A 144179-nucleotide genomic window follows, 5' to 3' on the forward strand; every position below is an offset into this window, starting at 1 on the left:
GTCTCAGTGTGTATTGTAATTGATGAGGCTGGTGTGGGGGTCCCTAGCGAGAGTCTGGTGGCGTATAAAAGCAGTTCGTTGACACAACAGCCACTTCTGTGCTCGGATGTACGGATCTATCCCTGTGGCCAGCAGTGAACTGAGAAGAAGAAGAAGAAGATTTTTGACTGCGATTTTATAGTTGTGGTCTCGATGCAATGATTGGTGTTTCTACTTGAAAAGTATAGACAAAGAGGCTACATTTATAAAATTTTCTATTTATAATAATTGTTTGTTATCTGGCTAAAAGCCTGTCAAAGTATGGATGGTAAGTGATTTGTTCAAAGCCCTGTGAGCTCTACAGAGCGATACATGTATTTCTGAGACGATGATGAGGCCAGTGTTTCTTTGACTCAAATGCCCTCTCTTCTCGTCTCCTTTCAGGTCCTCAGATGTCTCAGAGCTGCACACAACTATCTCTCCCCTGCTGTGTCAACGGGGGGTCACTGTTGAACCCCAAGACCCCACAAATAAGTGGGGTCAGAGTTCAGTTAGAGATGCATGCACTTTGGCAGCAGTTTGACCAGCTGTGCACAGAGATGATTGTTACCAAAGCTGGAAGGTAACAATTAAACATATTCATTTGTTGTACTCTGAACTACCTTATTTTGTTATTCTGATCTTTTTTTTCTTTGTGTTCATGTGCTGCAGAAGAATGTTTCCAACATTCCAAGTGAGAATCTCTGGGATGGATCCTACTGCTGAATATGTTTTACTCATGGACTTCATCCCCGCTGATGACAAAAGATACAGGTGAGTCACACTTAGTAGAGATTGTTCGTTGTTTTTTCCAGTTTATTACAGTCCTCTTACTACATAGACTGTGTGTGTGTGTGTGTGTGTGTGTGTGTGTGTGTGTGTGTGTGTGTGTGTGTGTGTGTGTGTGTGCGCGCGCGGCTGTGTCAGATATGCGTTCCACAGCTCGTCCTGGTTGGTGGCAGGGCGAGCAGATGTCGCTGCCCCAAGCAGGATGCACTTCCACCCTGACTCACCTGCCCGTGGATCTCAGTGGATGAAGCAGACCGTCTCCTTTGATACTTTAAAACTCACCAACAACTTGCTGGATGAAAATGGACATGTCAGTCAAGTGTTTAATTACCATTAAAATTATAATGGTCCCAAAAACTATATACTTACGATTAAAAGTTTGGGGTCACTTAGAAATGTCCTTATTTTTGAAGGAAAATTACTTTTTTTCAATGAATATAACATTAAATCAATCAGAAATACAGTCTATACATTGTTCATGTGGTAAACGACTATTCTAGCTGCAAACGTCTGGTTTTTAATATGTACATATGTGTATAGAGAACCCATTTCCAGCAATTATCTCTTCAGTGTTCTGATGGTACATTGTGTTTGCTAATTGCCTTAGAAGGCTATTGGATGATTAGAAAACCCTTGAAAACCCTTGTGCAATGATGTTAGCACAGCTGAAAACAGTTTTGCTGGTTCTTTGACAAAAGCAAAGTTTGAAGGGCAAAATTATTATTTGGAATAAAAATCGATATTCCTAATCTTGTCAATGTCTTGACTATATTTTCTATTCATTTTGCAACTAAATAAAATTGTGACTTTTAATGGAAAACACAAATAAATTGTATAGGTGACCACAAACTTTTGAACGATAATGCATTGTTTTACATGTCTTTCATCCTACTTCAATAATACAGCAATGTCCCTTTTTTTTTTTTTTTTTCACTTCTTTCTCTTACTTCCTCCTTCGCAGATGATATTAAATTCCATGCATCGGTACCAGCCACGCTTCCATGTGGTGTATGTGGACCCGGCACCTAACAGCCACTTAAATGCCTACAGAAACTTCGTCTCTTTCTCGTTTCCAGAGACGTGTTTCATGGCCGTCACCGCCTACCAGAACCACCGGGTAGGAAAACTCGGGTCCCAGGCCCATCAGCGTTTCAGATGTTTGTTTGACACAATCAAAGGGATTCTTTGTGCATTCCCTGATATAACAGACATATCATTTGACCTGAAGCAATATCAATGCTTTCTGAAATTGCTGACAGAAATACTACAGGTTACAGGTTGTCTGACTATCATTTGTGCTAAGTGTTTTTCTGTGTCCTTAACCAAATTCTGAGTGAAGCACGAACACTTCCACGAGTTGTCCTCAAAGAGAATAGAATAGGAGTTCACAACCTGGTCACAACAAAGGCCTTTCTGCATGGAGTTTGCATGTTCTCCCGGTGTGTGTGTGTGGGTTTTCTCCGGGTTCTCTGGTTTCCTCCCACAGTCCAAAAACATGCAACATTTATAACAGTTTAGCATTAGCAGAATATTAGAAAAAAATTGCTAAGTGCTGCAGCCTGTATACATATACAGTATAGATATAAAATAAGGTGCAAAATGGACGTTATACCTACTTGCGCCACTATCTCGATCCTGCACTTGGGTCCACTTTTACACCATGACACAATGGTTATGAAGGAAAGCAACATATTTACAGTCGTTGACAGGCAACAGAACTTTGCCGCATTTACGGTAAATCCGAACAAAGCCCTTTAAACACAGAAGTCACAAAATAAGACATTAAATAACTCAATACAACTTACTTATACAGAGAAAATTTCATTTAAAGAGAAATGGTTGTCTAATTGTCAGATACAGCGATAAGATATCGTAGGCTTCCGCAGGTGTCTTTTTTTTTTTTGGGTGAGGCCTTTGATTAATGGCTAAATGTGGAGGCAGACACTCGCTGAGAGTGAGCATTTGGTTAAGTCCACTTTCAGCTTATTTTTTAAGCGCGCATCACTCATGCCTGAGTTGTGATGTCGGACAAAAATAAAAACCCATAAGAAATACCATAGCTATCAGTAATAATTTTACAGTGGTTACTATTTTGCAATTTTTACTTAAGTCTTGATATCAGGGGTTTCGATGATCTGATTGATTGATTAATTAAATAAACAATATACATCTTAAAATGTAAGGATTGCAACAAATTCTGAAGACAGGAAGATGACAATGATGATGCTCATTGTAGCAACAACAGTTGTTAAACAGAAATGTTTTTTGTAAAACTTTCAAAGCATGTGTTACATCTTCAAATGTGTTGTATCCTCTTTCTCTCAGATTACCCAGCTAAAAATTGCCAACAACCCATTTGCTAAAGGCTTTCGCACTACAGACCCCAAGGACTGGTGAGTTTTATTCCTTCAAGCCTGGCGTTATGATTATATACAGTGTAAATGTCACTGTGTTGCTGGTGAATAACAACATATGCACGTTTTGTTTAGGGTGGGTATTTCCAGGCCCCTTGCAGGGGTGTGTCCACCAGAGGGCAGCACAGAGCCTCTGACCACCAAACACAGGGGCTGGGGTTCAAAGACTTCAACCAGTGAGTCATGAAGAGATAGAGATAATTTTGTTGTTTCAAATGTTTGTTTTTATTATTTAGAGGCATAAATATTTACAATAGTGCAGAGGAGATACTCCAGAGGAGGAGTGTCACCGAACCTTTGTTTTGATTTATCCGGACTTAATTTGGACTTTAAGTTTCCTGATTTGGTGCTTAGTAACTAAAGTTGGGTTTTTGTCCTTGTTGGATTTTGTGGATTACCTTTTTTATTTTAAAATATTTAACCAATTAATTACCTATAAATTACCTTATTGTCTCTCCCTTCCTAGTGTATACATTTAGTTGTTTGGTTCATGTCTTAGACAATAGTCAGAAGATACCTGCCAAAAATTCTTAACAAAGTCAAGGAAAACTTACTATTGTCTAAAAAAAAAAAAAAAAAAAAATTAAGTTCAATCAGAAGACATAATGAACTTTCACATTATGCGTATAAATTAGTTTTTTTCTTTTTGTTTTTGCCTTTGTCTTCAACATTTTCAACTTTGTTTTCCCGCACTCACCCCTGAGTTGTTCTGCATATATCACAAACCGTAACAAAAATAAAGCCAACTTTAATGTAAAAATGATCTCGTGATCATCATCGAGAGTCATATTGGATATTTTTTCTCGCCTTTGGTCGTTTTATGCATCCGTGTAAATCCAAATCAAACAAGTTGACAACTTCTGGTTCTTGTGTTTCGTTTGTGTTTGTGTTTCCTTTTTTTTGCTACATTACATAATAATAGTCAAATCAATAATTTCCCTCCATACCTTTGAAGTTAATCAGTTTTCTTGTGCATCTTCAGTGCAGGAGGAAACAGCAACATTTTCATTGGAACAGTTTGAACAATTCCACTAACTTAAAGACTTTGGAACAGACCCTGGAGAGGAGTGATGGGAACAGTTCTTCCTTCGTCACTCTTCATTCCACATGTACAAGAGCTGAATAAAACAAGAAGCTGACTAACCTTTGATCTCAGTTTGACTTATGCTGCTTATGTACTTTGTGATATTCCCACTAGAATTAATTTATAAGATCTGTGTAAATCATCAAGACCATGATGATGTCCCTGACAATAACATATGATATTTACTGATGTGACAACACAACAATAGCAACATGTGCTTAATATTTGTTCCCTAAAATAAAAATTTTTGAAATGTTGAGTGGTTGTATGAATTACTGACGTGAAAGATGACCTGGTATTAACATATGTCCTCAGTTATCTGATCACTGCCAGATTGTGCAAAGTACAGGTCCGACTGCAGTCCAATATAGCAACATATAAAAGTGTTTTAAAAGTTGTTTATATAGATTAAATATGAATTATGTTTTTTTTGTTTTTTTTTGCATTTTTAACACTTTGAAGGCTAGTATGTCTACACAAGCTTGGCGTAGTGGTTAGCAATCTTGCTTTTGCAGCCTTTCTGCATGGAGTTGCTGTGGCGCTGTCCAGTGCTGAAGGCATTGAGTCTCAGGTTGAATATGCTGGTGTGGCTGCTGTCTCAACTATGCATGACAAGGGTATCTCTCTTTATTTTTACTGCAATTGTTCAGGGGCAACTACAACAAAACAAAAAGCCACAATAATTTTAATAAAATACATTTCGAGGAAAATTTGGACCCAGCCTGTGAGTAGTTGGCATGGATTGGCAGATACATTGATTTGATGGATTGTTATTGTTTCTGTCTGGCAGATCAAATTGATCATCTTAGCCTATCATGATATATGATGGTTATACTAAAAGTAAAATGTTTTTTCCTACTAAATGTTAATTACCCCGTTGTGTTCTAAGATAAATAAAAAAATAGCTTGAACCAGAAAAACATTTATTTTGCAAATGAACGTTGAAACATGGGGCAATTACGAACTGTTCTAACAGTTAGAATTAGTCAAGGCTGGGCTTTTTGATGAGCAGCTGAACGAATGCGTGTTTAAGGCATGGGTGGATTAAGGGACCCAGGCACCACACTTCAGGAGACGTAACACAGGGCTTTATAGTGGCATAAATATAGACAAAGTCGCCGTGTTTCCAAAAGTGAAGTTGTATTTAATGCAGAAGTTCATACATAAATTACTCTCACTACCCATTAAATGAGCCACAAACCATAAATTCCTCTCGAGTGAGGTGAAATGTGTAGGAAAGTGGAGTTTACGAGGAGACGTAAACGCCTCACGCATCTTACCCAATCAGAGATGCGCTCTCATCGTCAACAGGAAGCGGAGGAAGCGTCCTTGGATATGTTTCGCGTCTTCCTTTCGTCTGTGTGCATGTTGTAAATAGCAACACACGCGGATTTGTGAGATAAAATTAAAGAGTTTCCAAAATAAACCAGTGATGTCAAAGACGGGCTTCTCCATCTACTTAGTTTTTTGAGCCAAATGGTAAGTAACCTGGTGCTAACTTTGAAGTTAGCTGACATGCTAGCCTTAGTAGCTTATTTCAGTCGGTCTTGTCTCACGCGTTAATGCTCCTAAAACCATCTAATGTTGATAGTTTTGTTGTTTGTCGATATGGAATGAGGCTTTACTGTCGCACAATTTCGGACTAGAATGTTCTTAATTGCAAGCCCTAGCTTTTTGCCCAGCCACACGTCAAGTTCTAAATATGCTCTCCTTTGACCGATCTTTCTGTTCTCCTGTGTCTCTACAGCAACCATGAGTGCAGCAGCTCTTATAGGAGACCAGCTGATCCTTGAAGAGGACTATGATGAGAATTATGCACCCTCTGAACAAGGTAGAAAGTTCTTGGGTAAATCGTTGTTCTGACAGGAGCAAAATTCACTCATATCTGATTTCTTTTATAGTGGTAATTTTATTCTTTAGTGGAACACAAAGGAACTAAATGTCAGGGTCACAGCGGCTACTCTCAGTAGCATTGATTGTTCATCCAGTGGGTGTTTATTATTATTATTTAATATAACATGTAACATACATGCTATATGACATCCACCTGAGCTGAATTTATAGATCATTACAACAATCTATAAATTTGTGTCGCACGTCTTGATTCAGTTCCACACAGAATAAGCAGACAGAGCTAACTGACTTACTGCATGCAACCATTCATTACTGTCACTGATTGTGTTGTGGAAACTGGGGAGGGAGGAAGAGGGAGGCGTTGATGAAGACGTCAGTGTGCTGGTGTCTCTGGTGTGCCGGTGTCTCTGGTGTGCCGGTGTCTCCAACAGCTGACGTAAGCACACCTGCATCATCTGTCGCTTCTGATGAGGTTATTTTATTATCGTATGGATTACAATTGGATAAATACAAATTATCTACTCAATGTTCAAATCTCATTTGGGTTCGGGTTAACAAATCATTCTATAACTTCATTTTTGAGTGTTTACGTTACATTACATGTGATTTAGCTGCTTAGATGCTTTCATCCAATGCGACAATGAGTGCATTGCAACATTTGTGTACAAACAAGAGCTAGAAGTAAGTGCTTCAAATATGCCAAACTATAAAGTGCTACTCATTAGTGCAACGAACAAGTAAGTGCAGTGTTTTTTTTGTTTGTTTGAGGCAGCAGTGATTTTGCCAAGGAGCAGGAGAGCGAGCAGTTTACAGAGAAACACTCTAAATACTGTATACTGTGTGTGTGTATATATATATATATATATATATATATATAAATAAACAATTGTTAGCTGCAGCTCTAATATATATATGTATATATATATATTAGAGCTGCAGCTAACAATTATTTTGATAATTGATTAATGAAGTAATCGTTTGGTCCATAAATTAATCAGAAAACATTAAAAAAACTTTGTTCTGTGTTTGTCAAACCTGGAACTGATGATGCTCTCAAATGTCTTGTTTTGTCCACAAACCAAAGTGATTCACTTTTAATGATTTTATGGAGCAAATACATTAAGACAATATTAATATTTAAGAAGTTAAAACAATCAGAAATCTTGTTTTAGTAATGAAAGTAGTAATTTTTAACCTTTTCCTCTATTTATCACTAGAAATCCAAGAGTATGCTAGAGAGATTGGCATCGATCCTGACTGTGAACTGGAGCTCCTGTGGCTGGCCAGGGAGGGCATTGTTGCCCCTTTGCCTTCTGAATGGAAGCCTTGGTAAGGAAGGGCCGACAGGCTGCATGCTTAGTGCCACCTAGTTAAAAAACCTGAACAACCTACATAGTGTTTTGAAGGTGTTACTATGAACACTCATTTGTAATCCTTGGTGGCGTAACAAATGTTGGAGCTACAGTGTTAGGAGATCTTCACAACCTTCTGTGACATTTCTCCATTCACTTGGCCATCCTGTCAGCCTTCATTTTCCTGTTTTTTTTTTGCTTGAGATGCTTAAGTGACCACTTCCCCCTTTCCCCCCCACAGCCAGGATGTGACAGGCGAAATCTATTATTTTAATTTCTCCACGGGCCAGTCCACTTGGGATCACCCCTGTGATGAGCACTACCGCCGCTTGGTTGTCCAGGAGCGGGAGCACGTCCAGCTTGCAGCCACTGCCGGAGGTGCATGGGCGAAGAAGGACAAGAAAAAGAAGAAGAAGGAAAAGAAGGAGAATAAAGAGAAAAAGAGGAAACCGTCTGTCAATACCCCTGGAGTGAGTAGTTGCTTTGTTTGACTTATGATGGTATTTAGCAAATTGTTATGTTACTGCTAAGAGCAGAAGAAGCTGCGTGAGATGAAAACCTGTGCAGCATCAAAATACAGAAACTTATACTGACTGTTATGGAAAGATAATATAATGTAATTTTACCTCGTGGAAATTTGTCATAACCTCCTTTAGGGACTGACTTCAGTCTTTCCGTCCCCACTGGTTGGCCTGGCTCCTCTGCAAAGCCTGGATTTCTCCTGCCCTGGCCCACTCTCTGGAAATGCCCCTGCTCTCCGTGGGTCCCTCAGCAGCTCTGGAGGACTAGAGCCCCTCAAATCAACATTAGGGGTAAGAGCCTACTGCTATATGAAGGGCCATTTGATGTACATCAAATGAATGATGTGTTTATTTTTTTCAGGATTTCAGAAGGAGTGGTGCATCTAGTATTTTAGGCAGCAGGCAGAAGTTGGGGTCCCTTACTCTGCCAGGTTTTGATGATGATGACATAACCTCAGAAAAGGAGGTAGAGTGCAGCCCCAAGACAAAGCAAATAACTGGTTAGACTTGCCTCCATTTTTTCAACTCCTATCGTCTTTACTTTTTCTGTCATGTCCTCAGGATCCTGATAGGCTATTGAAGAACCTGCACCTGGACCAGAATGCCCTTGGAGGAGGCCTTCAGTATGAGGTAGAAACACTTGGTCAATACCGATCCTTTGCCACATTATTTTAAAATAAACTTATAAAGACAAACAGTTGCTATGTGCAAAATAACATTTGAATATAAAAGTTATTTGTGTTTGTGTGTACGTGCACTTGTTTGTACACCATAGGACAGTGAAGCCAGTGGCAAAGCTCCACAGGAGGAAAGGACAGAGCCAGAGCTGCAGGACTTGGCTCTGTCTGGAGACCACAGCCCTGAACCACTGTCCCAACAGGTAAAGACACAATGATAACTTACTCACACTGGTTTATATATTAACATTCAGAAGATCTACGTTCCATTTCTGTCTTAGATAGCTGCAAAATAAGTTGTCTTAAATCATTGCTTTGCCTTCTCAAATTGAAGTTGTCATCTCCACAAACTCAATGATTTCTTTATATTTCTCTCTGCTTTGTATATTAGTGTCCTATTGATTTAGCAAAACTAGTGTTTAAATTAAAAGATTAAAAGTTTCCTTTATCTTGTGTTTTTTTTTTTTGAGGGTAAACAATTTAACAAGGAAAGTACTTTCAAAACCAATGTTTCTGTGTTTGGATGACATCAAAAATAATATTTGTATTTAGAAGTTTTTCTGCCTTTATTTCCTTTTTTGTCGTTGTTGAATATTTCTTATTCCAAAATTAGTGTGTTGTAAGGTTTGTATGCGATTTCGGATCATAATGCCCAAATATCGCCTCTCTCTATTTATTGTGGTAACAAAATGTCTGTCTCCTTTCCTCACCTGTCCACCTCCATCATCTGTCCCTTGTGTCTCTGCATGCATCCCTTTGCTTCTCCTATTTTCCTCCAACAAGGATTCTTTGAGGGGCCATCACGTTCATCTGTCCCCACTTCTCTTCAGACCATACCCAGAACACTCTGCTGAACATTCAAATCAAGATGTAGCAGAGGACTTCAGTGAAGTGGAGGATAGGGAGGAGTTTGAAGAAGGCGATGTTAAAGGAGAAAATGGCAATTTTAAAGGAGAAGGGGAAGTAGAGGAGGGAGTTACGAGTGAGAATGGAGAGGGAGGAAACAGGAGAGACAGAAATGAGGTAGATGAGCCACAAGAGCAAGAAAAGAGTAAAGCAATTATTGAGAGGAAGAATGAGAAGGGGGAATGGATCAAAAAGGTAGAGAAAGAATGCTGTGAAGTTGAGAACGAAGAGAAAGATGAATGGGATAATAGAGTGGTAGAAAACAAACACAGTGAGAAGCAGGAAAAGGATAAACATGAGGAGGATGAAAAGGTAGAAAGGTGCTTTGAAAGCTACCACGATGAGTCCAAACGCAAGAGTGTCAAGGTTGCGGAAAGTGTGAAGGAGGAGAATGAGGGAACGCAAGGAAGGGTGCAATATGTAGAAAATGAGGAAGATGGTAATACAGACCTGGAAAACGGCTCTAAAAGTGATAAAGATGAAGGTAGTGATGAGAAGGGCACATATAATGAAGACATGGATGAATTCAGTGGAAGTATGCATGATGAAGACAGAAAGAATGACAATAACAAAGAAACGGTAGAGGTGAGTTGCATAGGAGAGCAAGAGAAGGAAATGGAGTTTGAGGATGGTGAGAGTGAGGAAGCGTTGGAGAGATGTTCTTTGAGCCAGAGGAATCTGACAGAGAGTGAAAAAGATGTTTCAGAGAGATATGTGCTGAGTGAAGGAGGTGAAGCCGAGGGGGAAGGGTTGGACACTCCAGCAGCATTGGAGAGGGAGAAGGAAGTCAACCAGGTTTTTAAGATGGAAGCAGCTCAAGACCGACAAGCAAAGCCGGGCCAGAAGATAATGTTGAGTGACCTCAAAAGAGTTGCTGACAAAAAGAGGAAGAATATGACAGAAAAATGCCAACCTGAAGAGGTAGGATTTGGTGTTGCCTTGTGTGCTGACCCATTCCAGGCTCTACACAATCCCACTCTGGTTCTGCTTTGACTTCTGTGAGCAAACATTGGCATATGATCCAACTCCACTGCCTTAGGGGCTTTGTTATCCTCAGTGATTCCCTGCCTAAACGTCCTCACTCTCACATATAAATTGGTCAAAGTGCAATTGATTTAAGCTCCTCAGGACTGGATTGGACAGCTATGATCATGTACACAAGTCTGCTTTTTAAATTTTAAATCTGCTTTTGCCTACCTGCTCACCAACCTTGCTTTTTTTGTGCTTTGGAAATATCTATATTTATATTGCTTTGCGTGTGTTCATTTAGAGTTGTTATCTTGTTATCATCTCTTATTCATCTCTTTCGTCTTGGTTACCGCAGGAGTCTGAGACCAGTAAAAACATGGAGACTTCAGCCTCCTTTGACATTAAGGTATGTATATATATATATATATATATCATACCATATGCATTGGGACAGTCAATGATTGAGTAAATGATTAATTTATTAATACTTCATTCTGCTGGTATTGTAATTCCTCTGGTTTTGTTGAAGATGTCAGAACATTTTCTGGATATCAACAACCTGTCTGCTGCTGACCCACTGCACAAAAATAGTGTGTCTGAGGAGGAGGCAAAGATAAAGACTGCCAACAGGTTTGTTGTTGTTTTTTTATTTTTTATTGACCTCTGCCAAGGAGGTATATGTTTTCGCCAGTTTGTTTATTTGTCATAACTGGAAAAGTAACGGAGTAAAAGGAGTGGATTTGGATGAAATTTTCAGGAAATGTCCGCAATGGGACCAGGAAAAGTGATTACATTTTGGGCGTGATCGATAGACGCTATGGCTGGTTACAACGCGTTGGCAGGGAGTATTTTGTAGGCACTGAGCTGCCTTGGCGGAGGTCTGCGTTCTCCGAGTGCTTTTCTAGTTATACTTGTGTCTCTTGTGTTTAACACTAGGAAGTAGAAGTCTCCCAAATGAATAATTTGGTTTATTCTCCATCTGCAATGATCCTATCTGTGGATAGTGCTTGTACTGAGCACTAAGTTGAATTTTGAGGAAGTTTTGCTCCAAATGAGGATGGAAAAGTTGCCTACGCTAACAGAGTTGAGAGATGTACTTTGCTTTGCTACACGCACAATGTTTCCCTTTTATTTGATCTATCTTTAATCTCTTCCTTTTCCCCCTTTTCAGGCGTGTGCTTGCTGAAGAAAAGGGTAACCTCCCCAGAGTTGACAGGCACCAGCCCAGCCCTCCACCCTCCTCTTTCCCCTCTTACTCGGAGCAAAGTGTCGAGCTCCAACCCAAAATCTCTCACGAGTCCCAGAGGCCTAAAACTGGCAGAGGGCGACGGGTCGGTACTGCAGTCCCTGAACCTGAAGCTGCTGAATTCCCCTCACAAAACCAAGACAAGTCATTTGATGAAAAGCCTACTTGGAGAATCCCAAAAGAAAAGGACAGTGTGAAAAAGGATGCGAGGAAGAAGACGGAGAGAGAGGAGAGAAGTCTCAGAGGAAAAAAGGAAGAGAAGGAAAAGAGGGAGGCTGATCAGGAGTTAATGAGAGAGAAGGAGATGACAATGCATCGCCTCGAGGAGAAGCGGAAGAGAGCAGAGGAGGAGGTGGAGGAGAGGAAACTGAAAGAAGAAAATGAAAAAATACTGAGGTAGGCATGGGGCGTATATAAGTATATCAGGGTTTACTGTTTTACACCTGCCACAGGTGTGCAATTTCATAAAACATGTACATCAAACCTAATATTGTAATAACGTTTCAATAATGTACCCATGATATTATAGATATTGCAATAGTGGATGATTTTTAGAGCTTCCACTAGTTTTAATACGCCATAATACTACAGGATTGTATGTGTCGGACAATTTGTTTTAACTTATGTAGTTCCTTCACTTTGGTTTCTTCTCAGTACACCTTCATTTTATTAATGTGTGTGTACATGATGTGTCCTCAAGGGCTCTGCGGGACCGTCTCCTCTCTAAGAGGAGAGAGGAGGAGGCTCGTGTCACTGAAGAGTCCGAGAGGACACTGGAAAAGCTCAGAGAGTCTGTCCAGGAGGAGACGGAGAAGCAGAAGCACAAGCTCAGGTCAGAATACAGTCATTCAGTTTTTTCTGAAGCATGAGCAGCACTGACTACACCAGCATCAACAATCAGCCTCATATATGGTTGCTGTTAATCCCTTCTGTATAATGCCCAGAATATCATTATATTATTGTGTTTTTATGTGTGTCCTGTGCTTAGGGTGGACAGCGTAGCCATGCTGAAAGAATTCCGTATCACTCTAGAGGAAGAACGATCAGCAGAACGTGACAGACTGATTGTACAGAAGAAACAGGACATTGAACGTCTGAGGGCAGAGTTGGAAGAGGAACTGCAAGGAGAGAGGAGGAGACTGCTCGAAGAACAAGAAGAGAAAGTGAACTCTCTCAAACAGGAGGTTCATTCAGAATTTAAATTTTGCATGTCTGCATGACTCGTTAGGGATCATTCCAACCATCCTAAACCCTAAAGCTAAAGAGAATATGTTCTTTAAAACATGAGAAATGAACGAGGAAAAAAACCTGACAAGTTTAAATAAATTGAAGTAATGGCACTTCCTGGTTAGACTACCTCGATCAGGAGTCTCCGACCTTTTTTCTTGATCTTTTTTTAACATTATTCTCTCAACCCAAACAAACTGAATGAGCGTGAAGCAGGGATTGGATAAAAATGTAAGCAGGTTTATGTTCCTTTATTGAAACCTTTGGCAAGCGACTTGTAAAGGGACTGGGAGCTACTTGTTGTAGGCCCCTGACCTAGATGATCGTAAGGTGGTGTATTTTGGATGAAATGTCAGATGCCAGTTCTAAATGGCATTATTAAACTCGCAGTTCAACCTGGAGCAATATATATTTTATTATTCTTTCCTATGTTATTCTCTCAGTAAGAGAATAGTATGTGCCGTTTACCTTTATACAGTTTTGCTCATTAGCTTTTCCATCACATGTGTAAATGGGCTCCATTATATTAATTGTTATAACATTTAGATTGTGTTAAGGTACCTGAAGCATTGTCATTTTATGGGATAGGCCTGGAACTGCCTGGAAGGTGAAGGTACAGTCACAGTGGGTTTGAGCTCTTGGTCCAATGTCTTTACTGCAGCTAATCTCAGAGAGTGACCAACGCTTGATTGTACAACTCCAATGACGATAACAATCTGTTTCTGGGGTTGTCTTCAAAGGTCAAAAGCAGTGAAAGGAAGAGGGTGTCGATGGTGAGTCCACGACCTGAACAGCACCTGGCAGACTACCATCGAGACGTGAGAGAACGCACACACATTTGAATGATTCTGTCTGAACCATCAGTGTTGTAAGCTGAGCCATCTCTGTTCATGTAGCTGGCTGATTTGCTCCAGGAAGTGCGGGAGGAGGTGCAGCATGACCACGAGAGGAAGTTAGAGGAGCTGAGGAAAGACCATCTGAGAGAGATAAACAACATCAGAGAGACTTACCTGAATAAGGTCAGAAGAGAGAGCTTTACCATCTTACATGGACAAACCCCTCTATCTATCTTGTACAACCTTCAATAACAGAAAAGATGCAGTTGACTGATCTATTCTCTAATTTATTTGCTCATGTCATGATTATGTTAACTTGATTGATTGATTTATTCGCTAATGTGATTGTTTTATGACATACTTTGAGGAAATAGGGTTAGGGTTAGTTCATGCTTCATTTAACTTATCTGCCATACACATATCAGAGATAGATGTTGTATATGATATTAAATTACCATTTAACACAGATTGTAAAAGTCAGACTTTTGTTCCTTTTCTAAAATAAACCAAAACGATCTCAGTTAAAGGTGCATTATGTGATAAATCTAAAGCAACTGGCCATAAAATCCTCCTAATATGTCACCGAGACTCATAATATTCATATAACAAACTGAACTCACCAACAACAACAGTACAGCCAAAATATTTTCAAAAAAAATGTTTTGAAATCATGTTTTGGCATGTGGCGCCACCTACCGCCGTCTACCAATCATTGCACTCAGTAGAGTCTCAGCTGCCAAGACCACGGGTGGCCAGTTATGTCAGAAAACAAAAACAAAAAGACCTCTGTATTTTGAATTTGAATGTAGTAATCGTTTTTGGCCACATTCTTACATATAGCACCTTTAATTACCTGTCCAAAATCTTGAGCATCTGGCTGTGGAAATAGAACAGTAGGAGACAATACATTTTGTGAATTGGGAGATAAAGTTGCCTGTTGTAATTTAGATAGCGTTTGAGCTGTTTGAGCTGCAGTGCCAATAGTGTCACAAAGGAAGCCTAGAAAATATACACTCAAACTTCAGTACTTCTCCTTTCCACCAGATTGTTGTCAATGTTTTCACAGACACAGGACCTAATATGTCCTGTTCTTCCCTGTAGGAGTCTGAACTGCAGGCTCTGGCAGATCAGTTGGAGCTGAGAGCTGACGAGCTGAAGAGCCTGGAGGCGATGCTGCAAACCAAGGTGAAAATCCAGTATATCACAGCTACTCTAACTTACAACATGTGGGCTAATTGTTTATGTCTCTCATCAGGTAGCGGATCTCAACAAAAGGAAGAAGATGTTTGGCGAGAAAGAGGAGGAGGTAGTAGACGAGCAGGACATACATTTTACTTAACCACCCCTCCATCTACAGTGTCAAACAATTCTTTATGTGTTTGTAGGCCTTACCTCGGCTGATCCAGGAGAGAGACCAGTTGAAAGAAGAGCTGGAGAGGATGAGAAAAGAGAAACACCAAGCACAAGAATTAGGTCAGAGAGCCAGGGAGGAGGCCGAAGAGGTGGAGGAACGACTGAGAGAGGAGAGAAACAAAGCTAGAGACGAGGGCAGGAGAGCCAAGGATGACAAGGAGAAACTAGAGGGCAAGGTTAACCTGCTGCAGGAGAAATATGACTCTCTCAGCTGCAGATTCAGGTATCTACAAATATCTACACATGAGACCAACAGTGATGCACCTGTGGTCAACAAGGATTGGAGGAAAATATGATACAGAGAAAAATAGAATTTCATCATTACATTAAAAACATTGGAATTAAGATACAATACAATCTATACATGTGTGATTATGAAATATGTAATCACACAAGGAAAGGTTTTGAATTCATATCACAAAAATGTATTGATTTATGAATTACCTCATTAATTAAAACAGCTTAGCGTGATGCTGACCAATAAAGTCCTACGAATAGACCTAGCCTATTGTAGCATTTTTATCAAAATAAATGAGACTTTGTCAAATACTGGGGTCTAATACAGTGTATGACGTGTCCTTCAGGTTACAGGACTGTCTAGATACAGCTGAGCTGTGTTAGTTGAACGACTTGAGATGGTGGCAGTTACAGTATGTTCCCTCAAGGCTTTCCATCTTTAAACGATTGATATTATGTCCATCCAATCAGCGACAATCCTTGTTGACCACAGGCACCTACCATTCTGTTTCAAGTTAATTTTGTTGTGTTTGTGGTGTCTGGTGTGGTTTGTGGTGATTTGCACTGCAGGGCCACTGAAAGCACCATTTCAGCAACTGATCACTAAGCCACTCTTCTTCAATTTGCAGTGCGGATGACCATTTTATATCCATCTTTGTTTTACTAATATGTGCTGGACCATCGTATAATTGCACTAATTACACAAATATTCAGGCAAAAGGAGATGCAACACAGAGGGGTAGGAAGAAGGGAGGGAGGGGGTGTAATCATGGACACATTACTGTCATGGAACAACATAATTCCCTCATTTGTATTATCTGCTGAGGTAGTTTCTTCTCTCCAATCAGTTGATTAAAAGATAGAACATACATCATCCATGTCATAGTCATCTTTAGGAGTCAGCTACACTTGCTTGCGAGTAAAGCTGATGTTTCACCTCTCATCAAAGATATTTCTTAATTTCCGACTAACTGGTGAAAAAAATCCAGGTATTTAGCCTCTGTAGGTTTATCTGCTTGTCTGTGGATGAGCTGAATATTCTCAGGATTGTGGGTGGCTGATATTAGGCCCCATTTTTTCTTTAGGTTAATGTAGATGTCCTCTCCCATGGCCAAGTAAGACAGCAGGTTTGAGGTGGAGGTGTCGAGTCAGTAATGCTTCACACCAGTGTTCTCTGTCAGTTTAGTGGTTTTTAACTCTTTATTGCAGCAGGTTGTAGTGATACTAGTGACCTTAGTGGCCCATGCACAGCAGCCAAGCCCCGCCTTGCACTACCTAAGCTAGCTGGCAACACTGTGGGTTAGGTGACCTGTAGTGTTGCCTCTCAGATGGAGACCCACTGATCATCCTCACTGCAAAAATGAAGCAGACATGTAAAGGAGTACAAATAGTTCACCCACATTCTGTGCGGTGAACTCTAACGCTAACTTTATTAGCAAAGGTATATTGCAACAGGAAACATTGTTATTTCCTAAGAATAATACATATTTATTTATGGTTTGTACCATACAGTTTTTGACATTTGAAATTAATATAAGGAAGATAAATGCTACACTACAGAAGCGACCATTCTTGTAAGGCAACCTGAAAACAGATGTACTGTTTAGGTAGGCCTCTCATCCTCGTTGCTGCTCTTCTGCTTCTATGTCGTTCTTTTGTAAAACACTTAGATCACTATACTAAGCGTGTGAGCTGTGAATGGTAATTATTATTAGTGCAGTAATATTAATGATACTGTAACATTTTAGAAGCAACAATACATGAATATAGGCACTGATGCAACTGTCCTTGAGTTAGAGCTCAACTCTTAGTCAGAAACCTTTTATTTTATTAACATTTTTATTTTACTATCTGAACAAGAGGAGCAAACAAAATCATCGTATTTTGTGAAACACATGTGTACAGTCAGTAACTGAGAAAAGCTGGGCTTGTTTGCACTTTGTCTGTCCAGTGAGTTGGAACAAGAAGAAGGAAGTATCTCTCTCACACAAAAACCTAAGCTGGACAAAGTGAGAGGAGAGAAAACGGAGGCATCGGGGCCCTCCATTGACAAGAGACATGCATCACTGCATGTTGAAGGCTTGGGTGATTCATCTCTCCCCTCTGTACCTGACAGCATGGACGAGTAAGTCCATAATACAACATGTTCATCATGCTACACATTTAGTTGTGAGGCTGTAAACGGAGCCCACAGTAGATTTTCTTCCAGATCACTGAAAGAACATTATTCTAAAAGGTTATAGAATCTTTTATTGATGATAAATCCCTACTTTACATTAAACTGTACATTAATTTCAACTCTTCATCGCTGAGTTTTAGAGGGAAGATTTGAAAAAGGTTACAGAATACTGTACATATTGGGTCACTAAGAGTGTTTAAGTGAATAGTCACTTCTCTTTTAAACATATGCGTTGGTTTTGTGTTATACAGTACATACATATTCACATAATGTAATTCTGTAAAATGTTATATATGTGTCCATGTTCTGGCACTACAGCTCTTTGTCTGGAGCCTCCATCCAGAAAACCAGAAAAGTCTTCAAGGAGCGGGAGAGCAATCGGCTGATGGAGAAACAGACCAGCTCTTCTCAGGACCTCAACCATGAAGGCAGCATGACAGAGGAGATCATTCATTTCCTGCAGGTAGAAGGAGCATCAATCATGTTGTGCACTATGATAATTGGCTTGATGATCGTAAGATTGAGCCGAAATCTGAATCAAATTTAGAATAAGACATGGAATTAATGGCTTGTTGCTTTTCTCTTCATCTCTCAGGAAGCCAGAAATGTGGCAGAGCTGGAGCAGATTGTTCAGAAAGGGAACACGCTCCTGAGGAGGACAGAGAAGCAGCTTCAGCAGCTGGAGATCTCTATAGCTGAAGAGGTTAGGAGCTAGCAGCAGGCTGGTCCTGCAGTCTCATAGTAAACTGCATCAAGTGCTACTTTATTTTTTATCTATACTTAAAAACATATACAGACATGAGTTTCAGTCACAGGTTTTTTTCTTTCTTTTTCTTTTTTCTTCTGTCTTCAGCCTCTGTCTGAGGATCTGTCTCAACTGGCAGGAGAAAGGAGGGTGACCTTTGATGTTCTGGATTCAGACCTCAGCAGCACTGCAGACCCAGCCATCAAAACAAGTAAGACATACTCTCAACTCAACTCAACTCAACTTTATTTATAGAGCGCTTTAGGCAGCTAAAGCTGGTACAAAGTGCTTAACAGTACAATAAATAAAACATGGCACATAAAACATAGGAGACAAAATAAAAACAATAAAACTATAAAACAGTAACAATGTTTAAATAATAAAAAAACAATAAAACTATAAAACAATAAAAATGTTTAAACAATAAAACACTAAAACAAGAGCAGAGTCTCATGCTGAGTTGAACGCAGAAGAATAAAAATGTGTTTTAAGATGAGTTTTAAAAATACTGGTCACACAGAACATGGTACATTTCATTCAGATCATTGCATTTGTTTGATATTCACTACCCTTCACAAGTCTGCCAAACACTAAAATTTGACATGTGATCTCATCTTTTCCACTTTGCCCTGTCTTCAGAAGGTCATTCCGCAGTTCCAGCCAAAGTCCAGCAGTTGGCAGAGTCCCTACAGCAGATCTCAGGCCAACTCAACACTGTTCTGAGTGCACTGGGTTCAATAGCTCAGAGGCAACAAAGTGCCACACCTCGAGCAGCCTTTTCTCTACACCAATCTCAGCCTGAGTCCCCCTCCTCTTCTAAGCCAGTCATACCACAGATGCCCACCATGTGCCATCACTCCATATCCTCACCTCCCCACAGGATGCTCTCAGGGAAGTGGGTACCTCAGGAAAGTCTCTACAGCGCCACCATCAGCAATGAGCTGACAGTCTCCGAGGACCTCATGAACAGGCGATGGAGACAGATGTTTCCCGGTACACAAACATCCATTCTGCTCCTTCATTAATGAAGAACCAGTAACTGTTAAAGCAAGTTTTATCAGCTGCAGCGGGTTTTGGTCCTGCACCATTTGGTGGACCTCTGAGGTCAAGTGCCTACTTGTACTGGAAGTTTAACTTTAATAAGCTAGTGACTCTTTACCTAACGGTCTGTATAACTTATATAAAGCAGAACTATTTCATTTTCTCACATTTTAAACACTCTAAATAATTTAAACATTAGATGAGGTGATAAGGTGAGCACTTGTCTGCTATAATTACCATGTGTGTGAATCATGTGTCTGAGCTTGAGCTTTAGAATCACAAAAACACCTTTAGTGACACCTTGAGAACAGAGGTTACACAATGAAGCGTTCATTCATGGTGGTATTGTACCATTGTGTAGCCTGCGGTTCACCTACTTCAATAGAAGGAGACATATTATGCAAGATCAACCTTTTAATCATTTTAATACTTATATTTGGGACTCTGGAGTCCTTTCAGTCGGCAAAGTGTGAAAAAAAATTACTCAGTCGTGTTTGTGTGGTCCTCCTCGGTCTTAGTACAGGAGATAAAACACGCGATATTGACTTCCGCAGTCATTGTGACTTCACAATGACACATTCCTGGAGTTGTTGTCTCGCGGAGCTCCACAACGAAAGAGTGCAGGCGAGGGCAATAGCATCAGGAAGAGCGGAAGTCCACGAAGTGTGCTATTCTTGTCTCCATGTCTCCATAGTGCAGCACAGAGTTCTACACAAACTTCCAGCCTCAGAGGATTCATGTATCCAGTGGATACATTTTATATATGACGACAATGTGCCGGCTAGAGCCTGCAAATGATCACTTTTCCAAATGCTAACTGCTGTTAGCTGCCGGAGCCTCAGTGACGCTGACGTAGTTTCCTGTGTCTCTTTTGCATTTAAAGAGACAGGCACTCAAAACAGAGCGTTCTGAACAGGGCTGTTTTGGCAGAGTGATTGAACTGCTGTGGTGCTAAGCATGTTCATTAGGACACCAGGGAACTAGGTTAACTTGGAGAAATAGGGTATAATATGTCTACTTTTAAGCTATCTCAAGTAATGAAGTTTGACTTTTTAACAAAGGTTAACTGCTGCCATATTACCAGGTACTTTTTTAACTGTTACTCTACTCTCTAGGAGCAGCGATGAACCCAGTCAACTCCAGCACCACAACGTCCACCTCAGCCTATTCATCATACACTCCTTATAGGTAACCTGCCACACACATTTCATTATTAGTATACCCTTTACCTTGTGCTTACAGTTATCTAAACTTGTGTCTGTGTCCAAGTGAACACAGCCCAGGTCTGCATTTGATGTCACAGTCAGTGGAGGTGGATGGTGAGAGGCTGCAGAGGCAGATCGACAGCAAGAAGAGGTGGTTGGAGAAGCGCATGAAAGATACCAGCATGTATCCTTCTCATAATATGGGATTCAAACATGAACCGTGAGCGCCCCCTTGTGCCTACAACCTGGATGGTATAGGCAGGCACATGCTCACACACACATGCTGTATATATATGATATATATCAATTATTTTCCTTACCTTACCTAGTTGGTAAATATTTCTTATTTTGTGTTTGTATTTTTCTTTTGAATGAAGAAGCACAGTAACACACACACACAGCAGACCAGCAGCTTGTGTCCGCGTGAGCTAAATCCATGTTTGTGCTCTCAGTGAGATTATGAAAGTTTACTGTGCGCACATTTGAACACTTTCGGCCATACGGTCTATACATTTTACATGTTACTGTGATGTCCTCACCTGTGTCAGATTATATCTTAACTTGACTCTTCCAGACCTCTGTTAACTCGCTGTCATACTCCGTCCTCCAAGAGTGGCCTAGTCCAGCTGGGCCTGGATGATAATAATCAGATCAGAGTCTATCACTACTGAGGATATGACACACAGCTGTGACAATCACTGAGGACAGAGGTCAGCGCTGTGACATCTGCACGCAGGGCCTTATGTGACTGCATCTCGGAAAACATTTTGTGCAACTCCTTTTTCTGTTTCAGGAGGAAGATCTGTTCACAGAGGATAAATATGACCTATTTAGGAAATCACATGTTAGAGAGTGCTGAGGACTTTTATTCTCCAAAGTAGATATGGCATTGTGCAATCAAACACACTGATCGATTTATGCCACTAGTTTTATATTTCATCGTTTCAGAATTCCAGTGAAACCGATTGACTTTTATTTTACCTACTCTCCCACATGTCACAATGACATTATCTTTTAAATTAATTGCAATTAATAATGTTATGTTGTAAATAGCCTTGATTCATTCATTCAGTCATACTCATTCACATTCATTTTCTATGAAAATGAATATGCCGTGATGCCGGCACAGAGCTGTGGGTTTAAGTGTCTTTGTCCAAGGGCACGTTACGTTGGCATGTAGACTAACCGCACCGGGATTTTAATCCATAACCTTCCAGTTGAAAGACAACTTAATCCAAGGTACGATTGAGGAGGGTTCATTATGGTCTTTTAGATTTGTGGTACAGCCAGTTTTCTTGGTGTTGTTGGTCTTGTGATGTTTAACAGCCTGTAGATGTAAAGCTCCACTCATGTTCTATTAAACCATTGCAGGGGAGTAATTTTGCCATATAACCGTTACAAACAAATAAGAAATGTGGAAAATTAGGTTGTAATAAATGTTTTTATTTTCATTGCAATAAGATCAATAATAATGACAATGAATAATGTAATATTTTTGAGGTTCTTGTTTACCAGCAGAAAAAGTTGTACAAAATGTTCTTTGAGCTTATAAATAATGTGCATATGTTGTATTTTTGTATTACACATTTTATTAAATATTGTATACATTTTCATTGTTTCTAGTGCACTTTTGTGGTATTGGTGAGTTTGTGTGTTGTAAGCATGCAATGACACATCCAAACATATTCACTCTGCTCTCATGACTTTTCTCACACTACAGAGATTAACAAGAGCCAAAGGAAAGCAAAATATAAAGGAAAAAAGGAGACCTTGACCTCAGTAGTTGCAACATAGAGAACTTACATGATGAATACAAATATTCATGTTCTCATAGTTATGCACACAGAAAAGTCCACAGCATATGAACAGTCATTTCCACGGAAGAGGATGAGGGCCACACAGGAAATAAAAAAAAACTTCAGAATTCTTTATTCTCAGATTTTCAAAGTCGAAATTCTGATTTTAAAGTCAGAACTCAAATATGTTTTTCCTGTGTGGCACTAATCCTCTTCTGTACATTTCAAATAATGTAGACTGTGTAAAATAAGTCAAGTGACATGGAGCAACCAGGTACTGTCGTAACCAACTCACAACCATCCATCCATTATCTACCGCTTCATCCTCCACCAGAGGGTCACGGGGGGTGCTGTGCCTATCTCAGCAGACATTGGGCGATAGGCAGGGTACACCCTGGACAGTTCGCCAGTCCATCACAGGGCCACATATAGACAAACAACCATTCATTCACACACACCTACGGTCAATTTAGAATCACTTAATCCCCATATCGCATGTTTTTGGACTGTGGGAGGAAGCTGGAGAACCCGGAGAAAACCCACGCACACAAGGGGAGAACATGCAAACTCCTTGCAGAAAGGCCCTTGTTCCGAAGTTGTTCCAAACGGGGCTCGAACCCAGGAACCCGGGTCTTCTTGCTGCAAAGGCAAGAGTGCTAACCACTACACCAACCGTGGGCCCAACTCACTACCAGTTGTAGTCATAATGGTAAAGAAGTCCTGACCTCATTTATAAGAATCAGTGTAGAATCCTTCCTAAAACAGCGTACTCCCTAAACCCAGCAAGAAAATATTCAGATTTATAGAACTGTGCAGGGCATGGGTTTACATATCTTCTTGTGAATCTGCATTGAGTTCTCACACTACCCCATGTCGCAATCACCCATACAAGTCCTGTGATAAATAAACCATGAATATGTTGAATTAATCAGCATCTTCTGCACTGGCAAGTGCAGGCTTAACCCTCAGGTCCCTCCATGCTCCAACACAAAATCACAGTACTAGAGAAATTAGGTGTGTAACATTTGATTAAGAAAACACAATATTAGCAGACATTAAATATATAGTGGCATAAGTTTGTGCTGTGATATGAACTCGAATGTAAAGTATGTGCAGAAAAACAGTGACGAAATGACCCCAAACAGAAAGTGTTTAAAATGCAGAGCGTGTTGCACATGATGCACACAGTATAGTGTATAGTATAGTAGTTTTTTTCATTGCACAAATGATGTGCTGTGACAGGTGGCTTATAGGAAAAGTCCATACCAGTCTATTGGTTGGGGACATTTGGCACTGAGGGATGAATTCAACAGTCGTCAGGAAAGTGGTGGGATGAGTTCTTGCATCCTGACACTGTCTCCAGTCCATTTCCACTGCTACAACCCTTTGTAACATCATCTATTACCCAAGCAGGATAGCACTGGGCACTACATACTGTATATATATACTATATATATATTCACATATTTGCCTTACTGCTTGTTAAGCCATATGGAGGGCTTGAAGTCACATGTCTAAAGTCATATCCTTCTGCAAAACACTGGAATTCTTTACCGCTACAACTGTATGATGGTCCATTGTCAAAAAAAAAAGAAAAAAAAAAAAAAAAAAAAAAAAGTAATAAAATTGTATGGGTAATGGGGGCGGGACTAGATAAGCTTTGCTTCTCCCGCTGTCCCTTTCGGTCATGTGTATGAATATAAATGATGATGTATGCAGATGTTGATTACTTGTCATGCCCGAAATAAACGATTCATTCATTCATTCATTCATTCATTCATTCATTGTCACTGTAGACAATCTAGCGAATTCCATGTCTGGTAAAGATGTGCTTCATATGTTTAATTCCACAGGTTGAAGACATGTTGGAAAGTAGTGCTATCTCTGGGTAGTTTGACAGGTAATCAATCACCTGGGCCCGGTATTTCAAAAGTAACCCTCTCGGATTTCGTATAACGGATTGGATCAAATCTTGAAAATGGGTTTTTCAAAAGAAAAAAAGGATTACGTAATCGGATTAGATCACGGAATCCAATCTTGGTTTTGATAAGGATCAAACCTTTAGTTTGGGCTTTTCAGAACTTTGTAGTAGGATTTGGATCACTTTGATCCAAAAAATCTGGATTAAACTGACCCCATCAGAAGGGTGGATTCAGTGTGGATTTCAGGCTCAAAATGTAATAAAACTTTAAAATTGTATCAAATAATACTGTATTTGGATCATGCAGTATAGCCTACAATATATCCTATTTTATTCACACGGTTTTAATTTGATTTGGTCATCCATCAGGCTAAAGTGATTAGAGTTTGGCCTCATAAAATAATCCCCCAAACAGCTTTCAATATTGACCACACATAATATATTTAATTCTGTCACTAATTCATGTGTATTCATCACAATCAAAAACATTTTTGTGGAATATATTTTTTTAGTGATGCATGCAATGATAAAACAGAATAACAAAGCAATGGCAATGACATCACTGTTTTTTAAAATCCAAAACAAATCCAAATCAGAAATAGTGTCTAACGCGTCGCGCACGTCCTGTTTGCGCTTGGTAGCGATGTTGTTCAGGACAATACAGGCAAGGGTTATGTTGAATGCTTTCTGTGGTTCTGCTCTCAGGTAGCTAATGCATGCAAAACACCTCTTAAGAACTCCATTTAAACTCAATTGCATTGCTATTCTATATTCTACTTGTTGCTCTTTACATATCTATAGTTCTACATTGTTGATTTCCTATCCTATTTAAGCTTATCCAGATTCGGTGATCCTGAAAAGTTTCTATCCAGATCAGATTGATCCAATCCGATGTTGCTTTGAAAAACCCAGCTCAAAATTAAGATGGATTACGTGATCATGAATAGCAAAAGAAAAACATTACCAAATCCGGATCAATTTTATCCAGATTAAACCTTTTGAAAAACCTGGCCCTGAAGTTAATTATTCTTTCCATCTAAGTGAAGCAGGTCTGTCCCAAATGTTGCCATGGTTCATCACTATGGCAATTCTGTGATTGTCATAGGCTCTGTTGGCTGTTTCACTTGATGTTTAGACAGGTTTCTCAGCTCAAGGCCATCCTGTCTATGTCTGCGTTGATTTCTGGCCAGTAGATGACAGTGCAGGCTCTCCTCTTTGCATTTTTCCATACCAAGGTGCCTCTCGTGCAGTCTCTTCAGCATCTCTGGTCTCAGTGACTGAGAAGTTAATATCTGTTCTTCCTAAGAAGCAGCCCATTAACAAGAAAGAAGAAATAAAGAAAAAGCTCTGTCACTGCTTTAAAAAGAAATGCAGGCGCATGTGAAGGAGCCAACGTTTGGTGTGACATTTGGAACAGCCGTGGTGCTGTGACACATTTTAGCCTCTATTCACTTTGTTTTTAAAATGCAATCCTTCTTTCCGCCTTAACACAAGAACAACAACAGACAACATTCACAGGGTACATTTTATGAGAGAGACTGATTCATCAGGCTGTTTTAATTTTGACATGACAAAAAACTTTTGGCAGCTACAGAAATCATGTAAAATTAAAGCGATGGCTTCTTTTTAGGCTTCTGCTCATCTCAGTTTCATGCTCTGCAGTTGTTGAAAAACAGCTCTCCTACAGGTTGATCGGAAAACTGCTGCAGAAATTCTCCGAGCTCGTCCAGGGAGAGCTTCTCAACCCAGTTGTCGTCTGTGTTCTTTGCTGTAGCAGCGCCACTCTGAAGGGGTTGTTCATTGTTGTCGACACAGCAGTGGGCATTCCACAGGTAGTCCGGAATGTTGACACGCTTCACATTATTTTTGACGATCCAGTTGTTTGCAGAGGGAACAGCACCCACCAGCACATAGGCCTTCGAGCACTTGCTCCGGAAAAGGTCAGTGAGCTGAGACTCGTGGATCCTCCAGGCGTTCTGATTCATCTTGGGGTTCTGAGGGACCACATTAGTCAGGGTGAAAGTAGCGTTGCGGCTAGGAACTGTAAAAGAGACAGATGAAAGTTTTGGTTGATTATGTGTGTAGTTCAGTGGTGTAGTGTCTAATCATCGTTTTTGTTCATTATTTTGCCATCAGAAAGAAAGTGCCACTAATATATTATATATATCTTAGTATTACCAATTTGATGACAAATATGTTTAAATTTGCCATGATGTAAAACAATGTCTTTAATTAAATGCTAAAAATGGCTTTGTGAAAAATGGGCACATTTGAAGTTGGTGTAATACATTCTGAAGAATAAGGTACATGTTAAAGTTAATTGTGGAGTTCCACAGGGTTCAGTACTTGGGCCTATACTTTTTACATTATATATGCTTCCTTTAGGGAACATTATTTGAAAGCACAACATACACTTTCATTGTTATGCAGATGACACACAGCTATATTTATCAATGAGTATTATTAATATTATTATTATACCTTATATAATAATAACGGTCTGCATTTACAGTATATTGTGCTTTTCTTGTCTGCTTTACACTACAATGTTACATTCACAACATATTTTTATACTTCAAACCCATCCATACGCTGCTGGCAAAGCCATCATGAGCCGTTTGGGGTTAAGCGTAATGCCGAGGGACACATCACCATGTAGACTAATGGAGCCTGGGATCATAAACTCAACGAGACAACCCTGCTCTACCACTGATCCACAGCTGTGACAGAGTGACTGTGGCTCAGTGGTAGAGTGAGCTGTCTTTCAACATTGTAAGTCTACATGCTCACACTTAACCACACATTGCTCCTGACACAGTGTGTGAATGGGTATGAAAGATGTGTGATAGTTAATGTACTGCACATAGATGTAATAATCTGATCTGAATTCGTTCCCAAGCAAATCTTCTTTTTTCACATGGATGATAATCCATCCATCCATCCATCCATTTCCGTGGGGGTCGCGGGGCTACTGTGCCAATAGCAGCTGACATAGAGCGATAGGCAGGGTACACCCTGGACAGTATGTATAATAATATCTGGTAATTGTGCCAGAGCCATTGTAACTAAAAGAAAACATTGTTCCTACCTGCATGGTGTCCATTGGGGTTAAGGTGACCACGGTCAAATCCAGAGTATTTGTAGTCGTCATCCAGTGCCTGTCTTTCTCCAAGATAGACCCCAGGATGGTCCTTCCCCAGCCAGTAGCCATCCCTCATGCCAGGTTGCCAGTTTGAGTTGACCAACTGAACAAACATACTGATGGTGTCACTGGGCTTAATGTAAGCACAGTTCCCAATATTGTATCATATAGTAAAAGATAGATCTATTGAAACAACAAGGGCGGAATGAATACATTTGTTTCTTTATAATATGCATGATGCATACTGATGATGCTGGCACATAAAGTATAAACAGGCAGTACCAACCTGAGGTTCCACAAACCAACTCCTCTCCCTGCCACCCCCATTGCTGGGTTGAAAACGATATGCAGAGTAAACAGCAATACGATTGTTGGTGTCATAGAGTGTGGCAAAGTGGTATCTGATGGAAGTTAGACGAGAAAGTGTGATTTAGTGATCAGGAACATTGCTAGGGAAAATAACTGTTAAACATTTAAAGCTTAAGTCTGTCATTGTTTTTTTAAGCACTCAATTGAAAAAAAGGGGAAAAAAGAAACAAATTATATTATCTCTAGGAGCCTGGAACATGTTGCATTATCACAGCAACAAATACATCCCACCCTCAAAACACAAGAAAACACACGCAAGCTGTGTCTCAATAGTCCAGGCTGCATCCTCAGTGGTCTGGTCCATCACAACTCACCCATTCACCTTCTGTTTCTCATCATACATTCTGACAAGATGTAAACTAACAGGCGAAATGCACCACCATCAAGTCACCACCCAATGCATACTTGGTAAAATGGGCGGAGCAAGAACACTTTGAGATCTGTACTCACTGCTTGTGTACTTGTGAATCGGAACAGTCGTTGTACTGAGGCTGATGACGTTACACAAGTACAGGAGAACGCAAGGACAGAGAAGTATGCATATAGAGAAACGGCCATAGCTTTATGACTAAAGTGGATCAGAATCAGTGGAATCCCGGGGGACTTGAGTCAGACAGCGCATCTTATCTAAACTGCGTGATAAATCAATTTTTTATTGGATCAATTCAGTTTGTCTGAAAGCAACACAACACTGGTTAACTGCATGAAAATAAGAATTAGAATGACTATTTATAGTCTCTGTACATAACCATCCATACCCCTATGCCCATAATCCTGTGCAATATACACATACATCTTTTACGTGTAAATAATACTTGTCTAACCATACACTGTTGTACAAAATCTTACAACCTGCACTGTGGTATTTAGTGCTTCTCTTTGAACTAACGGTTAGATGTGAACTGCATTTCAGTTAAAGTATGTCGTCCAAAATTTTACCAAAAAGTCATAGTATAGTACGTCGATGAAAATTTTACCAAAAATTCATGTCGTCCAAAATTTGACAATAAAGTCATAGTATAGTATGTTGACCAAAATTTGACAAAAATGTCATACTATAGTATGTCATTCATGTCAACCAAAATTTGACTAAAAATTCATGTCGTCCTAAATTATATCCATAAAGTCATAGTATAGTTTGTCATCCAAAATTTGATAAAATAGTCATAGTATAAGACTAGTATAAGTAGGACTCATGTGTCCATGGGGACATCCCATGGCATGTTGCTGTGATGGATTTTGATGACAACCGGATGACAAATGCACACTTGGGAGGATGTAGCCTTGACTATTGAGACACAGACTGAAGCAGAGTGAGAGGAGAGAATGCTGAATGATGACTCCATCATCTCAATCACCTGAAAGAAAACAATAAAAAAAAAAAGATTAATTGCCACACTTTTTTCATTTTTTTTTTTTAAAGCAACTTTATTAATGTATTATTTCAGGCCTTCAGGAAATAGGTGTTTTAGATTTGAACGACACTGTAGTCAAAAAGATCAAAATTCCACTTTCATTATTATGCACCTGTTGACAAAACGTTGACAGAGACGGGCTGCACCAGGTGTAGAAGCTCCCCACTCTGGCACCTTCTGTTTATAGAAGAAGCTCATGCACTCTGGCTGATCCTGGACAAAACAAAATAAGTTCCCCTCCTGAGTGAGTTATGTGTGTGTTTTATGTCCCTTGTAGTCTTTAAATAAACTGAGGTTACAAACCTCAAAGCGTTCCACAACATCGGCATGGGCAGAAAAGAGGAACAGAAGAACAGCACTCAAAGTTACCAGTGTCGGCATTATGAGTAGAAGTTGTTGGATCAGCGATTCTTGACTGTCCATTTAAAAAAAGAAAAATGGAAAGAAACATTCAGCGTGTAGAAGCATGAAGAGGCATTAACCTGTTTGCACCGCACGCATGTGTGTGTGTGTATACTCACCTGCTGGTGCACCACTGAGCTCTGAGCAGAAACTGGCTTTTTATACACTTCTCCTCACCTTTCACCTTGTTTGTCTTCATTATCTTTATTACTGTTACCGTGTGAAATTTGAGTGGAGTGAACCTGGATTGGGTGTGTGCATGTGTGTATGAACAGGGATCAGTGTGATAAAAATGAGCCAGAGAAGGCTAAAATTAGCACTTCTAATGTGCCGACATAATGTTAACCTTATGACACAGTATATTATATAGGACATGTTTACATGTCACCACCACGTCATTGTTTCTACTACTTTATACTTCTTCTTTTAGGGGTTCATCTACCTTTTGTCCTCTTCTGTTCAGAGGTGCAGTTTATGAACAGGCAAGGCAGGCAACTGCTTGGGGCCCCGAGCTGATAGGGGGCCCCCCCGACACTCCGAGCCTGAGGGGTGTTTTTACTGAAACGTGCATGTGACCAGCCGCCTCCGAGTCCCCCTTACAAAACAATGGGCAATTTGCAATGACATCTCAGTAGGAAACCTACAGTAGGAAACCATGTTTTTTTCAGTTATTTACAGTATTTTATTGTTCTTTACATTTATACGTTCACATACCTTTTAATTACAAGGTTTTTCCATGTTATTTCATTCATTTTGAAAACAAAATTATTTTGAAGTCATACATTTTTTATTGGTGTCCGATTATTTTTAATATAATGTGATGAACACTGGTTGGAAGGGCCCCCTGGGAATTTTTGCCTAGGGCCCCTACAGGCTCTAGAATCGCCTCTGCTTCAGCTGTCCTCATGTCCTCCTTCACAACATCCAGTTTGCAAATTCAGATAATATCATCCGGAAATAATATTATGATATATCATTTTACAACTCTGTTACAAATGGAGTATTCATACATTCAGAACTGACCTGATCATCACACAACATGATACCACGCACATTTCAAAAGAGTAACAGTTCACACAGTTACACTAAGTCACACAGGGAGGAACAGCTTTGAGAAGATGAGTGACTTATTTGAATCTTAAACATGTTAAATATTTAGGCTGCATTTACAAGTGTGACCTTGTTTGCACCTTGTGACAGTTAACATTTGCCTTTGCCAAATTCACTCATAGCCAACAACTAGTCACATGACATTTATCTATTCATGTGCTGTTTTTCCCATGATCACAGCAGTTTGTACACTCTTAGAAATAAGGGTTCCAAAAGGGTTCTTCTACAAGGGCTGAGGTTCTACCTGGAACCATTTGCTTCTGAAAAACCCTTTCCCTGAAGAAAGGTTTTAAAAAGGGTTCTTGGTGGAACCCTCCAAAAGGGTTCCAGGTGGAGCCAAAAAGGGTTCTCCTATGAGGACAAGCTGAAGAACCTATGGTTCTACTTAGCACTTTTATGCCTAATAGTGTATGTAAACCTAAAATAAAATCCCATCCCGCTTTTCTGACACTCACATAAACCTCTATGTTGTTGTTAAGGACACATTAACAGACTTGAGACTTAGGACAGAATTACGGTTTGAGATTAAATTACAGTAAATTAAATTAACATTTGATCTGTCAATTGCACAGTGCCAATGGTTGGATTGTTTGGATATATAAACTGTTGTTAAAATTCAAACAACAATCCAACAGTTTACATTTGATTAGAAATAATTCTTAAAACATTTTTTTATCGTCACAAGACACATGTTATTGCACAGGTCTGCCTCTGGGGTGCAGTGTTGAACTATGATTTCTCTATCACCTTTGAAACCTGTATCTTCTTTTACAGTAATCACCACTGTAATGAAGATCCACCTGGAACATAGTCAATGATTATTAAACATGATTGGCTCTGCGATTAGCACACAAAAAACTATCTAAATCACAAGTACTTGTGTCACAATAGATGGCTTTAAAGTGCTGATTGTGGCAGGTATGGGCACTGAATTTCAGCGTCGTGATTCTCCTGATACATCTGCACAGATTAGATCAATCCTTGGTTTAAAATGATGCTCAGTCAATCAGTATCATTATTTTATCATATGATATGATATATTATCGTAGAGAAGCTTTGTTTTACTAATGTCATTCATTGTTTTTAATTTTAAAATGAATCTTATTTGCATGTTGCCCAAGTACAAGTGCAGTGGAATTGTTGTGTGGGTCTCACAGTCGAGAATCATGCCCATAAATATTTGATTACTGCTGCCCTCAAGTGTTCGTTGGTAGAAACATTCTACTACTCTAAAGTCTAACTCAAACTTTTTTTTTTTTTTTACTTCTGTGTCAATGCAATCGTTGTTGCTGTCTCAGCATTTTTTTTCAGGTACTGATCTTTCTTTGTTATGGGTCATGAAGAAGCTGGAGACCAGCATCTTGTACAAGCTTGTTAAAACCCTTATGTCTTGGTTCTGCTGAACTGGTGCAAACACCAGCCAGTTCACTCAGAGGACCAAGGAATGGGACCAGAGTCATTCATAGGATCCATGCCAGAACACTGTGAAAGTGTGTGAAAGTGAAATATTTGCTGTATTAAAAGTGAGTTGTCTCAATGCTGGAGCACCACTGCTGTCAGCAGCATCCGTGGCTACATTCAGATTACATGGCTGAAGTGACTCATTCGCTCAATAGCCGTGTCTTTGCAAAGCTTTATCAACAAGAGAACAGTGGAGATATAATCATCATTTAATTAGATATCATTTCAAAGTTTTTTTTATCCAAGTAATTTCAGCTGGTTCTTCATAGTATTATTATTTTATGGATTAAAGAGAAACTCATGAAGCTGAACCAGGTTTGTTTGACCTTTGACCTGGTCAAACCTCTGTTTGGTCATATATTTCATGTCCAAAATTAGAGTCCACTACATATTTTTGTATAATAAAATACAAAAAAATAAAAAATGTGTTATTGCTGAACAAACGTAATGTAATTCATTCACATTTAAGGACAATAGTTTGTCTTGTCCATGTTTGTCTCTCTGTATGACACACTCCGCATTTACTCACTAAATTCTACTACTATTAGTTCTACAACTGTGTAAATATATATTTTAAATATGTTTATTTTAAAATGTATTTTTTGTTTAATTAAATTTTTTGTTTTTGAGGCTGTGATTCAGGACTTTGAACTGTAGAGGGCAGCATTTAGCCTCTTGGTGTACATCCTGATGGATTTAAAAGGAGAAGAAGAAGGGAAACCCTTGCGGTCTGTGGGTTAGACCATTTCATTGAACACAGCACATGACTTCTGTCTCCTCCTGAGTGAACAGCCGACGGAGTCAGCTCCTTCCTCGGCTCTACACTTAACAGGATCCAGACCCTGGATTGAGACACAGCTCTTGTCTGCCACTTTAACCTCTTCATGAGGGCCTGAAACAATCTCCGCTGAGGGACTGGTTTGAGGCCTAGAGTGAAAGGTGAGTACACCCTGGACAGGTCAACAGTCAATTGCAGAGCCAGAGATGAACCATTCACTCTCACATTCTCACTTACAGTCAATTTAGAGTGTCCAATAAACCCCTGCATGTTTTAGGACTGTAGGAGGTGATGCGGGATGTGCCAACAGCTAATCCTATAAAGGATAAAAAAGTTTTCACTATAACTCAAGTGTACTCAACGTATTGACTTCACCTGGTACCAATTTTGGATGACATATTATACTACGAATTATTGGTAACATTTTGGAAAGTTTTATTTTACTTTTTTTTGTCAAATTTTGGACAAAGTTTTTTTTGTTTTACTTTTTTGCCCAATTTGGACATTTTATTTTAACTTTTTTTTAAATAAAATTTTGGACGAAATACTACCCTATGACCTTTTTGTCAAATTTTGGACAATTTTCTTTTGTCTTACTTTTTTGGACAAAACATTACCAATTTTGGACAAAACATTTTTTGACTTTTTTTTAATTTTGGACAACATTTTTTCTATCAAATGTTGGACGACATACTATAGAAAGACTGTTTTGTGAAATTTTGGACATTTTTTTTTTACTTTTTTTAAAATCAAATTTTAGACATACCTTTGACTTTTTTGTCAAATTTTGGACAACTTTTTTTTCCCGACTTTTTTGTCAAATTTTGGATAACATACTAAAGTAAGACTTTTTTGTCAAATTTTGGACGACATTATTGACTTCATCTAAGGTACTAGGTGAAGTCAATATGTTTTAATATTATCGTTTTAACAGTATCAGTTGTCTAAAAGCTTGACCCTGAGTCTGCTACTCTAGCAGTCCTCCCTAATACTGTGTACAGTATATCATTCATGTTGCTGTGGTGATGGCATGCCTAACTCAGGGGGCAGACCGGAAAAGGAAAAAAAACAAAACTCTTTTATGTACTTCCATCCATGGATAAATAGGTAATTTTCTTTTCTTCAGTGGTTAAATATATAAAGAAAAATTAACAAAATGAGAAAATATGTTTTCTTTAAAAAGGTTTTTTGATCGTTATTGACTTTCTTGCAAAAACAGGGGGAAAAATGTTTTCAAAAAAAAATAAATAAATAAAAGGAACTTTTCTCTTTTTTTAAAGAGTATAGTACAAAAACTTAAGTTAAATGAACCAAGGATGATGTTTCTTATCTATCCTTATCTAAAGGTCCCTCTGTGTAGGAGAGCAGAGGTCAGAGTGTCAAATATTCTCCATGCTTTTTTATCTACTCCTGTTTTTTCAGTTTTGCAGCCTTATTTATACACTAAATCTTTGTTACCTCCCACATCACCTTTTAAAACACGTGTGGAGAGGTCACACACACACAGGCAGAGCATGCAAACCCCACACAAAGGCCCTTGGTCAAACCTGGATTTGAACTGGTGACCATCTTGGTGGGAGGCAACAATTATAGCCACTTCCCCACCATGTTCTGATTTCCAATGCGTTTGTTTCTGAATTTAGTTTAGATACTGGTAAGTTAACAGGCACAATATACATTAATAAGCATTGCTGTAAATGCACCACAACTATTTTCCGTCTGTAGTCCCCGGGAGATGTATCTTGATTAGTCCCCAATGGGAGATCAATAAAGGTACAGACAATGATCTTTATTGCCTAGTTTGTGCTTTTCCTTCGTGTCTTCTCTGTCGTTGTCCTCATTCTGCAGATATCCATGACTCCTGGGCTGCAGGATTCTGCTGCAGTTGCAAAGCTCATGTGCTTATTATTATGCTATGATTGATATTTATCTAATTCTTTTTGCAAAAATGAATGCTAATGCTTGTGTAAATAACCTTATAATACTATGAAGATAGCACAACTGATTATAATTGAACTTAGTAATACAGATATACATATTTCTGCTCCTGGTCTCACTCTCTTCTGTCACTACCTCATCTCCCTCTCTCCTCCTGAGATGATTTGGTGTAGAAATTAGTTTGATTTGATTTAATCAGAACATATGCAGGTCTTGTCTTTTTTTACTGTTTATTTGACACAAAACACAAAAGAAAACACAACAGAGTCTAAAAACAACAACACAATTAAAACTCCCCATCCTATGTCTCCATACACAGTGACGAGGGCTGGATACAAGGTAGAAATTATGTTTACCGCAGTTCCGTCATTTAATTTTCCATTGACAGATCCATATTAATGTTATCAATGTTTGTACTAATCCATTGAATTTGTGTGATTGTGTGCAGAGGTTTCCAACCTAATGATAGCGCTATTTTTGTTCATTTTAATGAGGCGGAGGGTGGGTGGCACAGCATCGTACAGTTTTATCCCTGAACATCACACAGAATGACAAAGCTTTTTTTTTTTACATCCCCTACATATGTAATATATATACATGTAGGAACCCAGGGTGCATTTTAGAGATGATAGTATTTCTATTAGAGCTCTGTCTCGTGGAATATGCTGCTTTTCAAACCACCGTCTGTCTGTTTTTTCTTTCTTCTGGCAAAAGGGTACAGGATAGTAATAACTAAATAACATTACTTTAAAAACACAATTTTGACCTTCAAATAATGTCTTACAAGGTGAATGTCACTTCTGTCAAACCCTGAGCAGGTCCCATGATGACACAAAAAGGATTTAATTTACAGCAAGTTTCTGATATCTTGAAAAAATAAAACTCATCTCATCATATTTGTATAAAAGGATACAACAAATGTCTTCTGACAAGGAGCAGTGGACAATATATGACATATATTTTATATAATTCAGAGTATAAGAGTTGTAACACAATACTGTTTCCAAACTGTAGGGGGACCCGAGAGCAAATCCTACATTGTGTTGTTGGTAGGAATGTGTCCTATTCCCTGAGTCCAGACTTGTACTGCCACCTGATGGCAAAGTGGGATACTACAGAACCCTGACGCGTGAGTACACCAGGGTTCCACGCACATGCCGCACGTGCCACAGTGCACGTTGCATTACGCGGACCCTGGTACCCACGGGTTTCAGTCTGCCCCTGCTCAGCCGAGCAGTTTCTGTCTTGTGATTGGTCAGCTACAGAGTGTATTCACACTCTATTGTGATTGGCCAAAACCAGAGGCATGTAATAAATGGCCTAAACAAGTGTTTGTTATGAAACTTTAGGGCTTCATAAACGAGGTAATGACTCAGATACACACACAAAAGCTACCTTAATTGGAGTTCCCGTTCTACCCTGAAGTGTCTTAGACACATACATTAACACAGCAAATATGTTTACGATGCACTATATGTTTGTGTCCACATATATTGTAACTAGGTACACAATGCCCTATAATTAAGTTTACGGAAGCTGCAGGCTTTACCTCAAGCATTGCCTTCTCCATCTTCGGTTGACCATAGTGTATGCATCGGTTGTATAGGAGGAGGAGCCTTTAAGAAGTGCGGTCTTGCTCAGGGAGCTTCTCTGGAATTTGGCTGAAGCTCTCCCAAGCGAAAAACTGTTGCGCTTGGAATTGACACTTGGCTTGGAACAGAATAAAGATCTCTTTGTTTGGTGAAAAGTCTTGTGTCACAAAGTCTCATTCTGCATCTTCATCTCATCACCTGGCGTTCTGAGGAAAAAGGAAGCCTGACTAAACGACAACCCCCCCCTTAAGCAGCCATAAATGTTATTAAAAAGTTTTGATAAAAGGCTGTACTTTTTCATAAAATAATGACAGTGTATTGGTTTGACAAGCGAGCAATAGTACAATGCAATCGTGGACAACTGTGACATTCTACCACCAAAAAGCACTTGTCTTTGCCAATAAATAAAATGAAGAATGCCACCAGTACATCTCTGTTGATCAGAGGGTGTAAATAATCAGGCATCCACTGTTTATTTGAGGTATGATCAATGGACATGGATCAACAGGTCCCACTCTCCCTCCCTCTGTGAGCATAGAGCCACAGCACCCTCAGTATCACCACCACGGACTGTCCACATAAAAATCAGTCTACATTAATCTGTTTTTTAATTATTATTATTATTGTTCACATAGAAACATCATTTTGGGAGCCCTGAAATAAAAAAAAAAATGAAAATGCCACCCTTGCATTTTCACGATGTCATAATCCCACGTCTCGTGATTGCATTTGTTGTCGCTTAACTCCGTTGTTGTCATCTCCCTCTTCTTGAATTTGGATTTTGTTTGGTATTTTCTCTTTATGATAAATGTTATTTTCTTTGTGCAGACGTTTCCTCAAACACCGTGTTTACAGCTTTCCACAGCTTCACATTCTTATAGCAGGTAGTTCATTCTCCTCTGTCTGTTGAAAAATTTGTATGGATGGAAAATTTTGTACAACTGTAGTGTGTGTGTGTGTGTGTGTGTGTGTGTGTCACATTACAATACAGTTAGAGTAGAGGCAGTTTTTTATAGACTGGGTGGAAACGTTGATTGCTGTGCTGCTGAGGAAATGAAGAAGTGAGACTGCAACTTTCCAAACACTTACCTCTCCAACTTCTCAAAGGAGAGATGGCCAGACACACCATGTCAGCACAGACAGAAGGAGAGAGGAATTCAATCATGCACCACAGATGCCCCCTCCTCCACCTCCTCCACCTCCACCACCTCCACCACGCATTTACAATAACCCCCTCCACTCTTTCCCTAGTCCCCTTTATCATTTTCTCGCATTCTTTTTCATATTTTTAGGTCACCTCATTTAAGCTGCATTCATACATTTTCAATATCTTTATGTATGAATCTGTCTGCCTCCACACCAACCCCTGGTCGCACCCCATGCCCCTCCCCTACACTCCCCCTTTTGTTATTTCCCCCTTCTCTCTCCTTCCTTTCTTATCCTTTTCTCACATCTTCCTTCCTTCTTCCCTCTTTTTCTATCTCCATCCTTCCTTCCATCCCTTCCTCTCTCCAACCTATTACTGTAATCCATCACTCTTCCATCAGGCACCATGCAAACAGGCCTCTCGGTCTCCATAGCAACCGACTCTGCCCGGCAGTGCGCAGTCCCTCTCTGATTGGCTGGCAGGACCTAGGCAGTCTCACTCTATCTGGGAGATGTGGTAATTGGCTGGGAAGTCATACACACATGAACATATGCGCACACACACACACACGCAAAGGTTTGTGCAGCTATTCTTCTTAGGACACTGCATTGACTTAATTTCCTAACCCTAACCTTAATTTAACCACATTTCACATCTGAGGACTACTGTTCCTTGTTCCTTCCTTGTTCAATGTTTATCCCAAAAATACTTCTAATACAAAAATTCTACTGGGTTTTGAATGGAAAGCACACACTAACATGCACACGCACGCACGCACACACACACACACACACACACACTGTGGACTCTTGCGGATCTTTTTTGGCACACCAGGACCAAAACTTAGTGCTAATGAGGCACAGCTTAATTTCTGAAGAACTGGTTATTTCTGGTTATTAACTGGTAACATTTTGTATAGGCTGTGTCCTCATAGGTAAAGGATTCCATATGCATAGGCTAGCAGGGCTTGGAGATAGTGGGCAGGATTTTGGAAGGTTGGAGCTTTGCCAAAGGATGGATGGCGGTAGTGTTTTTTCAGAGCATATTGTTAAAAATACCTATGTTCCCCGAGGAGGTAAGTGAGTACCAGTTTTCAATTTCCTTGCGTCTGGAAGGAAGCAGGGAAGAGGAAGAAAAAAAAAAAAAACCTAGAATTGTTGATCAGCTTGACTTCACCCTGCTGCTGCTGTTCAGCCAGGTCTGGCCAACACAGCAGCTATGATGAATGTCTCATCTCTAGGAATATATCACAAATAACAAAACTCTACCTGCCCTGAATAGCAAAAGTCTTCTCTTCTGCAGTGTTGTACAGGATCAATTGGGATGTTTTGTCAAACATCCATACATTTTTCAGGCCAATTAAAGAAGTTAAACAATGCTTTCCCTAAATTGTATGTCTTTTTTTTTTTTTTTTTCAAAATGCTAGTGTATCTTTGGAGTGTGCAAACAAAAGGGCTTCAGTGAACCTTTACAGCTGCAAAAATGTGCCAAACTGTAAATGAAACTGACACTGAAAAAACGCTTGGAGAGATTTTTATCTGCACAGGGAAAAGAGGGGAAATGTTGGAGATGTTCATTTACAACACCTTCAGACCTGTGGGATAAAATGTTAAATTGACTGTAATTGCCCTAGGCAATGACTCAGACCAACAGACAGACAAACGGACACACTGAGGGACAGTGGAGATGCATACAAACAAACAAACAAACAAACACACATGCAATATACAACAGAGGCAGAGGTCATTTCTCAATCTGAACTTTTTAATGGAAAATGACTTGTGGGAAGAGAAACTGGGTAAATTGAGAAAGCTGGATGAATCCACAGAGAATGACTGACAGCAGAGATGGCAGCAATGTAGTCACAGTCCACATTTCATATCATCCAGGTACCAGTACCAGACAAAGAAAGAGAGAGAGAGAGAGAGAGAGAAGGAAGGGGGGTTAAAAATGTCCAAAAAAGATTTCATCTTCCTCTCATTAAGTAAAAAATACAAATTAAAAACTCATCTTTATCCAGTGTTATTTACAACATATAGTCTTGATCAAAAAAAACATGAATTTAAAAATAAATACACACATTCACCCATACATACTTACAGATCGTATCTTATTTTTGGGGAAGAAACAAAAGTGCAAGCAAGTTCACAGAACGGCAATTTACAAGAATGGTGACGTCTCAATCACCTGAATGAGCCTATAAAGAAATGGGACTCTGACATCGACTTAAAGGCCTGGAGGTTTCTGCTGTGGTAACACATTATTAAACACCCATCCCCTCCATTGTCTTGCCCACCTTGGTTGGAGCAAGCCCAGTGTTATCCCCACCCTAATCATAGAGTACAATCAGAGGAAGTGTGACTCCACCAGGTCTCTTCTACTTAGTGGCAGGAAGATTTCTATAGAAGCTTTTCAAGCACCGTTGACATCGTCCATTATTTAAATCTCATCACCAGCAGTTCATTTTTTGAACTATAGCTTTACCACCAATCTACATGTCACATCTGATTGACTAGTTGAAATAAACATTTCTGGTTCTGGTTCAAAACATTGATATTACACACTACGTACAGAGAATTCTTGATCCAAGTGGCTTGTGTGAAATGTGTGCACTTGCCCACATGCTTTTTTTTTTTTTTTTTACCTGAAACCAAACATTCATGCATCAGTGGAGGTACACTGAGGTGAGGGATCGCAAAGCATTAGCACCTAATGCCGTTCCATAGCTGCTGGTTCCATACATTCTCACAAGATATCCAGAACTTGTACTTAAATAAATGTGCCGCAGCATCAGATGTTTGTTGCTGTTTTCAACCTGTTCCACACTTTTGATATGTATAAAAAAATATGAAATACTGCATGAAATGCTAATTAGTTCCCCTTAATTAAGTCTCTTATTTACAGTTATTATCTCCAAGCTTAAATCACACATATCACTGAACAAGTATCTTCTGTAGACTCTGTGAACAATTGAGATGAAAATCATGAATCATGAAAACATCCTCTAAAATTAAAGACAACTAGAAGAAAAACCTGGCTGAAATCAATTCCTTTAAGACAAGCTCAGACTTAACATTTCAGCCAATTCTCTAAGAAATACAGTATCATCGTGTTTTGAATGTGAGAATCTTTTAAAAACAAAATTTGACTTGATACGGATTCTGCTTACTTCAGCACCAACACCAAGGGCCCAAATGCAGATTGAAAATGTTTCTGTGTGTTGCTCGAGCATACACACATAGGCACTTGTCCTAGTAGTGTATTTGGCCTTCTTCTGGTGATACTTTGGATTAGGTGGGTTTTTATTTTATCCTTTAAAAACAAATTAAGTATTAAGTTTTATACAAGATTAAAGCTACAGTAGGCAGGTTTTTTTTTTGGCTTTACTGATCAGTCGTTTTCAATAAACTTTCAGCGTAACATATAGTATACATATACATATATATAATATACATATAATATTGATTTAAGCATTCAAAAATATTGTTTTTTATTGTTTGAAAATACACTTGTACTTTGCACTCCCTCACTTGTTTTGTTTGGAGATTCTGACCAATGGCGGACCGTAGGAAGCTGCCTGCTGATTGGCTACTGAGGTTTGGAATTAGTCACAGACTTCGAGTTGCTGTCCGTCTGGAAATGACAATTGTATGTAACGTTTGTCAGATTATAAACGTTACGACACATTAAAATTATTTTGTCGGATGTCGACGGGGAATACTTGGGGAACGAGTTCCAGACGGACAGTTACTCAAAGCCACAGCGCAACAAGAAAACAAGAAAATACATTCTTTTTGAATGATTAAATCCATACGTTATTTGCTTCGTGAAAAGTGTTTTTTATTGACACAAGTCTAATTCCATATCTTTGGTCATCTGTCACAAATGAAAGTTAGTCTGTCTGTTGTCATCAAAATGAGAGGAGCTGACATCACAAAATGTTGGATTTGACTCCCTAATTAAATAATGTTCTGGTCATCCTGCCTGCTGCACCTTTAAATCTACTAGTCAAATCAAACATTGTTCGATCAGAAAATACTTATGTACTATTTGTATAACTGCTTTAATTCAAATGTTTAAAGGGTTGGTGAGGACATGACTTATGACAATATGACTCTAGAAGTAGAACAATTTGGAGAAAATAATTTGCTATATGAGAAGAATTGACCGTTAGCTTAGAAGGTAAACTGGAACTAAGGAGTAAACTGGAGGAGATTAAGGTTACAATGCCTGCTATCTTCTATCTGCACCACCTCTACAGCCCACACATTTTAAAACACACTCGTTTCATCTGTACAAACAGTAAAAGTAAGTCATGTCATTTCTTGGAGTCAATTCCGAGAAATACGGACACATTATCCACAACTTCTTCTTCATGAGTCTTTGGCTTGTGCAATGTGTCGGATGTCAGAATATTTCTTAAACAGGCGCTCATGTTGACTAAAGACAAATTCCCACTACACAACTGGGATCATACCCTGATCATCCAGTTGAATAACTGCTCTAGCACTGAGCCAAGGCCACCTATATCTGAATATTTTTCGGGCATGTTTAGCCTTTATTCGTCAGGAATGAGAAGCATGAACCCAAGACCCGAACTCAAGGTATCAGCAAAGGGCCTCAGCCAGCTCTGCCAAGTTAAGTCTTTTTAACTGATCTCGGCATTATTCGGCTTGATTCTTGTGTCAGACATTGCGCTCACGTCTCTTCCTGTGACGGCACTCTGACCAATCAGTGGCCAGCAGTCTGGCGACATCACACAGTATCGCCTCAGTTCGCTTCAAACCTCGCCAGAGCAGGTACTAAAAAAACAGAAACGCAAAATAACCGTGCCGTGGTGAGCCGAGTAGAGCTAGTGGAAACACGCCATTAGTGACTGTTGATCATGTGAAGGCTTTCAAAGGTCGTCGGCGAGCAGATTATTGGGCTGAAAGTTCTGCAGTGTGAACTCGACTTTTGAACGGAGAAGACTTGTGACTTGCAGAACAATGCCTTTGTACTTCTTGTGCCTTAAAAGAAGAATGCCAGATTTCATTCAATTGACTTTACTGTTGCTCAAAATCCTCCCACAGTTACTGTAGTGCTCATATAAACTTACCTAAACAGACACACAGAGGCACACAAAGAGTTCAAAACACACACAGTTTGGCTAAAATGGCTGTTATCACAAACACATTATTGCAAATTAAGTGTGCTTTTTTTCCCATTTCAAACAAAAGGGTTTTAAAAAACAACTGACAACATGCAAATGAAAAAAACAAATGGAATTATAAAAAAATGAGATTTCAGGCCTTGGCGTGGGCCAGACAGAGATCTGCACTGACCACACATCAATCCTACATTCTTAGCACGGTTAATACACACCAAGCACCAAGAGAGTTTCAGTCTTGCATTGGCTTCACAGTCAGTAATTTATGGGGTGGGGGTGGGGGGGGGGTGAATAGAGGTCATGTAAAAGGTTGTGAAGGATGCTAAATTGTCATTTTTTTAAATACATTGTTGGAGAAAAAATTCCATGTTTCCATTTATCTGAACATTTAAACCTCGGTCTCAATCTCAAAATGCATTGTTAATTTGTGGAAACCTCATGCAAAGAGAGAGGGTGGGGTGAGGTCAAAATGTGGTCTGAGCTCCTGACCAGTTGTCTTCAAATGAGGGGGAATCAGTCTTAATTCTGTACAATTCATTCCCCCTTTGACACTGCACTGGTCATTGAATGCTGCAGACAAATAACTGAGTCCAAATGTCCTGCTCCACCATACACCATGAAGGAAGAGGGAGAACATGATTCTGCTCCATGGTTGTCTTCTTCTTCCATGCTCTGTCCTCAGCATTTCACCTATTCATCTTATGAATACTCACTTATCAATACAAGAACAGTCTCTTAACTGACTTTCAGCTGAAGATCAGCAAGGGTCTTCCAAGGGCCTTTAAGAGGGTTCCTGTGGAGTTGCACGCCTCTGAAGTGCCCTTGGCAGACTGGAGTGTGTGTGTGTGTGTTTGTGTATGGTGTGTGTGTGTGTGTGTGTCTCGCTAGCAAACTTGCCAGTTAATGAATTCCTGTGTTAGGGGATCCAAGCACAACATGGAATTTATATGACAAAAAAAAAAGGACAGAGGTTTGGCCCATCACTGATCGTGTCAAAGGTTATGGGCACTGATTCCGGAGGAGGTGGCAATCAGAGGAGGAGGAGGGGAGTGGCTGAGGCACAGAGAGGACCGTGGAGGGAAGGTTTGGGAGAGGAGGAAGGAGAATGAGGCACTGCTTCGTGGATTAAGTGAGTGTGATGTAGGCTGAGGCCTTCTCCTTCAGTTGTCTCAGACAAAGATGACAGCTCCAGCTCCCTGTGCACGCACACACACACACACACACAGAGTCATGAATTCCTCATTTCAGACAGGTTCAAGTAAAAAGTGTAAATTAAAACCCCATGCTAAAACATCACATGTTGTGCTTGTACTGTAGCTTGTAGATGCTACTAGTTTGGTTTGAAATATTAATTAAACATCAACTTGAGACAGACGCGAGAATGTAACATATCCTTTATGTTTGAACAGTATTGTGCCTCTAATGTATTGTATTGTGATTTGCAATTAAATGTGACACTGTATTAAGAAATGTGAATTTTGATGTTTCTGAACGAGGACATGTTGGTGTAACAGAAAAGGACACAAGGGATAGTAGTGTAAGATAGAGGCAGATACACACAACTGATCCATTTTAAATCTATATATCAAAAGTGTTGCATACGTGGGAAGAGCATGACACTGTTGGTGAGAGTTGAACACAAGTGGCACTGCTGCTGGGTGTTCAGCCAAGTGACACTCTTGCCATGGAAACAGATTATCTTTTGGACTACTCATTTCCATGGCAACACCATCAAACATCCCGAGGCTGCCATTTTATGTATTATCTATATTATGCAAAAAAAGAATGAATGGTTTGACTGACTGATCATAGACACAGCACCATCAGCTTTGCAGACTCCACTTTAATCACAACAGAGATGATTAAAAGTAAACTAGTTTGACTGCATGACTGATTTGACCTGAGGTTTCACTCTCCTCTACTGACTGTGCTGACAGTTATGTTGTTTATTCTACTCAAAACAACATCTGCAGATGCAGGATTTAAACACTTGAGAGCCCCTACCGTGCAGGATTATTCAACTGTTTCTAACAGTTTGGTCATGAACCCAGGTCTCTTTGCTGTAAGGAAACTGTGTAACTACTCTACACATTATGTGATCCACATCTCTCCTAATTTGCTGAATTTGTTTCCATTGCACTTATTTGCATTCACTTTCTTTGGACACACCAACTTTCCACCTCCCTCCCTCCACGTACTATGATATTTCAAGACTTTTTTTTTTGAATTCTCTGTTTCCATTCAGTCAAAAATGTACGTACCCTCTGGTGGTTCAGACATGGGAGGACTCAGACAGTACATGTGGTAGCCTCTGTCACAATCATCACAAAACAGCAGCTGGTCCTGGAACAAAAGGGAATATTTAGATCAACAAAAAACAGCTTAGTGTGTCTACAACTGGAAGAAATGCATTTGTTGTAATATATAGGGGTGAGGACGTTATATATTGTATTTATTAGGTTATTTTTAAAGTCTTCAAACAGTTGTCCACTCAATCATTGAAAGGTCTTTTAAAGGTACAGTAGGCAGCATTTGCTGGCATTTTTGATCAATAATTTGGCAATAACCTTCCAGCATAATAATGTAAATAAAGCGACCTGAGAGAGAGACTGTGTTTACAGACTGGCAACTAAGTCTGGAGCGTCACAGGAACATTTGACCAGGACCAGGTCACTTCATCTGTCCTCAGGGATCCCATCATGTATGACTGTTCACACCTGACATCAAATGCATCTTCTGTGACCTCATATGACCTCAGCTTGAATAAAGAGGCAACCCCACCCTTTATCTGTTCAGACTAATTTCATTTATGTTTGCAAGAACAGAATCATTTATGTTTTTGATGATTATCCATGAGTGATAGAGAAAGAAAGAGAGACAAGCGAAGGTTAATAAGTTTTCTTCATGGTTTTTAAGCATCAGGGAAAAAAAAGACATTTCAATGGCAATCAGTGTTAACATTGTGGCAGTGGATAGAGGTCCTGAGGACTCACTGGGAACAATAAGATCTCAACTTAGCACGATCTGCGTGTGATTGGATCAAAGTTTTCTTTGAAGATAGAGATTTAGAGCTGTTTTATTCTAGTGTGACTAATTGTGCACCAGTATAACCCAAGTGAACAGACACCATCCTTCAGCCAGAGGGAGCCACTCTTGCATACTAGGGGTGTAAAGTAGCTCCTGAATCAGGGGGATTGCAGATTCTTATCAAAATGCTGCAAACACTATCAGCAAGACTGTTCAAAGAATTATACAGAAGTTTTGTTTCTTTAAAAAAAATATATCCTTGACTACGTGTGTAAGGTGTATTGTCTGTGTAGGTGTAGGTGTGTGTATGTGTGTGTGTATGTGTGTGTGTATGTGTGTGTGTATGTGTGTGCAGCCACATGTGTTAACATGTAGTATAAAGTAAGATCCTACATCGTTCTCAGACGTGCCACACAGGCTGCAGGACTTGCACTCGATGCACTGCCAGCGATAAGTCCTCACCGCAGCCGTCATGTTCACTGTGAACTGCAGACAGGATGGGTGGCCTGAGTGCACACACACACACACACACACACACACACACACACACACACACACACACACACACACACACACACACACACACACACACACACACACACACACAAGCATGTACACACGCACAATCACACACCCCCACAATGTTTTTTTCACTTTCTGTATTTTAAGGACAGTTCATTATCTGTCCATCACTTTGTTTTCTCTATATGTAACATTTATTCTTATTTATTCATTTTGTGTATGACAATATTACATAATACTTGAGGTCATTTATGGACCATATTGTTCTTTAATGTACATTAGTCATTAAAACTGTAGTGCGTAACATTCAACGTTTTCTTTCAGTTACTAACAAGCATTGATCAACACTGGAGCCACACCTGCAAACCTCTTCACACAGTCTGCATCTCAGATAAACTGAGCAACAAAACACATCATACGTGTCTCACAATAATCTCCTTTGGATGTACTAAATTATAATACTGTATATTGTAACAATGAATCAGAAATGCAGCAACTCAACTACATGTTTTCTATATATTTCCATAGTGATTTTAGTTGTTAAAACTCAAATGTATATATAACATAATTCACTCCCTCTCTGACCAAACACAGGTCACCAAACAAACGGCACTCAGCTGTGTTTGGAATTGTCATTTAATGTCTATATTTTGACATTCTTTTCTATGGATGTGCACATCATTGTGTTTTGAAGTGTGTTGTCATTTGAAAAATGTGTTGCTAAAGTATCATGTGTTGCAGGAGGTGAAACATTCATTCAATGTCTAACGCTTTATTTAGCGCGCCTACAGTCGAACTGGAGCGGTCGGTTTATTAAAGGAAAAGAGCAGCGCTACAAATAACGAGCGTACCTGTGTACTGCGTATGTGTGCCTCTGTTTTTGAAAGTTTAGCGTTACTTTAGAGCCTAGGTGTCAAACCCATTTTCACTGAGGGCCACATCAGCCTAATGGTTGCCCTCAAAGGGCCAGATGTAATTGTAAGACAGAATAAATGTAACTAAAATGTAAACGCACCCTCGGAAAAAGACGTTGAAGCACGGGTGATTTCTTCAGCCACAATAAAGCTAGCTTTCACAGCCGTTTTTGGTTATGGCTTTTGTGAACACATTCTGCTGCAATCGCAGTTTGCCTATTAATTCTTTGACAATTTGTTGTTTTTCTTGAAGGCTAACTTTGGCATAACTTTGGCACAAACATGTATTCGCCTTCCCATCTTTCTTGAAACTGCCCTCCATCTGCATCAATCTTTCTCTTCCTGGATATTTTGGGATCATTTGGGAATATTTCAATCTCAATTTCATTCGTCGCATGATGCATATACAATGATCCACTGCAAACTAGTGGCGGGATGCCGTCACTTCACGGGCAACACAATGGTCATGCATTGTGGGAAATGTATGGTCATTTATGGTCAACACACGCCTTAAAGCAGCATAGACCTTGAGGGCCACATAAAAGGATGTGGCGGGCCACATTTGGCCCCCAGGCCTTGAGTTTGACACGTGCTTTAGAGACAACAATCGGGAGTCACGTTAACATGACGACATGCGCATCTTTTTTCCGGTCAGTCGTCGTGGAAACGCGTTAACGCCGTGTTAGCGTGCCCAGCACTAGTGAAAAGTGATTCACAGTTTGCTCCACATGGTCTTCTTTGTGCTGCCTGTGTGAAGGCTTTTGATGATGTGATTTCTGTTTTAACCAATGCTTGCTTGCAGTTAAAAAACAACAACAAAAAAACAAACAATAACATCCATTAAATTCAAACCATTGTCAAATGAGTTCACACACAAAGCTGACAAAGTCTATCAGTCTCCACACCGCTCTGTTTTTTTCTCAGTAGTGTCTCCAGACTGATGGAGACAAAAGCAACACAGGCAGGTGAGATGAGTGAAAAACCCCTTTCTGCAGCATTTACACATTATATTGTTGTATCATTTCTGAAGACAGAACAAACGTTACGCACTGCAGCTTTAAGTGTCATGATATTTATTACACATGAATAAATATTATCATGTTAAAAATGTGGTGAGACTTTCATAATTACAGTACCACAGCAGGCCATTCAAAACATTATCAATTTATCCTCCTTTTATTTCAGTTTTTCCTGAAACTTTCTTTTTCATGACAATGGAAATGTTTGGTTGTTCCTCCTCCGCTCTTGACCTTCATCTTCATGAGAAGAGAACCACAGCGGTATTTGATCTGCATGCTTAAGCCCATTCACCACAGTGGTCACATACAGTTTTGGTTTCCCTTCTTTTCACGTGGGGGAAAAATGCAACATATGCAGTTCACAAACATTATACTGCAATCAGTGCATGCATTCATGTCTCCATAATAAAATAAGAATAACACAACCACATAAAAAAATGTTTGAACTCATGTCCAATAAAATGTATACATATAATATAATATAATGAAGGCTATCTTACACAGACAGTGATTTAAAATTTCATAAATGTAAACTGATCCAACAAGAAGTTTAACAATAGTGTGTTTCACCAGAAATGGTCACACTGAAATACCTTAATATTTAAATGTTAAATGTGAACATGAAATGTCATTCATGGCATTAAAAACAACCTTCATATGTAGATATAATGCTTATACTGGGAGCTGTGTGTCATTTATTCAACATCAATCATAACATTTCTGTTGAGTGCGAAGGAAACTGATCTTATTGTTTAAAATTTGAATTCCTGACATTTTACACCTGTCAATGAGCATCAGAGCTGTGTTTTCTAAAGTTGCAGTCGGGCTCGTGAAACAAAAACAAGCTCACAAAACATTATACCAAAAGGGTAATATATTTATATCAGCTGTACATGATTCAATGTAGATGGGCTGAAAAAAACACGACGACACTGGTATAACTTGCATGCAGAAAATACAAAATTGACACTCCACAAATTTAGTTTTTGAAACGTGTGAATCAACAGAGGACTGCCTTCCTCCTGCCAATCATCCCCTTCAGCCGTGCCCTACCTGAGCGTCCACAGTCTGCACAGGAGATGAGGTCCTCAGGACAGCCAGTCTTCTTTGAGCCTCCGAGGCAGAAGTCGCAGTAACCATTGGCGATCACTGAGCCGTCCGCTGCTTTCTTGGCTGTAAGAGGAAAAAAGAAAAGAACAGCAAGTGAGAAAAGTGGGGATTTTAGATTGATCTCTCGACAGCAAGAGAGCTTTGGAGAGGGAATTGTAACATAATCAACAAAGCAACGGCCACTGACGAGTGCTGAGAAAGAGAAGGCATCATGGATGTAGTACTGTACTGACAAAGATGTTAAGGCTTGAGATAAAAGACAACGATGAAAACACAACATCACCTTTGGCAGATTACACACCAATCCCAAATGGGCACAACAGTCTGTCTCTCTTTTTTTTTTCCACCTGTGAAGACAAGCACTGGTGCAGGTACAGTATATGCCTGAGCCTGCATGGGATTCTCCAAACCCCCACTCACCCAGGAGGTGAGAGGGGAGGAAGGAGGGACAGAGGGAGCCACCGGGAAGGAAGGAGAAGACAATAGAAATGTCTGTGTGTGTGTGTGTGTGTGTGTGTGTGTGTGTGTGTGTGTGTGTGTGTGTGTGTGAAGGGTGACAGAGCTGCTGCCATGCTGAGTACAGACACACCAGAACTCCATGTGAGGCAATTTCATGATTATAGCTAAAAAGTGAGAAATCCCCTTTGTCTGCTGTGGCATCTCTCTATCTGTGTGTGTGTGTGTGTGTGTGTGTGTGTGTGTGTGTGTGTGTGTGTGTGTGTGTGTGTGCGTGTGTTTCTCAGATGAAACGCACTGAACACACACGCACACACACAAGCATCATTCATCCTGCAGTCTCTGTGTGTGTGTGTTGACATGGGCAGCAGAGAGAGGTCATTAACCCATCCCTTAATGCTGGAGCATTATTTGACTGAAAATGGAGAGAGGAAGTGAGAGAGAGAGAGAGAAAGAGAGAGAGAGAGAGAGAGATCTGCATTTTCAAATGAGAGAGCATGTTTTTAGGGCTTGAAAACGCTGGTCATGTGTGGAGGCAGGTGCCTCTCGAGCAGACTTTGTTTTAAAGCTCAAACGGTTTCAGCCTGGGTCAACTCAGCCAGTGAATTGATTTCACTCTGCAGACACATCTGGCAAAGACGCTGTTTTGGCTAAATTCAGAATGACTTAAACAAAAAAAAAAAGGAAACCAATCACAAACCCCTGGCGTGGTTTACAACAGGTTTGTCTAGCAGCTTTTGAATACATCCAACATGGTGACCACAGAAGAGCAGCCTCTTTCAGTTTGTTGCTTCCATTTAGAGCGACTCGCTCCACGGAGCTCCCCCAGGCAAAAGGAGTTAGACGACATTATTAGATAGTCATCACTTCTAGAAAACTACAACAAGCAATTTAATTGCACACAGTATTGGTTGTATCCATGTCCCTTGGTCAAACCTCTTGGAAAATCCTACATCCATTCCAGACTCAAATGAGATTAGGAAGCAGTGTGGTGTTAGCCAGGCTAGTGTCGGGGTGTTGTTTATCACATTTAAAATGATCTTAAATCTTATCTCAGAATTTTCTAATTAGCACTCAACACAAACGTGAGTGTGAGGAGAATGTACTCAGGTATTACACCATAGTTTAAGGGTGGAACCAAGATTATAGCAGTTCTTTCAACATGGCAATACCAGACATCACTGAATCTGTGTAAACTGGGGAGATATGCTGTGTGTGTGTGTGTGTGTGTGTGTCTGTGTGTGTGTGTGTGTGTGGGGGGGGGGGGGGGGGGGGGGGGGGGGTGTGTGTGCGTGCACTGTGTGTGTGTGACATTCAGACCTGGAGTCAAAGCAAACTCCTTTTTTTTCTTCATTTACCGCTCAAATATATTGCTTCTATCTTCGCTGCTTTTATTTGGGCTCACTGCTGCTGATTGGTTCTCACAATCCCTGGTGGGATAAATTAGTCGAGCACACATGAGGAAACACCCCCCCAGCCCCCCCCCCCCCCCCAACACACACACACACACACACACACACACACACACACACACACACACACACACACACACACATAAAGCAGACATACACAGACAAAGATCACATGCTGCCTAAATGTGTGCCTGGACTGGAATAAGTTTAGCTATAACACTGTGTTTAGTCTGTGCAAATGAATGTAAGTCAATGCAGTGTCCTCAGAAGAATAGTTGCACATTCTGTGTGTGTGTGTGTGTGTGTGTGTGTGTGTGTGTGTGTGTGTGTGTGTGTGTGTGTGTGTGTGCGGCAGGCCCCAGAGAGTGAATCAGCAGGTCCTGATGCTGCCTGCTGACCTGTCTGTGTGGAGGAACCATCAGTGATTAAATGCCTGTGGCCATGTTTCAGAAGCCGCCAGCAACCACAGACAAACCATCAGAGGCTCAGGGAGGAATGAGGAGAGAGAAAGAGAAAATAAAACGGAGTGGGCTAATGAGCAAAAATAAAAGAGATACGTATATGCCAGGTTGGGGGGGGGGGGGTCCTGAAATATGGCGATTTCCTGCTTTCTCTTCTCCCCTAGCTCTCTCGTTACCTTTCCCGCTCCGTCTGCCCCTCCCTGTTCAGTCTTTACTTGCTTCAGCCACCCTCCTCCCCTCACCCTCATCTTCATTTTTTTGGCCCCATATCTCCCTCCTTTACCTGACCCTCCCCTCCTGTTCCACACCCCCTCCCTTCTCTGCTCTCCTCTTCCAATTACCAGGAGGAGTATGAGCAGAACCGCACACTTCACAGCTTTCAAGTGTTGGAGAGAGATCCTCCTGGGAATTATCCAGCAAGAGATGAATCCTGAAATGCTCCTCACCCCTCCTTCTTCCCCCAACACCTACCCTTCCTCATCTTTTCCTCTGCTCTGCTTTATCATTTTTTTTTCTCCCGTCTCATTTTCTCTCCTCTCCTCCTCCATGTTGCTCCATTGCCCTCCTCTTTATATTCTCAAATTTAAAGAAGTCCCTCCTCAATTATAATGAAATAATTGTGTATTCACACGTTTTATTTTATTTCTTTTATGCTAATATTGTTCTTGCTGTGTTCAGAAACAGTTGGTGTGGTTGAGCTGAATTCACAGTCTTAGAAATCTGATAATTCGCTGGGTTTGTTTTGACTTCACTAAATAGGAAAATATTCCTAACCCATAAAAGCATGTGATCGTTCAGTTTTGCCATAGAACATTGGGCATTCGTGGTTTTCAACACAAAGCTATAGAATTAGATTGTGTCAATTCTATCATATCATCAAACAACAAAAATAAAATGGGAAGTGAATCATTCAAAATGATTGTATTTTGGTTTTTTTTAGGGATGGGCTGATATGACACTCAGTATCAGTCGTGGTACAACACTGGTCAAAATCACTGGATCAGATATATGAGGATTAAAAAATGTAAAATCTGATACAATCCAAAAATCCAAAATTATAGTGTGCTTCGGTATTCACAGATATGCACTGTGTGCAAATCAGATTTGTTAAAAGTTGTTAAATGTCCACGCCTGTGCAGTCAGTACAATTTCCTGATTTTTTACGCAAATCTGATTCCAACAGCATTTTAGCTGAGTCATGCTGTGGGCTGATTATATCTTCTTTTGGCGAAATGATGTCTTTGAAATAGCTTGGAATGATGATCATAAAATGTGTTTGCAACAGCTATTGAAATGATGTCAGTATCAGTCGATACTCAAGTTTGTGACATCCATATTATATCACCCCTAACAAATAAGAACAAAACATGTCAAACATCCAAGTTAAAAAAAAAAAGAACACACTTGATTTTACTGGTAGAGGCAGTAATAGATCAACAACTTTGTGTGCTGTGATGTAACCATCTATCACCCATAGCAACATCAGGACATCCCAAAGCACCATAAACACACTGATGCAACACACCTGTGTATTTATCCTCCACATGAGGGTCAACTCCAGCTGACATAGGGCAAAAGGCCAGGTGAACCCTGAACAGGTCACCAGTCTCACAGGACCAACACACATGCAGAGAGGAACAACCATTCACTCTCATATTCACACTTTGCTGTAAGGAAACAGTATTATCTGCTATTCTGCTGTGTGGCTCCCAGTGTATTTACATAGTTAACATATTGTGCTTGAAATAATGCTTGTCTGATGTAGCTTTTACACAAAAAACTGTTTTTATGCAAGGAGCCAACATTGGAAGACAACAGTATCTGACGCATTTAAAAATACAAATCACATGTACTTTAACATTCCTGACTATTTCTACAGCCATTTCTTCAAGTTATAGAACTGTTACACACTGATGTTACATGTTTACAGATATTTGATTATTGGGTCGACCAAGGATGGAGTTTTCTGGAGTCAGAGATGAGTTAAGTTGAAAAGCTTTATTGGAAGCAGCTCAGATAACTGTTAACATAAAACTTTAAAGAAGGCAGAATAATATGTTTTTCTCTTACAAACTGATGTCACAGACCAATGTTACAGACAACTGTCACAGACTGATGCTACAGACAACTGTCACAGACTGATGCTACAAACAACTGTCACAGACTGATGTTACACACTGATGCTACAGACAACTGTCACAGACTGATGTTACACACTGATGCTACAGACAACTGTCACAGACTGATGTTACACACTGATGCTACAGACAACTGTTACAGACTGATGCTACAGACAACTGTCACAGAGTGATGCTACAGACAACTGTCACAGACTGATGCTACAGACAAGTGTCACAGACTGATGTTACACACTGATGCTACAGACAACTGTCACAGACTGATGTTACACACTGATGCTACAGACAACTGTTACAGACTGATGCTACAGACAACTGTTACAGACTGATGCTACAGACAACTGTCACAGACTGATGCTACAGACAAGTGTCACAGACTGATGTTACACACTGATGCTACAGACAACTGTCACAGACTGATGCTACAGACAAGTGTCACAGACTGATGTTACACACTGATGCTACAGACAACTGTTACAGACTGATGCTACAGACAACTGTTACAGACTGATGCTACAGACAACTGTTACACACTGATGCTACAGACAACTGTCACAGACTGATGCTACAGAAAACTGTTACAGACTGATGCTACAGACAACTGTTACTGACTGATGCTACAGACAACTGTCACAGACTGATGCTACAGACAAGTGTCACAGACTGATGTTACACACTGATGCTACAGACAACTGTCACAGACTGATGTTACACACTGATGCTACAGACAACTGTTACACACTGATGCTACAGACAACTGTTACAGACTGATGCTACAGACAACTGTTACAGACTGATGCTACAGACAACTGTTACACACTGATGCTACAGACAACTGTCACAGACTGATGTTACAGACTGATGCTACAGACAACTGTTACAGACTGATGCTACAGACAACTGTTACAGACTGATGCTACAGACAACTGTTACACACTGATGCTACAGACAACTGTCACAGACTGATGTTACACACTGATGCTACAGACAGCTGTTACAGCCTGATGCTACAGACAACTGTTACAGACTGATGCTACAGACAACTGTTACAGACTGATGCTACAGACAACTGTTACACACTGATGCTACAGACAACTGTCACAGACTGATGTTACAGACAACTGTCACAGACTGATGCTACAGGCAACTGTCACAGACTGATGCTACAGACAACTGTCACAGACTGATGCTACAGACAACTGTTACACACTGATGCTACAGACAACTGTCACAGACTGATGTTACAGACAACTGTCACAGACTGATGCTACAGGCAACTGTCACAGACTGATGCTACAGACAACTGTCACAGACTGATGCTACAGACAACTGTCACAGACTGATGCTACAGACAACTGTTACAGACTGATGCTACAGACTGATGTTAAAGAATACTGTTACAGACTGATGTTACACACTAGTGTTACAGACTGAGACAACTAACAGATAACTGTGACAGACTTATGCTACACACTAATGTTACAGACTGCTGTTACGGACTAACAGACAACTGTTACAGACTGTATAATTCACTTCATTAGGCAATCAAGATCTGGTGTCTCAGTCTTTGTCCACATAATCGTACATTTACTATTCGATACAACCATATAATGAATTATCATGGTATGGAGGCTGAATCTGTTTTGGTAGAAATGTTATCATAACACAGAAATGTGGTCAAAGGTCGTATCTATCAACCACCTGACACTGACACTCTTTATTTTAATGATTGAATACTTTAGAACACGGTTGTCAAACTCTATTACAGAGGGACGGTAATTAAAGCATATAGATTAAATAAAGAAACAAATCAGACCTCACATTTGAAATTAAAGATGTTAAAATATATTAGTGAAAGCAATTGCTACTTTTTTCATTAAAAAAAATTAATTGATTTACCCCTGGAATAGCCTCAGATGTATAAATATCATCATCAGAGTTATATGGACATCAGCTCTACTCATCAGCTGTAAATATTATGCGGTAAATCATTTATAAATTATCTATTGATTTGACAAGTTTTAAATAAGTTTGCACTCCCCTTTTTTTTTTAAAGCTTCCGTAGAGTGTCCCTACTGCACATATATGCGAGATATGGAGGTCTACTTACATACATTAATGTGCATGAAAATGTCATACATTCAAACCACTCAAAGTGATTTCACAGTAATATCTTTCGTTTGAGCTTGTACTAGTTTGTTTTAAAGTAAAACTTTAAAATCTGTGTCCAATTGCTTCTGTGTTTTTCAGCCGAGAGCTCCTGATTCTGAGGAGTCTGGGTCAGCAGCCTCTCATCTAGCAAAGCTTGTTTTCTGCTAAAGGACAGTAGGGGGAGTGGAGACAGCCCCCAATCTCTATAACCATAACAGAATCTGAAGCTGTTAAATTAGGGTAAAGATCCTGCTTGGTTCTACTTTAATCTATCTATCTGTTATTTGCATATCTCTCGAACCAATGGTTCCGATTAATTTCAAACTTGACAGGTGTCTTGCTATGGGCACAAGTAAGTGCCGAGCCAAATTAGACTTTTGGAAAAGGAATGAAAAGATATTGTTAAATATATCAATAAAAGAAACAATCTTGGTTATCACCGCTCTACTGTAGCCACTCCCCCTCTCACTCACCCAGCACTGTGGGCTACCTGAGAGGATAAGCGGGCCTTTTGGCAGAATTGAATCCATGGGTAAAAAGTTTAGCGGTCCTTGAATGCAGTGTGCCTGCATTAAAATGAGTCAGCAGATTTTGCTAAATGTGATTTGCTTGCAATACTATGAGTCAGCAGATTTTGCAACAACACGCCAACAAACACAGGTATGGAGTGGCTATTCAAACCTTGTAAAACATGATGTGCAATAAACTGACACTTCAAATAGCCCAGCCTACTTTGTACAGTCTTTAGACTTCGAATAAACAAACGGCAATTCCGACTGCAAGGGCCCAAATTTAAACGAGCAATAATAGTCCCGAATTTAAGGGCGTTTCAGAATCCCAAACATGCAGAGCACAGCCAGCTACGGACAACAAGTGGCAGACAGAATAGCATCTTGACATCGCATTAGCCTACAGACAAAAACTGCACTGCACTAGTAAAGGTACATTTGACCATTAACAATGAAAAGGGTTGTCCTGGTTACCATCACAGAAACACAAAACCGAGTTCATCAAGACCATGGCTCGATGGTGATTAGCAGAGAAACCTTGGAATGTGATTTTTTTTCCACCTTTAGTGTATATGTTTGTCACGATTACATATTTCAGCAAACACTAGTGAGGAGAGGAAAGAGTGAGGATGGGGAGGAGAAACACATGTGGAAGAAAAAGAGAAGGTAGAGGATTTCAAGAACATATTAGGCATGAGTGTGGAAGTGGGAGAGGGAGAAGAGGAGGAGGATGACGATGGGTAGGTGTAAAGGGGAAGGAGACAAAGCACAAAAAAAAAAAGTTGCTCCAGTTGAATCAGAGCAGCAGTGGGTGAAAACACACACTCTGCACTCCTGTCGACTCACTGCTTAATGAGGAGAGCTTCTCTGGAGCAGCACACACGCGCACGCGCACACACACACACGCACGCACACACACAAATACAATGACAGTACAAATTCACAATTCACTCACTCTCTCTCTCTCACTCATACACACACACACACACACACACCACAGAAACACATACAGATGAAATAAACATACCTATAGCCCCACTTATACTTAACCGCACGCACACACACACACACACACAGACACAGACACACTACGTTGGTCTACATAGAATTGAATTCCTTTGGATAGCCAAACTAAAGCCTTATCTCTACCGTTAACCATAACCAGATATTGCCTCACCCTAACTTCTAGGATTCTATGAGGACTACTGGTCCCGACGAGGTCCTTAAGAGCTGTACTGTATTTCTGTATAGACATAATCATGTATGACGATTTAGTTTAAAGTTTGAAACAAGAATGGCTTCTTAGTCTAGTGACATCTAGCGTCTTTTCAGAGGGATTTTAGTTACTTTTCATTGACAGTAGTTAAAGGTAAAGCTGTCAAACAATCTCCAAACACAAGATAATGAATGACTGCAGAGAGAGAGCTGGGAATGTGACGTCATTTGGGGGTTTTGAGATTTTCCCATTCTGGGAGATGTTTTCAAAAAATACAGTTTAAGGACGCAAAACACCGTCTCCTTGTGGACAGAACGCCTGTAAAGCTGTTTCCGGGTGGACCTGCCCTCAGAGAGGAAGCAGTCACATAGAAGCCTTCTTTCACATACGAAAAGTCACTGCCATCCTCCCCCACCTTCATCTCCTCACTCTTTCTCCCATACTCTTCCTCTCTCTTCCTCTTTGCACTTTCATGCATTCTCATTATTGCAGCTGCTCTCTCTGCCTCTGATTCAATCTATTCTCTGTGCTTCATTGTGCTCCATTTTTTCACTCCCCTTTCCTTATTTCCTCTCTCAACCTTTTTTTTTTTCCAATGTGGAAATTTGAGCTCTTTTCTGGAATCAATATGTTGTCACTCAGATGTCTGTATTGGTGCAGTGCTCAGTTTTTGTTGTTGTGTCCCCCCCCCCCCCCCCCGTGTGCTGCTATTCCATCCTTACACTCACCAAACCTACCCCAACCTTCATTAATATAAAATCACAAACACACAAGTTACCTATTACTTCTAGTCATGTTCAGTCAGCAGGTTGTCCCAGTGAACACATGCATTGTGAGTTTGTGTGCACAAACCACATTGCAAAGGAAGGACAGTGGCAGTTTTGGTGCATAATAAACCTTGATCTATTGTTGCTATGTAAATACACTGACTCACAGAAACACACACACACACACACACACACACACACAATCCATCAGGCTCTGCAGCCTGCAAATATCTGCAGATTTAGCCCAGAAGCGACATAGACACCCTACGCCTGGGCTCATGTCCCTGTCAATGAAGAGTTAAAATGCAAATTATTAATCCTATTTTGTTCCTGGGAGAGAACCATCTGGGAATGTAACTGTGAAATCCTGTTTGAATTTTGTCCAACTGCACATGGTCCACTATACTGTGTCAAAACCTGCACTGTCCTCTGGCAAATATCACATGATTGAGTTTCTTTAGGTCATGTTGCTTTCTTTGCTTCTGCATGTACTGCTCATGGACAATAATCGCCAGGTATAATTTTATACCACACAAAGCCAACCTGAAAAAGGCATAATTCATGTTCTATGTTCAATGTCTGCATTATGTCCAATGTCCATGACATTAATGTAACTGTTTCTCTGCTGATTCACCTTCCGTTGCCTGTGTTTTACATCGATATTTCAGTCACAGAACGAAAACAAAAAAAAAAAACTCCAGGAGACGGATAGAGGGTGAGATTTGAGGCTGGGGGAAAGTGGTGGGTGTTTCAGGTGGTGGAGGGGGGGGGGGGCTGTGGTGATGGTGCTGTGTATGTGTGTGTGTGTGTGTGTGTGTGTGTGTGTGTGGGCTTATCCAAACATGGCTGACACTACTGAGGAACAACAAAACAAGCAGCCAGCGAGCCACAGCACCACATCTCAACACAGAATACCAAATGAAGCAGACTCATCACCCTGCTTTCACCATTCCAACTGTCTGGGGGAATCTATATGATGAATCATGAAGAGATTTTTTTTTCTGTTTTTCCCCCCCTCAGTCTGTGCAACTCTCTGCCTTCTCGCTCTTTGTCTGTTTTTGTCTCTCTCCCATTCTTTATGTTATTTTTAATGAATTCCTCGGTGCACCCTCTGCTCCTTCAATACTTCAACTTCTTCTCTCTCTCTCTTCTCTCTCTCTCTCTCTCCCTCTACCCCCCCCCCCCCCTTTCAATGTACATAACAGTGTACTCTTCAGGAGGGAGCCCAGGCGGTATCTATGGCAACGGGATTGCTAGGCAACAGCCATTTCTCCCCTTCTTTCCTGTGCCATGTAGCAGTAGCAGCAGCTAGAGTCATCCAATAGGAGGAATGTTGATGTGCAAGAAAAGTTCAGAACACATCCAGAAAGCATGGAAAGCAACTGCATGGTCTTTGTTTCTACAGGTGCAGTCCTGGCATGGTGATCAATATGAATCTATCAGCCTTCTGTCTGCAGAACAAGAGGCTGTTTTGAGACACATGTAGGGTAAAACTCAGCAACCCTGTGTTCCTAATCACCAGTGTTGGTGGTTGTGTGTTTTTTCCCTCAATTACAGACAGACAAACAGACAGACAGATATCAGTCTCAACTCTGAAATAGCCCTTTAAAGTTGTGAGGACTGGCCAAAATGTCTTGCTTCCGATGGTTTATATGGTCTTTGGTCCTCACAATAATCTCTTAACCAACTTATTTTGAGTTTCGTTGTGCAATGTTTGGTACGGCGATGGCAGCTTGTGTGGTGTAAGCTTGTGCTGTGTGATCTCCACTTCTATTCTGTATTTGTCTACTTTTCTACGTCTGATGTAAATCAAGATCGACGTCCCTTCATGCCAAGTAGTCCTTGTACTGATTCGTATGGATGATAACTGATCCGTTCTGATACTACCTCAAAATGTGGATATCTCCTCCAGGCAAAATGCACTGATGCTACCCTTCCACTAGTCTCTGAGACTTCTTCTGGAACCTCTCCGGAAATATTCTGGGAGCCAGTCATGACGATTTGGCTGGATATGGGAAGCTGTTCACCTTGGTCAGCCCTTGCCGGTCACCTGCTCCGACGATTGCAGTGGTCGAGGGGGAATAGGAGACTGTCTGCCTGTGCAGGACTCACTTCCTGTGGCGGATCAGCTGGTCCAGTGAGGAGAAACTGGCTTTTCCTCTTTTTGCTCCTTTTATCAGGTAATATTCATCCAAAACCAGGCCGACAGCACTTGTCACATCCTCAGACTCCTGGTGAGTTTAAAACTAGCACTGGGTTTCGGCTTGTTCATCTTAATGTACATAGTCTGGTAAATATAATGGACTTACTTCATAATTGGGCTGATTCTGAACTGATTTTACTGGGAGACCTGAACTGGGACTGGTTATTGTCCTCTGCAGAATCTTTTAGGGACATCTGTGACTGACTTAATAAATTCACAGACCCAACTAAACCAAATGCAGCCATCCAAATCCACACTGCTTGACATTTTTAACTAATGCTCCCCATAGATTTTCTGCCATGGGAATCTCCTGTAACGATGTCAGTGACAAGCTGCAAAATGAAACCACAATTTATTTATATATTTTAAACATTTGAATGAACAGGTGTTTTTGCACGATGTCTTTAACAGCGACCTGGGTATTATCTCAAAAATGGTAATGTTAATCTTACCTGGAATTATTTTAAATCCACATTTCTGTCTATTTAACATGCACCTTTTAGGAGATTTAGGCTAAGCAACCCTTGGTTTACTGAAACTACTGCCGCAGCTAATAGGACGAGAGACGAAGCTTGGGCCAAAGAAAAAAAATAACCCCTCAGATTGGAAAATTCATGAAACATTAAGAAATAAATGTACAAAATGTGTTAAAAACAACAAATGTAATTATTACCTTTTCATGATAAATGAAAATCTACAAAACACCATCAAGTTTTGGAAGTTGATTAAAAGTGCATCAGGTTCAATTACCGGCAGTTTCACTAACAATGAGGCTCAGAGCTCCCCCTCCCACCACTGCGTGTATTACAAATCAAATTATGCGATCTCGAAAAAAAGATATAAAGGTGGATATTTGCCGGTGACGGTGTGAACTCTGAACCTAGCTGGTTCCTGCCTCCTCAGCACGAGCTGAACGATAAATCTAACACACCAAGGGAGGCGGGACTTAAAGCAGAACAGCCAATCATCAGACTCACTCTGGTTGGTATGGGCTGCATACTTCTCCACTTCTACACTCCGCATTATCATACTTCCTTTTAACTTTTCTATTCTGTTGTGAGTTTTATATCTGAAATTGTGTTGTCTGTCTCTCTCTCCAAACCTTAACTTTAAACCAACCACAATTCAAATCTTAAACCAGTTCCTCAGGGAACTTCCAGTGAAGCCATGCAAAGCATACTCAATTACACCACTTCAGTCAACATCTAAAAGAAGTTTCAAATTGAATATCCTCTACAGAAAAATTACTGATGAGGATAGCAGCTGCATGCTAGCTAGCAGTCAAGTTGGTGAATGTAGAGACAAGCTTCTTCAAGAAATGACGAGTATTTCTAACTTTAAGAAGGACATACAGTCAGCTATCTTCAACCTCAAGTGGATTTAAAGAAAGACTCCAAAGATGAATAAGCAAACGCTAAGGCATGAGCTAGACCAAAAGTTAACTCAAATCGCTCCAAGCTCATGGCCGGGCAATCACCGAGACGGAGGAGCATATTTCAGATATAGAAGCACACAGCAGTATCACCAAAGATGGTCTACTGAGTCTACTGAGTCTGCAAATAAAACAACAACACAGGCTGCAAGAGGAAGTCATGGATTTAGAAAGCCGGTCCAGAGCCTACGGGGGAATAAAGAAAGCTCTGGAAGAAAAAAGGCATTTGATTCCAAACCCCATTCATGAAGATCCGAATCCACTGGAGCACCAGTCCACGGACCTATGAGGACGTGCTGCTGTTACAGAGGTCCAAGGCTCCAACCCGGAGGAGTGCATATTAAAGGCGTTTCCATGGCAACAAGCAGCAAGTGTAGGGAAACAAATGGAGATGTGAGTAAAAGAAAAGCCCCAGGAGTTCAGGAGATCAACACAAAGTTAAGAGTCTGAAAACTGTACAGGACAAGTGATTGATATGGAAAACAAGAGAGGCAATCTGCTCGTTATCCCTCTCTCTCTTTTAAATTAAAATATTATATTATATTATTATTATGTTGAAACTACTACAATACAATCACTGAACGGAACAACAGTGTTGGACTTATTAGTGGTGACAGAGTGCGTCAGCAGGCTAATCTCTTCACCACAGTGGAGGGCCCCATCTGTTTGGGAGGGGTTTCTCCCTCCTCCCACCAACAGGGATCTGTTACAGGAAGTCTACAGCTTTACTACTTTTGTTAACTTTTTAACAAAAAAGTTTGTTGTTGTTTTATATGGTACTAAACATGGGTATGGACTCTTGCCGAGTGAATTCAGGTTAAACAAAAATTAAACCTGAATTGTATGAGTCCATAACTAACGTTTGTTTTGCAGGGACCACATGGTTGATGCCTTTTCTCCTTATAGTATTATTATTGCATTTTTGCAAGAACCTCACATGGCAGAAAGTGAATACGACAAACTAAAAAGACAAGGTTTTAAATCTGTATTTGTCTTGGCAATTAACTCGAAGCACATTAGAGGGGTAGCTATATTTATTCAGCCTGTAATAATTATATATAATAAACCATCAGCTAGATTTAAAATTAATAGGCAGCTCAGATCCACAATACAGGGCTGCCCCTATAGTACTCTTATTTTGATAGACTTTTATTCTCAATTATTATTGAACCATTGACGCAATGGATTAGACAAAACAGAGAGATAAACATGGCAGCAAAAAGGAAACAGGTGAACTAGTATTTAATAATCATGTATTTTACAATAACAGACATCTTGTATTCATTTGTGTGTGCGTGCGTGTGTGTGTGTGTGTAATATCAGTCAAACAGGTTGGTTGTTAATTTGTTTAAAAATATGTTTGTGAGTGCGAATAAAGTCTTGTTGTAAGCAGTAATAATCAAATGTATTGTCATTTTAAACAACTTCTGGTTATTCATCCTTCTGCCTTCAGAGTCGCAGTTTGTCCTCTGTGCCATAAATGTGCCTACACATGGTCATGGTCAGAGTTTCCGTAAAAGCCTGAACATTTCCCGTCAAGTTTGTTGTTTAGAAACCCTAAACTTTGCGTAGAAAGTAGCGTACGCAAGTTTTATAAATGAGGCCCCATGCAGGTTTGGGTCTCCATGGGGACTATAGGTCAGTGTGTATGCCAGAAAAGGTTCAAAAGGGGTTACAAACACACACACACTTACACACTCCCTGTGTCCCTGCTGCTCCAGACTGTGAACCGTCTGTCCCTCCAGAAAAAAATGGCCTCTGAAAGTGAGTTCTGATTTGAGAGTGGGATTTAATGACATCTGTGCTCCCCCTCCCTGTCTTTACACCCCCCACTACTTCCCTCCCCCCTCTGCGTTTCTTCTTTTCTCCTTCAGTCATTGTGTCTTTATTTCATTATACGATAACTGCTTTACTCTTTCTCATCTACTTCTTCTCTCACTCTCATGACACTGCATGGTCAAGCTCTAAAATAAACATCCCCTTATCCATCCTCTTCTTCATCTCCTTATTTTTCCAGTACCTTTTCCACCCTCACATCAAAGTCACAACCCCCACACCCCCACCTCCACCCTATTCACCCCCATTCCTTTCCACAGCCAAGCTCCTCTCCAAAAGAAGCAGTAAAGGTAAAAAAAATAGTATGTGGTGCAGTCATGTATTTTAATGGTGTAATAGTATACTCATACGCAGGGAGGTTTAATGGAGGTGGCTGATGTTGTCAGATGGAGGCACAGGATAACAAAATAAACTAAAACAAAAAAGAAAATACAAAGCTGGATGATTGGTAAAGAAAAGGGAGGACACAGGAGAGGAGAGGACGGTTCAGGTCAGGATACAAGAAAAAGAGCAGATGGGGAAGATGGACGAAGAGAAAGAGCAGGATGGAAAATCTCATCTCCTGGCGGAATAATCTACCATTTATCACAGTGATGAAAAAGTGGGGAGTGAGAATGGAGTTGGATGAGGTTCAGAAAAGACAGAGTTTTTAGTAAGACGGATAGTTTTTGTGCTGCGTTTCCCTCCATGCACACTATTGAGTCGAGACAGCTTCTAGAGCAAGAATATAGCATGAATTATGCATGCAGGGCTGCTCATTTGGGGGAGCCATATTAATAATATTACATATGTAGCAATATACAAAAGGGCGGAGGGTGTTGGAGACACTCAGCAGATTGGGGAAAGTTACAATGGTTCAAGCACGTATGCACACGTGCACGTATGCACACACACACACACACACACACACACACACACACACACACACACACACACACACACACACACACACACACACACACACACACACCATGGCAGCTAAGCTTCCTTTTTCATTTCACCAGAGAAGATTGCATTTTCTAAAGGAAGTGTGTGTGTGTGTGTATGTGTGTGTGTGTGTGTGTGTGTGTGTGTGTGTGTGTGTGTGTGTGTGTGTGTGTGTGTGTGTGTGTGTGTGTGTGTGTCTGTCTGTCTATATGTGTCTGTCTGTCTGTCTCTCTCTGTGTGTGTGTGTGTGTGTGTTATTACTGTTTGGGAGGGAGTGAAGGGGGATATTAAATGATTCAAATGCTCTCTCTCTCTCTCTCTCTCTCTCTCTCTCTCTCTCTCTCTCTCTCTCTCTCTCTCTCTCTCTCTCTCTCTCTCCTCAGACTGCAGCATGGCCACACGCACATGCACACACACATGCACACACACACACACCCCTGCAGAGCATGAACGTGTGTGTATGCAGACACATATATAAACACACACAGGTTTGCGAAGCTATCCTTTTAAGGACTCTTCATTGACTTGCATTCATTTGGACAGCAGACCAGGTCTGACCCTAACCTTCACCTACTCACAATTGAGTTTCTTAGTCCTATACTTAAAGAGATCCTCAGAAATGAGGCTCTGCCTCATTAAGACCAGATTCTGCACGAGGACTACTGGTCCTGACAAAGTCAGTGTTCATGCCAGAAAAGGTCCTTAAGAGGTAACAAATACAAGGACACGCACACACGCACGCACACACACACATGCATACACTGAGCCAGTCTGTTCTGTCACACAGGCCAATTTAAAAATCCACACTGCCAATTAAGAGAGAGGCAGTATAGTTCCAGTCTGGACACCAGTAATGTGGATATATGTGTGTGTGTGTTTTAGTTCATTTATCTGTTTTATTCAGAGCTAATTCATTGTTTTAAGACCTAGAGGAACAAAGAAATTGGATGAATAATTTCCAGTTTCCTACATCCACAGCCATTTTTTCCTGGTTTTATGTGTGAACAACTAAAACCATTTTACTCACATGGTTACTGACCAAACCCCAATCTCCCACAGGAAAACATGCAGACAGATGACACTGAACAAAACCCACATGTTGTTAGAAAACTGCTCCTCCAGACTGAAAAAGAACAAATGCTCAGTAATTGAGTTATTCTGGATGCTGCAGCCGACAAGAGCCCAGGTTTGAGGTTTGAAACATGACCTGTTCATAGAATCATAAATATTTACTGTTATTTATATGTGGTGGTACCAACGAGCAGCATGTGATGTGGAGGGCTGGGCAATAATATATATATATATATATATATATATATATAATATATATTACAGCCATATCATGACATGTGAGATATATAGTGATAAAGTATCTGTAATTACTTTTGTGGTTTAAAAGGCTGTTGCATTGATAATCATCATATTTCTTGTACTGAATACATGAAATGCACTTATTATATTGATTTAAAAATACATGGAAAATTGACAAAATTATACATATAAAAACCACTTAACACTTTAAGCCTAACTATTTGCATTATAGGAAAATTTGACCATATTTATAGGCAATTTCATTGTTTCCTTCCTTCAATATCCTTCATTAAACATTAAAAAGCCAAAGAAATAAAGCAGTTATTATATGCAATGAAAGCTAATAACTGTATTTTAAGAACATGTAATACAGATCATAAACATTTTATCTTAGTGTGTATTTACAGTTATTGTCACTGTCCTTTGAGAGAGATATACCGATATATTTCATATATCAGAATACTACATATAAGCCATATCACCCAGCCTTACCTGCCAAAAATGTATTATTTTTACACTGCACTTCATATTTGTATAGTCTTGTGCTTTAAAATCCTAAAATGTACCAGGTTTGGTCTCTTTACAGCTTCAGGGTATCTGCAAATATTCAAGTAACTCTTGTGTTAAATCTGTTGTGATTAAATACAAATCAGTCCAGTGAGTAATGAACTGGTATGGGGTCAAATCCAGACTGACATTCAGGAGCTCTCATTTATCAAGCTGTTGTAGAAACCAGTGCAGATCTGAGCACAGAAATTATCCCATCAATCAACAGCAATTGTTTTAAATATCATGCCGCTATATATTCACAGATCAGACGCCACAGCCCTGCAGTTTACGGGAGCAGAGGGAGTGCAAAGCCCGATTGATTTTAAAGGTAGGGTTGGAGATCCTGGAAAAACTGTTTACCAGGCTACATTTTAAATTCAGACTTCCCTCTGAAGCCACGCCTCCAGAGCACAGGAACATTCAGAGGGTTGGTTTCACACAGATTCACAAGCACTGCGCAGCATCGGAAACTTTTTTTGGATACTTGTTCAAATGTCGAAAAACAACAAATACTCTCAAAAGATACCAGACACAAAGTTAACCCACCAGTAGAAACTGATGGCAGTTTGATTGATGCACCATGAGCTGTTCGGTATGATGGGATGGTGTTTTTACAGATCTGTCCACTCCACAGCTGACTGACATTTTGACATTTTTCATTTTTGTGACAATGCATTCATGAATTGGTTACAATCGGGGAGTGAAGAGGATTTTAGGCATACAGTAAAAAATGCTCTCCCACCCTTCATTTAAGGGTGTTATAATTCATATGTAAAATATAAATTACTCAGCAATTAATTCATTTTGTGAGCACAACACCTATAGTGGTTCAGTGATAGAGTGAGTCGTCTTTCATTCATTTAAAAAATATATGTATAAAAAATATCAGTCCTTATCATTCATTGTTTACCACTTTATCCTCCCCATGGAGGTCACGTAGGGCGAAAGGCGGGGTCACACCGCGGACAGGTCCATCACAGGGTCAACACAAAATCAAAACAAAGGCGTTTCAGACAATTTGGCAGTACACCCAACTGGCCTCACAAGCACAGACCACGTGTAACCACACCAGCGTGTTCACCTCCAAGATCATCTGAGATCAGCCACCAGGACAGCTGCTGCAACAATCGGTTTGCAAAACCAAATAATTTCTGCACAAACTGTCAGAAACAGTTTGTCGTCGTAACCAACTTGAGTGGGCAAATGCTCACATTCGATGGCATCTGGCACATTGGAGAGGTGTTCTCTTCAAGGATCAATCCCGGTTTTCACTGTTCAGGGCAGATGGCAGACAGCGTGTGTGGGCTAGTGGTTTGGTGATGGTAAAATGTTGTAAAACGTTGTGGATCGAGTTGCAGTGGGGTTATGCTATGGGCAGGTGTGATGGCATTTTGAATGCACAGAGATACTCTGACTAGATCCTGAGGCCCATTGTGCCATTCATCCACGTGGATAATGCATGGCCCCATGTTGCAAGGATCTGTACAAAATTCCTGGAAGCTGAAAATCACTCAGTTCTTGCATGGCCAGCATACTCACCGGACATGTCACCCATTGAGCATGTTTGGGATGCTCGTGATCGGCGTATACAGCAGCGTGTACCAGTTCCCACAAAATCCAGCAACTTCACACAGCCATTGAAGAGGAGTGGACCAACATTCCACAGGCCACAATCAACAACCTGATCAAGTCTATGCCAAGGAGATGTGTCGCACTGCATGAGGCAAATGGTGGTCACCCCAGACACTGACTGGTTTTCTGACCCCCACAGACCCCCACCCCCATAAAGCAAAACTGCACACTTCAGAGTGGCCTTTTATTGTGGCCATCCTTAGGCGCTCCTGTGCAATATTCATGCTGTCTAATCAGCATCTTGATCTATGTCACACCTGTGTGGTGAGATAGATTATCACTGCTCACTAACACAGATTTAGACTGGTTTGTGAACAATATTTGAGAGAAATTGTGATTTTGTGTAAATGTTTTAGAGTTCAACTCATAAAAAATGGGAGGAAAACATTTTTTTTTCTATTTTTGTTGAGTGTATAATGACATGCAAGGCAACAATGCTAGTCACTTCACCACCATGTAGCCCTGTATATTATTATATTATATTATCAGATTAAAACATTAAAATTTCACTTTCCCTGTGTTATTCTCTTCAACGTATTTTTTTTTCAACAACATGCAATCCTACTATACATGAGACTCAGCTCTCTCCCCTCCATACAAAAAAGTGTCTTGTGTGTAACACGTTACAAAGTAACGTAACTGCTTTTCTTTTTCTGGAGTATAAAGTAGCGCAAACGTTTCCCAGTTTGTGCTTGTACTTGTGCTGTTTCTATCGCTTATCGTGAAAAATGTTAACTCACTACTGGTGTATGAACATAAGACACTCCTGCATCTCTGACAAAAAATCTGATGAGACAAATGAAATATGCCCCCTTCTCCTTTTGGGGGTTCCCACTGACCTACAGCAGACTGTAAGCTCGCCTGCCTGGAGGCAAACATGGTTAAGTTAAAAGCCTGACACGTTCTCTGGGGATTCCCCTCGCCGAACTGAGATCGAACCCATATTTTCTGGCCCTGGCACTCTCTGGACCCCATCGACTCCTGTCTGCTACCTGTGATGGGTATCACCCCAGCCCTGTTCCCCCATTAGAATGGCGCTAGTTAATTCTAGAACAAAAGTTTTATCCTGAACGATTTATGTCCCGTTGCTTGGATTTCCTCTCCGTAACTCAATCTTGGTTGACTGTTGGTGAGTCCAGCCCTTTCTCCAAACTTTTACCAAACAACTTATTTTAGTGCCCCGAGTATGTCAATGCCGGGGCAATGACGTCACTCGGACTGTCAGACGAGAGTGCAGGAGAGCAGAGCGCCATTTTAAGACTTGTCTAGTTTGGTCTAGGATCATTGGTTTTATGTCATGATAACTCGTTTCATTTTTTAATGTCAATAACTTGTTTGCAATGTACCACTAAGGCCTTATTGTCAAATTAATATAATTCATTTTCACCAACCCCCATCACCGAGCATCCAGGAATGCAGCTTGTAGAACTTAGACACCCAGGTTGCCAGAAGAGTTAGAAATTGTCCACATAGAAATCCTAGGTGACTGCGATAGTGTGAGTGACAAAATGCCAGCCTTGTGTTTTCATGTAGACATTCCATACAGTACTTTGGAAAAACAATGATGTCATAAACCCACCTCTCTCTTGTGCCACTACTCACGTTGTCAGTGGATACAATATAACACACATAATATTTGAACCCCGTTATTGTCTCCTCTCATCGTGCCATATGCTGCTTGGAGCAAAATCTCCATCTGTTGCTGATGTGAATATCAAGCAAATAGGTTTCTGTTATCTATTCAGTATGAGGTTTGTGCATGAACACAGTGTCACTCTCAGAGGTGCAGCTCCATGTTCCAATATTTTGAACTGGGATAGCAGGACCTGTTTTAAAGTCTATTGGTCACTGTTATATTTTACAATGGTCACTGTTATTTAAATATTCAGACTGTGCACTCACGTTTGTGGTTGTTCTTGCGCTGGAAGGGTAGTGTGTGTCGTTCTGAGTCTTCCTCCCCCTCCTCATCTGCCAGGTGGGTGTGAGTGTAATGGTAACTCAGTCCTGGGCGGTTCTTATAGCGCTTTCCACAGACTGCAACGCACAAACATGTACAGTGTGTTATACAGAACATGCTTTCTGCACATGTAAGTAATTAAAAATCAAGTAAAATATGAACACAGTGGTGACATTGCACTCACTGTCACAGACGTAAGGCTTGTCTCTGTCTTCAATGGCAGGCAACTCTTGTCTCTTCCTCATGCCCCCGACACCATAGGCCTGTAGTGTATACACACACACACACACACACACACACACACACACACACACACACACACACACACACACACACACGCACACACACACACATACACACACTTAACCTCACCACAATTCGAATTGTAGCTCACACCTAACCAGGACCTCTGAAATTAGGTTCTGCATGAGGTCTCCATGAGGACTATACTACTGGTCCTGAAAAAATGAGTATTTATGGCAGACAAGTTTGCAAAGCGTTAACAAATACAAGTATACACACACACGCACACACACACATTTGCATTCTAATCATCTGCTCTCAGTGTAAAATTGCACTTCCAGCAGGAGGGGGCTGATGACACCGAGCAGGGGAGCAACTGCTCCAATTAGCAAACCTGGTGTCTGATTGTGAGCATGTGTGTGTGTGTGTGATTCTTTTCAGAATACATTGTCACAGAAACAATTGATTATCCTCCAATAGGATGGAAGGAAAAAAAAACTGTCTGATTTCATAAAAGTTGCTTTTTAGCAAAGTCCCATTGTTAATAGAAAAACAAAGGTATTCTCAGCACGAACACAGTCTCGATTTCTGGATCACTTCTATGTCTTACCCGTGTTTTGGTGCGGTTCTTTCTCTTAGGAACATCTTCTTCCAGCTCATCCACCTCCAGCTCGTGAGGGAAATCCCCGACAAGCAACTTCTGTAGGTGAGGAAGTAGAGAGAGGTCGTCAGATAGATTCTCACTCTTTTTCATTTTCTTTTGCTTTTTTTCCATGAAACCATGAGTGGTCCTGACGTTACACATTGTCTTGCTGAGTTTGAGGGTGTTTGCTTAATTATAGTGTCGGAAACGACATAAAGAGAGGCACATGGAGGAAGTACTGAACTAATATTTTTAATTAACTGTTTCTAATGATTCAGTTACACAGAAAACAACTGCTCTACATGTCACTAGTCACTCGGTTGTGTGTGTCACGAATAAAACAATGTCATGACAGTTTCATGCAGCCGTGCTGTGATGACTCCGCCCACATTGAGGAGGAACTATATATTCATTCATTTTATTAGATTTGTCTTTATGACTGTCGAAAAAGTTCTAAAATCATATATTCTGTGAGCTCAATACTTTCCATATGGTTTTCCATAGTATTGAGACAATATGATACTCAGTATCGGTGCTGGTCAAAATCATGGGATTGGATATCGGACGGATCAAAATGTAAAATCCGATACAGTCCAACAATCCTAACTTTTGCTTTACAAGTAAAGCGTATAATTAATCATTAAACCATCATTAAACTCAGTATTTGTACCTGCAGCTTTTGTAACCATGTGACTTCACATCGTATACTCGTCCAAGTGCAGAAAAGAACAAAAAACTCCTTCCACCGGCTTCAGTCACTTTTAAGACACAGTCATTGGGTCACATATTTAAGTTTAGAAAAGTGTCAGTCTAGAGACAAAAATGTGGGACATCGTCTCAATATGAGGGACAAGGAATGCAAATTCATGGGACACCTGGTGACACTAGAGAGACAATAGCTCAATGTCATAATTTGATCCAAACTTTGATTTGATGACATTAATCAAGGGATGGGGTTGTTTTTGCTGAAATAGGTTTTAGTGGGAAATCAGTTGACCTTTGACCTTTCCCACACCTTCCCCTTCTGGTGTGATAGTATAAGGTCAGGGGGGAAAAAAACTATTTGTCACACACACACACACCCTCTTCTATGTTCATATGTATGTGTATCACATGCATGAGATTGAATCATGAGATTGAATTTTCTCCAACCTTCTCTCCCGACATGTCTGTTTATGTTAGAGTGAACATTGTGTTGGACATTTTGGAGGATACGGATTGCAAAGAATTTATCAAACTTAGGTTTTACCTGCGACAGCTGAGTCGACAAATGATGGCTTTTCCAAATGCTAACTGCTGTTAGCTGCCGGAGCCTCAGTGACGCTGACGTAGTTTCCTGTGTCTCATTTGCATTTAAAGAGACAGGCATTCAAAACCGACCGTTCCGGACAGGTCTGTTTTGGCAGGGTGATTGAACTGCTGTGGTGCTTCATCCTTATGGTATTTTGACCAAAGTATGTCACAGACATGTTCATTAGGACACCAGGGAACTAGTTCAATTTGGAGAAATAGGGTATAATAAGTCTCCTTTAAGAGTTTATGATGTTTTTCATGTATTATATATTAGGGATGTAACGATGCATCGTGACACGATGAAAAATCAGTACAAATGCGTGACGATTCGCACCAGTTGACAGAAAAAATGAATCGCGAATACCAGAGAAGTAGGATAAGTTCAATATCTCCTTCTTTTTTTTAGAAATAGGTTAAGTTATCTTTAAAAACTGTCACTGGTTGGTGACTTACGTCACTACAGACATCCAGGAAGACATGGCGACGGTGGATGCACCGAGTTGTTTAAAATCACCTGTGTGGCGGCATTTTGGATTCCCTATATACACAAATACAACCGGTGAGAAATGTACAGACAAAACCAAAACAGCATGTAAATATTGCAAGAGACTGCTTACTTACAGCGGCAACACGAGCAACATGCAGAAGCACACTTTTGCGCCACCGTGTGCATGCAGATTTCCACCCAAAGACGCTTGTCCAAACGCAAAATAAAAAGTGGGAACGCAACGCCACTTTTGAGGCCTATCGCCCTATGTCAGCTGAGATAGGTACAGCACCCCGTGACCCTCTGGTGGAGGATAAAGCGGTAGAAAATGAATGGCTGGATGAATAATCCCATTGATCAAAAAGTACAACGCCAGCGTCAGTGCCTCTTACAACAACGTCAGCAAATGCATCGATTTAGGCAATAAAGGCAATGCTCAGTTCAAAATGCAGGCTTTTTCTCCCCTGGCCTACATGCTGGGTTTGAAAGTGAACGAATGGTGGGCCCTCTCCAACCGTTGGACCCCGTACCCTTATGATCTCAAAACAGGCCTTTATATTCTGTTTGTTTACACAGACATCATTCAGTATCAATTCATCGGTGACAGCTGGGTACAATCAAAGTCACTGGGACTTTTGGGAATATGGTAAACATCAGACACCAAACACCAAACAATACATTGATCTGTCAAAAAATCAGATCAAAAGTATTCGCATCGAGATCAAAACCGATCACAACAGGTGTTCAGAGTTTATTTATAGCAAGAACATTGTGAAGCTTAACTTTAGACCAGCCTTACTGCAGCCCTCTTTGTGAGAAGTAAAACAGGATGACTCTCGCACGCTTCGCAGGCATCAGACCGGGTACACGTTGTTTTGTAAATTACTATGAAAGTCAGGTGGGGGTCGCTTAACCTGGTTTTTATGGGGGGCCCATCATGTACGGTCGAGGTATAGGATCTATATTCTCGAAACTGTTTTGTGTTTCCGATGCTGAAAAAAAAGGCTTTGCCATCACCAAATCTCACCTTAAAATAGCGGCTAGTAACATTGCCTCTGATATGATCAATTGCACTGCAGGGAGTCTGCTTAATAAGCAGCAACAACGGCAGGAGCAGAAACAAGAAGGAACTGGAGGCATTATGGTATTGTCACGCAGGTTGAGGAAGCAGCCGCCTGGGGAAGGTATTTCCACAAAAGACTGAGAGCGGAAAAGAGAAAATCAGTTTGCACATGTAAGTCTAGGGTGAGGATGTCTTCCCAAAGCAACGACATATTTTAACATTTTTAGAGAAAAAAAGGACGTTCGGGAATGGCTCTTTTACATCAGAAATCATCCGAGTTCACGCTTGCAGAACTGGATTTATTTTCAGCTCCCATGATGGAGCTGTCTATAAGTTTTGCCTCTGTCCACCATTACCGAGCGAGGTCTTTACCCAGGGAGATGGTGAGAAATACCTGGATCTCAATGACACCTTGCTACACCTCTGAGCGAAAATGACCAACTCCAATGGCTCAAACCTGGCTAACGACACTGCTGCGGGGTTCATTATTTATCCTCTAAACACCATCTTCAGTCGATGGGACATTATTCTGGGGATAATTTCATTTCCCAGTCTAGCTCCACACATCCCTACAGAGCCATGATCGAAACCCTGCTCAACTTTTTCTCAGACACAGTAAAAAGCCAATTCAGTGCCAGACTTTTTTTTTTTACAAAGACACGGCAGGAGCCAAAAAGTAAAATTTACCAGAGAGTGCACATATCAGGAGGTTAAAAATTATAATGACCTATGGTCCATGGTCAAAAAAAACTTTTTGTACACTGAAAAAACTGTTCAAGAAGTTCAACAGCTGGGTTAAAGCCTCACATCTGAAAAATATATAAAAAATGTGGATGGTAAAAAACACTAACACTACTGGAGATCAACTCTAAAAGACAGGTGCTGGTTGATTATTACTGAATCATAGTCATGAACGGTCATCAGCTAGAGAGTCGCCATCTCCCTTCGCTTGTTGGGAGATGGATTTTGTGGTGGTTGGGCCTGCGGCCAGCTACCTTGAAGTTTTTAACTTTATGAAAGAAAGTTCAAAAATATATTGCAGAGCTCAGAAATATAAAAATATATCTCACACGTATCCTGTACTTTACAAATGTTTAGAGATTAAACATATATATTATAAAGTCAATCAATTAGATGATTAAAAGCTGATCCAATGTGGGGGCAGGGTTATTTGTCTTCTTTGGGTCGTGATTTCAAATCTGACCTCAGATCTGATTTCGATCACCAGTCTTTTAGGGGTCCTTCCTCCTCCTTCTCCACCTCCCGTTCCTCTTGTCTCTCTCCCTCTGGTCCATCCATTTTAAGACGCTCATTTTGACTGCAGGCTTTAGGGTTACTTAACAGAAGATAAGGGAATGCTGAGTTCTGCCATAGTGCTGAGAAAACCCGTCCAGCCTTTGGGTGCGGCTGGGGAGAGGTTTTTAAATAAAACGATCGATATGCAAATGGTTCACAGTCATTCCCTTATAAACAAATTCACCCTTTGAATTCGAGCCTGACTCGCTCTGGGCCAATTTCTGCAGGACGTACTCTGTGTTTTTGCGATCGTGTGAGGGCTGTTTATTTAATACCTCATCCATCACCTCATCCATTGTCTCTTGTTGGTCGTTTGATGTCTCTGAGTCTGAGACAGTGCGAGCGTGGCAGAGTGGATCGCTCCTCCTGTCGACCTTGCTAGATCCGAGTCAGATGTTTTTGAGGTAAAACAGGAAAATAAAGCCTGTGAGAAGGATAGACCATGGCCCGATGAGACCCAAGTTTTTTTGTGGCTCCTCAAAGTCTCTATAAATGTGGGTGTCCCAGAGGGTATGGAAATCTATAATTGACGTATGGATACAAGGAAGTGAAATAATGTACTTTTTCAGTGGGGCAGCTGTGTATCTCAACCTGAACGCATTTGTCCCACCTCCAAAATTAGCGTGGTGGGGAGATATACTGTAGGTTTGTGAGCTTGAAAGCATTGTATCTTGCGTCCATTTCATCCAGTTTCTCCACTCCGGCGGCCAGTGGCACGGATACTAAAGTCCGAAATACCCCACAATCAGAATTAAAACAGTCCACCATAATGTCCATTGCACCTCCCTCTTTCTCTAGAGAAGTATGGACCCTGACACTTAGAAATCAATGACCACTTCATTTTCTGGGGGTCAGTGCGGCATCCAACTCAGTCTGGGGGGATTTCACCCGCTTAGCCTGGTTTCCTCAGATTTGTCGCCATACTTCCACTTACCCCCACTACATAGTGCATTAGCGTCTGTCTCAACACTGCGCCCAGTCATTGGAAGTCTGTCAGCATGATGTTGGGCCGCCCAGCATGTTTCATACGTGAAGCCAAAACCCCAGACTCTGGACCATCCAATGACTATTCCTCATGCAGCGATGCTGGCGGTGGCATCTGGACACGACACAGATACACTGTGTGTACCTTGGGGCCCCTGTTATCGCAGGGTGGCTCATGGTAGGTGATGACTCACTGGTTGCATCATGGTCCTTTTTTTCCAGTAAGTTGCTTTTGCTTCCTGAGCAGGTTTTTGAGCAGTTTTGTCAGACATGATGAGTCTTCCGGTTTTTTTTTCCGTGCGACGAATGATGGGTTAATTTTCCATCTTTCCTCTCCTATTACAGCTTTTCTATATACTTGTTACACACACTTCAAGGCTTCTGAAGCAAAAATCCAGAGCTTGATGGCTGCTCTTGCTCAGCTTCTCTAACAGCATCAGCTAGTTGCTCCAACAAATGTTGGTCGTCCATGTATTCCAAGACACGTCTTATAGTAATAGTTGTGTAATAGTTTTTTTTCCCCCTAACCTGAAACTATCACACTTGAAGAGGAGGCGTGGGAAAGGTCAAAAGTCAACTTTGATTTCACAGGAAAACATGTTTCAGCAAAAACAACCCCAACCCTTGGTTGATGTCATTAAGAAGTCTCAGTAGTAATTGGTATCTATCAATGTCATTAATATTAAGTGGACTATATTGTCTCTCTGACACTAATCTGAAGATATTTTCAGACATGAAATTAGCCTGGTTTGAGCATGCAGGAGACATGTCATTCACCCAGTCATTAACTGTAGATTAATGGAAATTCCTCCTGCTGTGTTCACACATGAGCTGTCTTTGACTCTGGAGCTGGCATTGTAACATACACCCCCCTTCAGAACCTCTGGAGACGTTAAATGGTAAGTTTCATTGGATGTGTGCGACTAAAGGAAAACATTACCAGAATTTCCCAAAGAGTCTTGGGAAAACGAAGTAGACAGGCTGACATCACTGAAGAAAGGATTAGAGATCAAAAATTAAAGAAGAAAAGAGTCTTACCTGACATTCGCTCATGGGCTCTTCTTCCTTGGTTTCTACCTTCTTGTCTAAGGTTTCCCCAGCAAGCAGTGACTCCAGCACGGGGCCATCAGGTATCCCACCCTCTTTCTTTAGAGAAGCCTCGTAGTCTGCGAGACAGTTTTAATATCAAAAAACACATTAATCGGAGCTGTCACAGTATCGAGGAAACATGAAGGTACAAGGACTTCTGCATAAATATCACATGACTAAGCCCTTGAAAAGATGTTATTTATATATTTAGGTTAATGCATAGATAGAAAAGGGTGTTCACTGGTGATAGTACCTGAGCTCTTAGGTTTTATAAGAACAAAATGTGCAGATGATCCAACAATTTTTTATTAATTAATTATACGTCAAGCTTCAAGTGTGTGATAATGGCATGGGGGTTAGGGTTTGACTCCAAAATCGAGTCCCTAAAAATAGGGCAGAATCTAATACTTGATATTGTGATCAGCATGTTACGCTACAAAGCAACACAAAACATGAATGGGAAATAGCGAAACAGCTGTTAAACAGGTGACTGCGACGGACATGGGAGGAAGTGAGGACAATCACGAAGAATAGCCCTCTGTAATTAACATCATGATAAGAGAAGACATCAGTGTAGTGACAGACAAACCACAACCAAACACTCATTAGGAGGATATGTGTGTGTGCAGTTACACAATGTAAAATCCAGAGGAAGCATTGTGTTGCAGGGACTGCCAGATTATCTGGAGCAAATGAACTACTCCACAAGAAAATGCTTGAAGTTTGAGTTGAGCTATCAGACCTTGATAAGGGAAATCCTACATGTTGTGGGCTGAAAAGTTCATACGCTGACCAAGATGCAATGATTAAATTTGACCAAATATGGTTTCAACCATATCAGCATACCATATATTTAAAGGCAGCACTGAAACACAACACAAACAACATGCAATCTACATTATATCAGGATCAAACCTGTGAAATCTGTGAAATCTTACATAGTATCTTGTGTCCTCCCTCTGGTTTAAAAAGATGCTTTCTAAATAAAATTGGATCGGATTTTTTGGGGATATACATATTTACAGGAATTTGAGATCTTGTGCACTCAGAAAGAAACTACTTTTACGAGCAGTTGCATGTAACTTCACACATATTTTCTCAAAGCTGACAAGAATATGTTGTAGGGATTACAGTTTACGATCAATGTCATGTTTACAAATGTTGCAATTAGTTGGCTTTAGTGACCATAATTTGATTGGAATTGCTAAGAAGACTAAAATAATATTAAAGAGGATGCTAAATAACATCATTGAGAATAATTATGACACTGATATACAAAATATTGACTGGACTTAAATCTCCTAAGAAGACTTAAGTCAAGTCCACTTTAGCTCCATGGCTTAATCAAGAACTTAATGAGTACTTTAAGAGACCTTTAATCAGGTACATTGTGGTAACAAGGGTCCGTTTTGGGCCCAAAACATTTTATTGTATATATTAATGAAATTTGTTAAGTTTGTGTAAAACTGCAGTTTTTATAATTTGCAGATAGTATTTTTGGTTCAGGGACTGATTTGAAAACCATTATCAAGACTGTGATGTACAAAATGGCTACTAAAAGTGAAAATTTAAATGTATTTTTTTTTGATTAGAATAGAACAACATGTATGGTTTATAGCAACAGAAAAGGAAAGAAAGAATGAAAACATTCAAATGTTATTAATAGAATTAATGTTGAAACAATACTTATATATGAATTAAAATTTTGGAAACCTAATACCAAACATGAACAAAAATGTTGCAGTAATGAGCAAACCAAAGTATTTTCTAGATTTTGATTCACTATGGATTCATTACTTTTCACTTATTTTTCCATGTTTGAGACAAAATACAAAGGTTATCTCTACTTCTGAAGAAATAATGACTGTTTATCAAATCTCTAGCTGAAATTCACAGATATAGTGGATTCACAAACACTATTGGTCATGTTTAAAACTAGAAATAATAATTACCACATGGTCTACAGATGTTGAGGTTTACAAAAATGCATATAGAAAAAAATAATGTATCCAGCATTTACTGGATAAACTTGGTTTTAGATTGAGTGCTGATTGTTGACATTGATGTGACATATTTAATTAATGGCCATTTACATTTATGTTACATTATTTTTAAGAAAGAGGCAGATACCTGCCTCATTGAGGCAATGTCAATGAATGTCAATTCTATATAAATAAAGTAAATAAATAAATAAATAAATAAATAATTATTATAAATGAAAAGCTTACGGTTCATGAAATCATACAATAAATATAAATATACATTAAAAAAGGAACTACGAAAAATGTGAAAATATAAATCAAACACCATTTTTGAAGAGAGTAAAATGAAAATTCTTACAAAAGCAAACCAAAACCAAGGGAATTATTGTTTTTAACCACGGGGTTGCTGGTTCAAATTCCAGGACAGGTCAAAGGCTTCAGTGGCCCTTAGTCCATGACCAGCATCCCAAGAATTTAACTTAACATTATGCAGCTCACAAACAGAAAAGCACAGCCAAAAACATAGAAAAGAAGAGAAAGTTTTAGGCTGTTTATGGTTCCTCAAATAGGCCATTCCATCTAACCCTCACCAATTTTGAACTCAATGGGTACGAGCCGTGGGTCCTCCAGGATGTTTAGCCGCCTCTTCTTGCGCCAGCAGCGAGCAGGGTATGTGTACAACTGCCCTGGTGCATGGCCTGAAACACAGAGATATACATACATAGATTATCAGAAAAAAAACAACAACATGTTTTAAGTCTGCCATGTGCATGTTTGCTGCTTATTTTGATATTTTCCATGAAGAAACCAGACTCAACGTCCAGCTGCACCTTAGCTGTGAGGGTGAACTCACTAATGCTTTGAACATCATGCTAACACATGTTAGCTTAGTGTATTAGCATGCTAATGGCAGTGTTGTAAAGTAACAAACAACAAATACTTTGTCCCTGGTCGGGGGGTGTGTATGGCAGGGAGACGCAGACCGTCACAACAACGGGGGTCTGCACTTAGGGTCACGAAGGGTTGGCACGGAGGATTCAGGCATCTCCAATTGATGGCAAATCGACAAGACAAGAGTCCCACTGCAAGGTGCGTTCTCCACTTCCCCCTAGTGTTTGCTCATTGTGTGAACTGTCAGGTTTCTCTGCTGTTAATGATGTTGTCTATGTACTATGCCTTGAGATAATGTATGCTATGATTTGGTGCTATACAAATACAATTGAATTGAATTGAATTGAAGTCAGAGAGTCAGAGACCTTTGGTGATGATGCATTTGCCTGCATTCAAGACCTGATTGGTTCTTATCTGCTTCAAATCAACTATCAACTCTTGGATCAACCAAGTGGTATTTCCACTCTAACAGTGACAACTATTGTCAAAACATACGGTTGTATGTGGTAATGCACAGGATTCCAGACAATAAAAGATGTATTTATTAATTAGAATAAGAAACTTTCATTCATAGTTCTTTCTAATGAATAGTCAAATTTTGTCCCAAGCAAATCAAGTTAAAAAAATCAATAAACATACATTTAACCATAACCAGTTAATGCTTAATCCTAACCTTAAACAAACTATGATTAAAATCGTATCCTTAAAGTAGACATATTATACCCTATTTCTCCAATTTAAACTAGTTCCCTGGTGTCCTAATGAACATGTCTGTGACATACTTTGGTCAAAATACCAAAAGGATGAAGCACCACAGCAGTTCAATCACCCTGTCAAAACAGCCCTGTTCAGAACATTCTGTTTAGAAGAATCTCTTTAGGTCCACCTTAAAAAAAAGTAAAACGAAACTTAAGGGACAGGAAATGACATCAGCCACAGAGGCTACTGGGAGCTAACAGCAGTTAGCATTTGGAAAAGTGATCATTTGCAGGCTCTAGCAGGCACATTGCCGTCATATATAACATGTATCCACTGGACAGATAAATCCTCTGAGGCTGGAAGTTTGTGTAGAACTCTGTGCTGCACTGCTGGAGACAAGAATAGAACTTTTCGCGGACTTCTGGTTTTCGAATACCGTTGCCTTCGCCAGCCCTGTTGTGTGTTTTACGGACAAAGCTCCACTTCCAGGATTTTAGCGCATTTGTAATGTTCCAATGAGCGCGTATGTCAACATTGTGTATTTTATCTCCTGTACTCATGCGGAAGACCACAAAAAACATGAGTGAGTCATCTTTTTTCCACACTTTGCCGACTGATAGGGCCTCCAGAGTCCCTAATATAATGATTTAAATGTTGGTTTTGCATAATATGTCCCCTTTAAACCACTTAACTTAAAAATTTGGCTCTACCTCATTAGGTCCAGGTTTTTCGTCTACATGAGGACTACTGGTCCTGACAAAGTCAATGTTTTTGCCAGAAAAACTAAACAGGTTACAAATACAAACACACACACACACACACACACACACACCCACAAACACACACACACACACACTGATGCCACAGACAGTGCATTCTCTCTGGAATAGTTGGTGCCAGCAATGCATCATTGCCCTACAGGAGTGTCTGATTCACTGCCAAACCACACTGACGTTACTGAGAAAAAGTGATGAGAAAACACTTGAACAAAAGAAGGCAGGAGATCTAAAGCACGAGCAGGAAACGATGGTGGTAGAAAAGAAACAAGCAGAGCAGAAGGAAGGAGGGAAGGAGGGAAGGAGGGAATGAAGGACTCATGAGAGGAGAGAACAATTTGTGTAGCACAACAGCTGGCAAACACAATACCAACACCAAGACAGACTTGTGCATTGGAGGATTACAACTGCTTTACCCACACACTTTCATGTGCCCAGGTATCACACACACACACACACACGCACACACACCTGGTCCACGGTGGTTCTTCTCCATCCAGATGTAACAATTGCTCTGGGCCACGCCAGTCTGGGAGTCCAGGAATGGAAGACGCATTGAGCGCTCGGCACACAAACGGGCATTGTAGCTGCGACAGTGTTCGATAGCCTCCTTGTAAAACTCCTCACCAAGACTGAGGGAGGAGAAAGAGGGGAGGATTAGGAGGGAGAGGGAGAGGAGAACGAGGGAGGGGAGGAAGCGAAGGGGTCAAAGGTGAAGGAGAAAGAGGGAATAAAGTGTCAGCAAGGAAGCAAAACTAATGTGTCTGAGTGTATTTGTCTGTTGTACTAATTAAGGATGGGACAATACCTTTGGATACCTTTTCAACTTTGTAGCTTTTAAAAACACACTTTCAAGCTACTCACAGATATAATTCTCCAACTGTGTAAGAAATAGTCTTCTCCCATAAAGAAGAAGAAATAAACAGCCCACAACATGACTCAGCTAAAATGATGTTGCTGATACGTCCACAGTCTGTGTGTAGTGAAGCACGCAATATGTAGGATTTTTGGATTTTATCGGATTTTACTTTTTCTATCTGTCCAGAACGATACAGACTATCATATCTGCTCATCCCTCGTCCTAATGAGGCAGAACCTAATTTCTGAGGCTGTGATTAAAGTTAGGATTAACCTGTGAACTATGGTTAGGTTAGGGTTATTGTAATATCAGTGAATATATTTAAGTTAAGGGATAAAGGGCTCAAATGAATAAATGTTAGTGCAGTGTCAGGAACAGCAATAGCTGTGCAAATATTAGAGCAAATGTGTGTGTGTTGTGTGTGTGTAGCAGAGCTGGTAAGTGTAGACTCTTAAAACACACACACACACACACTGTCTCACAGTACAGCAACACATCTCACAGTATATTGATAGTCTGTGCAATGTATTTTCTCACCTGTTCAAGTGTGAGTTTAATTAACATTCAGTGTAATATTCTTCTCTTTGTTCCTCCCTCCCTACTTTCACTCCCGTTCTCCCTCCCATCTCTCATCCTCCCTCTTACCTGTTCTTGATGACTGCACCTCCAGATTGCCTGTAGGGAGGAAAAGAAGGAGAATACAATCAAATAGTCGTGTGGTGAGTCACTCCTCCACCTCACCTATTGGTTTGTTTGGCTTCTCATTTCTTTTACATCTTTCCTTCGCTCTCCCGCACCTTCGGTTTTCTCCGAATACAATCCACTTCTTTTGTGGCATATTTAACTGCCACACCTTCAAAATTTGCATTGTTCTCCCCAATTCTGTCTATCTTTGTCTTTCTGTGGTGAATCACTCCAGTCTAGCTTCTTCCTGTGAGCAGACATCAAGGTCACTTTGCTATACACGACACACAAAACTGTAGCTAAGCATGCACACGGTTACAGAGCAGCACCGACTGCAACCTCAGAGAAAAAATGGTGCAAGTGCTGAAAACAACTTGTTGGATTTGTATCGAGCATCCTTGTAAAACATGTTACTGATTTGATGATGGAATTAACACCCTGAGTAGATGGACTTCATCAAAATTCAGTTGTAAGTGCACAGTGAAACAAGTGCTGCTGTTTAGCGCCAGGAGACATGTTCCCCTAGATACACAGGGTTTCTGTCCATGCTACCTCACATTGGCTCACCAGCACCATTGAACTCATCCGTGTTGATGCAATGAGGCAGAAAGACAAAGATTTAAATTCTTCACTATCTAAGACTTGAAACTTGAAAGTTAAGACTTTAGACTTGAAGGCTAAGACTTGAAGGTTAAGACTTTAAGTTTAAGACTTGAGACTTGAAGGTTAAGACTTGAGACTTGAAGGTTAAGACTTTAAGTTTAAGACTTGAGACTTGAAGGTAAAGACTTGAGACTTGAAGGTTAAGACTTGAGACTTGAAGGTTAAGACTTGAGACTTGCTTGTGACTTACTGCCATCTCTAATATCTAACAAGCAGTGATGGGAGTAACAACATTAGAAATAAACAAATAAATAACGGCGTTACTTTTTTCAGTAAGTAATCAAATGAATTACTGTTCCAATCATGATAATGCTGTTACCGTTACTGCGAAAAATGCAGCATGTTACTTTAATTATTATTAGCTAATTGAAGCTGTTTTCATGAAACAACTAGATCTCCAAACCCAGAGGCAAAGTTGTTTTTTTTTTTTACTGTTCTTCCTCATGAGGAAGTATAGCCATTGCTTTACCGTAAATTAAAGGACAATTTATACATTAAATGCACATTATGCGCTAGACAGAAGTGCTTCTCCAAGTCGGTGTCAAGCAATTCTGACTTAATGAAACATCTTTCAGCATCACATGCTTCCACGAAATGAGTGGTCATTAACACAGAAGGAGACAAAGACAATACCACACAATCAAAACAACTGAACCTTGATTTTTTTTGTCTCAGACCGAGCTTAACAAATTGGTAGCCAGGTTAGAATCACTTGGTCCCACAGCAACAACAGTTTAGATTTGTGCTCCCTGTTTCTGTTAGTAGTTTATTGTATTAAGTAACCATTTTATCCAGATTTATCCTAAATAATTGAACATGCACATGAATTTTAAGTTCTGTTAAAGACGGGGTGGAGGTGAGGTCCAAAATCTTTGTGCATTTAAAATGTACTTGAAAGTAGCGTAATAGTTATTTTCCCTAGAAACGAGTTACTTTTATCATTTGTAACTAAGTAACAAATTCAGTTACTTTTTTGGAGAAGTAACTGTAATTATTTACTTTTACTTTTTACTTTTTTTTTACAAGTGTAGTTGGTTGTGGTAGTGGTTGAGTGAATGGTAAATGGTCTGTTTTTATATGCCGTTTTTCTAACTTTGATGACCACTCAAAGCTGCTTTACACTACAGTTTTTCCATTCACCCATTCACACCCATTCACGCACATGTTCATACCCATTCACATGCTTCCAACACAGGTGTCAGGAGCAATGTGCAGCTGAAAGTCTTGCCCAAGGACACAGCGGCATGTAGAGTAGCAGAGCCAGGAGTAGAAGGGAAGAGGGCTCGCTCAACCACTGAGCCTCTGTCAACCCAAAACCCGACAAAAATTTGGTGTGTTACATTTGCTTATAACACTATAAAAATTAAAATAAGTTTAAGTAAACACAATTATTAGATTAGATTAAAAAAGATATGCTAACATAAAATATTAACATGAGCATACATGTGTGCATATTAAGAGATGTGATCTTTTTTTGATCAACTGAATAGAATGTATAATATTTATTATAATAATAATATAGTATATTGTTCCAAATATTTTGTTATTGCAAAAGTGATGTATAGTGACAGTTGGCTCAAAGATGTTGGTACAGTCAACAAATTATAATCTAATCTCTAAGAATTAGAATGAAAGTATATTTTTTGTCAGTTTGAAGTAGATAGGTATATGGGATAATTAAAATAATAAATTGTGGTTTTTTTTCACCCCTCCCCTGTTGAATGTGCACATGTGTGAGTGGCAGGTAAACCATGAGGGTGTGGCTGACACTGCTTCCACCCAGTGCCTCAGTTAACCTTAGTGCTATACTAGCTATGACATAACTTGTCCTTTTTGTTTTTCTTGTCTTCAGGGTTTTGAGTAGGCCTCTCCGTTGCCTGCATGCAGACCATTAACATGAAACGGCCGCCTGTACCACTCTGGACTTGAGCTCCAAGAAACATCCCAACCTCTATTTGTAAATGTTTTCATTTACAAATAGAGGTTGAAACATAAAATGCTGTCATTGTGTTCTAAAGATGATGGTCCTGAAAGTGAGAACAGAAGTTGGGAGAAAGGGATTTTAAATATGCCGCACCTTCAGCGTTGGATTAACTGACAGACTGATCTGAAATTGTCAAAAACTGATCTCTGTAGGGGAGTTTTCAAGTCAGTTTGAGGGAGGGAGAGGAAATCTCCCTTGGTGGATTGCTGTGCTGCGTATAAACAGACATATTATGTCTGTTTGTCTGTAATCTATGACCATGTTGTTGTGCTGTATTCTTGTCCAGGTCACTCTTGGACATTTATCTGGTAAAAATAAAGGATTACAAAAACAGACTTCACATGTTTGTGTTCTGCTCATGGGTCCTATTAAAAAAAATATGGCAAGTGGTCCACAAACCCCAACATATAATGTCTAAAATGTCATGTGTAACATGTTGGATAAAAGACTTTGACTTAAACTTGCCCCAAACTCAAATATTCCAGAGAGATTTAGAGTGGGAGAAAAACTGACTGGCCTTTTCAAACAGAGTTTGCATGCTCTCCACATGTATGTGAGGATAAAGTGGTAGAAAATGAGTGAGTGAGGAAAGCAGGTCACCTCTCCTTCAGCACCCATCTCACGTCAAACCCATCCATACCTCCATCACCACCACCTCTCTCCTGGTTATAGGCACTGGAATATGGAGTGGAATTCCCCCTTCAGTAATTGACAGCCGTAAAAAATTTAAATTAAATTCCAATCTCATTACAATGTGATACTAGAGCCGCCTGACTTTATCAGGAGAAAAACTAAACTCCATTTAAAGAAGAGGGTGAGCGGATAGAGAGTAGTCGGGAGAAGAAAACTGAGGAGGAAGGAAGGAAAATGAGGAGAGAAAATAAAAAAGACATCCTAAGAGGAACAGGTAATGAGGCAGGACAGGGAAGAACTGAGCTGTGCAGTAACAGAGTAGGATGCAGCTGAGGACTGCAGCTGCTACTGTACTATACTCACTCACTATCACCTCCACATATCTGGCACACAAAAATAATCACTGATGGAGTAACAACAGCAAAAAAGTGCTTGATCAGCAAACTGTCCCTGAGCTCACTGACAAGAATTGTGAGTTTAAAAACCCCAGAAAATAATCCATTCTTATTGAAATGGGGGACAAACTGTACCTTCCTCTCTCAGGACCTGCTCGTGGAACACGGACAATGCTTTAACAACCATTCAACAACAATAACAATACCAACTTCTGATAGTGAAGTTAAAGGTGGCAGTGAGCGCCTGTTAACTTCATCACAATCTAAATGTGAAAACTTGGTAAAGTGACCATATATGGTGTATTTTTGGACTGTGAGGAAACCTGAGAACCAGGAGAAAGCAGTGCACACACAACATACAAACAACATAAAGGGCAATCTTCTTGCTGTGAGGCAACACTGCTAGCCAAATGTTCCACTGCGTGGCCCAAGAGTGTTATTTAAAGCTTAACAAATCCCTCCTGTCAGCATGTGATTGGCAGTCTCTAGCTCCCCCAGCCAGTCAGAGACTGGATGATACAGTTTCGCTATCAATAACTATGATTAAAAAATATATAAATGTTGACATGTAAGCCATGTATTATATTATTGATGGTGTCAGCAGACATGCTCATTAGAGTGCCTGCTTAGCTATGTTTACTAGTCCTCCATTGGTTTGCATTGCAAACAGTTTTGAGAAAACCTGCACACTAGGGATGTGAATCTTTGGGTGACTCACGATTCGATTCGATTCCGATTCTTAGGGTCATGATTCGATTCAAAATCGATTCTCGATTCAACCAATTAGATTCATACGATTCTCGATTCGAACGACTCTCGATTCAAACGATTCTCGATTCAAAAATTGATACAATGCATAGTATGGCATAAAAACAATACAGTTTGTATAAGATAATGTGGTAATGTGATCACACAAAGGCTAACAAATGTTAACATTTAGTCATTCAAAACAAATAAAAACTTACTTACTAAAATAAAAGCTCAGGCTGGTTGCCTTTTTCTCCCAGAAGTTACAAAAATAACACAAACTGGTGTTTTGTGTGGCTTTTCAAAATAGAAACTTTTTATCACTTTTTGGAGTTTATGAATCGATTCAGAATCGTGGATGATTAGAGTCACGATTCCTTCAGCTTTAATTTGAGGGTATTTACATCCAAATCAGGTGAACAGTGTAGGAATTACACTCTATTACACTTTCTATATGTGATGCTCGGGGCAGACACACATTCACTTAATGTTAATCTCCTGTTGCTGACACACTAAAGTGAATAGAACTCAACAAAGGGTGGGACGGTAACATTTGTATATGTGTTTATATGAACATGAACACAGTGTATAAAAGCATCTCTAAATGTCCATGTTTCAGAAAATCTGGCACCCACACGCCAGCTTTAATTCATGAAATGACCAGGACGTGTCATCAGACATTAAGAGAATGTATTGAATTGAAATCCTGGCCTCACTGATAACAACGAGCAAAGCAAAAAAAATATTTTTTAGGTAAATCTGTAGGTTTTGGTCTGTTGCACCACCTATGGCCACCCACCCAGTAATCCAGCTTGTAGCACTGCAACTCCCAACTTGCCATAATAGTTATTGAAACACAGCAAATCGCAGCTATTTTTATTAGTCTGAAATGCCAAATGTTACAAAAACTAAAAAGCCTCACAACCCTCTCAAAAACATCTTGACCAGGCAAAGAAAATGAGGACCATGAGGGTGGTGGTATGAGATGAGATTAACAGACTGCTACCTCCTTGACTTGACTTGACTGTGTTTGTATCCTCTCCAACTATTATATGGTGCATAGTAGTAATATAATATAGTATCATATAGTATAGTAAGCAGAGAAGATGTTGACGGCAGACATTGTGTGGAGACCAGCAGCTCTCTCATACTTGTAGTTGGTGGATATTTCATTTCTATTTTTATGAAACATAAGTTTATAGAAATATTTTGCATATCGATGGTAAAGCATTCAAAGTGATTCCATGTGTTTTTTTTTTAGCCTTTTGTACCTGCACAGAAAAGGGGCATCTGACAAGCTGCCTCTGCACATCGATATTTACCAAACAGGAAGTCAATGAGAAAACATCTGCCAATACATATAGTGGTTACATTAAAATAGATACAGTGAACTGTAAATTGTAATTTATTTCCATATCAGAATCAGTTTTACTGGTTGTTATTATTATTATTATTATTATTATTATTATGACGCCAGTCCATCACAGGGACACAAATAACCATTCCACCATTCACTGTCACTCTCACGGTCAGTGTCCAATTTACCAAATCCCCATATTGCATTTATTTTTTTGGACTGTGGGAGGAAACCGGAGAAAACCCATGCACACACCTTTATTATTATGCTATCATTGATGTTGATATCAGTATGTTTTTTATTACCAGTCTCTGCAGCTGCTTATATAAACAGTACGACATTGTAGTTCTATAAACATGGCATCACTGACTCTAACTGTCCTGTATAAAGTTATAACTTGATACAATTGTTGTATATCTGCTCCTGGTCACTTTGTTCTGTCTTTCTGTCTCTACCTGACCTCCCTCATGTCCCCCATTTTTTCCTTCCCTTTCTGTCCCCCACCTCTCCTCTGTCCCCCATGTTTTCCTTTCAACCCAATCGGTCGAGGCAGATGCTGCACATCTTTGAGTCTGGTTGTGTGAAAGATTCCTTATTCTGTTTTTTCTCTCCACTGATGCTTAGTGTTGCTGTTAGTGTTGTGTAAACTGTTGGGTTTCTCTTCTCTCTATAATATTAAATTGAAATGCATTCATTTGAACAGCCTAAACAAAGCCTTATCTCTAACCTTTAACTATAACCAGTTAATTCATAACATCAACAAAACCGCAATTCAAACATTTGCCCTAAACTTAGGCCGTTCCTCTGACATGAGTTTTCAGCCTCATTAGGACCAGATTTTGGTCTACTGGTCCTGATAAGATCAATGTTACAGGCTAAGTGTGTGTGAAGAGCTGTGTGTGTGGTGTTGCGTCTGACGTCAGAGAAGGTGCGTAGTGAAGCAGGAAGTAATGTGTGTTTACGATTGGCGAGCCGCAGCCAATATCTGTCACCCTGCATGTGTTTAAGTTATTTTCCCTTTTGTGAGAGTCGCATAATAATAAGAGAGGCTCTGCATCACCATGCAGACCTGTAAATAAAAGTGCTGCTCTTCAACGCAGTAAATTTGTGGTTGCCGTACGAGCTAATGCACGCTAAAGGAGCTGACGGTCTTCAAAGGTCTGCCAGCTTGGCGTTGGTAACAAAAATAAGTCTATAGCCCTCATGACAACATTAGATGATGATGAGAATTCAATGAAAAACAACACTGAATACACGTGTTTACATCATTTTACATCCTGATATATAGAACCTCAGTTTAAAATATAGAACAGTACTGAACAATAGTTGTTTTATTTTGTTAAAATAAGCTCTGTAAGTATTTATATTGGGTTACTTATACATCCAGTCGTCCACAGTCCAGTCAGACTTTGTCTCTGATCTTATTAAAAATGACTGTATCATATATTTGTTTTACTTATCAAGTGTTTCATCTCTTCATAAGTTTCCATTATAAGCTGTTGCATGGATTAGTGAAACTGTGATCGATCTCATGGTCTAATTCAAAGAGACGTGAACACACACTTACCAGGATAAATTACACCTGGATTAACCAATCCACTTTTGTGCAAGGCACCAAGCAAAGATGAACTTAGTAGCAGAGGTTAATGCTTGCTTTCTCACATATCCCGGATATATTCATTCTACTCTCATGCAACAGGCCTTAGGTTTTTTTGTTGTTTGTTTCTGTTGTAGTGTTGTAAATTGTCCTATTTGTCTCTCTGTCATTTGTTTATTTTCTCCTTCTCTTTACCCAATCCTAACCCACATGTCCCGTCCAGTGTCTAGTCTATAATTCATTAGGGAAAAGTGATCTGCTTATGATGGGAAAGTACTGTATTTATTACAAACTTAATATGTGTATGTTTTGACAAACAACATCTTTTTCTGACCTTTATTTTTCTAATTATTTATTATTTATATACACAAACAATTGTAAATTTAGAACAGAAAAGAAATGCAAAAATTCATAAATTCATGCATGGTATATAGAAAATATATTATATATTACATTTCAAACACATAAGTAGATAAAGGATTTTCCCTGTGGAAAAGCACTGCTCTGTGGTCTGTGGTCCAACCAAACACACCACAGAGAGGCTGAGAGAAAACTAAGAACCAAAGCACCAGGGAAGGAAAGTCAAAACATGAGCCAGTGCCAAGATCATGAAAGCTCACTCACTCACTTGTCTTCTCCTGCTTTATAACCACTACATAAACCATGTGGCTGACATGAAAGCTGATTTTACAATTCCATAAAATGTAATTCGCTGTTTTCAACATGTATTTCTATTTCAGGTTTGCTGTGCTATAATTTACAAGAATGGAAGCAAACAGACTCAAAAGTGCAGAGAGAAATACTAATAATGAACTGGCGTCTATATACATACTGTATATATATATATATATGTGTGTGTGTGTGTCTCCAGCTCTCCAAAAAACTGGAGCTATCAGTCAGCTATCAAGTGTCCAGACTTGGCAGACATGATATATAGTATGATGATAATCACACAGACAGACCTGCACTGTGCAAGGGGCTCAGAAACATCACAAAGAACACCTGTGCACTTCTTGTACACTTCCTGTACACTTTCACAGAGATATATGCTAGAAGATAATAATATTCCAGGGACCACCTGATACATTTCCCCCATGAATAATTGATCAAATTGGTAAATTCAAAAATAAAGAACAATTTCAGATTACAATAATTGTTGAATCTGAAAACATTTTCCAGAGCCCTGGCAGTTTACCACTGACCACAGGAGTCCTCAGACCCAGAGGTTATCATCATTGTGCTAGGAAATAATATGGACATCAATACACTCACAGAGAGGACATATGCTCATATATACCAGTTCTATTCATACACACATGGTATGGACAATATTGAAATCATGATAACATGAGGAAATGGAATGAGGAGAGAAGCTTGTGTTTTACACACACCCACACACACACAGACACACACACACACACAAACACACAGCTCTCTTTTCATGCATTAAATTCTATTCATTTGGACAGCCTAACAAAAACCGTACCCCTAAAAACCAGTTATTCCCCAAACCTAACCTTAACCAAACCACAATTCACACACATGACACATGCCCTTCACCCCAGCAGGCCTCACAACAGCAGCAGCAGCAGCAGCAGCAGCAGCAGCAGCAGCAGCAGTCCACTTCAGCACACACTGAGCCACAGTCCAATGATGCTTCCACACTCTGCTTAAACACACATGCATACAATGCCAGCAGCAATTTATGGTTAACCTGCACTTAACCACATCAATTAGCAGCTTCTCCGCCTAATAGAAAAATGCAGGGCTCCCCCTAGAGGTGAAATCACATCATTGGAAAATCTGAAGAGAATGGGGAATCATTTTATTAAAAACATAAAATAAAATAAAAAATCATCAGTGCGAGTGAAGAATTTAAATAAATGACATAGGCCATGTGTAAATGGAGTCACGATGGGTGAGTGCACAGCGTATGTTGAAATGTTAAACACTTTAGATTTGTTAGCAAGAGACTATAGCTATAACGTTTGTGTGTGTGTGTGTGCGCTTTTAAGCCTGTACACACACACACACACACACACACACACACACACACACACACACACACACACACCTGCCTTCTCCACCATTGTCCATCTGTGCAGTTATTCTCTCTCTCATGCACACGCGCGCACACACACACACACACACACACACACACACACACACACACACACACACACACAGCTTTGTCTGAGAGTCCACAGTGGAGAACTAATATCAAGCGGCCTACTATTGTACTGTTCCTCCCCTCCCCCAGCCCAGCCCTACCATGGCTGAACTCAACATATTACACTATGCAATATCACCCTAACCAATTCAGCCTCCCTCTCCTCCTCCTCCCTCATCTCTCCCCCCATCCGATCTTCACCACCCTCAATTCAATTTCCTCTCCTCTCTCTCTCTCTCTCTCTCTCTCTCTCTCTCTCTCTCTCTCTCTCTCTCTGTGAAAATAATTTGTCTTTTTTCCTTTCACTAATCTGCGCATGTAGACAGCCACCCACATACAGTGCACATGTAATATATGTATAGAAAACGTATGTGTGTGTGTGTGTGTGTGTGTATGTGTGTGTGTGTGTGTGTGTGTGTGTGTGTGTGTGTGTGTGTGTGTGTGTGTGTGTGTGTGTGTGTGTGTGTGTGTGTGTGTGTGTGTGTGTGTGTGTGTGTGTGTGCGTCTGTAGTAGGCTGTGAGGACACATTTTGGATTCAAACCTATCTTTGTGCTGACATTTTGACCTTGTCGGGACATGAGGCCAGGCCTCACTACTTTAAAGGCTTTCGAGAGTCGTCTCTGTTTATGGGTGAGGATGGTTAGGGTACGGGCCTGTGTGTGTGTGTGTGTGGTGTGTATCTATTTGCTGATTCTCTATGACCTTTTCTGGCATAAACACTGGCCTTGTCAGGACCAGGACTAGTCCTCAAGGAAACTAAAACCTTTTCCTAATGAGGCAGACCCTCATTTCTTAGGAACTGGTCAAGTTTAAGGATAGTGATCGTGCTTTTTTAAGGCCCTCTCTCTCTCTCTCTGTGTGTGTGTCAGTCAGAAAGAGAAAGAGGCCTCACACTCCCTGTGACAGTGACAGACAGACAGAAGGACAGACAGGCCTGTGTGTGGCAGCAGACATCTGCCACACTACCAGCTGGGCAACGTCAGTTTCTTCAAACTGCTGTCACAGCACTGCATCTATGCATGTGTGTGTGTCTGTCTGCTGTAACAGAGAATGCAACAATGCTCTAAGTGTGATTTTAATGGAGTGGTGTGCACCTCTCCTGTTGTCCACTGGGTGCGGTTATGTTGGAGTCTGAATCATAGGCCTCTCTGTGCCTGTTTTTTGGTTCCTATGTGTTTTTGTCTACGGTCACAGACCTAATTACTCATGCATATGCACATAGCTATTTATGCATGCTGAGTATTGGTCTTTAGATGTGCATTCAATCCTGGTCTATATTTGTGGGTGTATATAGCCCATAGCTTGCTGCAGTGAGTACTGGGGGCACTCCATCAGGGTGAGGCAATCTGCCTCCAAACAGCTCCTTCAGGTGAGATTTATCACCACTGCACTTGGCCTCTTATTATGGCAATGGATTCCCTACCTCTGTATCTGGGTGTTCATGTGTGTGTGTGTGTGTGTGCGCGCGTGTGTGTGCGTGCATGTGTGTGTGCGTGTGTGTGTTTTCTTAGTTGCCCCTATCCCCCACCCCCACCACCCTGTCTGCATTCTTATTAAAGTGCTGCAGAGGGGACCAGCCATTGGTTTTTGTAGACTCCACCCTCCACAACTCCTGATACAGATCCACTGGACACGACACTGGGAATAATATAAATGGCTAGAGAGAGGAAATAATGCTGAGGAGAAGAGAGGGCAGGGGAGAATTCATTCTGTTTTCCCTCCCATGTTTTACACTTGGACCTACTAGTTTTCCTGGCTGGGAATCATGCAAGTTCCCAAAGCAGTTGAATTGACTATCAGTCAGTTAGGTAGTACTGGAGAAATAGGTCATAGAGCTAAAAATACTTATCTGTGTCTCTCTGTCTGTCTCGCTCAACAATGAGACAGTAAAACAGACAGAAAGTTTAAATAAGAGAACGATGAATGGAATAAATCGCAAAAAGTCCCTTAAAAACATCAGACCTCGGGCTTACTCCCACATATGAAGGCAGAAAAGGGATGAGAGAGTGTGTGTCTGTGTGTGTGTGTGTGTGTGTGTGTGTGTGTGTGTGTGTGTGTGTGTGTGTGTGTGTGTGTGTGTGTGTGTGTGTGTGTGTGTGTGTGTGTGTGTGTGTGTGTGTGTGTGTGTGCGTGTGCGTGTGCGTGTGCGAGTCCCTATTCTCCAGGGTGATACTACACAAATGCCGGATTGAGAGAATGAAAAGGAGAGATTAAAACGGAGGAAAGATCTAGAAGTGGATGCTCAGGGTGCAGTTTCAGCTTTCAGCCATGGTGCAGGGCTGTTTGCACACAGAGTCAGTTATTACACTGAACTCATTTAGCTTGGTTCAGTCATGCAACGCAGGAATAATATATAGGTCCTGCCACAACCACAGCACAGCACACCATTACCTACAACTTCCCCTCCAACCAGTACAAGGAAGTCTACTTAAACTTTTCATATTTATTTATTTTTCAATTTATTTCAAATATAGGAACAATCTGTTACTGAACTGACTGCACATTTGGAGGTAGCATTTTCTCTAACTACAATTAAACTTTGTTTTACCGTAATTTGTTATCTATATGCAGTAGATTGCAAACATATTGTGTTAGTAGATAATCTAAATTCAAATCAACAGTAAGTCCCTACAAAGCTAATGTTAGGAATAAGCTTCCCAATCGGATTTAAAGGGACACAGTGATCATTGTCCTGGACTAATTTAGCTAAATAAAGTGACAATCCTTCATTCAGAATGTAAATAAATGCGAGGTGGAGTTTAAGAAATCAGATTCAAATGGTTGAAAACCAAAAAGGGAAAAGGAGAGAGAATAACTGACAGGTAAAGAAATATACTAATGGGCAAGAGGTGGAAACATGGAAAATGGGCTGGCAGGGGTGATGGGAGGCAGAGGAAATAAGAGATGGTGAGAGGAACAGAGGAGAAGGCGAGATTAAAGGAGTCTTTAATCCAGCAGAGAGATAGAGAGACAGACTGAGAGCTGCGAGGAAAGGCCCAGTCGACTGAGTGTGAGCTGTTCACTCATCCACTGATATGCAGTTGTGCACAAATCAACCCTCCACTGCACAAACACACACACACACACACACACACACACACACACAGGCAACACATTTAAATACTTCCCAATGTGTAAGCCTCTAATAGCAAGTTTTTTTTGAGGACATGTTCATTACCACACTGCTTATTTAAAGGTCAATGGCAGTGTGGTAAAAACCATTCTGTGTCAGGTTGGCATCTACACAGAGATGTTGTCCATTTATGTGCATTTTTTGTTTGATGAATACATTTCTCCTTTGTCTCAGATTCCAATTGTGGCAAAATAGAGCAAGTGGAAAGGGAACTTGGCTCGTAAACAGAGGGAATCCTGACAGGTCAAGGGCTGAGCAAGGTACCCAATTCCCATTGTTCCTCATTCATTTGGTTAATTGGACGCTCTAAATTGTCCCCTGCCACAAGGGGCCCACAAACAGTGTCCTCCTGGTGTTGGTCCCAAGACTGGACAAATGGGAGGCTTGCATCAGGGAGAAAGGGCATAAATAAATCTCTGCCATATTAAATATGCGCATCACTGAAAATACAGGTGATCTGCGGTGGCGACCCCGAGAGAGGGAGAAGCTGAAAGAAACCACAATGGAGAACTAGTTGATATATTCATACAGTAGGCTCGTCCCCTCCTGGCACAATAACATCCTGCAAATAAAAAAATGTTCAAATGCAAATCAATCTATTTAACTGTGTAGCATGGCAGCACTGGGGGCCTCTGGCAACAGCCAGGCCACACTCTGGCTAGACTTCATTAAGCATCACATAGAGGAGAAGATGAAGAAGAAGAAGATATGCTTTAAAACCTGGACATCCAGCACTACAGCCTCTCCATCCTCTCCATCCCTCCTATTACACTGCCAATTATCACTCATTCATTACACCTAGGAATTGACAATCTTACTTAATAAAACAAACAAACAACCACTGTAATAGTAAATTCACTTCAGAGGAATATCATCACAGCCAATCAGATCAGCTCACAGTTGCCCAATGAGCAGCTATGATTGCAATACTCTGTGCTGTCAAGTGCACCTTTTAAATCGGGAAGAACAGAACAGTCGTTCATGGGTTTACACGAAATGTCGCCAGTGTCTGCATCTCAGACAGACAGACAGACAGACAGACATACAGACAAAGACAGACAGACAGACAGACAGGAGATGTCTATGCACAGCATCAAGATGTGCGCCCCTGCTCTGTGACTTTCTTTGTTTCAAACTGCATAAGATGAATGTGTGGTGTTCTCTGAAACTCTCTTTTATTATTATTTATTAATGGAATCTGCATGTGTTCAAACACCGGGAATCCCAGGCGGCGGAGGCAGGCGTCTGCATTCCGTTGAACTCAGTCTCGTAAACGCACAAAGGGGTCATCGCAGAAAAAAAAAAAAAAAAATCAACTTAACGGAGAAGCCTTCCGTTAATAATAAATCCTGCTATTATCCACGGAGAAAACTGCAGATATGAGATGTGAGGTAAAGCTGCAGCCTTGCAGACACACGGAGCGGATCTACCTGTTCCCTCTGTGTCCGTGCCCGCACACAGGTGCACACCTCCCGGCTGTGATGTTGGCAGGTTGCACCGGGTCAGCACCACGTCTACCTCCGACATTCCTGCATATCTCTGCACACACGCTGCTCTCGGCTCGGGGGGCTCGTGTGAATTAACACCGCAGTACACGATTACCCGCCCCTTGTCCAAGCACAACGGAGCACCATGCAGCCGCCACCTTCACATAGAACTTAAGTTTCGGGGCTGATTTTCATCCACTGACATTCTGTGTCTATGTGCTGCATGTGCAGATGTGGAGGTAACGATGCTGAGAATGCTATGGGATTGTCTCAGGCTCTGACTGCATGCACACCGACATCACTCAGCAAGGAAACGCGTTGTACTTACGTTTTGAGGGGGTTCTGCACCGCTGTGGCCATTTTGATACAGTGTGATAGAATGCAACACTGCAGAGCCCGGTATTGTACATGTAATGTAGCAGCTATTTCAATTTCATTCATTCTCTGGGGCTGCGGCTGGAGCCAACAGCCAATAGGAGGCGGCAGCGCTCCGTGACAGCTTTGGGGAAGTGTAGTTTTTTACGCATGTCAACATGAAACATGCCGAGGAGGTGAGCACTACAAGTACCGGCGGGGACAGCGCTCTCAGTGGACTACAGCCCCGCCTCGGAATGAAAAGGCAAATCCAAGCCCGAAAATCCGGATCCTAAGCAGATGTTCCACAGTTGTTCTGTCAGACTGTGGATCCGCCTCTGTCATGGACTAATGTCTGAATGTCTGGACACAAGGATGGGCGAGGTTATCCGAGGACTAATCATCATTGTTTGATACACTTTAGCTTATCTTAGTTTAGCTTACCTTATCTTAGGTTAGGTAAAGTTAGGTTTATTCTAGGATAGGTTTATTCTAGGTTAGGTATATTCCGGGTTAGATTAGGTTAAATTGGGTTTATTCTAGGATAGGTTTAGGTGTGGTTAGATATATTCAGGGTTAGATTAGGTTAAATTAGGTTTATTCTAGGATAGGTTTATTCTAGGTTAGGTTTAGGTGTGTGGTTAGGTATATTCAGGGTTAGATTAGGTTAAAATAGGTTTATTCTGGTTAGGTTAGGTATATTCAGGGTTAGATTAGGTTATTAATGGTTAGGTGAGGTTTACTTATGTAAATCTCACAATCAGACATAATGTGGGTCAAATGCACACTGCACGAATGTTAGAAAACTGTGTCATATTAAGTTGTGGGCAATTAAACATGTTAATGTTGTCTATTTTAGGGCAAATTAAGGGACAATGTGTCTATGTAACCATACATTAGAAGTGGTTAATGTTATATTATCTATGTCAGGGAGCCTTGCACTGAGCAGCTTTAATTATTCATTAATTATGGGCAATGGGCAGGAAGTAGACCTTACATTGATTCTTTCAGACAAATTGTCCCAGAGAAAGACTGTGACCCCATATATATGCACACACACACACACACACACACACACACACACACACACACACACACACACACACACACACACACACACACACACACACATATTTATAGTGTTGCACAGTATATTGTTTAAATTATTATACGTTTTTAAATTATTTAAATGGTGGTGGTCCGTGTAGTACTAAGAATTGAACTTAAGGAAGGAAGAAAGGCTGTAAAACTCAACCAAAGCAGTAATGAAGGAATCTCTTGTCTTGTGATAATTATAGATCAGTGCTGACAAATATTTAATTAACATTAGCAAGCAACTCCAATGAGCCTGAAGTGCCTCTGTCAGGTTTAGGGTTAGGGTTAAATAATACATATAATGAATACCACAGATTGTGTTGCTGCATTCAAATCTAAACACAAATGTTGATCTTTATTTGGTGGAACAGACTGTGTTTAGAATCAAGCTAAGCGTTCTAAAGCATAACCCATGTGTCATCTAATATGTGTCATTCCTCTTTATTTCATGATTTCTATAGTTAGAATAGAATAGAATAGAATAGAATAAAATAGAATAGAATAGAATAGAATAGATTAGAGTTAAGGCTTGTTCCTAATATTTACCACACGATGGTGCTCGTGCACTTGGGGCCTGTTGCGGTGCGTCTTACGTCACGTCCTTAGCTCCTCCCACAGCGTCGCTAACACACGCGCTGTTGTTGTTGTGGTTCGTGTTGGAGTCGTGTTAAACTTTTCGTCCGTCACCGTCACTAAGATGTGACCAGCTCAAAAATAATGTCCGAGATACTGATGAAGGAAATGGACAGTTTGTCGACCGAGTCAAAGAAGCCACAGGAGCTTCCAGAGGAGCTTCCAGGCGGCGCCCGGAGCTTCCTGCTGGTGGATGAACAAGAAAACCTACAGGTAAAGTTAGCTAACGTTAGCTGAGCTAAGGGTTGCTAAATGTTAGCATGCTAAAAACATGCTAATGGAGGCCAATGCCAACAATCTATTGTCACTACTACAATCAGGTACAGTGCCGATAAGTACCAATATAGTGTATTCAATACCAACATTGACGGGATTAGATCTTGTGTTTGCTAATCAACCGTGGTCATGGTAAACAAAGGTTATATAGCTCATAGCCATGTACAGAGACAGAACACGGAGTACAGTTGTGTCTCACTGGGAAGTTCCCTGGTGAGTCATGCAGGAAAGTGTTGTTGCTACTCCTGGGGTCTATAATTATTATTTCTATTCTCATACAAGTGGCCTAGCAAGTACGCAAGACACAACTGAACAATGCTAATATAGAGAGCCTGTATATTACAAAGTCCTGTAAAATTAGTATTGTAATCTGTAGGGAGAGTAAGGGACAGGTGGAAGAGAGCCTGGAGAGAAGAGACCTAGTGAATTAATATAATGAAGGTGTTGAGTTCAAATACCTGGGGTCAACCATCCAAAGCAATAGACAATGCACAAGAGAGGTGAAGAAGAGAGTGCAGAATGATGTTTGGCTTGAAGAGAGTGGTACAATCCAAAAGCAGGGTCCATACGAGTGCTTGATGTCTTTGAAAATGTGTTTTCAAGGTTTGAAAACACATTTTTCACTTTGCATTTCGCACAAAGTGTTTAAAATGCTTGAAATACTGACTGTACAGAGAAGGTTATGGCTGTTGTGAAGGTGGACACGAGGGACAGTTGCAGTATCAGAGGTGGACACAAGGGACAGGGCAAGATGGAGGTAGATGATCCGTGGTGGCGACCCTTAAAGAGAGAATCTGAAAGATGAAGAAGAAAATGATTTTATATAATCTCATGTACCAGCAGTAGGGATGAGCAGTATATTGATACTTTGTCTATGTCATGACATGAGACAAGATATCATCTTAGATTATGGATATCATCATGATAAGTTATCTGTTGTGATTTTTCTGTTGCACTGATCATCATATACAGTATGTAATGTATAAATTAGTAAAATACACTAATAACAATGTATTATAATATTAAAGAAAAATGGATGGAATTTATGAAATGATGTCAACCTATTTAATATTAAGTCTAATTGTTTGTTTTATAGTCGAATTCAACCATATGTATTGTCAATTTCATTGTTTCACCACACACTTAAATATCCTTCAATTAACATTAAAAAATGCAAATACAAGAACCTGGTATCCTCATATAGAGGATAAAGTGATAGAAGATGAATGAATGATCTGAAATGAAAGGTAATTACTTACATTTTAGTACAGTAATACAGTTCTTAAACTGTAGATATTTTATTGTATTGTGTGTATTGAGTGTATTTACAGTGTATTGTATTTGAGAAGCACACATATTTCACTTTTCATGAGCTCAGAGAAATAACCTGTGTGCAGTTTTATATCCCCATATACCTCATAACCTAAAATTATCCAGATATTATTTATAAACCAGAAATAATTATTTGATGTATTGTTATACATTATAGTGATATTGAATGATATAAAAGTTATGTTCTCATTTATTTTCAGCCAGTCAAAGTCTTGTCAACTCACTCACACAAATCCAATAATGCTTGTCTTTATTTCAGTGAAGTTAGCAGGATGTTATTTTATAGTCCATGCTTCATGTCCTCCTCCTCCTCCTCCTCCTCCCTCCAGGTCCGTGATGAGTCTGACTTTGTGGACAGACTCAAGTGTGGGGATGTTGCAGGTGTCAAAGTCATTTCCATCTTTGGTAACACAGGAGATGGTAAGTCCCACACCCTCAATCACATTCTGTTCGAGGGTGAGAGTGTGTTCTTCACCTCAAAGTCCCCCAGCTCATGTACAGTGGGAGTGTGGGCTGCGTATAACCCCACTCTCAGACTGGTCGCCCTCGACACTGAAGGTCTTTTGGGAGCTGCAGCGAATCAGAACCAGAGAATGCGCCTGCTGTTGAAGGTAATTTTGTGTTCACTTCTAAGTTCATATGAGTCAATGTGTTCTGAATGATTTGATCATTCACACAGCTAATAGATTTCCTTCAAAACTGATATCTTATGTCATGCTGCAGTTTCACAGTGAACTGAAAGTTCACCCATACAGTGATTTTATTTGTAGTCATTGCCACAATATTAACACTGATCCCCACATGATTTCCCTTTTCTAACAGTTAAAATCTTATTTCTTGTCACAGCTGCATCAGTAGTTCATTGATTCACTTAGCCCCTCTCAATCTTTGGCTCCTGCTCAGGGGAATAGAAGATACACTTGAAAGACTCAGAGAGGGGCCACACCTCTCAATGTGTGTCAGGGGGCCCAGCACTCAAGAACGCATTGTAAACAAATAATAATAATAATACCAATAGCCAATAATATAATAACAACTTTTGGTAATTACAAAAGTGGTCAAATCATAAGGTTATAAATTGGAGTGACAGGAAGTATCACAGTTGTCACCACCATCACCACCACCATACATTTACTACCATATATATTGTTATATAATAATAACAACAATAACATTAATATCAATTATACACTCAAACCGATTAATCCATTACTTTAATAATCAAAATGTCTTACATTTTCCTGTCTTTAAGGTATTAGCAGTGTCTGATATTGTCATCTATCGGACCAGAGCTGAGCGCCTCCACAACGACATGTTCCACTTCCTGAGTAGCGCCTCTGGGGCTTATCTGAAGCATTTCACCCCGGAGCTCAGGGCCCTCTCTAGTCGCTGTGGTCTGGATGTACCTCTCTCTTCTCTTGGGCCCGCTGTAATCATCTTCCAAGAGACAACACACACTCAGTTGCTGGGTCACGGTAGGGGAAATAAATCATCCAAATGCATAATGCTTCACAGAGTGAGTGATATTGCAGATGGGCCAGATCAAATTCTTCTATTTATCAAAGTCATGGAAATATAGATTGTTTTGATTTAATTTAAAAGTAAATTAAATATATATTTAAGAAAATGTCAGTTGTTCTTGAAATTTGAATGATATGGTTATTTGTAAACACTACATAACTTCACATTTGTTTTCAATATTGAGATTATGATTATTATGACATATGATTATATGTTTCTCTAGTCATATTTTAAAGTTCGCCGATGACTCAGTCATCCTGTCCCTGCTCAATAGTGATGACCCTGATCGTGGGTCAGTGGTCAGGGATTTCACCAACTGGTGTGAGTGCTCCTTAAAGATAAATGTTTCAAAGACAAAGGAGATGATTATTGATTTTAGAAAAGACAGTACAGTCACCTTACCTGTGATTATTTAAGGTGAACCAGAATAAATACCTGGGAACTGTGTTTGATGACAGGCTGACTTTTGAAGCCTATGTGGATTCACTTTGTAAGAAGGCTCATCAGCCATGATTAATTTGGTTTTGAATGGTTAATTTAATTAGTTAGTCCAATCTGGCCATCAGCCTCAATGATCACTATTGACCATTTTTTTACCCTTTTGAAAGATGCACTCGATTTAATATCTTGCTCTGTGATTTCTTGATTTTCCTTGCAGACTCCAAGGTGGCAGGCCATGCCGATACACTACTCAAGAAGCGTTTTCATGACCTGGGTTTAGGGATGGAGGCCTTCAGCTCAGTTCAGTACATAGGCACTCAGACCATCACACCGCCTACGAACTACAACACCCTGCTGGAGGCCGTTAGCCAACAAGTGAAAAACACTCACACACGCTCACCTCGACAGCCTGGGATAGTGTTTCAAGCACTGGAAGTAAGTAGTTGGTGGCACCTGTAGTTTTTAATGCACAAAAGTGAAGTTGGAGAGAAATTCACCAGAGAGATGAAAAAACCTTGGCTCGTTGTTTCCGCAGGCTCTGAGTGAGCGTTTCTGTGGGGAACTGTCTGACAGTGACATGACCCTGCACTCCTTCTTCCCTGATGAGTACTTCACCTGCTCTGCTCTCTGCCTCAGCTGCAAGTAAGGCCTGTTTCACACTAGATGCATGTGTAGTGAATGATTTGCTATTTTCCGAGCACTTCTGTTGTTTACACAGACTGAAAGTCTCAGTTGGTGCTGGAAGTTTTTACAGAAACATAAAAAAAATGAATCAGTCCAGAGTTAAATGATAAACAAAATAAAACTTGTCAACATCAGTTTTAGACCACACGGGCACCACATTCCTCTTCAAAATTCAACGAAAATAGTCTGAATTATAAGAACAATAATGATAATACTCACAAAAAGACAGAGGGGTAGTGCCAAGCTTTGTTATCACTTATTACAAATGTTGGGGATGACTGTGTCAACTTTTTGAGCTGCAAATGTCGGCATTGTACACCATTGGACCACTGCACCTGATGCCTCTTTTGGTATCGTCGAGTGAGGTGAGCAGCAATAAGCGGCTGTTTTGCAATGTCAGCAGTTTGGAAATACTTAAAGATAAGCGATGACAACAAAAGTAGAGTAGAGGAGGAAGAGAAACATAGCTCCTTCAACACTAAAGAACTAACACAAGTACTATTGATGTTGAACCAAAATGTTTCAAGTGTAAAAAAACTAAAATAAGAAAATGCATTTGGAGCAGCAGTAGTTTAAATATGCAGTCGTATCTAATGTTGTTTTTTGTTCACAGTCAAAATGAGGTCCATACATTTTTGCTGTAATGGTATTATTAAACTGTGTTTCCATTATATTAGCAGAGCCCCACCCCCCAACAGCACCTCTGCCCCCCTTGAAAGTCAAGTTAATTTTTGAATATTATATCTTTTATATAGCACCAGATCACAACAGAATCCCTATAGAACAGGTCTATACCTTGTCCTTTTATGAAACAAACTAAATACTTAGGTTATTTATCTCATTTACACAACAGCATATAATTTCCATATCTACATGGTTGCACATTTACAATTCTCCTCTGCACTCTTTATCGCACACAGTGGACTTCCACCCCGATGAGCACACACACAGACAGTGCACACACAGGTGAGCCAGCGGACAGAGAGCACATGAAAACCACCTGAAAAGCAGACAAAATTATCACAATGAAAGGTCCCAGATTGGTGAAGATGGAAACACTTCCTTTCTCAGGATTAGCAGCCCGAGTAGTTCTCCTGCTCTGGGTCCAAGTACAGAAAAGAGCCTTCTCTCTCGCATACACACATATACACACTCACTCAGATTCACCGATACCTCCATCTCTCTCGCTCTTGCTTTTCCAATATCCAGTTCCAACATAGCTCGACTCAACCACGGCGCGACTCGGCAAGAGAATCAAACAAACACTACCTAACTGTAGATCAGATAAAAAGACTTCAAAATCCTGTAGACATGTGTAGATCTCCATTAAATAGCAAAGAAATGTCTAAAATCTCGTGATTTAACAGAGGAGTCTGGTGTATCTGGACTCCGCGATGGCTGGCAGCGTTTTATTTCAGTTCAGTGACTGTCAGACGGAGTTGAGCCGAGGCGAGGCGTGCTGGAACTGGGTACTGGAAAAGCAGCAATATACAACAATTTAATTCAATTCATAAACCAAATCAAGACAAAATTCTAGTTCATATCAGAGGTATTTGGTTAAAAAATTTAAAAAGAGTTGAAGTGTCACAAACACGACCAAACGACAAAACAGGAGTTCACGGCCAACAAGGTTAAGTAAGCTGTGCACAGAAAGGTGAGCCTGCTGTCCAGGCTCCTTGTGCTCTCAGATGATGGTGCGGGCATTGAGGAGAACGAGTCACCGTTTTTGTGAATGGAATAGGTGAGGGCTAACTGTGGAGCTTCGGCCGCTGTCCGTGGTGCTCAAAGGCTGGTTTGCAGGATGAGTGTGTGGTCAGTCACCTGTAACGTTAGCCTACATGTGGACAACAGCTGTTCTTTCCAGTGGCTGTGCGTGTCCAAGCGTGCGTGCAGTGCGAACAAGCTTGCGCTAATGTTTAGGACGGTGGTGGGGGACACAACAATAAGCCGTCTACACGAATGAAGACGGCATCTCACCCAGTCAAGATCCTGCACTCTGGTGGACACAACAAGCGCACGTTCAAAAACCTGAGCCTTCTGGCGACACACCTGTGCCAGCGGAGAAAACTCTCCACTCTGCTTTTTTTTCTTTTTTCTTTTTTTGCCCCTCATTTTTATTATTGCTGCTTTGATGGTCAACATTGGACATTACAGCCATGTGTTTGAGCCTAAAACGAAGTAGTACACTGTAGAATAGTTTCCACCCCCGCATTGCAAAAAAATTTACACATGGACCTCGACTCTCAAAAATTTTGAGAGTCGATTGTCGAGGTCCATGTGTCAATGTTGTGAATTTCCCATCCCTGTCATCCACTGTCTCTCCTAGCTGTTGATGTGGGATTCTGTTCAGAACAATGAGCGAGTGACTTTAAGCAAGAGAGAGCAAATTATGTGATGCCTGGGACAGGCAAATTCCAAAATCTCTGGCTCATTAAAAAAAATTCCAAAGACTGACCTGCCAAGTACAATCACTTGTCCAGATGCAGAGCTACAATCCTGCCAGGGTGAAGCAGGTTTTACGAGTCGCCCTTCCATCTTAAGCTAACATTCTTGAATTTGAGGGAATTTGTCCTGGTCAACCAAGGTGCCTGACAATTCACTAAAATCTAAATGTATTAAAACACAATGCCATGGAAGACTTATATTTACAAACACTTGGGACCAAAATTAAGTAACTTCTCACTGTTTGTTTCTGCTAAGTTTATACCTAATATCTATTTAATAATATACATCAAAAACATGATATTCAGAAAAACAAAATGATTGGGTGAAGAGTGTGAGAAATTGCGACCCATTTCACGACAAAACCTGTCTCTGCCATGTGGGGTCATCAGGGTTTTCTCTCTCTCGCCTCCAGTGTTCGCTGTAAAAATGGAATGAACCATCTGAGGGACAGGGTCCCTCACATGGCAGATGGACTCTGCCAGTTTGCTCATCAGTACAACAACAAGGTCCTCATCTGTAAAGTAAGAGTGACTTCTGACACTAACACTTTTCACTGATATTGTTCTTATAAACCCATTCATTCATGCTCTCTGTTGTAGCGATGTTATGAAGGAGGCAGAGAGGTGATAGTTGTGCCCAAGACATCAGCTTCCAGTGACAACCCATGGTTTGGGCTGGCCAAATATGCTTGGTCAGGGTGAGTACACACACACACACACACACATTTATGAGGGCTGTAAAATGGAATTGATTTAGGGTGGGGTGGTGAGGTGAAATAGTGAGGTCTATATTGCATGAATTTTACTGCCATACAACACCTTGTGTATGCGTTGTATATGTAATTTTAATGAATTTGTAACAACTACTAAAAGACTGCTTTTGATTTATCGGAAGTGTTAATCCCTAATTTAACTTAAAAAGCCCGCTTTGCGACAACTGACAGAAAGTTAAGGAATTGGCTTATATTTTAGTGTAAGTTGTAAGGGACACTCCTGTATACTGTATATAGTACATTGCATCTCATCAACTGTCTGTTTCCTACCCACCCCCCCTCAGCTATGTGTTGGAGTGTGCAAGTTGTGGCGTCATCTACCGCAGCAGACAGTACTGGATGGGAAACCAGGACCCGGAGAGCAATGTGGTGCGATCTGAGGTCAAGCATGTCTGGGAGGGCGTAAGTATCTCCATTCACTTGCTTCATCATCATGTTGTGTCGACCCAGGTAGAATGGCTGATCGTGGCTGCTCGGGGAGAGCTTTGTTTTTTTCAATAGCGTCTGACATACAGACTATCTTTGCACTTTGGATGTCACCTGAGCAAACATCTATCAATTCACTTTTTTTTTTCAGTTAGGAGCATATCTTAATCTTTAATTATTGGACAGTATATTTGGATAAATGTCTATCATCTGTTTTGAAACTTAACTGTTGTGATAATATGGTAGAAAATATGGCTTTTTGATCTGTTAAACACGTGGAATCTTGATGACACTAATAGTTCTGTGACCGACTCGGGTAAGCTGTAGAAGATGATTGTATTGATGGACATCCATTAAAGATAATAGCCAGACTGTGCAAAGTCCGGGTGTATAATGAACGTGTCTGCAAACATTATATCAGTGACATGCAGAGAGACAGCATTTTATGTTATCATTATTATTTTTTATTATTTTTGCCTCAACTGCCCCCCCCTGACCACACATCCCTGTTCCCGGTCGCGGCACAGATTCATATTCTTTTGCTCTCACTGTTTGTTCTCACTTACTGGCTTTAAAAAACATGTATTTACCCTTTAACCCTCTGCACCATTTTTTTCATGCCCCTCTTTCTTCCAGTCGGACACGTTCCTGGCCAACCATCAGAATGCTGCTCAGAGGATCCTGGACGGGATGAACTACGTTATTCAGTCAGTGTCAGAGTACAGCACTGGCCCCACCAAAGCTGTCACCGCTTGGCTCACTGACCAGGTGGCACCTCCTTACTGGAGACCCAATGTAGAGATCACTGTGAGTTGGTAGAACTTAAAGGGACACTGTGTAGTATTTATGGGTTTATATAACCCAAAATCCACTTTTTTATACATATGATGTGCTCCTGCATTGTCTAGTCGCTGTATAATAGTTGTTGTTTCATTTTCGTAGTGTTTCAAAAAGACATGTAAAATAACATGGTCGCGGGCCGCGGTTGCATAGCCACTGTTAGCAGCGAGACGCCATGTTTCTACCGGAGCCTGTAAGGACAAACGCGAGAGAACAAAACAAGCGTCTCTTTACTTGTAGCGGAAGTCCCGCCTCCACTCTCTCCGCTTCGTCTGCTACGGCCGCGGTAGCTCGCCCTCTCCCTCGCCTCACGAACCTCATCTGCTGACACGGAGAAAGACAACGAGGACGACATTTGACCAGCTGCGGATACCGTAGCGCTCAGGGAAGGGAGGGGGTGAGCAGAGCAGCAGGTCTTCGTTGTAAATTTCAGCCTCTCCTCTAGATGGCACTATAAACTACTTATTTCCCCTTTAAGCTGAAACACACAGCACATAAAAATAAATTCAGCTGCTATTACTTACTTTATAATATTATTACTTACTGTTACCATATAGTTGGCATACAATTGTTTTCAATCACTTATTCCCTCAGCATCTGTGATACTGATCATGTCTATCCTCCTCCTCAGGCCTGTCATGGCTGTCAGAAGGTGTTTGAGGAGGGAGAGAGGAAACACCACTGTCGAGCCTGTGGAGAGGGTTTCTGCCATCCGTGCTCCAGCCACAGGATGCCGGTCCCAGAGCGGGGTTGGGGTAGTGGTCCTGTCAGGGTGTGCAAAGCCTGCTACCGCCAGGGAGGCCCAGCTGACAGTGGCAGTCAGAGTATGTTTAAACACAACAAATTATTCTTGGAAAAAAGGCAAAGTTATTAAAATGTATTTTTCTGATGTTCTGATATCTAGTGGGGACACAAGGGAAGAGATTTTAGCCACAAACAAAAAGGCTCATCTTAAAAATTCATGTCAGCTTTAGCTGATGAAACAAACAAATGCAAACCCTATTTTCTTATTACAGAAAAACTCGACAAATCCTCCATCCATCTGCGGAAATTTCAAGGTTTGGTAGATTACAATGCAGTGCAATACATGTACAAAGCAAAGTATGGAGATTTAGCGAGTTTCTAGAAGTCGAATGTAGACGTTATCTATTTGAAAAACCAAAGATGCATCCATTATCTACCGCTTTATCCTCCACCAGAGGACTTGGCACAGCATGCGGGGGGTGCAATCTCAGCTGACATTGGGCGATAGGGCGGGGTACACCCTGGACAGTTCACCAGTCCATCACAGGGCCAAATATAGAGACATTTTTTTGGACTGTGGGAGGAAGCTGGAGAAGCCGGAGAAAACCCACGCACAAACGGGGAGAACATGCAAACTCCTTGCAGAAAGGCTCTTGTTCCGAAGTTGTTCCAAACGGGGCTCGAACCCAGGAACCCGGGTCTTCTTCTTGCTGCAAAGGCAAGAGTGCTAACCACTACACCAACCGTGGGCCCACCAAAGATACAAACAAATGTAAAAAAAAACTTGTCTGTCGGTCAGAGAAAACTTCAGTACATTGAACAGGTTCAACAAACTTAATAGGAATATTTTAATATTGCAATATAGACTAGTTGAGTTAACAGATGTCTGTTATAACTATACTGCGTCTTTCTCTGTTTGATGTTGTTCAGTGTGTAAGGTGGAGCCTCGTGGTCTAATAGCTCGCCGGGTGACAGAGGTGGCTCAGACTACACTGGACTTAGTGACCACAGCTGCAGACTATCCTATCTGTGAGTGCAGCTCACACCCTATCTCTGTAGTTTCCCGATCTTTCTTTTCAATGATTTTATACAGCAAAATCCTATACTTCATAGGATTATCATATTAACGTCTGATTCACCAACTGAAACTATTATTATCATTATGTTAAAGTGACTGGGTAATATATGGATATTATCTATTTCGTGACATGAGACAAGATATGATCTTTTGGTATCATCATATTATGATCAGGTATCTGTGATGGCTATTCCTGGTTTGAAAGACTGTTGGATTGATAACACTGGGTTACAATTTTTTTTTAAGTTTTCTATGTCTTTTCAACTGAATTAGGACCATTTTGCACTGCTGACTCCAAAAATGACGTCCATTTTTCTCAATCAGTTCCGGGTTTTATGCTAATTTGACCGAATTGGTAAAATTTTTGTGACATGATCAGTTGATTTTCGTTAAATATTTCTCATCTAAAAAAGGTTTCAGGAGAAAAAATCGTTTTCTAACAGATTCCTGTTAGGAACAATGGTATATTCACTGCAGATGTAGCAGAATATTTCAGGCTTAGTTTTATTTAGCCTTATTAAGCTTATTTCGTCTTGTTCAAGCCATTTCTTTCATTTCTAATTAAAAAAAAAAAAACATAAGTTGGCACATGCAAAATCTTCAGAATGTGTTTATTGCGAGAAATATAAAATAATTTTGCATCATATGAAAATACCTGTATATGTAAACAAAAACATTAAAAACAAATATTTAGCTTTGTTCAGAAAGTTGACCTGATTGAGCAAAACTAATGTGATTTTTGGATTCAGCACATCAAAAGTATGCTAAATAAGCAAAAAAAAAAATTAATTCACTGGGAAACCGTGTTTTCTCAAACAGCAGAGCTAAAGGAGCTCAGTGGTTTCTCTCCATACAAGGCCTGTCTGTGCTCACGATAGATGTTAAAATCATGCTAACAGCTCGACAACAACATGTGAGACGTAGCTGATAGTTGTCAGGGTAATCGAGGATATGTGATTAAGTTCTGCTCTGCATTAGTGTGGGTTACCGTTGAGCATGTTTTGAAAATATCCACACTTGTACTGGAAATCCATTTGTTCCATGTGTGTATGCGTCATACCTAAACCATTATCCTTCATTTAACATTAAAAGCCAAATAAATAAAGCAGGTATTATCTTAAGTGAATTAGTTAAAGGTTGTAAATGTATTTTAAGATCATGTAATGCAAATCATAAACAGGAGAGATTTTATTTTCAATGTGGTTTTTATGAGTCCAGAGAAACAAACTTTAAATCCACATACATCTCTATTATAAAATATTAAGATATTATTTAGAAGCCATATTGCCCAAAGTATGGGTGATATGTTTCTCTTGTTATATATGACAGCTATGTTACAACAATTCCACTCTTTTGTTCTGACAACAGTAAATGCTTTTAGTATTCATAATAATACTAAGGCACAGGACCAATTTGATTGAACACCTTAAACTTTAATACCATAAATAAATATTTAATGGGATTTAATGCTGTCCATCATCTGAGCGTTAAGGGCTGCTGAGGAATTTGAGCCATATATGTTAATAAAGCTCAGGGTCCTCTATATAATTCCATAGGAACTGAAAACTGAATCATAAATGGATCATTTACCCTATACTGTGCACTCCCCTCAGGTTTCGTGAAAGAAGTGGCTCGACCAGACTACTGGGTGCCAGACTATGACATCACTCAGTGTCACCAGTGCTCCAAAACCTTCACACCAGTCATGTCCAAGCACCACTGCAGGGCATGTGGACAGGGTGTGTGCGGACCCTGCTCCACACACATCAGGCCTGTGCCTTCCCGAGGCTGGGACCATCCCGTCAGAGTGTGTGACAGCTGCCACGCCCGCACAGATGCTCTGTGATCATGACATCACAACCTATCAACAGTTGCAATAAGTCTTCCTATGATGAGAAACCAAAACTGTGAGTTCGGGCACTTGTGACTTCAGGATGGACTTAACGGTAATAGAGCTGAATGTAATCGAGTTACCAACATGTTTTCAAATGACAGGCACACTGCTTCCAATATAACTCAGAGCTATCGCAGTAATCGTTTTTCCTCTAAGCACACAAATATGCAAAAAACATTTCAATCACCTCCATGCAGATAATATAGACTCCTCTCAGTTTCACTAATGCACTGCTCCATGGACATGTGTGCTGTGAAAGGCTGTTAATACTTGGATATAAAATGAAAGTGTTCCAGAGCATGTTTGAATCACCCCCCCCCCCCCCCCCCACTGAAAACAGTGGATCATCACAGCCTCCATCTCATTGGCTTTTTCACAGCGGTGCAGCAGACTCCATGTTCTTAATCTGTACATTAAGTTACTTGTAAAGAATCACAACAGCTAAAAGAGATGCATTGACTTTAGAATGAAAGGAAACTTAAACGTTTAAATTTCCTATTGTGAAGCCACAACCGCAATTACATTCAACTCTCTTCAGTCTTCTAAGAGTTGAGGTTGCTCGGACTCCTCTCCTGAACCGTCCCATGTAATGTATGCATAGCTGAGCACAGAGCTGTATGGTAATGATGGAACCACAGTTTGTTTGTTTATTAAGATCCCCATTAGCTTCTGTCTTAGACAGTTGCTACTACAATTTCATAAGAATCGTACATTAGCTGGTTTACAAACATACCTAATATTTATATAGATTACAATAATACAACAAACCTGAAAACATTCATAGAACAAAAAAGCAAAACAAAAATACGTTGCACAACAGCCAACATAAACTCAAAACTTGTAATACATACGGTCGCTCTTAATTATTATCTACTGAATTTAAAAAAAAGGAAATTGGCTCAGTCACATTTTTAGGATCATTATGGCAGAAATGTTCTAAAACTTTTCTTATGTAAACAAGCGCAATCTTAACTTTTTTTTTTATCACTTTCAGAAATCAAAAATCCTGGTAGTGAATTCCATGCCACCATCGCTCGATAATGCACTGTCCTCTGTCTTAACCTAGTTCTACACGGAGACTGTCCAGAGTATTCATCTGTGTCAGAAAAAAAAGACTGATTACAATACAATATTTCAGAGACTTTGGTTCTAACCCTATTTCTAATAAAACTAAGTAAATAATAGTGTAACCTACTTTTCACACTTAACCAGGCCAAACTATTATTCATCAAACTTACTCTTGTCTAATACCTGTACTAATCTTTAATTAACCAACTTGGCAATAACTTCCTACAACTCTTTACAGCAGCCATACTTCTGCCCATTTTTACCAATATTTGGTCTATGTGTCTGTTCCAAGACATTTTATCATCAATTGTGAGTCCCATTAGCTTAACATCTATTACTTGTTCAACATCTTTACTTCCTATATTTAAGTTAAGCTTAGGTACATCATTTAACACATATTTTGTCTGTATTTATAACCATTTTATTAACCCTGAGCATTCCTCAATTAACTGTAATTCCTTATTCAAGATTTTACTTAGTTCTCCAGGATTTTGTGCAAACGCATATACTGTAGAATCATCTGCATATATCGCCATGGTGGCGTGCTTCAAAATCAACGGCAAATCATTCATAAATATTGAGAATAAGAGTGGATCTCAGAAAAAGTACCATTAAAATGTACAGTGTATTCCCTGTTCAAAACCATAGCAACTTAGTTTCTTTAATAATAACTTATGATCAAGAATATCAAAAGCTGCGCTCAAGTCCAACAATACTGTTCCAAGGTTGTCGACACCCAATGGTTTTTCATTACTTTTTTCTATTATCTTTCCTACTGTTCCTGCACTAACCTTTTCTAATTTAAATTTACATGATCTATCATTTGCATGTCTAACGTCCATACCATCTTGAAGTTTTTTAATTTTATTGCTAAAATACTCACTTAGATAATTAGCGACATCAATAGGTTTAGTAATAAAAATGCCATCCACTTCCAAAAAAGATGGAGTTTTCCTTCCCATTAAGTCATTAATTGTAGTCCATATTTTCCTGCTGTCTAATTTGGCGTCTTTAATCCAATTTTGATAATAGATCCTTTTTGACATTCTATTCAACTTTGTGACATAATTACTCAATTTACGATAGACATCCCACTGCATTGCATCACCAGATTTGGTTGCCTCTTCCTTGGCTTTGTTCCTTTGTATCATATATTTTCATATATCATAAGTTCTTGATCCAACCGTGGAGCAGTTACATTTCTCAGTTTGCCTTTTTACAGGAGCATGTTTATCAAAAATTGGTGTTATCAGGTTAGTAAATACTTCCAAGGCCTGATCTGGATCTTCCACCTATATCATCTTTGACCAATCTATATTCCTTACTTCATTACAATAATCCTCTTCATTAAAGTTTTTAAACCTTCTTTTATAAAAGGTTTTTTTGGTTTGGCTTTAGTCTTTCTTCCAATTTAGATTATCCTCGCTACCACTTGTGGTTCAGGCAAGATTTTCCCTTTAAACAACTCTTTCAACTGTGACGCCATGTAGCTATCTTCCAGCCGCTCTGCCTTTTCCGTCACCTCTTCCTTCTCCTTACGCAGCTGTTTGTTGTATTTGCTGTGTCCATTTCCGAAATCCGCGTTTCCATGTTGATGGATGTTTCCTCCATGTCTCCGATTTTCTGCTTGCACCCAGTCAAATCCTCCTTCAGAGCGTTTAACTGCGGCTGCAGTTGATCCAACACCACGCTTCACATTTCTTCTCTCGTTATCTATAAGCTTGTGTCTGTATCACTCAGGGCAGAAAAAAGAAAGAGCTACAGTAGTGTGTGCCTTCACAGGAGTCTTCATTCTTTACCCACTAAAGTTTGTTTTCAGGGGTTTCTATGTTATGTTGAAGGTGATTATTTGTGCCTAATTGCAGAGCTCTGTCTGTCAGAGTCAGTCTTTCAGAGTCTGTGGAAGTCAAAGATAGAAAGATAACAAGTCTGATGTGTGGTGTCACACTTATATGATCATCATTCCAACATATGAAACAAACGTGAAATTCTTTTGTAAGAAGTGGTCACTGTCATGAGCCAAATCTTTTACATCGTGTTTTTAAAGGCAGTTATATTATATCAAAATACAGGTGATTCAAATTCACTTTCTGTGTGTAACTCACTGGATATATTCAAGGGATAGTTGAGTTTTTTCAGCTGTGGTTTTAAGAAGCGCTGACACATACAGTCTGTGCTCACTCCACAGTGTTTGTAGGGCTGCGATGATTCATTGATTAGTACATTTATTGTTAAATATTTTAAAATTCCTTTTAGTTTTGACACTTTTTTCCAGATCATTCCGCTTCTTAAATGTGAATGTTTTCTGGTTTATTTGCTCCATATAACAAAAAAATGACGAATTTCAGAGCAAACGATTCATCAAACAAATTGAAGCGTGTATTATTTAAGGCACTTTACAAAGTAAGGTCAAGACCTTACAATTATTCTAGAGAGGAATGATTTCACATGTATAAGATAAATATGCAGTACTGCATCTTCTTCTACTATATAACACAAAATAAAATAAAATGTCGCCCCTTCACCACTGAAAGAACCATTGATCAAAAATAGTTGTGATAATCATTTTGTGTTTATACATTAGCACAACCTGTATAATAAAAATTTGAATAACAAAGTGAGTTGTGTTTTATTACACATCGTTTTAAGAGATAAGATTTTTGTTTCCTACAACACATTTTATCTTTATTCCAGTCACACACACACTAAACCTTTTTTCTCTTTTTTAAACTGTTATGTCAGTTTTGGATTTTACTACGTCTATGTAAGGAAAAGCAATTGTTAAAATACAAAGAAGTTGACATTTTAGAGGTAAATTCTGCTGCTCAAAAAACCCAGTCATTCAGCAGTTAAATGCTTCTTTATTTGCTTTATTTCGTCTGAGGACACAAGTGACAGAAGATACAGAGGACGCGTCACACCACACTTGGGCTGTTGGAACGAATTTCGGGAGTCAAATATAATTTGAATATTTAAAAAAATCAATGATAATTGAATGCTGTAATTACTATTCGAATGTATGTTATTTTTTAATCTATGTGTTAAAACATCATCATCGGAAGCCCAGCCCTCAATAAAGTTCTTTGAATCACAACAATCTCTCGTTCAACACCCACGGATATCAGTTTTTTAATTTTTATTAAAAATAATAAGGAATGGGATTATAGAGGAAACTTGACAGCTCTTCACCACACATACAAACAACATTATTCTCTCTTATCATCTTCTATTAGCTTAACTACTCGATAAACAGCACGGCAAAATCATTGGGAAGCAATTCAATATTTTCTCGACTGCTTAGGAGATGGAATAAAGATGGTCCACTCAGGTCTTTTTGGTTTTCTTCAAGGGTAGATTCCTCCATCGAAGCTTGAAGTCTGTCCATCCCAGGTTTGTCAGCCTTGTATGGATCTGAGGACAAATAAAGAAATGTGCATGCTTGTTGTCACTAGTGAAAAGTCTAATAAGAAACACATGAGCACCACTAGTGCTAGAAGTTGATGTAGAGAGGCTAGAGCAATATCAAATATATTTTAAACAAAGGGCAAGATTTCTTTGGAAGGAAATCCTGGTGCTGGTGATAGCTCATAATGTGTGTATCTGTGTGTGTTCATGGAGCTAGTAGATGCTTCCTCCTCATGGATGTATTCATTTGCGGTCATCATCAGCTCACTCTGACTGTGTCTGGCTGTGAGATCAAATACACAACACTAACGGGTTTGGGTCGAGTGAGGGCAATATTCTTCTGGGCATGTGCACATGTCATGAACACGGTAAACAACAAGCAGCTTTTGAATGGATACAACAATGGTGGCCATGAGATTGAGGTGTTAGGCTAGAAAACTATCTGGTACGTTACCTCCTGGAGAAACTGTTCAATAACAGCTGGATCTGTCATATCTGCATCTGTCATAATCTGCATCCCCACTGTGGTCTCCAATCTTGTTACTGAAAAGTACAAACAAACATGCACGTCACTCATGTACTGTAAAATGTAACTGAATCACAAATGATTTCTTATTTTTCTCATTGAACTTTCACCTTGATGACAAATGAAAGGCCACAACTGGGAACAAGTTCTGGCAAACCACTTATGATCAGCCCAACTTTCGGCCACACAGTGTCGGTTGAACCGGTAGTTTTGTTGAGTTTGTTGAGTTTGTTGAGTGTGATCCCAGTTCCTGAAGGTACTGTGAGACCTGTCAGACCATGTCCATGGCACTCGGTACAGACCGATCCAAGATGTCAGATTACCAGTTTTTGAAAAGACCAAAACGTTCTCATCAGCGTTCTCAATCATAGCAAGGTCTGCGTAGTTCTGTCTGCAGTATTCCCGAGCAGAATTCCATGATTTCACAGTTGGGATGAAATGGTAGACTTTGTCACTTTGGTTTATGACTGCAATGGACAGAAGTGAAGTCAGTGTCTTCATGTATTTGTTAGCTTTTCTGTGCAAAAAGGCAATTATTACAATTTATTAGACAAAAAAAAAATGTCTGCCTTACAGGAACTCATCTCATAAAGTTAAAGGGGTAGTTCAGTGTTTTTTAGTGTGCTTGTATGAAGCACTAACTGCACTGTGCATGACCCCCTGGTGCGAGGAACCAGCCTGAGACACGTGCACTTGCTTTCACTGAAATCATGGCTTCCAGGGAAGACGTACAGAAAAACAGATTATAATTACTTCATAAAAAGGCTGACATTATGTAATCCTTGACTGCTGATATCTTATGAATGTGTTTGTTGCTTTATCTCACCATTAGACTGACTTTTATTGATTGGAAACTGAATAACTAAGATCCATTTTTTTCCTTGTGTCCCCACTGGCAGCCAATGTTTTCACTGAGAGTGAGTGACCATTTATTTATACAAGCACTGCCTGTTTTCTTACCTGTGTAACAAACAAAAGTGTATCCATTGAAGCATGTCTTGTCTGCCCAAGTTCCATCAGGATTCATGACTACACAGGTTTCCCGTGGATCCTCAAAAGAAGGCTCTCCGCTAGCCCAAGCCTTAAAAGTAGTTTGGCCTGTGTCACCAGTCACTGACCATCTCCAGGAGTTGGACTCATTTCCAAGGTTTTCTTTCCAGGATTTGGGGTCATAAAACAGTCCGATCCATATTCGATTAGTGTGAAGGGTAGGTTCTAGCATGTTTATATCGTCGTAGCTGTCAAAGGTTGCCAGGTCTGTGTAATGCTCTCTGCAGTAGATCTGAGCCTGGAACCAGGTCATGGACTGGTTTATGTAGTAGTACGTACGTGGGGGAACATCAGAGCTGGAGCTGAGGCTCCATCCTGAGATTTGATGACAGAAGGTATCTTTAGTGTTTCATGATTTAATAGTCCCACAAATAACTGAGTTAAAACAGCAATTTTAATGGTCTGTAATGTCTGACATCTAATGGTAACACTGCCGAAATAACAAAACGGAGGCCTCCTCCCCTTGCCGCTCCCTTCCCCAAGTGCATCAGGCATCTACGGTGGCCTTTGCATACCAGAAAGGATGTTGACACTCTTTCACCACTCTCTCTACACAAACGCACACGGCTCAGAAAACTGCTCGTGAAAACCGACCAGTATCTGAAAAAATAACATGAAATGAATGCTGCTTGATTTGAAAATATTTCAAACGTGCAAATAATTTGCCTGAAAAAAAAGCGTCCGGTGTGCAAAAGCCTTATGGCTACATTTTTATTTTGAAGTCATTATACCGTTATACAAACATGTATAGTTTAGTATAGGGTAATATATTCAATAAAGTTCAGAGTTTCTAATCTCTTCCCTTAAGCCATTGAATATTTATACAAATACACATATCATTCATCATAATATCACCAATGAAATAAAATAATAATTGAATCTTTAATTCTTCTAATGTGAGACAGAAATAAAAATGTACTAGCTTCTTCATGTCACTATTTACATTAATTTTAAAAAAAACCTTCCACATATCTGTGTCCCCTGTACTTCTGCTTCTTTCATTATTTAAGACATTCTTTTAAACATTGTTTAACATTACAGCGCATGTAAACACCTGAACTCACCAAAATAGAGCAGAGTCAGCGTCACATGACAACCCATCTCTGATTTGACTGTAAACAAGAGGGAAAAAAGGTCAATAACGTGAGGATCATTATTCTAATATCCAGGCTCATCCGTGTAATAATAATCTGATTATATTATATTATACTAATACAGAAAATAAGCCTTTTCTTTACAACAAAGGAAATCTTACATTGTTTAATTCAATTAGTAGGAAAATAGGGTTTGTAATTATGTTACCAAAAGAAATTTGAAATAAATAAATAGTTAGCAATCAACGATGTTGTTTTAATACTGCAATACTCACAAGTTTGAAATCCAGCTGCTGAAGGATTTTAAAAAGTTGAAATGTGAACTCCAAAGGAGCTGGTTCTAAACGGGCTGTTATAAAGCCCTGGACAATTTAAATATGCAAAGCAACATGGAAAAAAAGAGACTCCCATTTTTAGACGCATATTATGTCTGATATATTATATCGGACAACGTATAATATGTCAGGCCACCGGTGTCTTCAATGGCTGTGTTCATAAAAGTTAAAGTTGATGAATATCTGTCAGGGACAAGCAAAGGGAGAGAACATTTCACCAGTTCACCCAAGATCCTGAGGGACAGCAGGGATGGATCGCTGTGATAAAACAAAGAAGACTAAGAAGAGTAATGGGAATCCACAGGAAACTGGTTCTGCTTGCCGAGTGATCACTTCATATCAGGGACAGACTCCAACGTTCACCATCTTTAATGTGTGGTTCACTTTGGATTGTTGTCTGTGACAGAAGCCTTAAAAGAAACCAGAAGTCCTCAGCACTCAGCTAAACCTCTCCAAAACTGAACTGCTGCTCTTCCCAGCCAAGCTAACGATACATCATAAGATCTGCATTAATATCCACACCATAATCTCTGGCTCCTTTCAAGATAGCAAGAAACTTGGGTGTCATGATTGATGAGCAGTTGACCTTTACAGATCATGTTGCCTCTGTCACCCGCTCATGTTGCTTTGCACAATTCAATATATTTAAAAAAAATCATCAAAAAAAAAGAAAGAAATTAAAGAAAAAAGTTTTTCGGTCAGATGTGTTTATATAGTTGGTCAACATTAAAATAAATAAAATTATCAGATTGCCTATAGGTTGTGATGAAAAAAAAAGGATACAAGTACAAGAGTTCTAAGGGTTTATATAAAATATGGATGAGTATTTGCACCTGCTAATAATGACTCTGTGGTTAACTGCTGCATGACAAAGCCTCTCAATGTGTCTGATATAGGTAAATGAGACATTTGAATTAAATTCAAATTCCTCCTTTGTGCAAAATTCTAGGGAACAAAAACACATAGATAATCTGCATGGCTGAAAACAACAAACAATAGACTGGTTTATTTACCAGTGTTAGCTGGTTCTCATGCCAATCTCAGTATTCTGTAACTCAATGCATACAGCTCTGTGTTCCCAATTTGACTCATGTCTCAGCCTTTGAGACTCAGTCCCAAACGGGATGTCAATAACCGAGCTCACCCTGTGGTTTGTATCCCTAAATGTTAACCAGTGTAATGGGTCACTTTTAAAAGACAACGCAATGGTGCTTTCCACTACACGGTTCCAACATGACTCGGCTCAGCACAGCTTGACTCTAAGGTTGTTTTTTCCCTTTTCCATCAGTGATAGTGGTACCTGATGCTTTTTTCAGTAAATGCTCTGGCGAGGTTCCAATAAAGCTTAGTTGACATTTATTTTTTTCTTTATTGACATGCATAGACTGACCTTTGAGAGACTTTGTGGAATAGCATGCCTTGACATGAAAATCCACCTGGAAATTTAAGTTATTATTATAAGTATTATTACTGATAGTGACAGTGACAGTGAGATAAATCAAAACATTCAATCGTATTTATAAATAAATAAAAAAAAGAGAGAAAAAAGTTTTTGCTCAGATGTGTTTATATACAGTAGTTGGTCAACATTAAAAAAAATAATCAGATTGCCTATAGGTTGTGCTGAAAAAAGGATATAAGGCACTCTATATTGCACATTATTAAAGCCTCTGTATATACGTTTTACAATAGGAATTGAAAAACGTATCCTAAATCCTCTGAGTTCTAAGGGTTAATATAAAATATGGATAAGTGCTAATAATGACTCTGTTGTTAACCGCTGCATGACAAAGCCTGCTCTGTCTGATATAGGTAAATGAGACATTTGAATTACATTCAAATTCCTCCTTTGTGCAAAATTCTAGGGAACAAAATGAATACACACGAATAACAGGTGAGATCAAACAGCAATATTATATTATTAATATTGGCGAGTGATAATTCCTCTGTTTTAGTACCTGCTCTGTCGAGGTTCCAAGTGAGCTGAGGCGATACTATGCGTGGCGTTTTCAGACCGGAAGAGCATGAGCTCGATGTCCACAACACAATAATCAAGATGAACAATGCCGAACTGTACATCAGTGAAAAATACTTAACAATCCTAAAAACGGGGGTGAATCTCCCACAATTACCAATGTCAAAAATCTCAATATTTAACAGAGGAGTCTGGTGTATTTAGCAACAGCACTGCTGATTGCGAGCGACATCACAAACCCTGCCGCTGTATTTTAGTCTGTGCATGGAGGAAGCACTGAACAAATACTTTTTTATTAACTGATTCTAAAGATTCAGTTACACTGAAAACAATAGCTTTACAAGTCACTACTGTTTGTGTGTTGGGTGTAAAACAAAGTCACGGCATGCAGCCATGCAGCGATGACTCCACAGTGGAAAGTGCTTTTAGAACTTTTAGAATTTGTAAGCAATTTATCATCCATCCATTATCTACCACTTTATCCTCCACTGGAGGGTCGCCATAGGGTGATAGGCGGGGTACACCCTGGACAGTTCACCAGTCCATCGCAGGGACACATGTAGAGACAAACAACCATTCACTCACACTCTCACACCTAAAGTCAATTTAGAGTGACCAATTTACCTAATTCCCAAATCTGCATGTTTTTGGACTGTGGGAGGAAGTCGGAGAACCCGGAGAAAACCCATGCACACACGGGGAGAACATGCAAACTCCTTGCAGAAAGGCCCTTGTTCCAACTGGAGCTCAAACCCAGGAACCTGGGTCTTCTTGCAGCAAAGGCGAGAGCGCTAACCACTACACCAACCGTGGGCGCAATTTATCATTAATGAAGAAAAAAGTTAGTGGCAGGTCGGCTACAAAATCAAAGAATCTGTGCTCTGAGTGATTTGGCAGGTGAGTTTTCCTCACACATTTGAGTCTGGTTCTGCCAGAGATTCCTTCTTGTTGACTAATGCTAATAAAGTGCTCATAAAGTGATTTGTTTTGAAAAGCTGTGTCTTCTGTTTTTAAACACAGACTAATTCAGTGTTTCACTGACTTAGCTGCAACCATGAATTTTGGATCTGAGAAGTTTGAAAAGTTTTGATCGTGACAGTCCTGATCGAATTTAAGCAGTGTGACACACAGCCAAAGATTCCTGGACTCCTCTGCAGCACACACTTTTTACTACCATATTCTTGATCTTGTATTTCTCTTTTCCTTTAGTCTGATGAACCGATGTTGCTTTCCAGTTCAGGTTTCAGCAGCTGTCACCAGTCTTGCTGGTCTCTCACTGATTCAGGTCTGATTTGCAACATACACAACTGAGCGGATTATTGGTCTGAAAACCGAGTGTGACTCAGGATTAACAAACCCCAGCTATTGTACAGTATTGTACTGATCTCATCCTGCTCTCAACAAAAAAGTGATCTAAAATGTCAAATGATTACTTTAAAGCTGCAATGCATACTGTTTGGTGACTGTTGTTGTTATTATTCTGCTTTTGTTGGCCGTTGTGAATAGAAACATCATTATTTTTATGTTTTGTATGATGCATCCTTCATCTGTCAAGTAATACTATCAGACCTGGCTGAGTTTGTTTGAGTGACAAACAAATGCTTCTTCTTCTCGTTTTTTTTTTTAGCATCAACTACTTAATTTCTGAAAGTTTGAAATGTTTTTTTTCCCATGTCTTGACATAAAATACTAGTACTTCCTGTGTGCAGCAAGGACATGTCGCCAGGTGACACAAGATCTAAACCGCTTTACTGAGAGACACGGAAGGAGACAGAGAGGGAGAGAGAGAGAGAGAGAGAGAGAGAGAGAGGGCACTTGAATTTATCCAGGTGCTTTTTGCGTTTTCATTTTACGAAAGACTGTTTTTGTTACTTAGTGTATTTTGCACTGTGTGTAGGCCGATCAACTGGATACAGGTGTGTTTCACCCAATAACAAATACAACTCCCAACAACAGAGTTTCTCAAGACAGACAGATGTGTGTACTTCAGTACCATGTGGCTTCAACTCAACGATCCACATACTGTAGTCAAAGTCACAAAACATGGGCAGGTGTAATATTATATTACTTTATTGATCTTTTGTACAGTGTAATTACAATACAAATATGTATGTTTAAATACAAAAATTCTGGAAATAAAGATTAAAAATAAACTGGTTCACTTTGTTACCATCACTTGGTTTTACAATCAAGTTTGCGAGGTCATTTAGTTTGCTTCAATGCAGAACATAAGTAACCTACGTTTATCATTTAGAGGGCGTGCAAAGAAGAGTCAAAGGCGAAAATATATTTATTTTCAGGGACATAAAAGCATTGATTTCACAAAGGAAACCATCATGTTCTATGGAAAGAGAGCACATTGGATTTATTTGAAAGGGAAGAAATTCAATTCAGAGACCTGAGATGGTATAAATTAGTGTGGTGGTAAAGAAAATATAGGTCCTCTCAGAGAGCACAATAACCGAGGGGATGTTACATACTCAGCAAGATGTCTAATCAGTGGTAATCCATATCCATAGCATTCAAATTTTCAAAAACCTAACAGGGTCTATGGCCAGATTATAGGTTATGTGTGTTATAATGAGCTGGACTGACACAGGAAGATTTGTTGTGTATAGAAAACTACATTATTTTTTAATTAAAATTAAAATTTGAGTTTGTTATGTTTGAATAGTTAAGGAACAATGATTCTGTCGGTGGACTTGCTTGGCCTTGAAGCAAAGGGCGATGTAAAGACGGCAGACAGAGCTCTGTTTGTGAGCTGCATGATGAATGCGTCTTTGTTCGGAATGTCTTTACATAACCGCCTCACTGTTTTTCACATATTATCTAATTTTCCCTCCTTCAGACTTCCTCTGTCTCGAAGATAAAGCTCTTTCTCCGTCTCTCACGGTCTCTTCCTTGGCTGTTTAATATTCTTTCGGTTTACCTCTCAATCAAATCTCATTTCGTCTTATCCCATATCCCATTATCCTGCGTCACATCCACTTCACACCTCTTTTTCTCTATTTGACGTTCACTTCTACAGCATCCTTTATGAGTGCAGTCGCATTGGAGCTCAATACACAATCATACTGTTTGTGATGACACTATACCCTGTGTTTCAACACAATAAATCATGTATGTTTGAATGTGGTGCCTGTTTTCCACTGAGTTGTTTAGGTTCCTTGGGTTTATCTAAAGAACCATTGTGCTGTGCTGTACTGTCCAGAGTGTTGGTTGTTGTTGCCTGAGTGCCCTTAAAGTAGGGCTTTAGCAAAAGAAAAGAGCTACAGAGATCAATGTGAAGCCAGACTGACTCAACTTGAGGAAGAAACATGCTGCTATACACACTTATGGTTTTCACATCATGTCTGTACTGTCAGTCTTGGCTATTTGGATCCAGTAAAGCCCGGGACACACCGCCTTGATGGTTAGCTCTCTGGAAGTCGGCGACCGTCCACAGCCCTCGTCGAGCCGGTGAGCATTGAGCATGTTAAAGTAACACAATGTAGGATTTGCTCTTGGGTGCCCCCCACGTTTCATAAATAATATTGCTTGTAAAGTCTCTTATTCCATCACCCTCCTTAACCCTCTTCGGTTTTTGCGTTGCTGCTGCCATGACATTCACTCAGTGAAAAGTCCCACCTGTGCAACAGCTGTGACCTAAAACCAGAAGTTCCATAATACTAATGCCTGCTCAGGCTTTGGCAGAAGTGACATTTAGTCCGTTGTAAGCTGATGTACCATCAAAATAACCTTAAAGCAGGGGTCTCAAACTCAAATGACCTGGGGGCCAATGCGCATCTATCTAGAGAACGAAAAGTGGGGAAAAAAACAACTGTTCACAATATTGCATCATGATATCACAAGTATACTTAATAATACTATTTATGATGCAAAATTAATGTATTAATGTCAAAAACAGACATTTATTTTAAATTACATTACATTACATTACCCCATGTAATCGATTGGGGGGCCGCATGTGGCCCCCGGGCCTCCAGTTTGAGACCCCTGCCTTAAAGACATTATTTGAAGGTTGAAATCCTACATTGTGTCACTTTAAATTGGCATGAGCACCTGTCAAATAAGAGAGATCACTGTGATTGAATGTTTGGCTCCAGCCAGTCAGGAGATGAGAAGAGACACGGACAAAACAAGCAAACAAACAACTCGCAGCAGTAGCATATGTGGGACGAGTGACATGATAAACAAACGGTGCAGTTCATATGCTTCCAAATAGATCCTCAGATTTCCCTTTGACAATAAAGAATACAAACTACTGCTACCTGTTGGCAAGACAGTCATTCTCTCTCATGCTAGCGCTTTAGGTATATGTATAATATGGTGTGTGTGAGTGCTACTTTTCCCTTTTTCCTGGCAGTCTGGAGCAGCAGGCAGCATCGCAGTCACTGTGTCCCTGGCTTTACATGACACAGAACAACAATACTTCCCATCACACCTGTTATCTGTCTGTCAACAGTAGTTTTCCCCTGTCTTTAAGAGTCAACAAAAATAAATATGGGGAATAAAAAAACAACATGCTCTTCAAAATAATTGTATATATTATTTATTGTATATATATATATATACACATACATATATATATATATATATATATAACTTGTTAAAATAAAATAAAACATAATTAATAAAATAATTTTGGCCATTAATCTCTACTATTGGTAAGTATGTCCTTTTTGGGTTAGTAGGGTCAGGTCAAAGGTCATCATTGGCTAGGACTTTCATATATTAAAACATCCACTGTGCTCGACTAAGACCAGCGGCAGTCTGATCCAACAAATTTGTTGTCTTCTCTTCATATCTTGTGGTTTAGCAGTGTTCAGTTACTCTCCACCAGAAACAAGACTGCCAAAAACATCCTATAAGATTGGAATGCATCTGAGTGGAGTCCCCTTTAAAAGAAAGAAAGAAAGAAAGTAGAGAACGTTGCCTCCTTCACCTCCAATGTTCACAAAGACAGTACATTCTGGGAGTGGAAGCCGAAAAAGTAAAGCGTGGTGCGGTGAAAGCAGCAGGTGGAGTCTATCGCGCCTAAAGAACCAGAGGTCTGATGCTCTGATGGCAGCCGAGCAACGTGCCAACTTTCTTCCTATCTCACAGAGTATAAAGAAAGCAATTAATATCATTACAGTACTCACTTCTATAGGAGATCTTATCAAGTTGCTGGACTGCCACATTTCAGATGCTAGGAAACAGAAGGGAAATGCATCCTTTTCTTAGCAGAGACCCTGGAATTACTGGATTTCTCAGGCTTTGAGCCCAGGTCTAGCGCTACAGCTTAGGGAGGCCAAGTCTGTCTTAAAGCTCAATCTCAAAAGTCTTTTGTAGATTGTTGGAAAATGGGTTGGCTCCTGCAGCCGGTCCTTTATTTCCTGGTTGCTGAGGCCCGGGTTTGGTCTCCAGTGCTGCCCACTTGGCCTCAAAGCGATCATCATCTTGAGAATCACTGGCCACTGGAGCTGCTAGCTGACTGCCCTCGGGCGGCCAGCTGCTGGTGCTGCCACCATTCCCGCCACAGCTGGGGGTTCCGTTCTGGGCGGTGCTGCTATGTAGAGGGAGGCCATTAATGGTTGTTAATGATGGTGGTGTGGAAGAGAATGGCGGTGTTGAAAAGCCTCCTGTGGACCCAACTGCAGCAGGTGCTCCTGTGTAAGAATGGTGCTGTTGGCCGACTATTCCGATTGCCCCGACTTTAGGTCCTCCTCCGGCTGAGCCTATGGCTCCACCTCCACCTGATGACCCTGTGGCAGTGCAGAAAACATTTGCCACCATTTGCGATGGTGTGATGCCCCCTACAGGCACACTGGCATTGGGGAAAGTCATACTGTTGGCCAAGCCTGGCATGTAGGTCTGCATGGATACAAATGCTGGCTGAACAGGCTGACTGGCAAACATTCCTAGAGAGGCTGGAGTAGCATCATAAGCCAAGGGGAAGGGCTGCATGCAGCTTGGAAGGGATCCCGGGGGCCCAGGAACTGAAGGCTGGATCATAGGGGCCCCAGTCATGATCGGCCCAGACATTGTGGGGATGGACATGGAAGGTAAAGACATAGGAGGCCCTGACACTGGAGGTCCTGGTATTAGAGGAACTGATAATAGTGGCATGGGTGGAAGAGGCAATGGGACCTGACTTGACATGGCAGAGGGGACTGAGATGAGAGGTTTGGACATGGAGACAGTTGACACTGGTGCCACTAATAAAGCTGCCTGAGTGGACATCTGATGAGTCGGAACTGTGGGTGGTCCAGGAATGGCCAGGATGGTAGGACCTGGTGGAGGGGTCTGTTGAGCCTTGACAGACTTGGAAACCTCCTCCAGCCATCTCTCTGCCTCAGACGGTGTGCGTTTGTGTCCACTCTGCATGTGCATTGCCACAGGAACTGCAGGAGGAGAGTGGAGCGGAGGCTCTGGTTGCACCCAAGAGGAAGTAGCTAGAGATTTAAAAAAAAAATAAAAAATAATAATTACACAGTGGAATAATTGCCAGACCTTCAAAAGCAGTTCAATATTAGAATTGAGTGGATTCTCACCTTGCATGGGTACAGGTGGTGGGGGCAGGATAGGGGGCACAGTGCAGATCGGAGGGCCATTTGTAGACAGAGATGGGTTGGAGAAGAGCTCGTCTGATGGTTTAGTGAAAGACATGTTAATCTGGCTGCACAGGGCATTAATACTGCCGTCTGCTTCTCCTGGCAATCCCATCTCCATCTCTGGAATTAGCAACAAAAAGATATACAGGGTGGATGAAGAGGTGGGGAAAGAGTAAAGGTACAATGAAGTCAAAGAAATGGTTAAATGAAGCAATGGCATGAGAGAGAAGGAGGGTTGAGTAGAAGAACAAACAAACAGAAAAATAAATGTTTTATTCATTTCTATACAGAGCCAGTTAACATCACATGTTTAGAAACCTCAGTTCAGAGCTCCTAGTCTGGTCAAGATGAGTTCAAAAAATAGTCCAAACAACTTTCAATAGAGTCAGTTAGTTAAAATCTGCATTTTCCTTAATTGTGTTTAAACAAAACAATACAATTACTGCTTTTTTATAAAGAGATGGCGAAAATATTTGTCTAATCTATCTGTTTCATGCTGTGTCATTTCTTGTTTTGTTTTTAATTTGAAACTAACATTATTCTTTATTATTGCAGATCACATTCTTCCATGTCCACCAGCTTGATTAGTTGTCCTGCCTTCAGTACTTTTTGACCTGTGTTCTATTTGTCACACCTGCAGTAATTCGTTTTCTCTCATCAGTTCATCTATTCATCGCCAGAAATTGATCCAGCATTCAGGCTTAAGCATCTTGCCCAGCAGCCAGAAATGAAACCCACATTTTAGCCTCCAGCTGTTTTGTGAGTTCCATGATAGTGTTTCCTCACTTGTTTTAATGCATAACACCAGCCATATGTTGATATGGTTGTTGGGCAGGGGGGTATTTTCCTTAATTAGTTTTTTATCCTGTGAAGCACTTTGAGGTGCATTGCCTTGTATGAAAAGTGCTATATAAATAAAGTTTGAATGAGTGATTTATATAGCATTTTTCTGATTTGATGACCACTCAAAGCAGTTTTTCCATTCAATGATTCATACCGTACATATTGAGTTCTATCACTTATCTATCATACACAGTCACCGGCAGGAGCAACTTCGGCTTCAGTGTCTTGCCCCAGGACACATCAGCATGTACAAGTGTTTACCCGTGGATCAAACCCATGGCCTTCCAGTTGAAAGACGACCCGCTCTGATGGAGCCTTCTGACCTCAGTAAACAGCAGATTAATAGAAATCCCAAGCAGAGCAGGAATTGCAAACTTACCAGGGCTTTCGGCCTGGAAGTCAGTCTTGCGTTGCAGGGTCGAAGGCAGGTCGTTGAGCCGGAGTGACAGTTGCCTCTTGAAAGGGGAATTCTTCTGGCTAAGTGCTGGGAATCCCCGGAATGAGCCCTGACGCACCAGCTGCTCAATAGGCGCGTGGCGGCGGGGGATGGCATGGCGTCCACCTGGTTCTGGGCGCTCCATGGGGGACGCCGCACCCTCTGGTGGGGAGGCAGTGCCAGGTGGGAGAGCTGGGATGCCAGAGATGGGCTGGTCTACAGGAGGACAAAGTGACAAAGGACCTTATTGAATATAATCCGTTATTTATTGATGTAGGTTATGTGTGCTCATATATACTGTACATGAATATTCTCCAACCTCTCTTCTTGTCCTGCAGTTTGTCATCCCGCTCACTGCTGCTGCCCTGCTGGCTGCAGGAGGAGTTTCCACGGAAGGAACCCTCACGAACAAATGAGGTGCGGCTGGCATCAAAGGATGCAGTCACACCACACTCCTTCTCCCTGCGCTGCTTCCTCTCTAGACAGGCGGCGAAGGCACAACCCACTGCATGGCTCAGTCTCTCCCCCTGTTGGAGTAAAAGTTTTTGTTAGTTGAGTAAAAGCAGAGATTTAATCATTTTCAAACCATCTGAAAACAGAATTGATATGGTATACTTGTTGCTTCAAGTCTACAGAGGTGTTTTCATGCAGTATGACTGCTGCTAACGACAAACTAAGGTATAGTTCAAGCTTTTTGATGTGCAATGGTACATTTTTTGCCATTCATTGATTCTTACCCATTCATACAGTGCATCTTTCTCTCGCACACATCTGTCATAAACATTAATATGCTTAATACCTCAAGAAATACTGCCACTGACACTTGGTCAGTATTGACTATGCTTAATAATACCATTAAGCAGCCTCAGACATGGAGGAGAAGACCTCTTAACATATGAAAATACTCACCACTGGCAGCCATGTTTTCACCATCAGCCATGTGACAAGTGGATATATACACACATATATATATATATGGTTGTTTGGATGATAAATTTCAGTTAAATATATTATATAGGAGTGATATTTGAGAAGTGAAATAAAGTTTATATGATTTATAGAAAGTGTGTATAGAAAGTGTGCAAGAATTATTTAAACACAATTAGGCATGTGCATAAATGTAGGCACCCTTGTCATTTTATTGATATCATGGTGCTTCTTTAGCACTATGAATAATAATAATAATAATAATAATAATAATAAAAATAATAATTATTGGAACTCAAAATTGCTTTGGTAACCTCAGTGACCCTTGTGGTGGCTCAATTTATGCACATGCCTAATTTTGTTTAAATAATTCTTGCAATGCTGCCCTCAACAGTCCTGAGTCACACTTCTTCCTGCCCGTCGAAGCTTGATCCCAAACTCATATGGAGATAATCTGGGTCACAAGAATTTGCAATAGGAAGAGGATGTCTGAAAACCATAAATATTAGGGGCTGGCAGGAGACTTCAAAAGCCTGGACATTTGTGTTCTCCCCAACAATCCATACAGACAATTTCAGGAAAAGATCTGTCTGAAAGCAGCTGAAGCTACTTCCTGTCCCTGCCCTGGATGTTTATAGACAACAGAGATTACTGGACAGAAATCTATGTCTGTCTCTGTTAAAAAAAGACCAAGACCAGACCAATATGCTGTATTATGTGTTTCTAGAGAGTGTTTACAGAGAATAATTTATCTTTCTCCCTCACACACAGACACACACACACACACAGACACACACACACACACAGACACACACACACACACACACACACACACACACACACACACACACACACACACACACACACACACACACACACACCGTGTCTTTGATAGCCATGAAACAGTGGCATATCCAGCGTCTGGTGGTCCCATCTCTGCAGATGTAGGAGAAGGCCTTGTCGTAGTTACGGTCAGGAGCACAGAATGAAACCTTCTCTATGGTCTGGTCCACTATGAGATCCTACGAGAAAGAGAATGAAAAGTAAAGAGGCCAAGATGTTAGAAAGAATCACATGGTTAAATGTATATAACTGTATATAACGGTTTAACTGTATATCACTGTTTAACTGTATATAACTGGTTAACTGTATATAACTGTTTAACTCTATATCACTGTTAAACTGCATATAAGGTCAAGTGTGCAGCTATTATCTTCTTCTTCTTCTCTTCTCCTCTCAGAGAAGGTCTCTCAGCTGCCAGACACTCTTCAAGTGCGTGTACGTGTTACGCTGGATCTTCCCTCCCCTGCTGAGCACCTTCACACGCTGAATCAAGTTGTTTGAAGAACAAAAAACTAGCTCCAACAGATACATCCCATCCCCTGCTCAAGTCAAAGCTCTGCCCCCAAAACAAATAAATGAGTGTTCTGTGTGGACGGTGTCTTTAAATAAATAAAATGTATTAATACTATTATTAGTTTTATAGACAGTGGCTGTTTAAATGTAATGAGCCAGGCAGGTCATTTCTGTTTATTGTTACTGTTGTTTTATTATTAAATGCATATTGCATGCATTTCTGTTGAATATTAAGTTGCGTAAGAGTATTTATTAAAATACAGTAGTTATTATACATTTTCATTACATACTCAGCCCCAAATATTGGATTGGAACCTACAGATGAGTCGTGGCACAAACACATTTCTGATTGCTTTTCACTTGAGATTTATATTTGCAGTACATCGCTGAGCCACACGAGGGAGCTTTTTAATCTATATCTACACATTACAATCCACAATTCAAGACACTTATGCCTGGCTCATTAAAAAAAAGACATCTCTCTGTAGTAAATTCTCTGTCCAACATAATATTAGGTAAATCATTTATTACAGAAGTGGCTTTAAAAATAGCTTGTCACATTTTCATATATTGTGAATTGTTTGGAAATGGTTTGTGATCAGTGAAAATGTGGGTCCCTAGGTAAAAGGTATAAGTTTATACAGTTTAAGATATACAGTATAACGTACATAATATAGTTTTGTCTAAGTATTAAATCAGTGAATACTGAAAGCATGTTTTCAAAACTGTCAACACAGTTAGAATATTGTACATAATTAATTCATCTTACCTATAAAACTCACTCATAATCATCACAACTCTTCATGCCACACTGAATATGAGATTATGAAAAAAATACAGGAAATAATCCAAGATCAACAGAGGCTCAATGAGGATTTATCAGATTCATAATCAGTTTAAAATGTACACAATACTAAGAATTTGTGATACATAATATAAAGAATCATGGGCCCACGGTTGGTGTAGTGGTTAGCACTCTTGCCTTTGCAGCAAGAAGACCCGGGTTCCTGGGTTCGAGCCCTGTTTGGAACAACTCCGGAACAAGGGTCTTTCTGCAAGCAGTTTGCATGTTCTCCCCGTGTGTGCGTGGGTTTTCTCCGGGTTCTCCGGCTTCCTCCCACAGTCCAAAAACATGCGATATGGGGATTAGGTGAATTGGTCACTCTAAATTGACCGTAGGTGTGAGTGAATGGTTGTTTGTCTCTATATGTGGCCCTGTGATGGACTGGCGAACTGTCCAGGGTGTACCCCGCCTATCGCCAAATATCTGCTGAGATAGGCACAGCACCCCCAGAAAAAAGCGGTAGATAATGGATGGATGGATGGAATATAAAGAATATAAAACAGACAATAGTTAGAGAAAGGCCAGCAGACTATTGGCTTCATTGCTAAAAGAGAAGAAGAATGAGGACAAAACAGAGGTGACAATCTTTTTACCTTAGTTTTGTCATCAACCACCCGGAGTCCATCAGCCGAAACCCACAAGACTGCCTTCACTGTCTTTTTCCCGCTCTGCAAAAGAGAAAGAGAATGCAATTCATTCACAACTTCAGAGAAAAACTACATCCTAAATCCACGTCATCTCACCAGGTGATCCTGAGTGAAGCGTGAAATGTATCTGTGGTCATGTAACGTGATCATGACAACATTATGAGCGCATGAGTTAGCGCTGGGTTATGAGCAGTGAGGCGGTCTGAGGTAGACACTGTGCCAGCTGGCTCTCAGAGGAGGACACCAGGCATAGCTAATAACACACTCAGCATGTGTCCTGCTAAAAATACATGGGCTGAAGGAAACAGCTCCCTGTGTGCGTACAAGCTTAGAGATAAGGCTTTGTTTTTCGGGCCATTGAATGGAAATGTGTTCCAGGTATTTCTCATGTTGTAGGGACTTAATTATGTTTACTAATCACATTATATGGGGACTAGTCTTGTTATGAGGGACCTACGGGTGCTAAGTGTGGTTATCCAGTTGCACTAAGGCTGAGCAGCAGGTAAAACAGTGGGTCCAGGACCAGCAGACTGGTTCACAGCCTCTGTCCTCAGGCAGATTTTTTGATATGATTTTTGTATTATGTCAGATTTAAATGTTTTATCTGTCTGATATTTCATCCAGTGACTGTGTGTGTGTGCGCGTGCATGCGTGCGTGTGTGTGTGAGAGAGTCTTACAAGAGACTTACAACTTTGAGCTTCTTCACTGCCTCCTCACAGACATGCATCCCTCTTGACTCCTCCACCTCCACCAACCCCAGGTACTGCAGAGAAAAACCAAAGCAAAGACATCTATGAACAAAACCAAATCATCAGACGGGTTTTTGGTTCACGGTTTTAATGTTTTAGAATCGCTACGTGCTAATAAAGCTGAACTGAAAACAAAAGTAAGAAGAGCACCAGCCGCGGCCTCGTTAGCTTCTGTGAGGATCTTTGACGACCTGGAAGGTCGAGCTGCTAATAAGCACCTCTCTGCTGGATTTACAGCCATATGTTGCTGCTAAGAACAAGGACAGGAGAGGAAGAAAAGAGGACTAGAGTCATTTATAGACCTCTCCAGTGTTCACCCTTTCCGTGTACAAATGCAGTGAGGAACAACCTGACGTTCTGCTGGAGTCAAGTTAGAGGGAAAATGAGGGAGTTTTAAAGTAAGAGATGAAACCAACTGAGTACAGACAACGTGTTCCTTATTTTGTTCAATATACAACAGTTTTAACAGATTTATTAATACATGAAACAACAAGGTCTGTTGGGTTTGGGAAGTCCATGACCTAGAGGGAAGGAATTGGGCTTGTAACCATAGGGTCAAGGCCTGGGCTGCCCCTGAGCAAGGCACCGCTGGGGTCAGTCATTTGTTACAGCAGCAGGTTCAGTGACAGCAACAAAAAAGTACAAAAACAGTATTATAAACAATGGAACAGGGATGAACAGGTAATATTATAATATCAAAAAGTACCGAGAGAAAAATATACGAAGAAATACAGTATCTGATGTAAGGCTGGGCAATATACACATAACATATATATGTGTGTATATATATATATATATATATATATATATTTGTGTTATAGCAGAATTTGACCTTAATTTAACACCTAAATGTCATTCATTTAACATCAAAATGTAATCCACTTTTTTAAAGGCAGATGAAAGACTTCTTCCACTGAAGTCCTCCCATCCACTGCAGTTTTACTGTATTTTCACACGTCACTCATACCAACAGTATTTACGCCGATTGTCAAGTGATTTCTTTTTTTGGAATGGTTAGAATTGTACTTCATGTTACAGCACTGCGAGCAGGGCTGTGATTTACACAGAGGCACACGCTGACGCACAAACATGTCTGTCATGTGTTTGGAAAGTGGTCACAGGAGACGCATCTAGGACGTCATTAAAAGGCTGTACGTCACTGTAGGAGGTCTGTCCACATGTGATCAGATCATTGAGGACAGGTCTGAATGTTTCAAATTTAAACTGAAGACTGGTTATGTACCCAACTATCCGTTTTTATTTCATGCATAATTATATACTGCACAATATAATGTTTTCGACATTGTTTTATATTATTTTATATGTATCTTTAATTATTTGATTTGAGCTTATTATTGCATATTTTTAATAAAACACTGTTATTGTGATTCCTGCCTAAGTCATGTATGTCCCGCCTAATAAAATTATCTTGGCTTAACTGGTAATATTTTTTTAAAGAAGATGCTGTGTAACGATAATGTTCAGAGGAAATTAACCCACTAATCAGGACACCTTTAAATTGATTTTATTCAGTTTATTCGTTCACTCACTATTCTAGACCATATCTGTAACTTTTCACCCAACTTACTGCTAAATTAAAAAATGGCTTTTATCTCAAAATTGCAGTTTTCTTTCTCTCGGACAGAGTTCAGTTTAGATAGTGTAAGTTCAAAGAGAAAAAGAGTAGACAAAAACAGCAAAGAGTGAGAAAGTTGGATGTAAAGATCTGCACTCTCATGTCACACCTCACAATGTGTCTGTCTCACGCGTATCATCCTCTCACAGTCATTTCCTGTGGTCTCTACCTTGTCATCATTCCCCCTCTCTGTCCTTCATCTCTTTCTGCCATCAACTCTCCAGGTCTAACAGAGACACAGGAGGCAGAGGAGAGCTGCTGTATCAGTAAAATTAATATTTACTGCATGAGCTGAAATATAAGTTTGATCTGAGCTCAAAGGCAAACATACCATGTAAGTTCTGAGGATCAAGTACTGACTGCTATCAAGACATTTTTGTTGTGTTGTGTTTTGATGTGTAAATCTTCAGTAATGCACACTGATTTAAGTGGACTGGGATTGTCCATGAACTTTTATCGCTTACATTTAAAGGGGAAATAAGTAGTTTATAGTGCCATCTAGAGGAGAGCTGAAATCTACAACAAAGACCTGCTGCTCTGCTCACCCCCTCCATTCCCTGAGCGCTACGGTATCCGCAGCCGGTCAAATGTCGACCTCGTCGTCTTTCTCCGTGTCAGCAGATGAGGTTCGTGAGGTGAGGGAGAGGGCGAGCTACCGCGGCCGTAGCAGACGAAGCGGAGAGAGAGGAGGCGGGACTTCCACTACAAGTAAAGAGACGCTTGATTTGTTCTCTCGCGTTTGTCCTTACAGGCTCCGGTAGAAACATGGCGTCTCGCTGCTAAAAGTGGCTATGCGACCGCAGCCCGCGACCATGTTATTTTAAATGACTTTTGGAAACACTACGAAAATGAAACAAAGAATATTATACAGCGACTAGACAATGCAGGAGCACATAATATGTATAAAAAAGTGGATTTTGGGTTATATAAACCCATAAATACTACATATTGTCCCTTTAAAGGAGACATATTATAGCCTATTTCTCCAAGTTAACCTAGTTCCCTGGTGTAATAATGAACATGCTTTGGTCAAAACTCAAAATACCATAAGAATGAAGCACCATAGCAGTTCATTCACCCTGCCAAAACAGCCCTGTTCAGAACGCTCTGTTTTGAGTGCCTGTCTCTTTAAATGCAAATGAAACAGGAAACTACGTCAGCGTCACTGAGGCTCCGGCAGCTAACAGCACTTAGCATTTGGAAAAGCCATCATTTGCGGACTCTAGCCGGCACATTGACGTCATATATAAAATGTATCCAATGGACACGTAAATCCTCTGAGGCTGGAAGTTTATGTAGAACTCTGTGCTGCACTGTGCAACCAAGAATAGAACACTTTGCGGACTTCCGGATATTATTGCCCTTATTGCGCGCTTTCATGTCAGTGTGTGCGAAATTTTGTGGTTTTTGCCAGGTAATTTTGGTGGAATCTCCCAAGGTTTTTCAAAATCCCGGTTAAATGAGAAAAGTTCCTGCAGTGGAAATGGGGCTACAGGGTGAAAGGCGGGGTACATCCTGGACAGGTGGCCAGTCCATCACAGGGCCAACATACAATGTAAAATCTCTGTAATAACTGAGAAACGGTAGATCCCTTTTGGGGGAAAGCGGGGGGACATAGGACGATGATCCCTGTGTGTCCATGACGACTGACCTGAAAAAGATGCGTGTGACGTCATGTTTTACGTGACTCCCGATTGTTAAAATGAGTCTCTAACTAAAGTAACGCTAAACTTTAAAAACAGAGGCACACATACGCAGTACACAGGTACTCTGGTTATTTGTAGCGTGGCTCTTGTTTAATAAACAGACCGCTCCAGTTTGACTGTCGGTGCGCTAATGGCACTAAAGGAGCTAAAGGAGCTAATGCAGCTAGCGGAGCTAACTGGTAAACGGTGCGTGGACTCCGCACGGTGCTTGGACTTGGATGCCGCAGCACGTAAATATGACATCAAGGGGGTCTTTTTCCAGTCACTTGTCATGGAAACGCGTCGTGCGTTAACGTGCATTAACGTTGATGCCCGTTGACGCCGTTAACATGCCCACCACACTGCAGGAGGATTGGACCTGGAGAAAACCCATGTGCACACAGGAAGAACATGCAAGCTCCACACAGAAAGTCGACCGGTGACCTTCTTGTTGTGACGCATCAATGCTAGCCACTTTCTCTGCCATGTGAGTCCCTATGAAAGACCAACAAATAGAAATACCACTAGACTACTATTAAAACACAACTCACCCGAACAGGAAAGTTACATTTGCCCTTGCGTACAGCCTCTTCATCAGAGTGCCACTGATGCGGTCTGCTGGCCTCTGGCACGTAGGTGGGCTTCTTCCTCCTTAGGCTCTGACGAAGCTTGTTCATCTCTGGGGACGCGTGCTCTCTGGTACTGCACACACACACACAAAGACACAGCTAATAAGAAACAAAACACTTAAATTGTTCTTTTTTTTGCTTAACAGTAAGGCTCAGAGAGAGCTAATTCAGTACAGCTGAGCTATTATTTAAAGAAATGCCAGGTAAGGGATTTGTGGTAGTCATTTCAGACATGACTACACATGAGTTGGGATCGATTTCATTGATCAGCTCAAGCTCATTATGTCGCCTTCCCACCTGGACACAAATCACACACCGGTGGAACACAGTGATGAACACAAAGCATGGAGCAGGTTTTAATCCGTGCTGTGCATTGAAACACAAACAAACACACACACACACACACCTCTCCCTGCAATCATCCCACGTGTCTGCTTTGAGATGCTAATTTCCAAGTAAAATGAAACATGCCACCATGAAAACATGAACAAGATAATTGCTGTTTTCATTTCTCCTGGAGTCTCTGCTAATCCAGACTGAGTTATCTGCCACTGCATCAGCTTCACAAATGTCAACTCGTTCTTTAAGGTCCCTCTTTGTCCCATTTTAGTCTCTGCTCCTCAATCTCTTTATCACTTTTAAATTAAAGACATTTAGTCATAAGAGAACTACTTCAAAGCTTTAACTCCTAAAGCCATAATATGGTAATATCAGATACTGAGCACAGCAAGAAACAGCAGTAAAAACTATAGGATTATTACTTTTCTTACCATGCAGTTTCCCCATGAGTTGGCATCCTGGTTATAACATGGTTTGAAATCAAAGTATAAATATTACACTGACAACATGTGATAATATCCATATGTAAATCTGTGTACTGTCTTTTGAAGAGATGAAATGTTCCCTCTGCTGCTCTACACGCACAGTCAGTGTGAATACACTGTATATATACTGTACATACTATATATATACACACAGACTCATCACTTCCCATAATCATTGCTGTTCCTGGTAACTGCTGCCAAAGGGTGGTGTGCTGGAAGCATGCGCACACACACACACACACAGACACACACACACACACAGACACACAGACACACACACACCAGGTGCCAGTCATGTGGCACTTTGCCCAGAAATTACTGACACAAGTCAGTGTGTACTATGTGTGCAGATGGTGTGTGTGCGTGGACATTTTGTCGAACAACTTTAAAGGGCTTTTATGGGGGGTTATTAATAACAGAATACAAACCACAAGAATCCACTGAGAATAGTAATCGTTCCGAATATTATGAAACATCTGAGAGAGCATTTCTGAAATCCGTTTTGTTTATTCATGGAAAATATGGAACTTTGTGGACGAAAAGTTCAGTGTTGTTGTTGTTGGAAAATTATACATAATGTGCAGCCAAACTTCACAGTTAACTCAATGAAATGATGTCATCAAAGGTTGGTGTTTGGTCGCACAAAACAGGAGGGAGGAGTGTTTGTTACAATCTGCATTCTTACCAATAGATGTCACTAAGACCTTATCCACATAGAAACACAACTTTTGCTCCTATGATCTTTTGCTTTGTCGTTCTTTAAAGGGTTTTTCGTAAACGCAGCATGAATGAAATTAAGAAATGTCTTCATCCACAGAAAACTAAACATTGGACTATAATATTACCAATGCCAGGCCTGTATATGACACTAGAACACTGAAGGAGATGTGGAGCATGTGCACATAGCATGCAGCTTTATTTGAATAAGTACACGTTACAATCGGACACAGAATGAAGAAAGACAATAAAGGTTATCAGAGAGTGAAGAGACCAAACAATCACCAAACTCCAAGAAGAGGAAAATGATGACAACAAAGATAAGAGACAGTGAATGCAAGAGCAGGAGAGAGGTGGGATTATGACATCATAGTTTAACCAAAAGTAGTGTAATGGTGTTCCCAAAATTTCCAAAAGTCCTTGTCAATCAAAAGCCGATACAATAAAAAACTTACAATAAAAAAGCGGATTCTTCTGAACGGCCGCTAACACTTAAACACTGAACCTTTAAAGAATTAAGCAGGTACAAATGTGACCCTGTTACAGATCACCGAAATGTACTCCAGAAAGGTAAAATCCACATATAGAGCGTAAAAATATGATGTAAACAAGTGTAATCAAGCAGATGGATACTCCTCTGACTGAGCACATTGTCTGTAAACAGACATGATGTGAGGGTGGAGACATCTATCCATCCATTATCTACCGCTTTTCCTCCACCAGAGGCTGTGCCTATCTCAGCAGACATTGGGCGATAGGCGGGGTACACCCTGGACAGTTCCCCAGTCCATCACAGGGCCACATCTAGAGACAAACAACCATTCACTCACACACTCACACCTACGGTCAATTTAGAGTGACCAATTCACCTAATCCCCATATTGCATGTTTTTGGACTGTGGGAGGAAGCCGGAGAACCCGGAGAAAACCCAAGCACACACGGGGAGAACATGCAAACTCCTTGCAGAAAGGCCCTTGTTCCGAAGTTGTTCCAAACGGGGCTCGAACCCAGGAACCCGGGTCTTCTATATTAGCAGATTTAGTGGAGGAGCTGAAGAAAACTGGACTCCACGCTGCTCCTGCTGATCACTGCTATGCTGGAGCTGTAGATGTGGCCTGTGATTCCTGCACTGGTAGGAAACTGAAAGCTCTCAAGTCCTGTTTGGTTTGTTTTGCCTCTTACTGTGAGGAACATCTCCAGCCTCATCATCAATCACCTGCATTTAAGAAACACAAGCTGGTGGAGCCCTCCAAGAAGCTCCAGGAGAACATCTGCCCCCAACATGATGAGGTGATGAAGATGTTTTGCCGCACTGATCAGCAGTGTATCTGTTATCTCTGCTCTGTGGATGAACATAAAGACCACGACACAGTCACAGCTGCTGCAGAGAGGAAGCAGAAGCAGAGAGAGCTGGATCTGAGTCAAGAAGAAGTCCAGCAGATGGTCAAGGACATAGACAGAGACGTGAAGGTGCTTCAACAGGAGGTGAAGGCTCTGAATATCTCTGCTGAGAAGACCTTCACTGAGATGATGAATCTCCTGCAGACGAGAAGCTCTGACGTGAAGCTGCAGATCAGATCCAAGCAGGAAACTGAAGTGAGTCGAGTCAGAGACGCTGAGGAGAAGCTTCAGCAGGAGATAACTGAGCTGAAGAAGAGAGAAGCTGAACTGAAGCAGCTCTCACTCACACACGACCACAGCCAGTTCCTCCTCAACTACCGCTCACTGTCAGCACTCAGTCCATGTACACACTCGTCCACCATCAACGTCCGTCCTCTGAGACACTTTGAGGACGTGACAGCAACTATGGCAAAGCTCAGAGGTCAACTGAAGGACGTCCTGACCGAGACGTGGACAAACATCTCACTGGCTGTGACTGAAGCAGATGTTTTACTGACAGAACCAGAACCACAGACCAGAGCTGAATTCTTCAGATATTCACAGGAAATCAAACTGGATCCAAACACAGCTCACAAACGTCTGTTTTTATCTGAGGGAAACAGAAAAGTGACAGTGATGGATGAAGATCAGTCTTATCCTGATCACATCGACAGGTTCACTGATTATTGTCAGGTCCTGAGTAAAGAGAGTCTGAGTGGACGTTGTTATTGGGAGGTGGAGTGGACAGGAGAAGTTTGTGTAGCAGTGACGTACGAGAACATCGACAGATCGGGGAGCTCATATGAATGTTTATTTGGATTCAATGACAAATCTTGGGCTTTAGTTTGTCGCCAAAACAGTTGCGAGTTTGTTCACAAAAGCATCGAGAACGAAGTCTCAGATGTTAAAGTCTCCAGAGTGGGAGTTTACCTGGACCACAGAGCAGGTCTTCTGTCCTTCTAGTCTCTGACACCATGACTCTGATCCACAGAGTCCTCACCACGTTCACTCAGCCTCTCCATGCTGGAGTTCGTCTATATTTTTCTTCACCTGGATCCACAGCTGAGTTGTGTAAACTCAAATAGAGTGGAGTTCTTTCAGGAGCAATGAGTTAAACTCTGTGTTTAAATCTTTAACTTCTCTGCTTTCAGTGCAACAACGACAACAACAACAACAAAAAAATCTACTCTTTCCTCTGTTTTATGTTTAAATTCCTCAAATCTCTTGTTCCTCAGTCTTAAAACAGTTTTAAAGACTATATTTAACACTTTGAAACAGAACAAAGTGCTGAAACATAAGTGAACTTTATAGCTTCTATAATGTCTCACTCTGGACTTTGCTTCACACACACATGCACACACTCACGCACGCACACACACATACACGCATGCACACACACCAACAATGACATGTTTTTGACTCAAACTTAAGCAGAGTGTTTAAGAGCTATTTTAAGAGTTAAAGCAAAGTTTTTTTGGAACAATTATGGGGAAAATGTACTGTTTAGATTACAGTAATAATTATATGTCTATTGTAAATCAACTTCTGGCAATATTTTCAAAAAAAGATGTAAGCAAAAGTGATTTTAGACTGTCTTCGAGCTATTTTAAGACTTCAAAACAATGGTTATTATATTATTAAAATAAAATGTAAGTGATTTCACTGTGTTTGAGAGTTATTTTAAAGCTAAGTTTTCATTTATTTTCATTCACGCACACACACGCGCACGCACACACATTGGTGACAGAACACACACAGCTGTTCCAATGTTTGAGTTCAACAACTATTCATAACAGAGGAGGCAGGACATGCGACTCCCACTGCTTCCTTTCCTCACTTCTTCTTCTGCTTCACTACAGTTTAGACACTGAGCTTCAAGGAAAGCTGAAAGGAGCAACATCTAAAGCAAACCTCAACCTGAAGACAATGTCAGGAAATTAGTTTTACAAGGACAAATTAAGCATGGCCACACAGCGGGGTTTTGGCTCGCACTGTTGACTTGCAGCGAAAATTATTAACTTGTATTAAAGCGGACCTAGACTGGAAGTTCCAATTAACGCTGTTTTTTAGTGTGTATCTGCATTATTACCTTGTTTAAGAAGCCCTGAAGGCTCTAAACAAACATTTCAGCCATTGCTGAGAACGCTGTGTTTTATTGTAATCTCGGGCTCAGCGAGATCTCTGAAAAAACCCGGTCCGGTTACGTAAAAACACCGGTTCTCCTGAACAGCAGATCCTCCTGCTCCGGGCACTAGTCTGGGCACATCCGGTTGCGTACATTGAACCGCAGAAGAAGAATAACGTCCGTTGTGGAGGTGTTTCACGAGCGACAGTGTCTTCTGACTCTGGGTCTGACTCCGGGTCAAAGTCATAAAAGAGACTGCGGCGGGGAGTCGTGAAGAAGCTATTTTTAAACATTGTTAAAACAATATTTTGATAATGAGGAGCAGTGCATCCACCGTTCCAGAGGGGGGAGCTGTGCTTCTGAGAGCTGGTGTACTTCCGGGTACTGGCCAATCACAAGACTCTGTCTTCTGGGTGAGAGAGTTGAGTCTCAAATCTCGCGGCTGGGAAACACCGTCAGAAAAGAGGATTTCTATCGGCATTTGACATTTACACCCATTCACTCACACATTCACACAGCATCTACAGCATCTACAGCACATTTTCTATCACTCGTCTTTCACACTCATTCACAAGCTGCCGGCACACACGTCAGGAGAAACGTGGGCTTAAGTGTCTTGCACATCGGCACATGTAGACGAGTGGAGCCGGGAATCAAACCCACAACCTTCCAGTTGAAAGACGACTCGCTCTACAAACTGAAAATAAATATTCAACTTATTGATTGTGTGTGTTGTGTACGTCACTGAAATGAGATTATTAACTTCAAAAGTGTTCTGGGGTTAAAATGCCATCATGTACTCACTCTATCTAATCTGTGTTGAGACTGCATGAGTTCATGTGAGTCAAGCTGTGCTCTGTGTGTGTGTGTGTGTGTGTGTGTGTGTGTGTGTGTGTGTGTGTGTGTGTGTGTGTGTGTGTGTGTGTGTGTGTGTGTGTGAGCCAAATGTCTGATTGATTTGTTTGGCACTCTCCCTCCCTTTCACACACGCTCACACACTCACACTGTGTTCCTCCCTGATCCAGATGTTCTGTGTTCAATAGCAGCTCAGAGATTTTGGCAAAAATGGGACACGCACTCCTCCCTCGCACTTCTTCTCAACCAGATGCTCACAAACATGCCACATACAAGGAAGGAGACGGAGCATGGGGAGGAGC

The 144179-nt window shown here is 40.4% G+C and overlaps 7 protein-coding genes across 8 annotated transcripts in view; 4 read left to right on the forward strand and 3 right to left on the reverse strand.

Annotated features, from left to right (window-relative positions):
* Positions 1–300: 300 nt before the first annotated feature.
* LOC310924990 (T-box transcription factor TBX1) lies at positions 301–3204 on the forward strand (the record flags this gene model as incomplete). Its single annotated transcript, XM_083886856.1, has 6 exons — positions 301–307; positions 424–601; positions 691–792; positions 946–1117; positions 1769–1924; positions 3133–3204. 6 exons carry the CDS (start codon positions 301–303, stop codon positions 3202–3204), a joined length of 687 nt encoding a protein of 228 aa, XP_083742982.1.
* Positions 3205–5668: 2464 nt separating this feature from the next.
* On the forward strand, positions 5669–21418 carry cep164 (centrosomal protein 164). Its single transcript, XM_083886857.1, has 28 exons — positions 5669–5784; positions 6053–6136; positions 7377–7488; positions 7753–7981; positions 8168–8323; positions 8394–8498; positions 8594–8662; positions 8808–8912; positions 9493–10536; positions 10940–10990; positions 11114–11214; positions 11756–12023; positions 12114–12226; positions 12531–12662; positions 12819–13014; positions 13798–13875; positions 13954–14076; positions 14995–15078; positions 15149–15199; positions 15279–15529; positions 17495–17668; positions 18041–18185; positions 18318–18425; positions 18576–18678; positions 19107–19460; positions 20624–20696; positions 20778–20897; positions 21288–21418. The coding sequence occupies exons 2-28, from the start codon at positions 6058–6060 to the stop codon at positions 21382–21384; spliced, it is 4521 nt and encodes a 1506-aa protein (XP_083742983.1). The 5' UTR covers positions 5669–5784; positions 6053–6057; the 3' UTR covers positions 21385–21418.
* A 4661-nt stretch (positions 21419–26079) lies between these two features.
* LOC310924992 (endonuclease domain-containing 1 protein) lies at positions 26080–28284 on the reverse strand (the record flags this gene model as incomplete). The annotated part of the gene is made up of 4 exons (XM_083886858.1): positions 26080–26471; positions 27519–27675; positions 27859–27973; positions 28256–28284. 4 exons carry the CDS (start codon positions 28282–28284, stop codon positions 26080–26082), a joined length of 693 nt encoding a protein of 230 aa, XP_083742984.1.
* A 15774-nt stretch (positions 28285–44058) lies between these two features.
* Positions 44059–98075, reverse strand: dpf1 (double PHD fingers 1; the record flags this gene model as incomplete). The annotated part of the gene is given in 14 exon segments (XM_083887199.1): positions 44059–44129; positions 45195–45276; positions 46354–46466; positions 49469–49588; positions 70428–70559; positions 70667–70745; positions 71336–71425; positions 77530–77657; positions 80153–80260; positions 82400–82560; positions 83433–83462; positions 97967–98033; positions 98036–98060; positions 98064–98075. Coding segments are annotated over 14 exon segments (1218 nt in total).
* Positions 98076–99748: 1673 nt separating this feature from the next.
* On the forward strand, positions 99749–115788 carry LOC310925288 (zinc finger FYVE domain-containing protein 1). Of its 2 annotated transcripts, XM_083887197.1 has the most exons (13): positions 99916–99933; positions 101658–101748; positions 101819–101939; positions 102581–102803; positions 103508–103725; positions 103826–103932; positions 106832–106940; positions 107019–107116; positions 107476–107593; positions 108254–108424; positions 109089–109281; positions 110132–110230; positions 111893–115788. In XM_083887197.1, the coding sequence occupies exons 3-13, from the start codon at positions 101922–101924 to the stop codon at positions 112123–112125; spliced, it is 1587 nt and encodes a 528-aa protein (XP_083743323.1). In that variant the 5' UTR covers positions 99916–99933; positions 101658–101748; positions 101819–101921; the 3' UTR covers positions 112126–115788. The 2 variants fall into 2 exon arrangements, with proteins under 2 accessions (XP_083743322.1, XP_083743323.1); XM_083887196.1 differs by having other exon boundaries at positions 99749–99933; positions 101658–101939.
* Positions 115789–126930: 11142 nt separating this feature from the next.
* numbl (NUMB like endocytic adaptor protein) overlaps positions 126931–144179 on the reverse strand; it is a gene marked incomplete at its 3' end in the record, with an annotated part of 23170 nt that continues 5921 nt past the window's right edge. The window contains exons 2-9 of the mRNA XM_083887195.1: positions 137898–138048; positions 133965–134039; positions 133222–133296; positions 131310–131450; positions 129821–130028; positions 129445–129717; positions 128163–128342; positions 126931–128063 (exon numbers count right to left, since the gene is read on the reverse strand). Of these exons, the coding sequence (XP_083743321.1) occupies positions 126931–128063; positions 128163–128342; positions 129445–129717; positions 129821–130028; positions 131310–131450; positions 133222–133296; positions 133965–134039; positions 137898–138048 (2236 nt within the window). The remainder of the gene's footprint in view (positions 128064–128162; positions 128343–129444; positions 129718–129820; positions 130029–131309; positions 131451–133221; positions 133297–133964; positions 134040–137897; positions 138049–144179) is intronic.
* Positions 140072–141982, forward strand: LOC310924550 (tripartite motif-containing protein 16-like; the record flags this gene model as incomplete). Its single annotated transcript, XM_083886332.1, is given in 3 exon segments — positions 140072–140086; positions 140529–141855; positions 141858–141982. Coding segments are annotated over 3 exon segments (1467 nt in total).

Source organism: Microchirus variegatus, assembly GCF_963457635.1.
Source record: "Microchirus variegatus genome assembly, chromosome: 3".
NCBI classification, from domain to species: domain Eukaryota; kingdom Metazoa; phylum Chordata; class Actinopteri; order Pleuronectiformes; family Soleidae; genus Microchirus; species Microchirus variegatus.

Excerpts from the sequence above, each read along its gene's own strand:
- cep164 (XM_083886857.1), top strand. The coding sequence starts at position 6,058 with ATGAGTGCAGCAGCTCTTATAGGAGACCAGCTGATCCTTGAAGAGGAC. Across the intron at positions 6,137-7,376 it reads TTATGCACCCTCTGAACAAG|AAATCCAAGAGTATGCTAGA; the intron begins GTAGAAAGTTCT and ends ATTTATCACTAG. Across the intron at positions 18,426-18,575 it reads AGATCTCTATAGCTGAAGAG|CCTCTGTCTGAGGATCTGTC; the intron begins GTTAGGAGCTAG and ends TTCTGTCTTCAG.
- LOC310925288 (XM_083887196.1), top strand. The coding sequence starts at position 99,805 with ATGTCCGAGATACTGATGAAGGAAATGGACAGTTTGTCGACCGAGTCA. Across the intron at positions 108,425-109,088 it reads GACCCAATGTAGAGATCACT|GCCTGTCATGGCTGTCAGAA; the intron begins GTGAGTTGGTAG and ends CCTCCTCCTCAG. Across the intron at positions 109,282-110,131 it reads AGCTGACAGTGGCAGTCAGA|TGTGTAAGGTGGAGCCTCGT; the intron begins GTATGTTTAAAC and ends GATGTTGTTCAG.